This window comes from Ziziphus jujuba, chromosome 4 (assembly GCF_031755915.1).
Source record: "Ziziphus jujuba cultivar Dongzao chromosome 4, ASM3175591v1".
Lineage (NCBI taxonomy): Eukaryota > Viridiplantae > Streptophyta > Magnoliopsida > Rosales > Rhamnaceae > Ziziphus > Ziziphus jujuba.
The window spans coordinates 10825644-10948827 of record NC_083382.1 but is presented as its reverse complement, the minus strand read 5'-3'; the positions used below and the strand labels follow the sequence as shown (position 1 = coordinate 10948827).

The window sequence follows — 123184 nt, the reverse complement described above, 5'->3', positions numbered from 1 at the left end:
CAACTACATTGAAAGGGAAATACAAAGGGTACATGTATATTGCATCGGGCATGGATGGCAATAAGCAAATATATCCTTTGGCTTTCGGCATTGGAGATGGAGAGAACGAGCAAGCATATACATGGTTTTTCCAAAACCTGAAGGATGCCATCGGAGATTTTCCAGATTTGGTGTTTGTGAGTGATAGACACCCCGCTATTGAAAGGGCATTACGCAAAGTTTTTCCCAATGCATACCATGCGTTGTGCACGTACCATATAAGCAGAAATATTAAAGCAAATGGACATGCGAAAGATGAATCAATAATACAATGTTTCATGCTCGCAGCTAGTGCATATTTGGTTGAAGATTTTGAGTTTTATATGGGGCAAATTGAGGCAAAAAACAGTAGGGCTGCCCAGTACATTCGATCATGTGACCCTACAAGGTGGGCACGTTCTCTTTGTCCATGTAGAAGGTACACTATCATGACCACCAATATTGCAGAAAGCTTGAATGGCATTCTGCTAGATGCTAGAGAGATGCCAATAGTAGCATTAATAGAGCACATACGGGATTTACTGCAAAGGTGGTTTTATGAGCGACGTACTGCAGGTGCAAAATTGACAAAGCCTGTGACTGACCATATGGAAGAGCAACTCACACTACGAAATTTGGAGTCCATCGGACTACGTGTGAAAGCCATTAATATGCATGAATTTCTTGTGGAAGGTGGGAGTTTGAGGGGTACAGTTAATCTCCAATCAAAAACATGCTCATGCAAAGTCTTCGATCTTGATCAATATCCTTGTGATCATTGTATTGCCGCTTGCAGAGACCGAAAAATTGCTCCTTATGGCATGTGTTCTCATTACTACACCGCGGATGCATATCGTGCAGCTTATGCTGAGTCCATTTATCCTTTGTTAGATGAAAAACAGTGGCATGTCCCGGATGACGTGGCAAGTCGCATTGTTCTTCCACCAAGATGGACACGTAGGCGAGCCGGTAGACCGAGGATGCAACGCATACCATCCGAAGGTGAAGATGTTATTGGACGTAGATGTAGCCGATGCGGTGGTGTTGGACATTATAGGCAGAGATGTACGAATCCATTGTCTTATGCTTCGAATTAGAAAGTTTTAATTTAGTGTTATGGTTTAATATGTTTTGATAATTATTTCATATCTTTTTTTTTTTTTTGAATTTAATCCTAAATGAAAAGATGCTTTCTGGAATTGATTTTCAATCTTTAGTTTACATGTCATTTTATGAAATGTCCAAATGATTTTGAAAATAAAAACAAACATATATCAATTTTATTTTTATTTAAAATGGTTATTGATTTTAAATGTCACTACATTTTTTGTTAATTCCATCTTCATCTTATATAATATTTGTCTCCACTCCCAATTTTTTTTACCCTACTATTAACTTATATAATCTATTAGAAATTAATTTTCCAAGTGAAGGAAATTAGTTTCTAATAGGAGTAAAAATTATTCAACGATTTCCGCTTGGAGGAAATGTTTTCCAACAGGAGGAAAACTATTTCCGCTTGGAGGAAAATTTTTCCACCTGGCGGAAATTTATCAAGAGGCTTCAATTTTTCTTCATATGGGATTTCCGACTGGAGGAATGTTTTTCCTCCATTTTTCCTCCAGTAGGAAAATTTTTCGGCCTATAGGAAATATTTCCGACAAGCGGAAAATTTTTTAAAATTTGAAATTGAGCTCTTAAGGCGTTTGTGCATAACGGAATTCTAATAAATAAACATGGCACATTTCCTATAAGGTCAATTACTTATCATTACATCAATACCACATTGTTATCTTTGTTAAATGAACATTATAAGCCACCATTATATTTACAATTAAAAGTCAAATATAATAAATAATATGCATCTATAAACATGAAAAAAGGAAAGAAAAAAGCATCACCACGCAGCTCATATGCTAAGTTCTTTGTTGTAAACCTCATATGCATACTTCTTCTTAAAGAACTCCATGTTATCTTGTGTGAATGTCAATGGTAATCTAGCATGTAAGAATTCGATGGTCTTGAGTGTAAATATGCCACAGTCACCACTACAAAAACAAACAATTATTATAACATATATTAGTATTATTAGAACCATATTCAATAGTTAATATTTATTCAACAAACATGTAAGTATTAAGAGGTTTTACCCGTTACTTTGCTGAGGGGTATTTTGTGCCAATTCACATGTAAACTCGTCAACGGAGTCTACAAGATCCGGCCACTGCTCATAAAAGGATGCAGACCGCAGTAAATATGGTAACATTATGCATAATTTCTGGAAATAAATTTGTCCCTTGTATCGGTTACCAGCCTTATCTGAATCATATACAGTCATGCGACGCTCTTTTAAGTCCACGTGCCCTACCACCCAATGTATGTTGCGCTTGTTTAGTGGAATCAACAACTGTCAATACATTACAGAATTTCAGTTAGCACAATAAATAAAGGAAGGCACATGAATAAATGAATAGTTAACATTACACAATTTGGACATGTATATATTACATGATTTACGTATTTCCATGGCTTGGACTCCTTCATTCGAATCCCCAGCACATATTCTTGCATTGCGTATGAGAATTGGAACTTAGATGGATTGTCGATGAACTTTCCATGACATTGCTCAATGTATACCTACAACAAAATAATTTATTAGTTATCTAAAATCACAATAGCCACATATAGGACACCTGGCCGTTACTTACCCAAAATTCTCCATCTAGCACCTCAAAACTAGGATAAAAAATATCAGGAAATTGATTGGCACGTACACGAAATAGGTAAGGCAGGACTTCCATATGCTGCATTGAAATACGAGTTAATTTTAAATTACATCCATGCAGTTGAACAACTATCTATGGAATTTATCAAATTATAAAATAAAAATCTTGATACTTACATCGTGATTCAGCCACTTCTCACTGTTTATAAGCAACTGGAAAAAGTCTTTACCCGCAGTCAAAATGTCCATATCAACCTTTGATGCCCAACCAGACTTCATAAATTTGTCAAAATTTTTTACAAGTCGCGTAGGTACTGGTTTGTATGGGTCGAACTTCAAAGTAGAAGATGCACCAGGTAAAGTGCGCTATAGTTTTTTCCGCAAGCCTCCGACACTATAAGGAGTTGTAATAGCTGCTGCCGCCTTCCTATCCCTCCTCCCAATATCTATGTTTTGCTTAGCAGCTGCTACCTTTCTTGCACGTCTCCCGGCAGGAAACTTTGATGGAGACACTTTCTCAATAATCGTAACATTTGGTCCTGCAAGGTCGTCAACATATGGCTGTGACTGTCTATCAATGGGGGTCGCATCGGGACCATACTCTCCTTTATTTTCATCCCCTTGACCGTCCATCCCATCTCCCAACCCGTCAGCACTAACTCCCACTCCTTGGTGCTTCATTAACGTATCAAGCTTGGTGTCCAAACTTGCAAACTCTCTAAGCATGGCAATTCGTAAATCCTTAACGTCTTGCCGTACACTAGCCACTTCGCCTTCAAGGATTGTTAATCTCTCTCTCAAAGGTACCTAAAAGAAATAATAATTATTAATACTTGCAATAATGAAAAAAAGATAAACATTCATACAATTTATTCAAACCTCATCATGGGATGGAGTCGTTGAAGGTTGGGATGGAGTCGTTGGAGGTTGGGATGGAGTCATTGGTTCAACATGAACATGAGCAGCAACTCCTGCAGTCGATGAAGAAGGCTGGTCTGTCGGCTTATGTCCCATTCGCCGCCTCCCTCCTTTTCCCATAATTTCCACAGACGCCTCTTTCCGTTTCTTACTTATTCCACTTCTTGTAAGTGGAATACCTTCATCTTTTTCATCATGACTTGCCTGTGGTGGCTTGTCTCGAACAGCAGGTGCAACATTGTATGGAGTACTGTCATGATGTACATCCAATGCCAAGTTGCCGATATATGCATGCTCAACTTCAGTCACATTCATTAAGCCATGAACGGGATACTGCAAAAGACAAAAGGGATTATAATCAAGTGATTAGCAAGTAATACTAATATTCATACAAATACTGCAAAAGTGTATAAATAATATTATTATGTTGGAATGTATATTTATATATATATATATATATATTTGTACATATAAGTGGAAGAACTCATAGACTTACATCACGATGATCGAAGAGTTCAGTGGCCTTCTCAAATCTTGGCACTTGTGAAAAATGCCAATTAAGAATTCGAGGGAATGCCATGTCCGGCAACTTCTTTCCGAATGCTTGACCCAACGAAGGAATTGTCTCAAAACCCCAAATCTGTCAAACAATTAATTAGTAATCAATAAGTAACGAAATATACACCATACATACAAGTGTAACAAACTTTAAATAATAGTGTAACAAACTTACCATGAAAGCCAAAGGAAACCCACAAAGACTATAACTCTTTGACTTGTTTAAAGCGATGGACTCTCTATGCTCAAAAGCACTCTTCAACGATCTAATGGTGGTAGTATACGATAAAGTACCCCATGGATAGTTATTGAAGTACTCTAAATCATCCACCATCTCCAAGTGATTATGAGGTGCGGTGGCCATGCTTTCTTTGCCTAGAAGAACCGTCTCTAGGAAATATAATAAAGCCAACTTCAATCTATCATCGTCGGCTTCATCATTGTCTTGACACTGTGCAGTCAGGAAAGCTTCGGTTATCTCCGAATTAGTGACCTTTCGCTTTCCGCCAAAATACGTGTCACTAATACGAGTAGAGATGTTAACCTGCCTATTGGGTTCGTAACCAAACCGTAGACCTGTAATTATGGTGAAGTCCCTCTGTGTAAATCTAGCACCACGCCCTCCAAAATTGAATACCATAGAGTCCTTGTCGTCGCAAACACATTGCCTATACAGCATGCTGTTGACGATGTGGCCACTAAATTGTATCTCGTTGGCCTTCAAAAAGTGGCCAAAACAGCTATCCTCAAACTTCTTTATTTGGGCTGGAGTCAGTTTGAACTTAATATCCGACACGGCTTTCCAGAAGTTCGATCTACAATTAACCTTTGCCCTCGATATCTCCGAGTCCCAAAACCTTCGTTGGTAATCTGAATCCATTTATCTGCAAATCAAATACAACAAAACATAACAGATGGAGGAAACGTTTTTTCCGACACGAGAAAAGCCTGAAGGACAATTTTTCCGCCTGGAGGAAATTTTTTCCTCTAGAAGTAAAAAAATTCCCACCAGGAGGAAAAAAAGAGAAAATATTTTCCTCGGGGTGGAAAATTTTCCAGAACCAAAATAACATACACCTAACGGGATTTTCAAACCAGCGCATAATACATTATACATTAGTAGTGTACATTATACATTGCTTCGTAAAGATAACCTATAGATATATTATGGTTTCACATTCAAACCTCCCATTATATTCAAACAAAAACACAACTTCACAATATTAGTAACCATGCAGCAATCAAATTTAGCATATTATATGTGTAAGATGTGCATATGAACAAGAGCATATGAGAAATTTGGAAATTTTCCACCAACAGAAAAAAACCACAAGAAGCATAAACCCTTTTAAACAAATATAATCCATACAATTAGTTATGTCTAACCAGTCATAAGCCAGATCTCAACATGAACACCAAGAAAAACAACTAACACTCCAGTTAAAATCTCTGTTCTGGTTGCCTAAATATGACCTATCAGTATCACAATAATGCAGCCTAGATACAAGTGAATCAATAGCCTTGCAAGAAAGAAAAATAAGAATAACAAACAATTGACAGAAATCTACTAGTAAATAAAAAAATAATAACAATAAATAAAATTAAAAATAACAAAACTAAGGAATCAGCAACGAGAAATTATTTGCCTTTTCATGTTTCTGAACATACAAAATGAACAAGGAATATACACATGCAAAAGGAATCAGTTCAATAGGCATCCTTACAGCAGGACGAAGAGAACAATACAAAGATTAAATGTCCACAATGGTGAATATTAGGAAGAATAATGCTAATTCACAAAGAACAAATTTCAAACAATGGAAAACTGTAACTTTTGCCCCAATAACTGAAGATAATTGTTACTGCAAGCCTACAACTATTTTGGTTGTACTCATGCTATAGGTGATGCATAAAAAATAAAAATTTCTATCCAATTAGTGATTAGACCAAGGACAGAGTATTATGTTGAAATGCAAGACAATAGAACTTGAGGTATAAAGAGAAGCGCACATCATAACTATTCCCTAGTCATGTTGCAACAAATGCTTTAAGCATGCAATTGAGGTTACCGGTGGGTCATTTTGAGCACAAGGAAAAACTTAAATCCAACCATCCATATAGAGTATCTACAGAGATCACATACGGGTGCAAAAAGTAATTAAAAAATAACACAATTTACATCATCATAGCTGTAATTGAATTTGCCTTGTACTCACCTGTATTTCACCATCAACATTTGGAGAATTACTGGCAATATGAGCATCTCCTTGAGACGTGGACTTAGTTTTGGATCTCTCTGTAGCTTTGGCCTTCTCCAATTGTAAAATTTACATCGTAAATGTACATACTGATCTAATCCAAATAGAGAATATATATATATATATATCAGAATTTTACCTGGCAAAAAGCTGTAATTAATTCTGGTCTCAAGATACAAAATCGAGACCCAGGTCCAGTGTAGTTTGCATCACGAGGAGTGACTCTCATCAAGTCAAGGAGATAATGCCTGAATCATAAGATATCAAAGAGAAAGAGAAAGATAGAGTTAGATGTTTAAGTTGTTAACACTTTAATACTACACCTAAGATTTTCCCCTGCAGAGACTTCAATATTAGTTAAAACATTTAATTGCAGAAAAAAACAGCAACAAAGAACGCTGAGAAACTGAGTCTAGAAATTTTTCACCATGATGCAAACTTCAAGCATCACATGAAAGGATATATGCAAGCACTAAACTGGGGTGAAAAGCCAAATACACAGAAAGAATAAGGTTTAAGGTGATCCGAAGTATGCAAGGATTGGGATAGAGGAAGACCCAACTTCAAGAGTAAGAAGTTTTTATGATAGAAAGACAATAGATTCACCTGTCATCACTGCCAACAATACCCTTGCATTCCACTGGTGCAGCTAACTTGAAAACATTTCCAGATCCATCATGGACTGTGTGCTCCTTCAGATGAAGGCATTTTGATGTGCGAATAGGGAAAGGGAAAGGGAAAGCAGAAAAAGTGTTTTGGTCGACGAAAAGAGATAAAAAATAAAATAAAAATAAAAAGAAAAATTAGTAATAGAGGGTATTTTAGTTCGGATATTTTAAAAGTGGGTTACTTTTTAAAAAAAAAAAAAATTGCTATTCTTCAAGAAATGATTTATAAGGTGGTTATTTTTGAAAAAAACCCTAAATGCCAAGTGGTAAAGATTGAAAGCCCATAAAGAATGGGCTGGTGCTTAAGAAGACAGAGAAAGCGGCATGAAAAAGTGTTTGTGTTGAGTTCAGGTGCATAAGATGGATGAGTAGGCAAAAAAGCTTAGGGCATCGGCTTGGACAAGCACAAAGATAACATCATTCATTCTCCAATTCTTCTGATTACTTACTCAACCACAACATATTCACCAATTGGGCTTCCCTATTCAATGAGCAGTTTTTCTTTTTTCTTTTTTAGTTATCTTTAGCGTTTTGGTCAGTCGAAGAAATCAACGTCCATGGAATCTTGTTCCAAGAAAATATAAATGTAAATTAGTCACTGACATACAAGGAAGCCCATCATGCAATTTTGGGTTGGGAAGGTTCAAGGAAGTAAAGACAAAGCTTCGTTTTCTCTTGCTTTCCAAAACAGAGAAACAGGGCATGTTGGGAAAGTAGTAATTTAAAATAATAAAATAGATAGGTTGTTGGTTTTTTGTGTTCTGGGCAGGCGATCATTCTGTCGGAGAAAGAAACCAACAATAGGTGAGGCTGAAACGGCAACGGCTTCCGACGGAGAGCCCTAGCTGCAACAACGACGTAGTAGTTATACTTGTTGGAGGACCAAGTTTTGGGGAACAGAGGCATGTTGCTTTTCCTCCTTTTGCGTTTGCATTTTTCTTTTTCATTGAGTTCGTATATATATTTTTTTATATATATTTCATAGATTCATTGAGTTCATATATTTTTATATATTTCAAAGAGTTTACATCTGAAAATCAGATCTTATCTATAATGCATTATACGACCCATCAATAAACAAATTTAAGTGTGTTTGCGATGGTTTTATTTTTCTGAGCTGATCAACAACTAGAAATTAACACAACGGTGGGTTTGGGGATCTCAAATCTGAGGCTCTGTGCAGTGAGCATAATTATATTAGATCCAGAAAGAGAATGATTAAAGCTTCTTCCAACTTCATTTTATTATGATTAAAGCTTCTTCCAACTTCATTTTATTTTGCTCCCTCCAACCAAACAGAGAAACAGAGCATTTTGGTTCTTCACCAATTAGTAATTAAGGTAAATTATGGGAGTTTTGATTTGCTCTAACATTGTTGTTTTACCTTGCAGATTATAGAAATATATGGCTTCTTCTTCTTCTCAAGAAGAGTACGAGTACGAGGTGTTTCTCAGTTTCAGAGGTGAGGACACTCGCCGTAGTTTTACTGGACATCTTTACGATGCTTTGCATAAAAAGAATATCCGAACCTTCATGGATGATAAAAAAGCTGAAACTGGATATAAAATTTCACCACAACTTAGGAAAGCAATTATGGGATCCAAGATTTGGATAATAGTTTTCTCCAAAGATTTTGCTGCTTCCACATGGTGTTTGGATGAAGTGCTTCAAATACTTGAATGCAACAGGAATAGAAATGGAGAAATTAAAGGGAATGTGATACCCATTTTTTATGGCATAAAACCAACCATTGTACGGAAACAGGAGGAGAGCTATGCAGTTGCATTTGCTAACCACGCAGAACGTTTTAAGGATAGAATTGAGATGGTGCAGCAATGGAGGAATGCTCTAAATGAAGTGTCCGGTGTGACCGGTCATGATTCAGAAAATTTTAGGTACCTTTCATACCGACTATTATTTTGTGTAGAATAATTAATCATATTTCCTTATATCGATTAACAATGTTCCATCAATAATTTTGCAAACAATCATTTTCCGATGCTTTGAATTTAGTCTTGCTTTGTATATTCAGTAAGAGTTAGGTTCAATGCATTTTACTATCCTTTTAGTTTTGGACAAAGTTCTTTTTAAGGTCTAATTTTATTTATTTATTTATTTATTTATTTATTTATTATTATTATTATTATTATTATTATTATTATTATTATTATTATTGCGAAGTGAAGTTGTGAAAGAATAAATAACAAATGTAGTAATCTAAGTCTTGCTATTCTCATTGATAGAGAAAGTATTTATACATGTTACAAGAGATTGAGATAAGACATATGATATCAACTGTAAGGTATAGAGATAGAGAGAGACAGAGATATGCATAAATATAGAGGTAGAGATATAGTATAGAAAGATAAGAGTATATCCAAAGATATAATGCTAGGATTAATCACAACAGATTAAGTAAGCTGTAGCAGCATGTAAGCATCAGGAAATATCTAAACTGATATTCTAATAGATTGGCTTAATTGATAAACCACTGGGAGAATTTTTATAATTTGTATGTGTGCAAAATTAGTAAAATTATTATTATTATTATTTGAATTTAATACCTTTGAGTTTCAAAAGGTTACATTTTGTTTCTTCATAAATTATTAAGTTTATCCATTTTTTTGTTTACCCTAAATCCTTTGTTTCTTTTTTTATTTATTTATTTTTTAATAATTAATGCATCCCAAGTAATCCAAAAACTCACTATTTACTGGACAAATAAATATTAAAAAAATATTGTTCAGGGTAAAATATGTACAAACTGTTAGGGTTTTCTTACATTTTTGTCATTAATGTAACTTTTTGGAATTTAAAGGTATTGAATGTAGACAATCTTTTGAAAAACCTTGAAATGAACTTTGCCCATGATAGATGATATTAAAATGCATTTAACCCTACAAGTTAGGTCTAGCCCTTCCCAACACAATAAATTAAAATTTAAAATAAACTTTTAATTAGCTCATATCATAGATCTACGTGATACACAGTTACAAAAGTATCCATGTATATACGAACACATAGTTACAAAATTTTCTATGCATATATTTTTTGATCAAATCTTAATTTGCTTTGTCCTTGGGGGGACAATCCAGTGGCTATTACCACTGCTTTCTTAGATAATAATCCAAGTTTGAATTCTCCTCCCCAACATGAAAGGGAGAAAAACGAATCTTAATTTGGTCTCTTTTTTACTCTTACTAAGCGCTTAAGGAAGACAAAGTAATTAACATTTTGGCTTATTAATTTCATGGTCTAGAATCTAATTAGAAATCAACAAATCTATTGTGACAAATATTTTGCACAACTGTGTTCTTTGATGAGTTCTTTCAATGACAGGGATAATTTGGCAAAAACAATTCTCCACAATATGGCTCTCTTAAATGTATACACATACATGCATATATATATATATATATATAGCAGTCATCTACTCAACATTTACATTAGGTGTTTAGCATTTATATCCAGATAAATCATGTGACGTCCTGTATAAATTTAACTCATGTTTTAAATATAATATTAGTTTTGAAAAAACTAAAAAGTAAACTTAGCTACTCATAAAACCTGATATCCTCTGATACTTTTTTTTTTTTTGGGGTTGGGTTGGTGGGGTCATTGTCTATGTTTGTCTTTTTACACTAAAATATATACATATCTTAATAATTGTCATTTTACATTATTTGTTAATATCATAGTTTGATATTAACAATTCACAATTGGATTGAAAATCAAACATATATAAACAAAGATCTAAAAAGCAAATAAAATCCTAATTATTTTTGTTATCCCTAAATAGTACAAATTATTTCCAACCAATAAAAGGTCCGGATAATGTTTAGCATCTAATATTTAGAACTTTTATATAGTGTACTTATTAAAAAAATGCATAATATTTTTGCATGTTAAATTTCATTATTTACAAACAAAATAATAAAAATTTTGACCAGCTAGGGCATTCTAGTAAATGAAACTTATACAATGAACACAACGCATTTTATTTTTTTCGACCCAAACAATGTATTCGTTTAAAGAAATAAAAGACTTTATATAACAAATGTCAACAAGTGAAAATAAATAAATAACACTAAATCCTTATTAATCGGCAACAACAACTATTAAGATTGAATAAAAAATTCAGATAATCTAGTTATATAACTAATATATATATATCAGTTATCTCAAAAAAAAAAAAAAAAACATAATATATTGAAAATTGAAACCTTGTATTTTATTCTTTTAAATACCTAAATTTTATTTTAGAGCCTTTCTCACAGACAAATTGTATTTGATTTTTTTTTTTTTTTTAATTAGGTATGATCGCGAGTTAATTGACAAGGTCATTAATGATGTTTTATTGAAGTTGCCAGAAGACCAATTAGCAATTGATCAATTCAAAGAGAACTTGATTGGAATTGAAGAGTGTGTCAAGGATATTAAATCATTGTTATGCATTAACTCGAAGGATGATGTTCGCATAATAGGCATATGGGGCATGGGAGGTATTGGTAAGACCACCCTTGCTGGTACCGTGTTTGACATATATAAATCTTCTTTCGATGCTAATTGCTTCCTTAAGAATGTTAGGGAGGAATCCAAAAGACAAGGAAAAGAGCATTTGAGAAAGAAACTTCTTTTAGACTTATTAAATGATAAATCTATTCAAATGAAGGACACCCCATCCATAATGTCAACTTTTATTCAAAAGCGGTTGGTAAAAACAAAAGTGATTGTTGTTTTAGATGATATAGATGAAATATTATCATTAAAATATTTTCTTGAAGGGCATGAACAGTTTGCCACTGGGAGTAGAATCATTGTCACAACTAGAGATGTGCAGTTGCTTAAGTCAGTCACTGATAAAATTTAGGAGGTTAAGGGGTTACATTGCTCTGAAGCTCATCAACTCTTTCATAAGCATGCTTTTGGAAGTCAAATTTCTGTTGATGCAGACTATGAAAAACTATCAAAAAGAGTGATAGCTAGGGCAAAAGGCAATCCGTTAGCTCTAAAGGTATTGGGCTCTTTCCTTTGCTCCAAGAGTAAACGAGAATGGGAAAGTGCATTGGATAAGCAGGCAATAGATCCACACAAGGAGATTCTTCAAGTATTGAAAATTAGTTATGATGGATTAAGCAAAGGCACCCAGAATATGTTTCTTGATATTGCATGCTTCATTACGGGTGAAGTTTACAGAGAAGAAGTAGAAAACATGTTCAGTTGCAGTGACCAGTATGATGTGACAATAGAAATAACTACTCTTATTGATAAATCCTTATTAACAGAAAGCCTATATGGATGCTTGTCCATGCATGATTTACTGAGAGAAATGGGTCAGGCAATTGTTTGTGATGAAAGCAAAATACCTGGAAATCGTAGTAGGTTGTGGACTGCTAAAGATGTCCGCCATGTATTGGAAAAAAACAAAGTAAGTGCTAAAGTATATTAATTTGTCTATATAAATATGCTACATATTTAAGAGATTTTCTTATATTGTATCTGTATGTATAACAATGGTTTGTTGTTCAGGGGACTAACGCAATCCAAGGCATATCATTGAATCTGTCTGATTGTGGTATTAAAAAAAAAGTGCAAGTGAGCCCTACAACATTCTCAAATATGTGCCATCTAAGATATCTTAAAATATATGGAGGAGGGAAACAATATGATGGGGAATTTGGGCCTAGATACCTACAAGTTCCTGAAAATCCGTTTGATATTTCTGATGAGCTAATATATTTTCATTGGGATTCATATCCTTTGAAATATATGCCAAATTTTAGTCCTGAAAATCTTGTTGGACTTATTATGCGTTGGAGCAAACTTGACAAACTTTGGAATGAAGTCGAGGTATATATGATCGCTTAATACAATAATGGTCATAAATATATATATAGGTTTTATACACATCATTTCATGTAGTTATTTTTAATTAAAGTAGATGCATGCAGTTGATCCTTTTCTTTTTATGTTTTTATTTTTCGGATTTGTGGCTGACATGACAGCTCCTTGACCTCGAGAAGTTAAAGAAGATTGATCTTAGTAATTCTGAGCATCTTACTGGAATACCAAGTCTGTCCGGGGCTATCAATCTTGAAATTATAGATCTTCAAGGTTGTAAAAATTTGGTTCAAATTCACTTAAATCTTCGGAATCTCTGCAAGCTTCAGATTCTAAATTTAAGGCATTGCTACAATCTCGAAAAATGGGAAGCATCTGAAAGTCAAGAAGTGCCCTCATCAGTTCCCATTGGATTAGATTTCTCATATTGCACAGGAGATAGAAATAGAAGGATACTTAGGAATGAAGTTCAGGTACGATTGCTTAATTTAGTTATATATATATATATAATATTTGTTGTTATATATGATATGTTATGTTTAATCAAAGTAGATGCAATGCAATTGATATTTTATCTATTTATTTACTTGGTTTGTGACTTACATGACAACTCCTTCACCTCGTGAAGTTGAAGATTGATGCTAGTTATTGTGAGCACCTAACTGAAATACCAAATTTGTCTGAGGCTATCAATCTTGAAACTATAACACTCCAAGGTTGTAAAAGTTTGGTTCAAGTTGCTTTAAATTTTCAGAATCACCCCATGCTTCGACTTCTAGATTTGAGAGAATGCGCCAATCTCGAAGAATGCAGAGATTCTGAAAATATTACAACTAATAATACAACATTTATAGAAGAAGAGACCTCATCATCAGTTCCCGTTGAATTAAATTTCTCAAATTGCAAAAGACTGAGAAGTATACCAGAAAGCATTGGGAAATTGAAATATCCGAATCTGCATCTTAGTGAATGCCCAAACCTAGAAAAGTTTCCGGAAATCTCTTCGGGTGGTATGGAATGCTTGCATGAGCTTTCGTTAAACGGAACAGGGATTAAAGAGCTACCTGAATCAATCGAAAATATAAAAAAGCTCAAACAGTTAAGTTTGAATGATTGCAAAAGACTTAAAAGTCTACCCCAGAGCATTTGGAAGTTGAAATATCTGGAAAGGCTGATTGTTTTTGATTGCCCAAACCTACAAGGAAAGTTTCCAGAAATCTGGGATGTTATGGAATGCTTGGATGAAATTGATTTAGAGGGAACAGGGATTGAAGAGTTACCCGAATCAATTGAAAATATAAAAAAGCTCAAGTACTTAAATTTGAAGGATTGCAAAAGACTTAAAAGTCTGCCCCAGAGCATTTGGAAGTTAAAATATCTTGAAAAGCTGATTGTTTGTGCTTGCCCAAACCTGCAGGGAAAGTTTCCAGAAATCTGGGATGTTATGGAATGCTTATATGAAATTGATTTAGAGGGAACAGGGATTGAAGAGTTACCGGAATCAATTGAAAATCTAACTGGGCTCACAAATTTAAACCTTTGCAGTTGCCCACAGATTAAGTTTCTCCCAAAAAGCCTCTGTAAATTATCAAGGCTTGCTACGTTGAACCTCAAGGAATGTTCATCACTTGAAGAATTGCCTCGCCTTCCACTTAATTTGACAAGTTTGTTTATAAATTACTGTGAGAGCTTGAAATCAATACAACAGCTTCCATCTTCATTACTTATGTTTGACGCAGCCGATTGTACATCAATGAAAACAATATCAAGTTGTGAAGCGGCTCACATTCACAACGGACAATATTTCGGGGGTCTTCTCCCTATGGTTTGGAGGTTTGAAAATTGTCTGGATTTGGATTACAACACACGAAACCACATAATTGCTGATACTCTAGACGGTAGAATTTACGTATGTATTATTTTTCTCTCCCTGTTTGTGTATGTATATATGCAATAGTCTTGCATGCTCTTAATTACTTTTTATGATCATTAATTTCTCGTCCATGGTACAGGACGGCTGCGCATGTCCATTTGTTGATATTGTGTACCCAGGAAATGAAATCCCAAAGTGGTTCAACAATGTAAGTACTGATGATGGGAATTTGATCAATTTCCGACTTCCTCTAAATTGGTTTAAATTTACTGACAGCCGGGTCCCTTTTGTTGTCTGCATTGTTGGTGTGTTGAATAATTTTGACGATGATGATCATGACAAGCGGATGAGGGCTGTTTTGTTGAAATACAATATCAATTTCAAAACCAATACTTGTGATGGCCATCGTCACAAATATATTGGTGGTTTAGCAAAAACTTGTTTACAAGCAAATAACCGTAATGCTGATCACGTGTTCATTATGCACAACCGAGATATGAGTTTGGATAAGCAAGTGTTGAGACAACTGATTCGACCTCGTGGGTGCCTCAATCTTAGGAATGTGGACGCCTTGCAGGCTTCTTTCAGTATATGTTTGATGGAAGGTGCAAGTGTCAATTTGAACATAAAAAATTGTGGGATACGCTTCATCTATGACTATGATAGAACCAAAGTTAGACAATACTAGTGGTGAATGTTCTAATCAAGCAAGTGGATATCAAAATAATATGATCCGTCAGTCACATCCGCAGATTAGTTCCAAGAGAATCAAGCTGATGGGACAAGATACCTTTCTTCTAAATGAATCGGTACGTACACAAATCATTAAATTTACACATTATTTGATGGTTCATATTAAAATATAAAAAAAAAAAAAAAATCCGTATTGTTTATCTTAACGAGAATTAATTAATTCCACAAATCTAAATTCTGAAATAAAAACTACTTTTGAATCTATGAAAAAAAAGGATAATTCAAAAAAAAAATTCAGGTTTTCATAAAAATTTCTAATTTTTAAAATGTTTATATGCTAGCTAGCACCACTTTTGTGCTATTTATGTTTACTTCTCTTATAATCTTTCTTAATCAAACAATGACAACTTAAATATATTGATATCTGACAACGGCCTTTGTATTTAGTTTTTAATCTACAAGCTGTTCAGGAACCGTAACAGTCTTCTACTTCCAGGATTTCTAGCATGATCTTGCATGTGGGCATATCGGGTACGGATTCCATATTATGAATATTAATGGTTCCTTTTTTTTTCTTGGTACAAAAAGCCATATTGTTATTGTTGATTCACTGCTGAAAAAGCAGAGAACAAAAACTAGTATGTCTGATTTTTGTTTATGGTGTATTACATATGGATGAAATATATGTAACATGTAGATTAACATCTATTGATCATTCTTTGGTTATCTTGCTCAGTAAAGTCTCTAAAACATATACTTTTTTATTTTATTTTATTTTAAATGGCTTTATATGATTCCCAGGAGCATATGGTTTAGTGTTTATTATCTTCCACGTGTTTGATAAAATACGTTTGAGGTGGCAAATTCTTGTGTTTTGATCAATTGTTTTGGAAGAACACTTGTAATTACAGCTACTTGAATAGTGAAGTCACCTGCAATGCAAGGATCTGTTTTGAATTAATTAAGGGAGACAATGCCAGTTTGTTTTGTTTGTACTTAAATGAATTTCTCGCATAACAAGTGCTTTTCAATCAGCCTTGAAAACATAGATACGAAGCAGTGGCAATGTTGAATCACTCTCAATTTGCATTGATCAAAAGAAAAGCATGCTTTCTTCTACGGCTTTATTGTAATGTCCAAAAAGAAAGAAGACGATGACAATGTATGAAATATGCTAAAACAGGGATTATTTTTATATCTACTATTTTCAGATGAAGAAGAATGATTAGCTTGAATAATGTCCAGCGAATAATAAGCTTGAATTTCATAAGAGCAGGTTGGTAAGTGCACTTGTCAAGCTAGTCTCTCTCTCTCTCTCTCTCTCTCTCTCTCTCTCTCGTTCTGGTGGCAAGCAATATCACCGCATTGTTATGATTTTTTTTTTTTTTTTTTTTTTGTTTTTTGGGTGTAAAGGTTGTGATCAAACAGACTGCGAAGGGCCCCAAAGAAAAACTTAACTGTACACATTGATGGCTTCTCTTTCACTGAAGGATTCTCAAAGATTCGGAAATGTAAAATTTCAGTAATATGAAATTGTATACTTGCATTGTTCTCATTTTTGTTTCGCTAGTTTAATGCTCTATTATTGCTCCTTAACGCTTTCTTATATATTATCAAAGCAAAAATGTCAAATGGAGAGATGAAGAAAACTTCAACAAGATAAATGATATATATATATATATATATATATTTTTTAAAGATACATCATGAAAATGGGTTGTCATATATATATATATATAATTTTAAGGATACATCATGAAAATGGGTTTAAACTTTACAAGCTTCTCTTTGCTGCTTCAACTAGATTCTGTTTACCTCATTTAATGGTAAAGGGAAACGAAGTTACAGTGGAAGTAGCAAAAAGAAGCTAGGTTCAGAAAGGTTACTATATAAAACAACAAATAAAATAATAATTTAGCTAAGATCCAAATGTCTATAAATGTCATATAAAAAAATAAATGATCACTACGTTTAAAATCATAACATTTTTTTTTTTTTTTTTTTTTAAGTTTAGCGATAAGCTTTTTACATTTTGCTAAAACTCTATTGGAATCTAGCCAGAGTCCACTTCAAAAATCATTGCTCTTTCGCTTTCTCTCTCCCTTTATTTATATTTGGATTTCATTTATCATCGTTTCCTCTTTTTGTGTGACTGTATTTCACTTATTATTGTAAAGGTTTAAAATATTGATAATTTTTGCAATATTTTTTTGAAAATTTCATTTAAATCAATAGGATATTTAGATTCTAAAAACATAGGATACAATTTCCATAGTTTTTTGTTGAAATTTTCAATATTTCTATAAAAATTTATATTCATATATTTCTATATCAATCTCGGTCAAAATTTTCCATAATATATGTTAGATATTTTTAAAACTTTCATTATAATTTTTATAAAATTTAAAAAGAAAATCTATTTAATTTTAATTTTTATTAAATTTTATAAATATTGTTGAACACTTACAAAGATTTAAATTGGATTCAAAGAAGATAAATCTACATGTAGATAAAAATATTGATATAATAAGAATATTTGGCAATTTCAATAATAATTTCTTATCTACATCATTATTTGATAAACTCTTCAGCATAAGCTATCTTAACAGTAATCCGTACAAATAAATTCTTATCTACATCAGTATTTGATAAACACTTCAGCATAAGTTGTCTTAACAATAATCCATACAAAGAATATCAATAATAACAAAGGGTGTTTGCTTTGAAAACTTTTGTCACTTAAAACACAAATATATCAAATAATCACTAAGAATGTGAGGTCATTCAGTTTAAGGTGGAGGGGAGATTAACCAATGAAATTTTCTCGAAGTATAATAAAATTACCTCAGCCAAGATCACTTCGGCTGAGATCACCTCTGCATTTGAAAAGAAGTCTGAGATCCCTACGGAACCCCTTGTAATAAATTCAACTTAATTGGCTTTATTGGTTTTTTATTAAAATTTAAAAATATTATTATACAGCCCAAGTTGAGCTCAAAAGAGGGGCGTGAAATAGTAATATAAAAACGAAAAAAATAATTCAACCATATTTAATAGTATATTAATATTGTTAACATTATTAACCATTACATATATTATTATAAATAAAGTATATTTTTTAATAATTATTTTTTACAGTACACAACTTATACATGAGAACATAAAAATAAAACAATAATTTTCAACTATGAAATTAACAAAGTATTATATGTTGTATTGAGATTATATTTATAAATTATAATATAATTGTAATTGTATTATTTATTTTAATTGATAAATAATTAAATTAAATATCTATTTTTTTTTCTTATTTGTAAATAATAATTGTATACCTAATAATATTATCTAATAGTTTTCTGCCACATTACCAAAGTGAAATTAAATATTCAGTTAATATATTTTTAAATTTTTATAATTAAATTGATAAAATATTAATTAAATAAGAATAGTATAGAGTTTTAATAACAAATATTTTTTATGAATTTATGTTATTTTTAGAAAAATTTTATATATACTTAATAATTTTCAATATTTTTTTATGTTTATATGTTTAGAACTTTTGATGGAAAATGATATATAAATTTGCTTTTGTATAAGGGAAAATGAAGAAGAGAAAGAGGATGCGCCTTTGGCGCCTTGTGTCGCAGGTGTGCTCATTTGTCACATAAATTTAGTTTTTTTTGCTAAAAAAATTCCAAATAAATTATAAATAATCAAGTTGATTCATTTATTTATTTTGTAATGACTGAGAAATAAAAGAGAATGTTTGGTAATTTTTATTGAAATATTGTTTTGAAAAGAATAAAAATAAAATATTATATATAGCTAAAAATATAAAATGTCACATATAAAAATAATTTATCTACGTATAAATAAATTTTACTATTTTATTTTTTTTTAACATTTTTTTGTCATAATATTCACATTTTTTATATATTACTATATAAAACAACAAAAGGATAAATCATTCTAATTTTCAATTATATTATATATATTCCATCCGTCTGTTTTTTTTTTTTTTCCCCCTTAAGTTACCATTTTAAAATATTATTATGAAGGAGAAAGGAAGAGGAACATCAACAAAAATTATAATTTTTTTACACAGTTCTAAAGATATTTATATTTATGTGAGAATTGCAAAATAAATTTTATTTTTCTCATTTTAGATTAATGTGATTGGCTATTAATATTGCATACAATTGAGAAGATGGAGCCCAGCTCGTCCAGGTCTTCCAAATCGCAGTTTCCATTTCAATTTCGTTGGTCTTTTGACTATCACATGACCATTTTTCCTATATTTATAACTTTATTTTTCCTAGATGTTTTTCGTCCTTATTTTCAAAGTTTTCCAATATTGATAACTTTATTTTTTCATCAATATTAAAACCATGATGCAAATAGTGGATCTTATATTTGATTATTTATTAAAAAAGAAAAAAAAAAAAAAGAAGAAGAAGAAGTTCACATTTGATGAGTTTTACATATTGTATACTAATGATAAGGATTGTTAATTTGAGATTAACTTATTTTATTATTTAATTCTAAACATTATTAAAATATAAATTATCATAGAAATATGTTACATATTATCTAGAATATATTTGGGATTATTTTTCTTTAAAAATAATCAATTAGCAATTCAACTTTGAATAGTCAAATTTTATTCATTATTTATATTTATAAATCATGTAAGAAAATTAGCAACGATAACAACTAATGAGATTGGTTCAAAGTTAACCATAATGACATGGAATAACTGTAGCCATTTAAAAGGTTGAGGTGGCACATTTCAGGCGAAATGGAGAGAATATATATATATATATATTCAGTACTAGTTACATCATGTCTGGCTTAAAACATAAAAAATACTTACATAAATGATCAAGTAGTAGGTAAATCCTCACCTACTTGACCTATTAGTGTATAATTCAGTTCATTTTGCATTATATTATATCCACTCGTTGCTTTAGGTATGTCCCCTTTTCTGATAACAAAGTTCATCAATTCCAGCAATCTTTCTTCCAATAAAGCATTTTCAAAACTTAGCAAAAAGAAAAAAAAAATGCAATTAAACTGTATTGGTAATAAATTTTGTACCAATCACTATTTTTATTTTTTATAAATCAATCACCAATTACCATTCTCTTTACCTTTATGCCCCAAAAAACAAAAAAAAAAGGCCTGCCAATTTCTAAACATTTCTGTTTTCATCCTCTGCTGGGTTCAACCATGAATCTTGCAAGTGGTGGAATAATAGATTTCTAATTCAATTACTTTTTATCCTTTTTTTCATTTTTTTTTTCCGGTCTTGATAGATTTCTATCTTGATTAATTGCATACTATTGTCTTAACCATTTTTCTCTTGGGAAAGGCCAAAGGAATGAATTAATATTCTTCCCTTACAGAGAGCAATGACCACCAGAAAACACTACTTTCATTTTGGGTTGCTCTTTTAAGTTTTAAATACCTTTTAGATGGTGAAAGTTTCAATTTCATAAGCAGACCTTGTTATATTGCATCATGTCACTTGTGTAATGCATACCCAGTAGCACCGTATCACATGTATAACCGATACCATGTTACCCATGTTTTTTAACCATGCCACCTATGTAATACTCTGTTGCACCCTGTTATCCGTGTGTAAGAGAGTGACAAAAGCACCGTGTAACAGATAAATATATATATATATATATATATAATGGTTCATATATAGATCATCCAAATTTGATATTTTTTTAATGAAAATGTTAGTTTTACTGTATACTGTACATTTGATATTTTCATCCAAAAAATATTAATTTTAAATGCGATCCCATACAGGCTGTCAACTTAAACATAACTTCCCCCATCCGGCATCTTGAACCCATGTGTAACGGACATGTTTTGATTTGTTTTTGTCACCTGTGTGTGAAGTTTACATTTTTGTTTTCTCTTTTGTTACTTCTTTTTTTCTTTTCTATATGAAGATTACATATAAATTTTTCTCTATTAGTAGATTACTCGAATAAAGAATGATCCTCCAAAGGCCAGATAAATTTTGCTTTTCAAACCATTGCCTCTGCGTTTTCCTTTTGAAATAATTGAACAAATCCTAAGACTACACGTGATATCTATCCCCCCCACTTTATAAAAGGTCTAAAAACCAAAAAGCATAACTCTTTCTGAATAGCTGATGCCTAGGGAAACTTAATAAATAAATAAACAAAAAGCAACTTTGTTTTAGACCCTGCTTTCCATAAACTAAAACCATATCCGTCTTTAGATTTAGCTGTCCATCCAATAATTAAACGAGCATAATTAAAAAAAATTAAAAATTATACTAATTTTGGCAGCAGAATTGTTGGTTTTCAGCTTTCACAGTAAAGGGACTATCTTTCAACTTAAACATGCTTCAACAAACTCAAAATTCAACAAAAACTCAAAGCTGGAAGTTGATGCTTAAAAACATCAGAGGATTCAGAAACCTCAAAATATATACAATCAGTAAAATTTTCGGTCTCCTCTCCAGAAGCCATGGACATAACAGGCTTTAAAACTCAAGAAACATGAAAGAGGTACATATAACAACTATGGCCAGCCGATGCATTTGTTCTAAACACCTATACAACTACGCTGTACATGGAAGTTTTTTTCTTGCTTGACACGCTTCTAGAAAGCAGCTTACCAATTGCAGGACAGCTCTTCTTCAGGCATTAATGGAGTCCTGCAAAGAGGGCAAGTGACATTCCAATAGTCCAACCACTTCTCTAAGCATACTTTGTGAAAAACGTGGCCACAACTCAAGTGGTTTATCTCTGATTCGGGTTCAAACCGATTCAGGCAAACCGAACATTCATTCTCAGGCTCCTCACAGCCACATAAAGCATCAAACCGAATGGTAGGTACTCGGTTTCTAAACTCCTCGACGTAATTCTCACAAGGGGTACCACAATAGAATTCGTATGATTCGGAAGGGTGGTTCACGTAATCGTCTTCTGATGAGGGATGTGATGAAGATGATGATGATGACGAAGACGATGATGAAAGGCCGATTCCGACTATGTGAAGTATAGACCGGACTATGCCTTTCACTATGGAGATGGACAGTGCCGTGTTAACTAAAAGTATACATAGAACTCCTTCAGATGGAGCTGGGAGACTTGAAAGACCCATGTTTGTGAAAATTATGAACAGAATGTTTTAGAGGTAATAAAATCAGGAAGGATTCAGCAGAAACAGAGAGATAGGATTTGAAATTGTTTTTGCCAATTTCTGATCAGTCACACTTCAGCCAGGTAATGATGACATGTCATCAATATCTTCACACTATCTGACCTGAAACACATTAAATGCAGTAGAATTAGATTTACAACATAAACAAGAATAGAGAATGAAAAGTTAATTAGAACAAGCAGATTATAACTTAAAGGAAGAAAGAAAACTTTCACAACAAAAACAAAGTAAAAAGTTGATAGCAATTGGACATATTTTTTATATTGTAAAACGAATTACAGAACTGACAGCAATAAGAAAATCACACCAAACGAATATCTAAAAGGCACCTAAAAATTTTGTAAAAGAAAATAAAGATTCCACACTTATACTTTTCCATACACCAACCAAAGTTAATGGGATTGATTAAACTTGGCTCATGACAACTGGCCTGGTGGTCCAGCCCTGTTAAGCTAAGCTATATCCTATGAAGGTATTAGGTAACAGCCTAGCCTATATAGGCTACACTTCAAGGAGCTAGACCAAAATCTCCTTCAAACCATCTCACTTGTACCAACGTTAAACCAGTGAAGAAAGCTTGGAAATTTAAAACCCAAAAAACGAATAAAATTTCAATAAGACTTTATCAATCATTACATTGCAAAATCACAAAAGCCAATGAAGCAAAATGATAAAAATATAGCATATAGATAGAGATGAAGGGTACTGAGATAGCTTCTCTATCATCAAGATCTAGCACAACCGAGACAACCAAAACAAGTCAAAATAGAAGATCAAAACCATATCAAAGATGATACAAATAGAGCAACAGATAAAAAATAAATGTTCCCAATAACATGATTTTGAACACGCAACCCACTTCTAGGAAATGCATCAGAACTTGCCACAAGATCTAGCATTCCTTCTTATCATTTTCCAGAAAAAAGGAAAAAAAAAAAAAAAACCCATAAAAGATTCACCTTTATAGAACAAAAAGAACCCACAAAACGAAAACCATAGAAAATATCTCCCAAAAACAGATTTGCTTAAACCAGGTGAGAAACACTCACAAAGAAAAGGGAAGAAAACAACCAAAAAATATATATAAAAAAAAAAAAAAAAAAAAAAGGGAGAAACTTACACAAAGTGAGCTTTGGAATTTTTTAAGATTGTGGGTCAGAAAAAAGAGAAGCTCAAGAATAGATTCATAGGATTTGGTCAGTCGTCTTTGAATAAATGTTGGTGTACAGGTATTTATACATATATGGTTGTGATAATGGCTGCTATGGGCAATCTCTCTCAACGTCTCTACTTGCATTATATATAGCCCAACCCAACGACCTTGTTCCAGTCTCTCGGGTTGTTCCCGATTATCGACAATTAACCCAAACCAAGTGTTTACTAAACCATGGTTAGCCATCCGTGTTTTGCGGATTCTTGTCACCTTCTTAACCATGGTTACTTTATATCATCGCCTCCTTTTTCTGTTTACTCTTCCTTTTATTATCACCTTTTTTTTTTCTTTTTTTTTTTTTCAAGTCCTCCTAAACTCCATAATTTCTTTTTTTTTTTTAATGAATTTTTTTTTCATAATTTTATAATTTCGCCACGTATCATAATACTTGTGGAAATTAGAGCAAAAGTGACGTTTAAAGGGACATACACATGGAAATATTGCTTGTTCATTGTCCTTTCTCCTCCATATTTTCTTTTGTGCACGTAGATATTTTTATTTTTGCATGAAAAAGGTTTTTTTTTTTTTATTTTGATAAACTTTTTTTATTGAAATATTTATGGATAAAAAAGAATACAAATATTATTTATTAAACTATATGACCCAATTAAATTGTTTTCGTCTTTAGTCGTGTACATAGATATCTTTGGTATGACTCAAATTATTGAACTAATGGTCCATCAATGTCCATAGAAAATTGGTGAGCTTTCGTTGTCTAATTTAATGTTTTGATGTGGGAAGTGTAGCCAACAATACATACCAACAATATATATATATAATTTATTTTCAATATGCCCTTCTTTTTCTTTTTTTTTTATGCTTGAGCCCTTTAACATAGAGGAAAGATATTGAGCCTTAAGCTATATTTGTTGACAGTAAAAATTGATAAATCAATCTTAATAAGAATATCTAAAACATGAAAATTTCCTTATAGCAAAGGCAACAGATAAACTCTTACACTCTTTCAAATGAATCTATTTCATTTCGCCTTGGATCAGTTAAATCAAGGAAATTCCTTCATGGCCTACTTTAAATTAATGTTGAGATTTCGCATTTTGTTTGAATGATGATATATATATACTAAATACAGACTTGAAATGGTAAGAAAATGAAAGAGTCTAATTGCCTAACCCTGTTGAATCGATTTTGCTTTCAATGATTTCCGTCCTTAAGCAAATAACAATTCAATTTAACCCAATCAATAATTCAATACAAATACAAATTCAAATGAGAATATCAATAGTTGAATACTAGACATTTTGGTTATTTTTTTTTTATACCATATTAAATTATTACTTATTTAAAAATTAATTATTACAATAAAAAAAATAGATTCAACGGTATATATTAAATTTATTTTTAATATATAAATATTATTTGTTGTTCTTAAACTTGAGTTTACGTTACAATACAGATCTACTGTAACTGTACCCCTCGACGAGAAAATTCTGATTTCCTAATATATTATAAAATAATAAATACATAATTTACAAAAATTTCACCTGAAAAAAAGAGCTCTCCTCCTTTGGTAATTTTACTGAATGTATTAAATTAACTTGATTAGTATTCCGCGTAAAACACTTTTTTTTCCCCCTATTGGGTAGTGTTTCTTGTGGTGTGTATATATATATATATATATTATATCTAACTTAGTCTTATAGTCAATTTTAAATTAATGTAAAGTTTAGGTATCCATCAATATCTTGGAGGCTCTCTGCCTTTGGGGGGGTGGGTGTTGGGGTGGTCTTGGTCTAATCTATTTATTATTCTTTTTTTCTTTTTTTTTTTTGGTTTAAAATTCATGTAATAGTCAATTACAAGAATATGGAAACAGAATTTTAACATCTTTCTCAGTTTAAACAAAGAAATAAATAATCTCTTAGCTGCCAACAAGAGCAAATTAAATGACATTGATATATACGACCCTGTTTGCCCAAGGTATTATATCCCCCATGACATATCTTTCTTGGACAAACAAATATACACGTGTCATTTATTCTAGGTTTATTGTCGCATCATTTATATATATCTCATAATTTTATTTATTATTTAAAAAATTATTTTACAAATCTTGTGAACATGTAAGATATATGTGTATATGAATATGTCCACGTATACCAAAAACATGTCCCAACAAAGCCAATATTGCTATGGACCTAAGAACCATAAATGCTCCAATGTAATCATAATCCGGGAATTATCTACGTGTCATGATCTGAAGGGGGAGTTGGCAAAATGATATGGTTGTACAGTCTGAAGTGGACCTGCAGACCACCTTCAATGATCAAAACTCTAGTCCAAGTGGCAAAAAAAAGGCTAAGCAAAGTGTTTTTTATTTTTATTTTTTTCAAAAATGTGATAATGTTGTGACTTAATGTAACAAATAATACACATACAAGTCTTGTCTCCATCACTTTGGATGAAAACTTCTCCTTCCTTGGACTTCCACATCTTTTAGATTCTTTGTTTTTTTCTTGCTTTTAATCCAATAAATGTCCTTTTGAAATAGTTGAACATTTGTTAATAATTTTTAGATTTTAAATTCAAAATTTGATGGTGAAATTCTTTTATTCAATTTATGAAAAAGATAATCTATCAATATATATTATATATTTTTTATTTCATGTAAATTAACTGCTAATGTTGAAGAACATAATAATGTAACAAATATTAAAATTTATTAGTTGTCCAACTATCATAGCAGCATGTTTGGTATGTTTTCCACAATAAAATATGAGATAGTTTTGAAGGTTTTTATTATTATTATTATTTTTTTTTTAAAAAAAAAAAGAAGAATAAGAAAATTAGTAGTTGTATATATAGAGAGAAAAGATGGAGATAAATATTTCTTAATGTAGTTAGAGAAATAGATTTTCATACATTTTTGAATTGGTATGCAGCTATATTAGAGCTCATTTTCTGCAGGACCCAAAAATTATCAATTGGAAAGGTTTTGAAGTGGGGTTAGTGTGTACACCATTCTAGAAGGACCAAAGAGGAAAAGACCATAATATACATTAATAGATATTGTACGCATTGGCCACTTACTAAAGTCTTTTATCCTCCTCATGAAAGCTTTTTGTCTTCATGCTATATATGAACCTCAAACACTTTTCATATAGATAGTATTCACAATATAACGTTCACAACAGAAAAAAGAATTCATTATTTGGCATATTACTAAGTTTAATATATACTTGAATAATGCTATAGATATTAAATTTATTTTACTAGATTTTGGATACTAATTTCGATGTCGTTATTATATTTGTATTTGTTTCGTCTCATTAGCCATTTTTTATTTTGTTTAATTTTTATAAATAAAATTAGATCATATCATTTGACATTTAAAATTTAATACATTAAAATTTTAATAATTTTATTATTATCGTTGTTATTTATAGTAATCTAATGGATCTTGTAAACTACATTTAGCTTATATGAAAGAAACATTTATTTTCTTGGTGAATATATGAAAGAAACACTTGCCTGTTTGAATAGATTTACCAAATATAGCACATCACCAACACATATATCTAATTATAATTAGGGATTTGGGCACTCGATTGAGGACTAATTTTGTCTTTTGTTGCCTAACAAGGCCTAAAAATGAAGACTTCCAAATTACAATTTAAATTTTATATTTCAATTTTATAAGTTATCTTTCATTTGTTCACTTTTCACTTGTCTTTGATGCTGATAGAAAAAACTTGATGAGAGCAAATATCATGAGGAATGATATATGTCCTAAGGAGCTTTTTCTATCTTTCTCATCTGATTTTTCTTCACCTAGAATACCTGAATTCAATTATTATATTGGGTGAAGTTGCAGTTTCTTTTAGTCATTTGCAATAATATATTCTTTACATTTATAATATTTCTCTCCTTCCCGTCGTGACTAATTGAGTTCAACTCCCTAAACAGGTGAAGTTGAACTTGATGTTCTTTTTTTCACAAGGACTCAGAGGGAACTATACAACATTTCAAGTGGATATTCCCAAGATTGACTCTTAAATTTGCGTAGCAAACTTAGCCCCTGTTTTTATTTTTATTTTTTAATTATATTAAAATAGAAACTTTTCGTTTGCATGCATAATTAAATTTTCCTAATAATTAAATAACATGATCCTTTAATTCAGACTGAAAAAATGACTGAATCAATCCAAGCTTCTATATAAGCCAATTCGTGTAACTGTAGTAAAATTTACATTATTTTTATGTGCATATTTATATCTTATAATTCTTTAATAAATACCCAATTACATTTTCTTACAAAACAGTCTTCTTTCACAGGTTGATTTTTAAGGGAAAAAAATAATCAATATTATTCAAAATGATCCCGTGTAGATTCCACTCTTAAAAAGTTTGTGAATCAATCACCTCAATAGCTTTGAAATCCAAGGCCAATGACACGCGAGGTTTTTGCAATTCAAGGCCAATGACACATAAGGTGGTGTAGGGAGTGGAAGAATACCTGACTATTAGTCACCTTGTGGGTCCGAAATTGCTAGTTCGATCATTGATAAGCTTTATTAGCCTGTAATCCCACAAAAGTTTACCAAAAAATGAATTAACAAAAGACGAACTAATGGTATGCTAACCCAAATATCTGTCACGAGACCATTTTTTTGTTCATAAAAAAAAATTCAAAGCAATGTTAAGGTTTGAAATAGAAACAGCATTGGAGAATTTAGGGGCAATAATGGCACTTTTGACATGCAAACTTGAACCAAAAAGTGCAAAAGATATCCAAGGAAATAGCTTAAAAAATATCCAAGAATTTAGGGCAGTAATTATTTTCTTTTTCCCACCTTGAAGGAGCTAGAGGCATGTACCCTATATGATAAAACCCTTCACTTAGAACTAGAAGGCCGTTTCTAGAAGAAATTTTTTATAATTAATTACACTTTGGTATCAATTTTATGATTCAAATCCATAATTTTTATATTTTTTTACATATTGGCTCAATTTTCAATTTTGCCCAGGAAATTGATAATGGTTTTTTTCAGAAACTCATTACAAAGCCTGTAAGGAAAAAAAAAAATTAGTATGTTGATGAATGAGAAAATAAAAATATAATTGCTACTAATTTGTTTGATTAAAATTGAAATTGATTTTATCTGTAATAAATTTAAAAAAATGAAGGCTCAAATCACTATTTTTGAAAATTAAAAATTCAAATTATAAAATCCTTTAAATTAAAGATATCAAAATATAATTAATTCAAAGATTTACATACAACACTTATACTATATCATTTAAACAATGGTCAATCACATTCAACATAAATTGCAATATCAAAATAAAATATTTGGACGTTATAATAAAAAATATATATTTATTAAATATTCAATTATAAATTATAAATTGTTTGTTACATACAACAATTGTATCTTGTGTTTTTTTTTTTTCTTTTTTTCTTTTTTTCTCTAATACACCCGTGTGCCTGGAAACAAAGCAGATTTTTTTTTTCTTTTTTTTGGCTAAGAAATATTAAAGTAGTATTAATTAAATGGTAAATGCATGCTTAAATATAGTTGGATTGGTATGACTTTTGGAATGATTGGGAATGTTATGCAAAATTGCTAAATAAGTTAGTGACAAAGACCCTCTTATTGTTTTTAGCAATAAAGACCTCTTATTAAATGAACTTATATCTAATTAATAAGCTGTCTCAATACCACTCCTAATATTATATTATTATTACTAAAAAAAAAACACACCACTCCTAACATTGATTTTTTTTTTTTTAATCCCCAAAAAACTCTGTGTTTGTCAAATCTTCTTTGAAAAAGCTACCAAAGCCATTATGATTGATCCCCAAAACATATGCCAGTTATATCTTTCTTCTAATTATTTCTTTTAGTATAAATAAAATGTTTGATGGGCTAAAACACACTGACTTATGAATTAAGTATTATTTATATTCCTAGACCTTACATTTCAGGATGCTTCTTTAGGAAATCTCTAGCAGGATAGCAACTTGTATGAGTACTAATTAATTAATTAGTTCCCAAAACCAAAGATAATATAATCAAAGTAATTGGAATTCGAAGTCTACCCACTAAAAAACTTTTTCACAATTCCCATGAGAAACATACCAAACTTAGACTTTGAATTTCTCTTTCCCCTTATTCCCTCCCATCTATTTAAATTAATCCACCTAGTCTTTCCATTTACTAGCTACTTGATTATTACAGTCCACAAAAATATTGATTCGTAAAACCTTTGCTAAAGCATCTTTATCACTTCTTGCACATGATCTTCCAAAAAGGTAAGTTTGAAAAATCTTATCTCCCTATTTTTTTTTCATTTTTAATTAATTTTGCATCCAAATAAATACAAGCATGATGTTCATTGTATGATACAGAAATGGACATCGACAAGCACACATGAAGTATAACATTTGAATTGTACCGGAAAATGATGGATACAAATATGACAAAACACAAACACTTGGATCCAACATGCATCCAAAACAAAAACTACACGTATTATTATTATTATTTTCTTTTTTATTTTTTTTTTGACACATTAATTTTGTTAGACATGTCGGTTATAATTCAATACAAAGGAACATGCCTTGGATCCGGCATGCCGGTGGCTATTTTTACAAGTTTTTTTTTTAAACAGAATTCAAGCAAAAAAATCAAATTTTGAAACGGTCTTATCTTTTTTTCTTTTTTTTTCTTTTTATATTTTCTAATTAATTTTGCATACCAACAATACAAATAAATCCACATGCACATGGAGTGTGTAACATGTGAATAGTAACGGAAAATGGATTCAAGCGTGACGAAAACACAAACAGTTCTTGGATCCAACATGTGTCAAAAACCAAGTATGGATTTTTTTATTGACATGTCGTTTATACTTATAATACAAAAGAACATGCCAAATATCCGCACTGACACCACCTATAAGGTAAAATTAAATTCTTTTTTTTTTTCATTTTTGAATTATTTTATATTATTAGGTTTAAAATTCATTTTCAAACAGAGCAACATGTTATATATGTACATGTATTTGGTACCCGAAAATGGATTTAAACCTGATTAAACGTAAACACTTGGATCCATCAACCCTACATGAAAAACAAATTAATTATTTATTTGAAGGTATTATTATTATTATTATTATTATTATTATTCAAAAATTAATTCATCGACATCTCGTTTGTAGTTTTTATGGGGAAAAAGAAGACGAGGGGATCCGCGGTGTCACTTTCAAGTCTCAACAGTTTTGGCAGACGAAGAGATAAATTTTGTTATATACATATATATATTTTTAAATAAGAAAACATTATATATATATATATATATATAATATGTCGGGTGGGCCAGAAATTAAGCAGGCGGCCCAGGTTCGTTGAATTGGAAAAAGCCCATCCATTATGGCATGTTGCTGAAAATCACGTGCTCTTCCATGTCTCCCCTGAAACGTGTCAATACCTCTTTTGGTCCATCAAAAATGATCAACCCGCTCTTCCCGTGTTGTCTTTTTCATGTGCGGCCCAACCTCTGCACATTTTACCGATTCTTCTATTATCCTTCTATTTTTATTTTTTCTTAAACAAATATATGTATATGTATATATATATATATAATAATTTATTAACTTTATTATTATTGTTGTTGGTGGTGGTGGCGGCTTAACATAGTAAGCAAAAAAAATATATATATATATTTATATATATTCATGGAGAATAATTAGTAACATCTATTGACTAGCAAGAAACTCTTTTTAATTATTAATTATATGAAGAATATCATGATAATACTTGGTAAACAAATGTTCCAACATAATTCAATACCCGACTTCCTAGTCTTCTACATTTCTTTGCTAAAAAACAAAAACAAAAAAAAAAAAAAAGAAAGAGGAAAAAGACAAAGAATTTCATTGTTTTCGACATTAACTATGCTGATTTTGGTCACACTTTTTACATGAATTTCATTGATGTTTCGTGAATGAAATAAATAATAATTTATTATTTTGGATGTCAAATTTGTGAAAATATATAAGATTGCGTCGAAGAATCAATTGCATGAGAATGGATAAGAGTTGTTAGTCGGTAATCCAAATTGTAATTATGTTACATTTTTTGTTTTTTTTTTCTTTTAAAGAACAAGCTTTATTTAATTTTGTAAGCCACGTGGTTTTCGATTCCAAATTAAGGCCCTACCATTCAACGTTCATAATAATGGTATTTTGCCGACATACATATGTTTTTGTAATCTAGTCTATTCATACTATGATATAAATCATAACTAAAATATATCAAGTCAAGCTTGCATTCGATTGATACCTTGTTTTACCATTACAATTTACTTTATTAACTCCTAAAATTATCTTAAAAATTAAAATTCAATATTGCATTAGTGATCTACACAGATAACTACTTAAAAGCAATTAGATTGATACAATGCAGATGACTAATTGAGCAATTAGATTGATGCAATGCAGATGATTTCTTAAGCAATTAGATTGATACAATGCAAATGACTACTTAAGCAATTAGATTGACACTATGCGAGCATTTTGAATATATATATATATATATATACACATCATTGGAATTGGAATTGTTTATTATTATTATTTTTATATTAAAAATGAAAGATTTAAATTTTATATGCATTATCACTAAATTGTCCCTTGATATAAGTGCATTTGTTTGAATTATTTTATTTTTTCAAATGAACAAACTTTTGTTAAAAAAATAATAAAATAGAAGAAAAACACACCTTTTAGCTTTGATTAAAGGTTGGTGCTACTCAACTCATTGCTTCATCCAGATTTCGGTATAATTTTTGGAAATAGCATATCAACCGAAACAATTGTTTGAATTGTTTATAAGAAATAAACTTTTATAACAATGTTTACAATATTGATGAATTTTGAGGTTTCTGTATTGATTTTTATTAATACTGAACTAAGAACATTCAATGACTATGTGGATTAATAAAATTTTATTGTCACATTAAAAATAATAAAAAAAACAACTCTTTACTATATGTTTACTAACTCAATTAAGCTGCTGTGGCACCAAAAAAAAAAGAGGCACAACCTATTATCAAAAGATATACTAAATAATGTCATTTAGCAAAATATTCAAAACAATCTTTATCCATAATTAAAACAATTCTTATCAATAATATAATAATTTTTAAGGAGAAAATAGATGTGAACATCAATAGACATCTATACCATATTGGAACCTCTTAACTTTTACGCCATACAAATCACAATTCAAAATCATTCCAAATGCTCTAAGTCTGTTAACCTTATTTATTCTAAAAATAATAATAATAATTAATAATTAATAAATAAATAAAAACACACAAAAACTACCAAAGTATTCTCATTAGTCTAAGCCCAAATTGATCCGTTGCAGGCCCAATAATTACATTCCTAACAAATACCGGCCTGTCATGAAAGCCCCAGGCCGAGCCTCTAAACTCACCATACTAGCTCCCTTAGGCCCATCTCATGACTCCAAATTTTTTTTAAAAAGCTCATCTATAGTTTTTATTTCAGAGAAAAAAAAAAAAGAAAAGGAATCTTAGCAAAAATAAAATTATATAGAGAGTTTTAAATATATATATATATATAAAAACAAAGTTGAAATAATCTCAGCTTAATATATATATATATATATATATAAGTATATTTTAACATAGTTTGAAATAATCTCATTTTATCCTACAAGTACTCTAACGAAACTTTTTTAATTTGTATTTTTAAAAAGTATTAATTTCTTATAGTTTTATAAAATATATCGATTAAGGAAAATTTCATTGTAACCTTTGTCTTTATACTTTTACATAATTACATTTATATTTTGAAAATCTCATTATAACCCTTTTACATTTCATTTTTATTTTTGTTTCCCTTTACCCTTCACATTTGATTCTTTTTTTTTTCACTTTAGACCTTTAGTAGTTATTCAACTATTAATAAGATTATTTTAAAAAAATATTAATAAGATTAACATGACTTAAATTGGTACTTTTATCATTTTCCATGATATATATATATATAAACGAAGCATTTATTGTTTTTTTATATTTATTTCCAAAGAATAATAATAATTTTTCTTATACTCCACTAATATATAAATTTTTATTACTATTAGTTGTTAATGTGTTTATTCATATATGCGAATAAGAAAAAAAAATAAAAATAAAAATGTCATTTTGAGTAAAATATATGAGTCGACTAAAAGTTTAACAAACATATGTGCTTTAAAGTGAAAGAAAAAAATATGAAAGGGCTATTTCCAATATACAAATATATTTTTGCAAAAAAAAAAAAAAAAAAAAAAAAAAAAAAAAAAAAAAACGAAAGGCCCAAAAAAAGCATGTAAAAGTTGCTGATATTGTAATGGATGGGCCCAAAAATCACAAATAGAAAGTTAATTAAAAAATTTTACCCAAAAATATAAAAATAAAAGAAGGAAAAAAGGGTTTTGGTAAACCCTATTTGCTGTATCATCCTCAGAAGAGTAAAAAGGGCAAGCGAAATCTCTTTCCCTACACTGTCATGAGCTTCGTCTCAACGTCGTAAATCCGAACCCTAAAATTGATGACCTGCTCGCTTCGCGTTCGCACTAAAAAAAAATAGTTTCTTTTGGCAGTTGAACGAAAATCCAATTTCTGAATAGCCGATTCCGAGCGGCAAAAAATTCGGAGTTTCATTGAAAAAGTCGGCGACTTTTGGGGTCAGACCGCCATGGCCGAAGAAACCCATTTGTCAGAACCAGAAAAAGGTCCAAACAAGAGGAGGATAGGGAATAAGAAAAGCTCTAAGGGTAAGAAAAAACCAAGGAAGACATTCAGGTTGCCTGAGGAAGCTGGAAACTTTAAGCCCAAGAAAATAGACAAGAAAATGAAGAAACTGTTTCGCAAGAGGGCTAGAGAGTACAATTCAGATGATGAAACTGGGGATGAAGATGAGCACGAACCCAAGAGCGACGATGAGGAAGCAAATGGTGGGCATTTTTCTTCTGAAGAAGAAGAAGCAGGGGAAGATGGCGATGATCAGGGAAGGCAGGATTTGAATGCGGATGATGGGGATTCGGAGAATGAGGAAGATGATACTGTCCAGCCTGGAATCATGAAATTCACTGAGGGTTGCAGAGCGTTTAGAATGGCCTTTAAGAGTATTATTAAGAAGAGTGTTCAAGATGATGCTTTGGTGAGCTCGCTGGGTTTAATGTTATGCGAATTTGTTCTTGGTTTGAATTTGCAACAATGGGGTTGTGTTAAAGTTTTGAGAGAAATTTGCAGGGACCGGTTTTATCAGCACATAAGAAGCTTGTTGCTGAAAAGCTTGCTGAAGAAGAGACTGAACGGAAGGTCAACCGCGAGGCTAAGAAGGAAAAACACTTGGTAAGTCAAATATTATAGTATATTATGTCTGGTTTCTTTTATTTTTTCAAATTTGAAATTTGTATATATTTTTGGTCGAAACTATCTGTAATCGTGTACTTCTATTGTTCCTTTTTGTTTATAAGAATGTATTATGCTTTTTAATGTGATAGGTGGCAGAAAAGGGGCATGTGAAACCCCTGAATTATTTGGACTCACATGAAAAGTTTCTTCTAGGAGTTGCTACAAAAGGAGGTAATGGATTCTGGTTTTCTTTGTTCATATATTTGTGATAAAAGAATATGTTTTTTCAGACTAAACACGTTGATGCTTTTACTAAGCTGGCTTGCTTTTTACCTGTGCATTGGTGGACTTTCAGTGGTCAAATTGTTCAATGCTGTAAGTTAGTTACTGAAGATTTAATCACATTTGATTCCTTTATTTATATTTAATTTTTTTCCGTTTGAGTACTTATATTTCCATCACATTTTAACACGCAAACTTCTGTTGTTTGCGTCTTATATGCAGGTCAACAAGGCACAAAATGCTCAGAAAGGATTGAACCCTTCGAGAACTAAAGATGCAAAAGGTATGCTAATAAATCACTGTAGTTACATATTGAAGGCCCCTTATTCTTCCATTACATACATAGTTGGGTGTCAGATATCAAGTTGGGCATATGTATGTTGGTTTAATAGTTTGTGGAGAAAGAAACATTTGTCTGTTGTCCTAACATGACTAGTTGAATGCCTCTAGTGATAGCAACTCTGAACCATAAAATGATTTTAGTAGTTTCTCAACCATTACTGCATTTCATCTAGCCTTTTAGTCAGACTCATTATCTCGATACTACATGTAAAACAAGTTGCCTTGGGTGGTGTTGTATTTCTGTACTTGTAATTTAAGCAAAAATATATCTTCCCTATAACCCCTTCTCAATGGCCTTGGGTGGTGTTGTATTTCTGTACTTGTAATTTAAGCAAAAATATATCTTCCCTATAACCCCTTCTCAATGGAGCATTCTAAATTTTTTCTCTTTTCTGTTCCTTTTTTGAAATTGAGCTGATGATTTTATTTCTTTCTGAAATTAAGTTCAAAGCAAGCTAGTCATGATTTTTATATATTAATTTTTATTTTTATTTGTAATTTTTTATTATTATTATTTTTTTAATAATTATGTTGTTGAAACTAATATGTAAACTAGTCATGATATTCTTTTACATAATAATGTTTTTCTTATTGCCATTGATTTTGATGCTGGTCGTAGTGCGAACTTGACAAGTCCAATTTAAGCAAAAATATATCTTCCCTATAACCCCTTCTCAATGGCCTTGGGTGGTGTTGTATTTCTGTACTTGTAATTTAAGCAAAAATATATCTTCCCTATAACCCCTTCTCAATGGAGCATTCTAAATTTTTTCTCTTTTCTGTTTCTTTTTTGAAATTGAGCTGATGATTTTATGTCTTTCTGAAATTAAGTTCAAAGCAAGCTAGTCATGATTTTTATATATTAATTTTTATTTTTATTTGTAAATTTTTATTTTTATTATTATTTTTTTAATAATTATGTTGTTGAAACTAATATGTAAACTAGTCATGATATTCTTTTACATGAGCATGTTTTTCTTATTGCCATTGATTTTGATGCTGGTCGTAGTGCGAACTTGACAAGTCCAATTTTCTTTTGGCAGCGCATTTGAAAGCTCGGTCCTGTTCTCCTATGTTTAATTATGTCTTTTCTTTATTTATATATCTTGGCCTTTATGTTTAACCTAGTCATTGTTGTCTAAATGTTAACCAGTGATAAAGAAGCGGAGGAAAGAAGCCTTCTTTTCAGAATTAGGCAAGACACCAGCATTAGCAGATGTTACTGCTGCAAAGGTTGGCTGCATTTCATTTTGTATTTAACTTCTAACATTCTGCCATATATCATAGTTTTTGTTCTTTAGGGTGTGGTCAGGGAGGGGGGAAGATCTAGCAGTTATTATATTTTAAGATGCAAACACTATATAGGTCGTTGCAGAATCATCTGGAAGAAAATATATGTCATTCTAATCATATTTTACCTCATGGTTGTTTATAAAATTATGCTGATAGTGCATTATAAGGAGACAATCCACAACTTTAATCTCTTTTTTGGTTGGTATTATACGGTTTTCACATTTGAGCATGACTTGATTGTTCCGTTACATTCAGGGTCAGACATCTTCAGGTCATGTGGAGGGTGAAGGGCCTGCTTGGGGTCCATTATGCGATAATTACATGCTAACAAGTTCTAAGTTGAAGGACTGGGACAAGAAGCCAGTAAGTGAACTTTTTTTTTGAAAAAAAAAAATTTATTTCTTTTTTTTGGTGTTGGTGTTGTCTATTCTGGTGATACATGACACATGTTGGTAAGTACTATGTTTTTCGAGTAATATTTTGTTTGTAAAATTTCTACAGGATACAATTGTAGCTGATGAACTGGGAAAAGTGTCAGAAGATAGTAGTTCTGATGATGATTAATGTATGGATTCTGACGTGGACCACCTATATTATTGAAGTTTTTAGGTGGGCTTTTATGTTGCTTTGTCGCTAATGCATAGAAAATTTCCCTTTTTTTTTTTTTTTTTTTCCCCTTTCTTTTTAAGGCTTTATAATGTTTAATTTCTATTATAATTATTGTCAAAATTAAATTCTTTAAGCTATAAATGGTTAAAGCTCTATATGATCTATTTTAATTTGCCATCAATTTCTTTTCATTTTCTTCATTTGTGCAAAATCCGTTAAGCTGCGACATATTTCTCAGTCTAGAACAGTAATAATCAGCTATAAGCTGTTAAAATGGGATAAGATACCTGGTTATGATAAAAATATCAACCCACAAAATCTCAGCGATTGTTGGGGAAGTGTCCTGATTCAAAGTTTCATTATTTCTAGTTATTCTTGAAAAGAATAATCATTTGACATTGATTTCTTAAAAAATGCTTTTCATCCGGGATGTGAAAATTCACATATTGATGCTTCTTCCAAAATATCATTAAATTGGTGATTTCTCTACTTAAAAAAGTGTTTTCAAGTTTTTATGTCAGACACTAGATAAATCACTTCTAACTAGTGCGTAGCTATTTTAAAATGGCTATTTGGTTAAGATAGTGGATGTTAAATTCCTATGTCCTCTTTTTTTTTTTTTGATGATTTAGTTTTCACCCCATATAATGGATGTCATGTCATATTAACTTGGAAGCTTTTCTTCTAAAAGTGGTTAAACCAGAAAGTCCAAGGCAATCTTTATTTTTTTGGGGACAAAGAAGACATAAGAGATGCCCATGAGTTTTCCAAGGACAAATTGCAGTTCAAATTGCAGTTGAACTTTGCATCTTGGCTTAAGATTCCGCCGCCCCGGTTAGGACAACTGCTCTTAATGAAAAAGACTTCGAGAATACTTCAATACATTCTCTTCTCGTCTAAGTACAGAAAAAAGACTTTGCGCTGGATTTTTTCTTCCAAAGGGAAACAAAAGTTTTCTAAACATTCACCATCATGGTATACAAGTTGCTCATCCATCAATCACATAATCAAATATTCATATAGTTAATATGAAGAAATCTACTTTAAATTATGAAAACCGCTCAACTCCCACCATTCAGTCAAAATATCTATTACAGTTTATGTACTTCATTTCCATGGAAACAAAATCCAGTGCCCAAATGAAAAAAAAAAAACAAGTGTTGCTATGAAGAATTAGTACAAACCATCCTCTTCAGAATGCATATGTTATCATCCTTTGCTATACATGTCCATAAGAAAGAAAGATATTTACAACTGCAAGTTTATTGTCTGACCCTGAAGCTGTTCTTGGCCAGACACTGTACCCGCTCAACTGCATACATATATATCCTGTACTATACACGTCAAGACTTTTCAGTGAAACCAAAAAGGATAATATTACACCTGTTTTAGCAGACCAGGCAAACTAGTCATCCAAGGTGCCGTGACAGCTGGTAATATACATGAGATCGGGAGAATGAATAACAGGAAGATTTATAGTTGAGCTAACAAAAACTGTGCTTAATTATGGTCAGAGGAGAACCAATAGGAATTCTTCTTTTCTCAAGAGTACAATTGAGATGATGAAGATGAACTTTGCCCAGAGAAATGGGAAGGAAACAAAATGTCATTAGCTTTATAGGCATGGGCCAATCCTTGCAGTCTGGTCGACTAATGTCATGATCCGTCGATCCTTTATGGAAATGTAGAATCGGAGTTCTGCTCCTGAACTTTATTGGTGAAGCATCAGAAGCCGCTTTCTACATCCACCTTTTTTCCATACTTTTTCCATATGGAAAATCAAGACCCCTGTGATACAATCACACAGCTTGTCATTGCACAAGGAAAAAATGTATCAATCCAATCATTGATTAGGTAATAATAACCGAATCTTTTTGATCAGACATTAAAGTGTTTCTTTCCTTTTATAAAGCATGGTTAAAAATTGTACTCAGCAGCTTCTGGTTTGGTTCAACGGATCATAATCATAAGCATCACCAGCTTTTACAAAGCGGCCCTTCACTCGCTTTCTGACATCTGCCCTTGCTTTACGAGAAGCATATCTCACCCTTTTCTCAAACCTATTAAGAAAACAAATTGCTTGATATGTGGAACTTTAAAATGTTTCCAAAATTGAACTAGACTTCGATGCAAATGAAACCACATCAACAAACATAAAAAGATTTCATATGTACAAATGTATTCATCATAATCTAAATTTGGCAACCATACATAAGTGTCATTAGAATGAATGGCATAAGCAGTAAATCTTCCTAAAGCATATATCATATTCAGATAACAAGAACGAAATTTTATTTCCTTATATTACTTCCAAGGTGGAAGGGGAACACATAAAGAAATGGAGAATTGGACTGAAAATGAAGGCATCTATAAAAACCAACACATGTCAAAGCACACATTCAATCAAATAATAATAATAATAATAATAATAATAATAATAACAATAATTATAAAGAAGAATAATCTGTATGCATGAATAAGTGGACAGATACTTGCAAAACAGGAAAATTCTGGTGACAGAAGATATAACATGGAGAGGTCAAGAAATTAAAAGCAGAAGCTGTCAACTTATAATTATGAGTCAGAGTATCACTATACGTACTTGCGTGTCTTCTTCTTTTCCTTGTAGCGCATAACTGCATCACTACGACTAGCTGATTGTAAGTTCTCTTGGCATGGAGGAGGGCACCATGGAGGCTCTCCCATGAGAAGCATTGATGAAGCTCCACAATCCTGATAATCACCCGCACTACTCTCCCCAGTGAGGCCAGAAAATGAAAGGTTTGAATGCGCTTGCTTTGTGTTGAAACAAAGAATTGGTTCTGTTTTAGTACTCATCACAGAATCAGCAGATGCTGCATTGCTGCATGCTGGCTGCATTGCATTCACTAGTCCAACTGAAGAACCCTAGAGATATTACAAGTACCCAATAAGTAAATTTGGCAAGCTTGAGTTCAAAAATATTGACTAGCCACAGGGAAAAGAATGTTTTACAGCATGGGTATCACCATATTTGCACATTTAATAAGTAAGGATTTTGGAATACAATTAAACCACTTATGTAATTAGGCATTTCTTTCTGCCAGAAAATTCAAAGAAACCAAACTCGACAATATAATAGAATTTAGACCTTATGGGGCCCTTTTGAATGCAAGCAGTTTAGGAGTGAAGGGGGTCGTGCAAGATTGTCATCATAGTCCAAACCATCATTTGACTACATTCCAAGAGGTTTAGACATATTCTAAAGAAAGAAAATAAAAAATAGACACAATATCATATTTGAAGAGGACATGAACATCAAGGATTCAAATCATTTCGTCATTTAGAACAACAAATTATCTAAAACTGAATTAGTCTCAAAGTTTCTCGGATAAAAGTATAGCCCCATAACCCCACCCCACACAGACACGTCAAAAGATAACTTATCGACTACGTTGTTCTCTCCATCATAGTATTTCATGCAAATGCCTCCTATAACTTATAAATAAGAATTGAATGGGGACACTGCCTGTAAACGTTTATCCGAAAATGGACTTCTTAAAGAAATGAAAAGGCTGGTGTACACAGGAGGTCAAAATGAATTATTCAATTCTAGATTTCGGATCCACCAATTTTTTTTTTTTTTAGGTTTAATATTATTAATTACATAACTGCTCAAGGCTCTTAACACCTCTTGATTCTGATAAACATATAATGTGATTCACAAACAGACAGCTTTCAAATGCATAGACTAGTGCATTCTAAATTAAATAATGGTACAGCAAGCTATATTGCAAGTACTCAGCTTTGCAATTTACTATGTCATACATCTTCCACATATGCAGTTCATTTATTTTAGATTAGACAATAATATAAACTTACTCCTTCCATCACCGTTATATAATTTCTAATTTTTTGGGCCCCATGCAGTAAGAGGACAAACAATTACATATTCATAAGCATATGTAGTGCAAGATCAGTATGGGATGCTGTTGACAATAAGTTAAACCAATATATATTAAAGAACTTGAAGTATGCATGAACAATGACATTACCTTATAAGTTTGTCACATTAATACAGAGTTATTAAATGCAATATATATTGGTTTCCTTCCAACTTCATGAGAAAAAAATGCCACAAAAATTAGCTAGTGATGAAATGCAATACTAAGCAGTAACATAGAAATAAACCAAGATGCTATCGCTGACATGGAAAATAAGGGTAAGCATAAAAACAAGATATGATGAGGTGAAATACCTCAGCAGCAACTGCACCCTGACAATTGGAATCGGCTCCAGACATATCCTTTGTCCCAAACAAGCTATCAATCCCCCCATTCTCAAGAAGCTCTTCTGAATTATTTAGAGCCATACCAAATAGCTCTTCATAGTTTTCAAGATTCAGGTCCATTTCATCCATATTGAAATCCTCATACAGATCATCATCTTCACAAAGTCCAGGACCTTTGGTTCCAGGACAGCATAACTGCATGTCAAAAGTATGAAATTTGTAGAGTTCACTGATGAAGTAAAAATGAGATATCATTTCATAAATTTAACAAATGGAGCTTCGCAGTAAAAGAATTTTTCGCCAAACCCAATAAGTTGGGAGGACTGATGTGCTAAGCTAAGCCCTGGGCACTACAGTAAACAATACAATTCTCGGGAAAAACTGACATGCATGCAAGGCTTAATCTTGAACCACAAAAAAAGAATAAAAATTTTTGCACCCATGCACTACATTGTTTCATGTAGTCAAGATGTAAAGCTCAAGCATTAAATCAAGAGGCCAATCACAAATACAGAAACAAGGAAGGCTCAAAGATTGGGTCTTAGTCAAGAAAACAAATGGGCGAACTAATACCCCAAACACAAATAAGACAGCTGCAGCAACAAATTGATTATAAGATAGAGTAATACTCTGCAACTCAAGGAGGAAGACTTTACTGGGAAACTACCTCTTACCTCAATAGAAAATGGGATTACTTCTCCATGTTCCAGACTTGTGGTGCTTCTGGGGACAGGAGATGGGTACACTGGTTTATAATCCTTTGAGGATCATTGTCAACCTAGACTCTTCATCCAACAGATAGTTGGATAGTTCTAATAAGATGGCTCATAAATTGTGACTGAAGTAACCATAAAGCATAACGAAATACTTCATTATTGCAGTCTATTGTAGGAAGAGTCAACTTGTCACATTTACTTTGCAGGAGTTAAAGCTAACAGAAAACTGCTAGATCCCCGATTCCCTTTACACAGATTGAATGAAGCAAGGGAATAACCATGGATAGGGAACAAACACAAGCCATGAACGATGGATAAAGGGAAAAAGAGATGCATCTGATACAAATCTAGTTCCCTGATGAGTAGGACAGAAGAATAGTCAGTAAAGGCTAGCACTTAGCAAAAACGAACGAATTTTTACTTACCATATAGAGGACTAAGAATAAATTCCGTAACCAATGAGATTAGTGAAAGACAGGAGACAGATTGCAAGTGAAACACATGATAGGAAAATGGTTTCCTCCATACAACATCCATGAAAATTATACCAACACAAATTTTTTTACTAGCAGAAAATGAGGCTTGAATCTATAAACTAGATTTTAAACAGTCAAAAACACAGGTAAGAAATATGAAACAGTCAAATAGCATATCAGAAATGATTCATAAAAAAGAAATATATACAACACATATATCTATATATATATATATATATGTTTCTCTATTTACATAATTTTCAATATTCATCAAGGCACTTTGAAGCATTGAACAATCTAAAAACAAAAACCCACTTCCCAGAAAGCTTATTTGTTCGTAGCATGTGCAGAAACTAACGTGCTAGGCACCTTAAGATTATAAGAATTTGATTATAGGCATATATACCTTTGGCAAAGTTACACTCGCAGATCCAACAGGTTGATCTAAAACTTGAGCTGCAGAATTATGCTCAGGTACTGAAGATGAGCAGGCCCAAAGACTAGGCTTGTTATCCATGCTAGGCACATCATTCACTCTAGCTGAACCGGATGCATTTTCTGACGAGTCCCAAGCATTTTCTGTGCTATTTTCAGTGATGCTCATCATACCCATCTCCTGCTCACAGGCAGATTCTCCTACAGAAGGGAAATCTAAAACAAAAGACCAGATAGAAGAAAGCTCTGCAGCTGATGGGCAGCCTGAGTAACAATTGATTGTTTGCCTCTTATGTGATGAAGCTGAAGTAGAGTTTCCATGGCCCATCCAATCGCAATTCTGACAAAGTGAAACTCTCTCTTCTGAACATCTTACTAATGCTGGTTGGGAATTACATCTTTCACATAAAAGTGTTCTAGAGTGACGCCTAGACAAGGCATTAGCAGAGTGGACATTACGGTCACATGATAAGCATAAGCATGCAGCATCAGAACGGCAATATACCATCGACCTTTGATCCCCACAGAAATCACATATATAACCCATTTTTCAAACTGATAACTCTCCCTGAACCAACTAAAAAGTTGTCCAATTTCCAAACCTCTAGCCAAAACTATGTATCAACCTAACCAAAAGTAGCTTCTTAGATAGATCAGAATTCTGCTGAGATACCTTCCAACCTTCAAAACAATGTCGTGAAAGAAACAAATTAGCTATGCTGATGGAAAACTAACAAGATAGATTACTTAGCGTCTAACAAAATATAAGGCATGTGAACTAACAACAAGATTGGAATGTCATCTACACGAAAAAAAAATTGTAAAAAAAAAAAAAAAAAAAAAAAGGGTAAGTTTAATGGTCATGTAATTTTCTTTATGAAATGAAAGAAACCACCTTAATCCCAACTAAATTTTGGTCTTTGTTTAGGAATTTACAAAATGGGTATTGCATCATAATTTTAAAGAATGACAAAAATGAAAAATATAAATAAAAAATAAAAAAAGTTGACCAACTTGATTTTGTTGTGTTACAACAAACCCAATAAAAAAACACAACTTTAAAATATTTTGAGTTGGAGAATCCAAATGATATTACCAAACTTCTACTCGGCACCAAAAGGGGATTAGAGGAATCCTTTTCATCAATAATTTGCAATATTGAAAAAAAAGTTCAGATTTTTCATCGAAATACAGAATAAATCAAACCAGATGATTAAAAAAAAGAAAAAAAAAGAAATCATATAAAATAAGCTATTCATCAGTTGTAACCAGTTTTGAAGATCAAACAAAGAAAAAAGTTCAAAAATTTAAGAAATTAAAGAAAGAAAATATTACATATAATAGCCTCATAATTCTTAGAGGAATGAAACAGAAATGAATAAGGATGATCCATAGACAACTTTATCCTTAAATCTGAACCATACATACCAACAGCATCACCCAAAAGCTTTATATTTACAAAGAAAGTATACAAAGGAAGAAAAAAAAAGCTGCAGACAAAAGAAAAAAGAATAATATAAAAGAATTACCGTGAAGAAAAAGAGAAAAACAAGATCGGTTAACAAGCTCTGAATTTTGATACTAATTAATTAAAAATTGAGAGAAGAAATAAAGAGACAGAGAAAAGAGAACTAAAGATAAAAGGAAAATAGAAAAAACAAAGAAACCCTAGAAGTGAGCTTTCCAGAATCTCTGTGTGTGTGTGTGTGTTCAGATGGAAAAGATAGAGAGATAGATAGCATATGGGGGTGGGGGGGTGTGAGAGGTGGGTGTGAGCATAAGCATAATGTTTGTGCAGAAAAGAAAATAAAAATAATAAAAAAATGTGACATAAGCAAAGTTGATAAAAAGTGCATTACATTTGTGGGACCCAACTGGTCCCTTTCCTAGTGAGGAGAAAAAGTTAGTTCCCTTGGTCCCTCCTCTTATTAAATATCTATTAATTTTGTAAGCTACTTTTCTCTTCCCCTTTCTTTTCATTTTTATTTTATTTTATTTTATTTTTAGTTCTTTTTACTAGAATATTCAACTATTAAATACCAAAAAAGTACTTAGCAATCCACATTATCTAAAATACCAACTAATTTACTTTGCCATTATTCTAATCCATAGTCTATTCATTTTCTCTACTTTTTCTTTTTGTTATTATTAATATTATTTTTATTATGCTTAAGCCAGTCATCCATTCAAATGCGTACACTTTTTCTTCTTCTTCTTTTCTTTATGTGTTTTTTTGGCTTTTCTTTTGTACTACCAATCTTAACATTGCAACATCCCAAAATCCAAACCTTAAAGCTCTAGAAACCATCTTTTGAGTGTTGATTAGGCAACTTGGAACCCAATAAGAACCCCAAAAGTGACTATTAATTAAATTCTTTTAGGGGGGGGGGGGGGGGGGGTCCTGTCATGTCATTTACAATTGTGGGTGTGAAGTACTAAATGGTTTTTTTTTTTTTTTTTAAAAAAACACAGAATTTAGAATATTTTTATGCTCTATACTATTTGTTGGTGGGCATGCAATTTTGAAATCCAACCTTCATCTACCACTCTTTGAATTTACTACTTTTTTTTTTTTTTTTTTGGGGTGGGGGGAAGAAAATAAGAAAGTCGAATTAGATAATTATTATCATCAAATTAATTTGTTGAAAATTAAAAATGATAAAGGAGCATTTTCACTGACCTTTCTCCTTCACATTCTTAAGAATGCTGGCATTAATATATACAACAAAAGGCCAATGATAATTAACAAACACCAATGAAATATCTTGAATAAATGAACGGAGAAATTTTCCATTCCTCATGCTTATAGAAAGGAACCTAGTTTGATAGGTACAATTAACTAAACTACAGATTAATACTAACAAGTCATTTATCTGTAATTGACTGTAATCAAAATATAACAATTTCTATATTTTGAATGACAGTGACTATTACTCGAAAGTTCATAATCATAGTTAATGCTTTAAATACTTGTCATCATGAATATTATACAATACATATTGCCTTATTGATTAGCATAGGAATTTTTCCATATCATATAATTTTATATACAAGACTCGCAACTTGATGGTTTGAAAGAACCTCCATCCAATTTAGAAATGGCAATGATTTCGATTGATTAAGATAAATGGAAAAGGGTAATTATTTATTTATTTTTGGTTGGGTTTAAATATTATAAAAGGGAAGAGACAGCCAAAAAGCCCCAAGTCGACCAAACAAAAGCGGATCCAAAAATATCAAAAAAGCAAAGCAAAAGAGGGTTCTTTTTGTTATTATGGCTGAGGTTGGTAAAAAAGTTTGGAAGAATGAAGTGGCAGTAAAAGGAAGCGAGTGTTGGAATATTAAAGTAGTCGCAGAAGTAGAGGAGCAAACTCCAAAATACTCTTTGAACAGATAAATATCTAAAAATGTGCACGTAATAAAAAATAAATAAATAAATAATAAAATAAAAAAATTGACAACTTGACCAACAACGAAAGGGCATGTGAAAGTCCCAACCCCACCTGTCACTAAAAGTGCTGCCCTTTTTCCTCCATTTACTTTTCCCATTTCTCCATATTTACCAAAATAGCCCCCCTGTCTCTCTCTCTCTTTCCACGTATATACTCCCTCTCTCTCTCTCTCTGAGCATTGACAAACACCTTTTTGGGTGGTCTTGAGGCACGTGACAGCGTGTACCTTTTCTGCTCCACTTGGTCTTCATTTCAATCATCACCAATATAAACACTGCCACTGCACTTGTTGACCTCCCCATTTGCTCAATTTATATCTCTGCCTGCTTAACTACTACCACTCTCTCTCTCTCTCTCTCTCTCTCTCTCTCTCTCTCTCACACAAACACTTTTTTTCCAATTATTATTTTTATCACAAATAAATAAATTGAGAATCAAAATTAGACACTTTTTCTTTACTAAAAAGGCTAAAAAAGGAAGAAAAAATAATGAAGCTTTGTTTGATTTGGTGTACTATTTGATCACGGAAGCGCTTTGATCTCTTTGGTCAGATTTTTGGAATTTGGCGTAGCTTGAGTGATTTTTTACATAAAGAAATTATCACGTTTTTCTTCCTGGTCCTAAATTAACAATAAATAAATAAATAAATAAAACCCAAAAACATACCACATGTGAAATCGAAAACTATAATGAAAACAAACATCAAGCACCATATAAATTGGTTGTCACAAATAAGCAAATAAAATCAGAAAACATACTCCTCTGTGGGAGAAAAGGATCTTATTTATTTATTTATCCAAAGCCAAACCTTTTCTTGAAAATTGAAACCTCAAAACAGATCCGGTAACCAAAAGAGTAGAGATCATCAGCACGTGGCACATCCGCATAATCATTGGATAAATTAAAAAGTTAGATTACACACACACACAGTTGCATCACATCAAAGTTGATTTATTGCAATTAAACAAATAAATACCAAATTAGATAAATTAAAAAAAAATAATTGATATCCCTCCTGTCCGAAACAATGGAAAATTCAATTTAGAAAATCCAGTCAAAATATAAACTTTTTTATCTATATGGTAAACATGTAACAAACACATCAAAGAATTACTTACCACTTCGTACCACCAACACAAATTATAGGATGTGGAAAGGTAGACAAGTCATTTCAAGTGATTTTTATTTTTCTAGGCTGGGCTGGACCCAGAAAAAGCTTTCTTTTTTTTAGACGATCCACCAAAATCACATCGCCTGAGAGAACAAAGAGCTCCCTTGTAGGGTACTTCAAGATTTGTCCAAACCCTATCAACTATCACTGATGCAAAACTTTCAGAGTAAAACCAGGTAAAAAAGTATACTACTACACTGTCTCATAAAGCAATTATAACCTATACTTAGTATTTCATTCAAATCTTCAAAGACGTATGAGGGTCAAGGTCTTTTTTTCTACGATTTTAGAACATAACCTTGTTTTGTTACTCGAAACTAGTTTTGCTTCCACAATAAACTTTCTGGAAGCCCAAATTTGTACAATCTAAACAACAAACGACAAACAAGATGGGGAAAAAAAAAAAAAAAAAGAAAAGAAAAAGAGAATAAAAAAGCCTAGTTAACAGCGTGAATAACCTTTCCCCTGGAAAACTCTACGTGCTTTTAGGTTGCATGACCTGGGAAATACATCTACCGAGCCTCAATATCCTCAAAAGCCCAGCTTCAAGATTATCAGCAGCAGAATTTATTTCAACCAAGAGTGACTCAGAATTTCGTGCCCTACCAGTGGGATCCTGCACTTGATATGGAAGGATCTCAGAAGGATAAATCCCTCTGTTCAAAAACCATATAAACAGACAAGTCAGTTTGACCTTTTAAGAGCTAGGATACTGTAATCATACATGACTATGGCAGAAGCAATGATAAAGACTATATACATGTCTTGAGCTGTAGCTAAAGAAATGAGAGACGAAAACTACACCCAACAGCAATATCGATCACTTCGAGTTCAAAATTTTCAATTATGTTAAAAGAGAACCAAACAGTCCATCATATGGGGCATATGTTAAGTGAGAGAGTATAGGCCCTGTTTTTGAATCCATAAAAGACAGCTAGTGGCCTCAGGCTTGTCATTAGCATGTTTATGCATGCACCAAAATACATGGTGATCCTGCAAAGCCGTTTAATTTAAACCCAACAAGACAATACACCCAAAAAAAAAAAAAAGAAAAAAAAAAACATCAACTATAACCAATTGCATGTAGCAACAATTATTACCAAAAACAGCATGTAGCAACAATATATTTACAGTGAACCCGCAGATTTATTCATTAACCATATAAGAAAATTCAAAGAACATCTAATAGAAATTGCGGCCAGAAACCTCCATAAGAGAGAGAGAGAGAGAGAGAGAGAGAGAGAGACCCCACTTTGATCAACATTGGCAGTTACATGATGCAACACTATCTGTTACGGGGATCTAAAAATATGGTATGTCAAGTGAACCAGTACGACACTTTTCAGAAAAAAAATTAAATTAATAACACAAATAAATGTAATTAGCAGGACCATACCTATTCAAACATGTTACATCAAGAGTCAGAGTGACCTTTCTACCACTATTATAATTGACGAAACAAAGCTGCAAATCAAGCTGCTCAACTGCAACGACGAAATTAGAAAATGAATTTTAAATTTAAAACTATGTTTATCAGCAAGAATTGAAACCAACATAAATTCAGCGGTAGCAATGTAAGTTTGGGGCAACAAAATTGAACATCAATTTTATTTTATTTTTTTAAAGCCTAGAAAAACTGATATTTATTTAGAACCTAAGAAAAGAAGATCTTCAATATTTTTAACTAGTTAATGAATTATGAACCGCAATTTCAAAAGAATATTATGCCGAACTCTCAAATCAAAAAGCAACGAAGATATTTAATACCAGATGGACAATGAAATGTTGTCTCTATTAAATTCCCGACCTCTATCTGAGCCATCTGTAACTCCTCAACCACGTTAAATAGATTACATAGGAGAGAACGGATTACCTGCATAATCAGACCGTACTAAGGTAAAAAGGAGCAGTCATATCCTTCCCGTTCTGTAACTTCAAAATACTTAGCAACCCATAGGATTCTAAAACATAATAACCCATACCTTACCTGCCAATTTCTACAATCTGGTGTAATAAAAATTTTATTAATGGAAATCTATATGAATATAGAGGATGTAATCCTACTGTGTACTGTAATTATAATTATGGACAAAAAAGCCCAAAAGACAACTGACAAAGACTAAAAGATGCAATGAAGAAATTAAATAACTTACCTGTGTTTCTTGCACCAAACATTTTGAACTAACACCTCTTTTAGCAGCGCCAGGATTTAACACAAAAGCAAATGCAACCGGAGCATCCATGTTTGGAAAGTTCTAGCAAACAAAAGATTGAATAAAAAACTCATAGAAAACAAATTGTTCGAACAAACAACTTCTTGACCTGATTACCTTCACAATGTTTATAACATTCAATTCATTTGAGACAACAATGTTTGATGCAGGACCAAACTTTAATGTAAACCTGCATATCATCAAGCGGAAACATAAAGGTAAAATCTAAATGTTCTAATATGATAAAACACATAACTTTTTTGGCCTCAACCATTGAATAAGATTAAATGACAAGACATTCAGCAGGAGGAAAAAAATTAAAAAAATAAAAAATAAACAAAATAGAGAACCTTTGGCTGAGGTAGCCCTGATAGTTGAGAAGAATTGTGTAATGACCATTCCTACTCTTAAAATCATCAACTTTCCATAACTGATAAATATCAGAGAATGTGTCAGTTAGATAAGATATCATATATTTATGTGTCACAAAAAATCACAGCAGAACCAGAAATACCTGTAAATCCTGACGTAAAATCCGGCCACATGTTCTTGTCTTGACATGATCTTGGGCTAATGTAACAGTATTGGTACTGCTTGGTTCTCCTTTCAACTTACAATAGCTGTGAAAGAAATTGCTCAAGCTCTTTATTTTTGCATCTAAAACTTTAATCTCCTTCTTCATTGTGCTAATATTATTGCACACCACCTGGAACATTGAAATTGTCAATCGTTTTTCTTTTTTTTTTTTTTTTTTGGTAGCTTAAAAACAACTTTATTATTTCCAAATTATGGAATAGCATTAACAAGCTTAAAAGGCACGGACTGACAAGAACAAAGCAAGCTTATATAATGTAAAAACAGTATCAACGTGGTACAACTCTAACAAAACTATTGACTGACCACTATGTTACTTGATATCCATAGCTGGGTTCAATTCCTATCTGCTTAAAGTTTTGGTGATCAGTGATGGAAACTTAGCATTATATCATAGTCTAATTGTTGAACTAAACTATGTTTAAATCCCGCTAACCACATTTGGTAACTTTATTGTGCTGTACTGGCAGGTGTAAGGTCATACTTCTATCATGTTATTGAACAAATCTACATCTGAGGAGTGTCAACCATCTATTGTGTTAGCTTGACATGCATAGTTGCCACTTTTTCTATCAACTAAGCTGTTAAGAATGATGGTAACTTCATAAAATATAAATTGACTTGAATTGCTGAATATTAAATGTTTCCCTCAATATTAATATATCCAATTTCCACCAACCAACAAGAAGTATGGTACAGAATATATCAGAATTGGGATCTAGGCAATGCATTCTAACACATCCCTCCTCCAGGACCACCACAGTTTCACATGCAGGCACAGATGCTCACACTGCCACAGTGACTAACTGCATTCAAAATCTGGAAACTGATGATATACCTGATTTTCACCCTCAAAATTAACTGAATGAGACTGAAGAGGAGTGCCTTTTCTACCACTTTCAGACTTTTGTTGAATATAATTCAACTGCAACCTTTGACACTCCTGAATTCCAGAGCTTAAAAGCTGTGTCCTTTTCTGCTTGCAATTTTAGTGTAGGTGAGATACCATAGCACATTTCTAATAATAATAATAATAATAATAATAATAATGAACTTGCAACACCCCCAATCCTGAAAAACACTAAAGAAAGAAGAATACCAGCAATTTCTCACGTTTTGCACACATTAACTGCAGTTTAGCCGTTTCATACGCTATTTTGGACAACAAAAATTTTGCTTCAACTATCCTGCAACGTCATCTACTTATCAATATCAATATGTAAAACTAGCTTCCTAGACACATGTAAGAAATAAATTCACACCCATGACACATTATTATATTGAGATAACCACCTTTTCTGCCTAATGTTGAAGCAGCCAGTAACTTTCTGTAAAAATGAAAAAACATTGACAGAGAAACAGCAAGTAAAGATTAGCTGTCAGAATTTAGATAAGCAATAGGATCCAGAGAAGTGTAACATATAGGTACATTTTAAAGCACAACAGAAAAGAAATTTAGTCATTCAGCATACCTGAGACTGGATTTCAGAACTAATAATCTCATATTTTCTAGCCTTCAGCAAGTGAACCAAAGTATCCTCCAATACACTAATCTATATAACAATGGTAAAACAGTATTCTTTTTATCAGTAAAATAAAAGAAGGTAAATTAGGACCATATTAGCTACATTCCAAATCTACATATTTTTTTATGGAAAAGCAATAGAAAGAATAGGAGATTTTACTGTTCTTAAGTTTAGCTTGTCTATTGATGGAGAAAGTAACTGCCTTGTGTCCCTGGAGAATTTAACCAAAAACTGCAAGATAACACTTAAATCAAATGCAAATGTAACATGAGGAACCTAAATAAATATTTCAGCACTACTCTCAGCAAAGCAGTTTATTACTGCATTATGACAAATGTGAAAATAGTCTACGTACATCCGACCAGTTTGTCAGTGTTCTATCATCTTCAATCTTCTCCCTTTCACTATCAATTCTATCAGAGTGATGTAACAAATGCGCAGAATCATAATTTCCATTTCTGTGAACATCTGGACTTCTCTGGATGCTGGGAATATTGTCTGCATGGTTTCCATCATCAAAACCAACTCCAATGCTTCTCTTCTGTGAGGAGATCTCTAAATCTCGTGTAACAAAAGGACTATGAGATATATGAAGCTCCTGATCACAACCATCATTACCAAAAACATTTGAATTGGAGTGGGGAGATACTATATCTTTCCCAACAAAGGATTGCACAATGTCACTCTGTGCTGGACTGGATGTTTCCAGTCTGGAAAGGCCCTTCATTAATTCTTTCCTGGGGCACTTTTGAGCTGGCTCTTTTATGGAGGGAAATTGAGGCAGCTCATTCATGAGAGAACTCCAAGTTAGCTCTCTCTTGCAAGGACTTTGAGATTGCTCTTTCCTAGGGGCACTCCAACTTGCCTCTTTCTTGGAGGATCTCTGAGTTGGTTCTTTCGTCGAGGGACTCTGAGTTGGTCCCTTCATGGGGGAACTTGGAGTTGGCTCCTGCCTCATAGCCTTCTGGTCAGAACTATTCCTTGAGGACCTTCGAGTTGGCACTTTCCTGGGAGAACTCCAAGTTGACCCTTTATTGGATGGGCTCTAAATTATCCATTTGACCAAAAAAGTATATAAGAATCAAAAGAACAACCAATGATTTTTGTTAAGTGTGTTGTGACTTTTTAACATACATAGTTAGGCTCACTTCCTAATAATTTAAAACTATGGACTTAATGTTAGCAATCATTTTTAAAAATACTTTACTTTTCTTTCTTTCTTTCTTTCTTTCCTTATATATATATATATATATATAAGTTATGCTGCACCAAAGAAGCATGTGAACCTATGAGGAAAGCTATTGCAAATTTGAGTAAAGCTATCCAGTTGCAGCCAAAACACAAGTTTAAGCAAAGCTGGCTAGTATGAGAAACATGTGTATGCGTAAAATTGTCAAAAATACTAACAGATAGATTAAGACCTTCAGAGGGGATGGTTCAGATGTACTTCCGGAGATAGAGGACACGGATAGCAGTGGGCTAGCTCCAGTTTTATGGTGCTCTTCTGAGCTTTCAAACTGAAAATTCAAGATTGTTGTATCCCTAGAAGGGGTCTGTGCAATTCGAAAGGTTTCAGATTCAATTTGGTGACGCTGAAGCTTAGTTTCTCCATCATTTAACAATAAGGAACGAGTTCCAGACATCACCAATGTCCTTTTTGGGGATATCTCTGAGATTAAGATATCCTGCTTCACTTCAGTTCCTGACAGTGCCATGTTAGAGGGTGAACCTATTCCTGCCACTAGTTTAGTAGCTTTATCTTTGGAATGTATATCCATCAACATATAATTTGCAGGCTCTCCATCATTTTCAAGACCTGTTATTGCTTCATCCGGGGCCAGTTTGCCAGTGTTTTTTGGGGTCTCAATTCCATTGTTATCGATGTTAACCAACATTTTATATTCCCCATTCTTCAAATCAGCCCTATGCAATTTTTCCTCTGAACTAGCAACCAAAGCACTAACATATTTGGACTTAAGATCTGTGCTATTGTCAGTTCGATCAGGGGTGAAGGGAGAAGCCATAGATGAGTAATTAGACAATCTGCGTTTCAATTTATCGATTCCTTCTTTGAGACTGGAATTGGGAGGTGAAGAGTTTGGAATTCTGAACCTAGAAATGCTTTTCTGAATAGATGAAATACTCTCAGCAGCTTTTGTGACTTCATTACTTGAAACAATACCTGTATGTATTGAGGAAGAAATTATGCCCAAATATCTGGCTGAGTTAGGAGTCATGATTGATTGCCGTCCTCTAGTAGATAATGAGAGACTGGAACCTTCTAATGGAGATGCATATCGTTGAGCGAAATTCTGATCAATATCGGATAGATGTTTTCCTTCAATGGGAGAGTTCCCTCTTATTGAGCCTTCACTCAAATGTTGGCATGCAGGTTCATGCTGCGCACATACATCAGATTGAAGATCTTTAATATCCATATTTTGTATGGTACCACTGTTAACATTAGCGAACTCCAATTTTGATATGCCCTGTTCAGACCAGTCTTTAGGCAATTCCTTGTTCTTCTGCAAACAAAAATGAGCATGTAAACTAGTACTGTGCTCTCCGCAAGAGACCCACAAGTATCTGTAAGCACATTGGGGTTTACTAGACACTGATGTTATAAGCAGGTAAGATACTAGCAGTACGGAAATGCTCCCTTCAATTAGATTTTGAAGAAATATCACGAGAATGCATTTAACAAGAAAGCAAGTTGATAACGAATATAAAATAATAGCATAAGAAATAAAAGACAATCATCTTACTCTAGTTAATCGACTGGGGCTCTGTATTTGGCAATCAATAGAAGCAGCAGCAGCTAGATCACAATTGTTGTCAGATAAGCAATCATCAACATTCCGAACGAGACAATCACCATTTGCTCGATTCAATTCGACACCATCTACAGAAGCAGCCTCAGCAGACTTCTCGTGACTAGCAGAATTACCCAATTCTGAATCTCTACCATTTGTTTGACCCACGTGGCCAGTCTCATTTTGGTAGGAAGAAGAAGAAGCCAAAAGTGCTTCTGTTGTGGGGGATAGCCTCCCGTAGTCAAACCTATTCGGGTTTTCCTCCACAATACTCATGTCATTGGAATCTTCAACATCTCTAGCCTTTCCAACAGGCACCAAAAAGGGAGAAATTAACTTCTTGGGTTCTGTTATTTCCATAAAGCTTCCTCCTGAATCAATTGGATTAGTAACCTTGGGTGGTGTTTTTGGTGTCTTCTCTCCAAAGGCAAAGGAAACTGCTGTTGGAGTTTTGGGTTCTTCTCCGGACTCCGACCTCACAAGACTGCGGTAATGCATTGAAAATGCTGTGGTATCCATTGTATCTTCATAATTTTCACATGAGGCAGCTGAATCAAATAGCTGTTCAGGTCTAATGAAACTTGCTGACACAGGACCAAAAAAGTTGTCTTCTGCAAAAAAACGAACAGGGAGCGCAATAATGTTATCCTAAGATAGTTGGAAGGTGCGCAAGTGTATGTCCTAAAATGGTCTAGCCAAAAAGAGAAAAAAAAAAAAAAAGTCACATAACAACTAGAAAATTAGGGTAAAAACACAAAAATCTATATTCAATTTGGGTCCAACAATCATTTAAAAAAAAAAAAAAATCTCAACGAAGAAATAAGATGAACTTGCCGTCGTTGGAGGTGACAGAGCCGACGGTACTGCTTCCAGGAGAGGGGGAGCCCAATGGTCTGAGGAAGGACTTCCTGGCGTCGACAATTCGTTCATCATCATCGTCGCCGGAGTCTTCGCTATCACCGCCAGTCAAGTCCTTGAAAAACCCAACGACAGGAGCGTCGGTCTCCAAATCGGCAGCATTGTGAATCCGGGAGGAGGTTCGTTTGGAGTTGGGAGGAGTGTCGTAGGAGTCGTCGTCGTCGTCGGGGTTGAAAATGTGAACGGAGGTGATCTCGGTGTCGGCAAAGCTCACTCGACGAGAGCGCTTCTTGTTGTTCATACGTCCGGCCAGGGTTTCTCCACTCTCGGTGTTGTTCGGCCGCTCTTCGGGGATGTTCGACGCCATTTTCGGAAAATTTTGAACTAACAGCCCTTCTTCTTTCACACAAACAGACTCACCTTCTGTAAATTGGCCGAAATTAGGGTTTTGCAGAAGACCATCTTTCAGGAAAAAATCTAAAAAAAAAAAAAGAAAAAAGAAAAAAAAGAAGAGAGAGAGAGAGGAAGCGTTAAGAGGGAGTGGCTGATTATCTCTCTCTAGACTCTGGAGCGAAGAGCTCTGTTTCTCTCTCTCTCTCTCTCTCTGTGTCCTTGTGGAGGGAAATGATTTATTTTACAATTCAAAACCATTTCACCATGTCTCCTACTTTTTCAAATGCTTCGGCCCAATAACACCCAAATGGGCTCCAGCTTCAGACTGGTTTCCGGCATTTAGGATCCTTTGGCATGGCTAAGGTGAACGAAGAGATTTTGGCTGTCGAATTTTTTTTTTTTTTTTTTTTTTTTGGTTAGTAGTTTATGTAAGAAAATTTTTATTAAAAAATTAATGAGTATATATGATTCTCAGTTTAAAAAAGTATTTATGACAATTTATTTAATATTTCTTTAAACTTTTTGTATAAATTTAAAGTTTAATTTTTTTTAAAAAGCCTAAAATTTTGGCTTAAATAAGCATTATTTGACTTGGAACCTAAAAATTAAATTATACCAACTAAAGGCTTAGCATATAGGTCCCTCAATCATTAAGCTTTACATTTTGCTCTTTAAATCCTACTTTTTTTGGAACTTTAATCCTTAAACTTCAATTTGTTTTTTTAATGCATTTTGGCCTTTAAACTATTTTTTATGTCCATTTTTTTTTCTTTTTTTTAAAAAACAATTTTAAAGCATGCAGCACGCTATGTTTTATTATTTTATTGTTTCAAATAAGTGCACTGCACATGCTCCAAATTTATTAAAAAGTAACAAAAAAAATAGTTTCAAAGACTAACAATGTATCGAAATTTAAATAATAATAAAGATCAAAATGCTAAATCCTAATAGTAGCATGAAAGTAACCAAATTCATATCAAATGGCATGCAAAAAAGAGTAGATAGTAGTATCAAACCCATCAACCATATATAGCTTTTGTGATTATTCCACAAGTTTTTTTGGGGGGTCTATTTTGGATTTTTAATTGTAGTTTTACTCTAGTGAAAGATACTCCCAAATATAAAGTTGGGACGACCGAATTCTTCTTTTATGTCCCACCAACGTTGGTGGGATGAGTTTAAGCACAAAATTATTGCTTTCGATGTTCCATTTTTTTTTTTCTTTTTTTGGCAGAAAGTTTGAGACTGTTTCTATCGCTTGTTAATCCATTGTAAACTCAACTGCAACAAAGAAATTAGAAATGCCAAAAATACATACTTCGGAATATAACATTTTTCATGTGTCTATTATAATGCCAGTTGAATCATAAAAACTTCAAGTACTCCATGACATTAAAGAATGCGCTGTAGTACAAAAATTTATCAGGAACATCAAGACTTCAAATTTTCTCAACCTCTAAACCCTCAAACACCCCAGATTCAACCATATAATGCACGCCATGGCTCTTCACTATGCTTTTTTGTAGCTTTTGGTTTCCATGTGATTCTGTCTCTTGAAAATGACAGGTTAAGAGTGCTTGCTAAAACTTCTCCTATCTCATGAAGTATCTGGAATGAAAAAAAAAAAAAAAAATCAGAAGGTAACATGCATTAAGAAAAATAATAAAGCACACGAAACTTAAGAACAAATTTAAAAAGCCATTTTATTTGCAAGTGGAAAATGCTTCATCTTAATCCGTTTCACAAGCCGTTCATAGAGAAAGAATGGTTGTACCCTAATGGGTTATATATATTATCTTTGGTTGCATGTTCTGTATTTCCAAGAGAACAGACAAAGCAGGTTGATGGTTGGCCAAAGATTATACGGAGAAATAGCAAAAGCCAGAGTAATCAAGAGCAATTACCTCCAACTCTTCCATAAATTTATCAGAAAGATGTCTGCCTTTTTGTCCAATAAGAAAGAAAGTTGGCAAATTCAAGACACGGACCAACTGAAGCAAGCAAGCTAAAGATTCTTGATGAATTTGAAATGTCGATGATGGCTTCTGGGTCCTGGTAAACATGAGTTTGGTTATGTCTGTTTCTGGACCAATTTGTACACCATAAAGTGAAACTTTGTCGTCATTGTACATCAGAGTTTTACCATCCCCCTTAAGCTTTAATGATGCCACAGCAAACGGGACGATGATTGTGGGCAATGAGGATGATTTTTCTCCACCTATTTGTGCTAGAACCTCATTAATAGCACAAGCTAGTATTGGAGGTTCATAGTTTTGCATAAGCAACACTGACACCTGAAAATAAAGAAGATGCTTATTTGAAAAAGAAAAAAAAAAATGACATTTCATCTTTAAGATTAAACTGCACGTTAAAGCAAACAGTAAACTACCTGCCTGATAGAAACTGATAATGACAGAGATCAAAGAAGAAGAAACAGTGATAAAGAAATTGGGCTTGAAAGTAGAAGAAATATGAAAAAAAGAATTGCTTCCATCAACAATCTTTGAATGAAAGGAAACAATACAGGTTTCCGACTTTTATACAGAACACACAAGCTGAAATAATTAAAAGAAAACAGATAAAAAAATAAGAAAAATAGCCAATCACAAGAGAGCAAACACTATAATGAGAAGCTGAGGTCACAAGCAAGCTGGGATTGACAACGAAACAACCTTCAGACCAACTAACCACCAACTTGTACTTAATTTTCCTCTCTCTGCCAATCTAAGCTGTTATATTGGTCGAAAAAATGGATAATGAAGAGGACGAAATATTCTTAACTTTTTTGTTTTTCTTAAATGTCCCATATAAATCACATTTCTATTTTATAAAAAAACCAAGTGCTTTCTATTTTTCCCCAGAAACTCCTATGGGAAAAACAAGAAAGACATCCTCCAGATAATTGTGCATTTGATCAGGTTTCTACTTGATTGGTAGTTCCAAAATGTAACACGTTCCTATCAACTCTAGTAGCAGAAGGTTTCATCAAATAAACCCTAGTAGCACTAAGGAGTTGGAGCTACATTAACCTTCTATGGTTTACTTCTACAACTGAAGCACCAAAAAGGGGGTAAATACACAACTTGAGCTGAAATTATTTTTCCACCCAATATTCAGAGAAAAACCCCACCAAACAATATCATCTACAAATTTTGTTCTATTTACACAAATAAGACGCAAAAAAGTCACGAGGTGTTTGTTTGTTTTTTTTTGGGTCAACAGAAATTTATTACTCCATGGCAGGAGATTTACAAGTGACCTGAAAATCCAAAATAAAAATGAATCTGGTAGCTTTTACTGAATTAGCAGCCTCATTTTCATTTGCTTACTTATAACTAATCTAAAATCCGCAATTACATATAACATTTCGTATCCATCAAGAAAAGAGGGAATTGCTTCAATTTCCCTGTATCAAATATTATGCTTTTTTACATTTGAAAAAAAAAAAAAAATCCTGATGCGGTATGAGAATTAGATAAATAGAAATAAAAAATAGGGAAAAATAGAACCTGATAGAGACCCTGATGGTCTACGAAGTGAATAAAGCTCCCAGACGCTTTAAGATCCTTGATTCCATAACTCTCCAAAGATAAATCAAAGGGTTCTTCTCTGAAACCAAAATCAAACCCAAATCAGTATCAAAGTTTGAATTTTTGATTTGAAATATAACAAAAGCAAAGCAAAGAACTTTCACTAAACGAAGAGAGGAGGGATTGTTTGGGTGTGGTTGGAAAGCTTCGAAGATTGCTGGGCCGAAGCCGTCTGAGTCCCTGAAAAGGAACACTATTTTAGAGCCTACTTTCATTTCTCTTCCACTTTCACCTCTCTCTGTCTCTCTCTCTCTCTCTCTGTTGCGCTAAGAACCAGCGGCTTGATTTTTATTCGTATATTATTGTTAATTATGTAATTTTAAATTATATTATTTTTTACTTTCAAATATATTATATAATATAATTTTTCAATTGCTTTTTTTTTTTTTTTATAGAAAATTTCAATTGCTTATATACCTAGAACAATTATAAGGTTAATTAGTATATAACTTTTGTTTTATTTTTAGTATTTATTTGTTTATGAAACTTGTGATTGCAACAACTAACTGATTTTGTCTGGTTTTCTTTATGTAAACTGTCTTTTTTATTTGTTAATTGTTTTCTAGTTTATTTTTGGGATAGTATGCCAAATTGAATTTGTTTTTGTTTGTTTTTATTTTTTTATGATAATAAACTCTTTCAATTTAGTTATTTTGATATTTACATAGAGGGGCTAGCTAGGTAAAATTGACAGGTGAAAAAATTTAGCTGTTTGAATCATAATGTTTCATTAAAAATTAAATTTAACTTGGCATACATTACCAACAACATAAAAAGGTTTCGTATAGCATACACATTTTATTTTTCTTTAAATAATTTTTCTTTTTTTTATAATTGGGTTTTATCGTTTCTTTTTTATAATAATAACAAAAATAATTTTTCTTTTTTTATAATTGGGTTTTATCGTTTCTTTTTTATAATAATAACAAAAATAAACCCAATGTAAATGACCCTGGTGATGTTAACTCTCAAATTTTCGGTTTGATTAGATATGATGCTAAACTCTTCCTTCTAATTTATCAAAAAAATTAAACTCAATGCATATTAAATAAACAAATAAATAAATAAAATTACATATATAGTATGTCAAAATAATCTCTGAAGGAAAAATTTAAATTAATATGGATGGATTTTCGGCACTAAAATGCAAAAGCGGATTTGAGAACTGTTGCGAGATTTGTGATTCAATAAATGCATAAAGTAATTCCTTGTGGCTCAAATCTCTAAGATGGGCGGAAGCATGTTGTTTTTGAAAGTGATTGGAAAGAGCTTGTAAAAGCAATTAATTTTTCTTTTTTATAACAATATTCTCTGGATTTTGAGAGTTTCTGCATCGACTTGATTTTTGGGAGATTATCCATGTTCCTAGAGTTTTTAATAAAGCTACAAATTGGCTAGCTAAAGCAGCTAGAAACAAGAACTTATTACTAGATTGTCCACAGACTCTATGGCAATTGAAATCAACAATTTGATTTGATTTCAACAATATTTCTATTGACCCAAAAAAAAATAAAAAAATCCCGGGCACAACATTGGGGCAATGACCACCTTTTCGGTAATGAGAGAATATGGATTCAATGCAGTCTAATGTCTACAATAAAATATATAATATTACAGACATTAATATATCCTTATAACACAACAATGGTTTGAGTGGCAAAGTTAAAAACATATCACGGTGTAAAATGATCTTGACCCTTTTATTTATTTGTTTCAACAAAAAATCCTCTAAATCCATAACCTCTCCGTTCATGGAACAGTCTATTGTTTCAGAACCCTGTCCTGTAAAGCATTATTTTTTTTTCCCATTAATTTTGAGATTGAGTAATTCAAACACTTACACTAGAAAGTCTAGAATGACTATACAAAATCTAACAATTAGATACAACATAGAAATGCAATTAATTGAAACACATTAATTTTTCATAACAATACATAAAAAGTAAACCATGACTATACTAGTTTGAAATATGGATCATAAACGTGATGAATACTTAATACAACAAATTTACTTACAATTAATCTTTACAATTTTCATAGGCCTTACATGCATTGAATTGCATTCATTCATTCGTACAAAAAAGCCTTCAATATATATATATATATATATATTTCTCTTTTTCACTCAAGCTTCCAACAATGAAGAAAAAGACAGAAATCCTGAGAAGTACCATTAGAGTTGCTTCTGGTTGAATAATAAGCACTTCCTGTATCACTATCCATACCGCCATTTCCACTTCCTTCCTTATCGCTCTCCCCCTCCGGCGACCCCGGTTTGAATATAAAGAAACCGTGTCCAGTCCCCGGAGTACTAAAAAGCCAATCATGAACATCCCAGAAAACTTGAACGGGTTGCTTATTCACCATCACAGTTTGATTCCCTCTGAACTTCCATTGAAGATTCTTGATATGAATTAGAACAAGACCATCTACGCTGATCCACATTTCGGGATCTTTAGGCCCCGAAGTTGAGCTTTCAACAACAATGTCATGCTCTTTTCTCCTTTCTAAATCGAATCTAGCTCTGGTTGAAAAACATTTCTTGGCGAACACGTTTTCTTTTTTGTAGAACAGAATAGGGTCCACAAGAGCCGGTCTTGATTTTGTTCTTTTGTAAGCTTTTTTCTTGTAATCTCCCAACAAAAGAACAACCTCTTCATCACAAACAAGAGCTACGTAGAAATCGGAACATGGTTCGGGACAATTCGAAAATTTAGCAGAACGAACATCCCAGAAAACTTCTACATGGTTTCCGTCAACTTCAATGGATTTATACCCTTTTTTGCTCCAGAAATGCCATGGTTTAAGATCAATCTTGCATGAGTTATGGAACTCACCTTCTAAGCTATGGAAGGAGATACTTAGAGAATGATTCATGAGGTTCTTACACCATAAGACCGTCACCTTTCGAAAGAATCCGGCGATACTAACGGTGTAAACGCATGTTACGGTGCTCTGAGCTGTTTTCGATGTGATTGGATCCCCTGAAATTTTCTCTGCTACAGGTGATGGCTGGTTTAGAGAATGAGATCTCATAGCACGAGTAAAAGCCATTGTTTTTTGTTGTAACAAATATATTTTTTTCTTTTCCTGGAAACCTCTTTCTTGGTAACCAAAAGGAAGGGAAAGAGAGAGAGGGGACAAGTATTTTTTTTTTTTTTTTTATGCAATAAAACAATATTGCAAATTCTGAGTTTTTTTACACTATCTCCATTTGCTATATAACTAGTTTGAACAAACAAAATTCTTTGATCAAAAAAAGAAAAATCGCAAAAAAGGCTTCATATTACCTGAAAAAGACCCCTTGAAAATTTTCAATAAGACTAAAAATTTTTGGTACTTTTTTTTTTTTTTTTTCTGTGAAGAAAATATGGAGAGAACAATTATTGAGAATGAAAAACTCCGGCCCGAAATTCGTCAGCCACCATGAAAATTTGATGTTTGTGTTGCAAAGTAACAATTAGCAGGGAAGAAAATTGTGGCATTTGGTATATTTTCAAAAGAAAGGTTTGTTTTTGATGTGAAAGATTAAAAAACATGCATATGAGAAGGTTAAGAGAGATTAGTAGAGTTTGTTAATGAAAGAGGAAAAATCTCTATTCAGAGGCTATAAATTTAGTGCTTCCGAAACAGAAGGTAACCAAAGAAAAATCTACTTTGATAATGTTTAAATATATACAGCTTAATTTAACTGATTTAATTTGGTTAATCTTAATTGATCAAACGGCCTTCAAGAAGCTTTCCACGTTTCCATTTGTCATCTATCCATTTAAACAGATTACCAGCTCCAGGTGCTATATTATATATAAAGTTTAAAAATAAAATGAAACTTGCCTAAATATACATAATTTGAAACAAACTCTATTATTTGTATTGCAAATTATATAATATGCTTTCCTTCAAGTAATTTTATATTATAATGTATACACATATCAATTTTAAATTATATCAAAAATAAAAAAGAAAATAGAATAAAACTGCCCCAGAAAAGAAAAAAAAAAAAAGATTATCAGATTTGACAAGTACGACTGAAAGATAACAAAAACAGCTTTTTTCAGCATATGAAGGTTTTTTGTTACTTTATAAAAAATAAAATAAAAAAAGTTAAATCAGAAGCAGAGATGAATGGCCAAAAATATCTTATGGCTTGTGAGCTTAAGGCTAATCACTAGACCTTGCCATAACCAATAAATAAACCAGAAAGTAATATCAACCCTGATATTATATTGATCTGTTTTCATAAAACCAGATTGTACAAACATGGCTAAACTATGTATACCAAGTTGGTCCAGATTCAATCACAATAAATGTTTTTCATTGGCAAATAACTCAGATTACACATTAAAATCTTATAACGATGTTTTGAAGGGTCTTTTCTAAACCCCAATTTGCAATTGTTTTATACAACGTGACATATACAACATCACCACAATTCTATGCCATATTACAATGAAACTGTATTTTTACAGAAAACTTGTCATACTACATTTTCCTGTACTCTGCGTTGTTTCATAATTTCGTCTCTAATTTCTCTATCATCATTTTGAACGGAATTCCTGCCACCATTTTTCGATGCTAAAAAGATTTCGCTTACAAGATTGTCTGAAGCTTTGCCAGAACTGCTTCTAGATTGAGTAGCTTCACTAAATTCTTTAAGTGAGGTCTAAAGGTTGGTATGCGAGATAGGGAAGCCACAAGCCGCTGCAGTGTGACAGAAAACTGAATGATTTAGTATGCCTAGAGGATCAAGAAGGCAGATAATAGTTTGTATAGACAATAACAGCCAATGACACAAGTTAGAAACTTCATATTTAAACAAACATAAATAAACATGCCATCTAATTATAGCTTGCAACTGTTCCCTTCTGACTTTATCACTGGATGAAAATTCAGACATAAATTTCCACATAAGAATAATCAATGATTGGAAAATAGACACAAATTTCCATGCAAAGTTAAGAACATTAAGTTCTAGTAAGATACACACAGATCACCAATACAGATGAGTTGGACTTTTGCAGATGCAAGCAGGCATTAATTGTAATATCGACCTACCAGGATAAACAAAAATTTAATCCTGTGACTAAGAATTTTGCTTATGCTGGTGCCTTAAGTTCTTATCAATGGATAGGCATTAAGAAGGGTCTTTTTTTTTGCTAAGGGCTTTGTCTTGGAGGATTGGCAATGGTAGACAAGCTTTTTTTTTTTTTGGGGGGGAAGATAATTGGCTTCAAGGGGATTCTATTCAAGAATCATGGTCTCGTTTCGCAGAGGATACCAGGTCGAAGTCTGCAGGAAAGAGAAAGGTTTTGTGGTATCATACTACGCTGCTACAGTGGTCTGTCCTCTCGAAAACAACACCTACGTTGTGCGGTACAAAGATCACTTGGTGAACGATGAATCTGGGCCGTTGATTGAGAAGGTGCTCAAGGACGAGGTCAGGCCGGTCCCACCAGAGATCATCATGATCACTGATCTCGCATACCTTGACGAGGTTGATGCCTTTGACAACGACAGTTGGTGGGTGGGAAAGATTACCGGCAAGCACGGCTCAAACTACTATGTCTACTTTGAAACCACCGGGGATGAGATTGCTTACCCTCTTTCTTGACTCAGATTACAAGTTGATTGGCTAAATGGAACGTGGGTTTCTTCCAAAAAACTAATGGAAAGTGGTTTTCTTCCAAAAAAACTATCTCCGATCCGATTGCCTTGATTCTTGATCTTTTCGTGGATGATTTTCTTTTGTGCACATAAACCAAGAGAATTTCATTTCTGTTTATGTATAAGATTTGCTTCACTTTATCTTCAAAATACTTGTACTTTTATGAAGGTTAATGCAATGATCTGTTATCCAAGCCCCAAATGATTTCGTTTCTTTATTTTATTTTTTTATTTATTTGTTTATTTTTTATACTTTGTTTACTTAATCTTTATTTGTTTTAATGTGGTTCTATTCCTGCGTTTCAAAAACAGCAAGTATTTTTAATTTTTTTGGACCTCTAAATTCTCAAGCAATTTCATAAGCGACTTTGTAGAAACCACAGCAACTCCAAGTTCAGAATTTTTCTTCAATTTTAAGAAAAATGGCAAATTTAATTTAGAAACCCATTCAATACACAACTCAAAAATCAAATCAAGAGTTGGTCATTAATAGAAGCCTCTTCTGCCTGGCTCTGTTAGGATTCTTGGTCTCGATTTTGTACCTAGTTCCTTGAATTACTAACCGTCGCTCAAGTGTCTTAGTTATATTTGAATAAATTATCGGACTACTCACTCAACCGAAAGAAACCAAAACAAGTTTTTTTCATTAATTAAGCAACCGGCACCTCTTGCCTCATTAAAGCATCATGAAGAAGAGCCTGCTCAAGAAAAAAAAACACAACAAAAATGAACATACGCATAGCTCAGAAAAACAAAAAAGGCCCTTTTTTAAAAAAATTGTTGTTTTGCAGATAGAGCTCAAAATACCTCGATAATGTAGACTCAAAGAAGTTGTGTGACCGCCAAATGTAGACTCACTTATTGGCTGACAATATCGTTTACTTTATTGCTTTTAGCATACAGACTTTCTAATTAGACAGAGAAAACATATAACCTAACAAAGTACGTAACAGTAGCATAATGAACAAATAAACTAGTTTGATATTACTTAAATAGTCAAAAACACATATAAACAGGAGAAAGGGATTAGCTCTGCTAATCCATGAAAAAGAGTGAAAAAAAGAACAAATTGATACATTTCTTGTAGCACTTAGGTCTGCTTTTAAGGCATCCAGTCAGCAAACTGTAGCATTCAGCAGTGCCTCTTTCGTATAAGGCCACTGGCATGGATTTTCTGAGAGAGAAACGATCTTGTCCTCAAGCTTCACAAGCCTTTTCACAACCAAGTAGAAAGGACATCTGCCTCTGCAAATGATAGTTGTGTTGAAAGCCGGACGCCACTCTTCCTTGTGTGTTCCATTGAAGTTCATTTTTATGATCACGATTAGACAAAGAGGGACGCCACTCTTCCTTGTGCGTTCTATTAAAGTTTTTCTCAGATATATATATATATATATATATATATATTTATCACGATTAGGCACAGTGTCAGGAAAGTTTCTAGATGCACTGCATGCCACTGAACCAAAAAAAAAAAAATTTCATGAAGAAGGCTACAAGGCACAACCAAAATCAGAGCACAAATTCAAACCACACAACAAAAATGCCCCAGTAATGATACAAAGAAAATAAGTAGAGCTCAGAACATGTTACAAGAAACAAAAGCAACTTATTCCCCAACTTCTTGGTGAAAAAGCTCCAAATCATGATAATTCCATATTTTAACTGTTTAATAAGCTTTTTGTGACTTAATTGTAACATCTAATTGTAGTTTCATGATATGAGAGGGAAAAAAAAAAATGTATATATCAAAATAAGGGCAATTTTCTTTTCCTTCAAACATCACAGACCAGGTTACCAAATAAATGGCATTAGCATAATGTAAACATATAAGAGCTACCATTTACCCAAAGTACATATACCAACTTCTGTATTACAAATATAAGAAATACAAAAGATTGAAAATTTTTCAAAGTCTTCTACACAACCCACAAATATGACATTTGACCTTCAATTGATTTTTTTTTTTTTTCCATTGACTTCTTATTTACCGAAATGAGACCAAAATAAGATTTATTTATTTATTTATTTTTACTTTTTTTTATTTTTAATTTTTTTAATTTTTTTTTAAAGTCATCTTCTGGATGAATTCGAATCCGTAGATGCAAAGAACATATTCGATTAAATTAAAAATTGAAAAAAACAAAAATCAAAATCACAAACGAAAAAGCATTTACAGGTCAACGAGAGTTGATCTCTGCGTGCGACAACCCTAACTCATCAAGCAAAGAGACCGCGTACGAACTCAAATTCGGTGGCCCTAACCCTACAATTCACCATCTCTAATCGTTCCTCTAATTGGCTCTTTAACTCGATCATCTCCTCGATGCTCTTACAATCATCAATGTTGTCCACATTCATCAAGCTGCTATGATCCGCATCGTCATTGTTGTTGTCCGACCCAGAGGAGGATTGTTCAGAATCGGAATTGGTGGATATCAGGGAGTCGCGAACGACGTCGTCAAAGGAAGGAGATCCGTGGGTGTATGGCACACCGGCCTCAGAAATCACCAAAACGGCGATCCGGCAACCAGTAAGGGAGGAGAGCTTTTGAGCTTTTTTGAAGAGTCCGTTTCTCCTCTTCGAGAATCTCACCAACCGATACTGTTCGTTCTCGATTTTCTCCATCGAAATAATCTTCCGCTTTCCCAATCCCATCTTGATCTCTCTGCGGCCAAATATCAGGTCAGTTCACGGGCGGCTATATCTAGGAAGAAGAAGAAGAGCTTCAATTTGTAATATTTAAACAGATATTTTTAATAAACGACAAAAAGAAAAAAAAAAAAAAAAAAACTCTGTAAAGAGAGTAAAGGAGTCGAAAAGGCTTTGTCAAGACTGTTTGGACTTCAAGAAAGTGAAGGAAAAAGCAATAAAAGAGGAAAGAAAATTCAAACGAAAGTGAGAGAAAAATATTTTGGATGCATTTCTCAGCGTGAACTTCAGCTATATATATATATATATATTTATATATAGATGGAAGTGGAACTAACAAACCGACGAAGTTAACAAACAAAACTGTGCCAACAAATAAAACTACACCAGTCAAAACTGACGTAATTAAAATGAGCTGATGTGGCAAATCACTAATGGCACAAATAAGCTGATATCTAACCAGATCAAAGTGACCGTTGGACCCGGATTTTCCTAATTTACCCTCTTTCCTGCGTCTAAACTTCTCTTTTGTCTTTTTCCTTATTATATTTTTCAAACAAAATTATTTTTCAAAATAAACATTTAATTTCTAAAAATACCAAAAAAAAACAAAAAAAACAAGAATTAATGTATTGATTAGGTAGATCTAATATAAAAATTCAACTAATAATTACTATTATTTATTTATTACTTCAATTGGTAGGGTAGCTGATACAACAATATAATTAACATAATAGGTACCAATATAATTTAACAGAATAGCTTTTTTTTTTTTTTTCTTAATATGGATTATTAGTTTTTTTTTAAAAAAAATTTAATTGAAATAAAAGCGATTAATAATCTAAATTTTATCATTGATCCACTGAAAATCATTACCTATGACAAAATGGCAACAACGCTGATATTTTATTTTTTTTGGCACATAATAGTTATACATTTATTTTTTTATATGGAATTTCATTTTATAGAAGATTAAATTTAAATAAAGTCAATTAATAATATAATGAAAAAATGTCATTATTGGTCCACCGAAAATCAATTAATTAATACCATTACTATAGAAACTAAAGCATATTCCTTCTCCTCTGTTCATACCATGTTCATGTATTTCTTGCCCTCTTCCTTGTATGCTTGCATCACAAAGCTACCAGCCATGTTTTAAGCACACTGTATAGTCGGTTTTCACCCATCATGTTATATAGTCCATGCACTATATATATATATATCCATCAAATACTCAATTTTACTACATATTTGATTATTATATAAATAAATATATGAATTATATAAATAAAAAAAGAAGTGAAAGAAAAGAAGGAAGGAAAAAAAAAAGAAATAAGGATTAACTATTGAATAAGTGAAAAAGAAGGAAAAAAAAGAAGTTATTTACATATTAAATGATGGTCCATTACAAAAGTTCCCCTTTAGGTTTGTTCCAAATTTTTGTGTCAAAAAAAAAAAAAAAAAAAAAAGGTGCCCCCCAATTTTAAATTTCCTTTGTAAAGTTTTTTTTTTTTTTAAATGAATTACTTTCTTCATTTATGAAAGTAAAATGAAGAAAAAAAAAATAAAATTACAAAGTATAACTGTCTATTTTCATTTGTTGTAAATGAACCTACTTTCAATCATGTCCTTAAAAATTCTCTTGCATCCACTCAGCCTGTAGAAACCTTCCACGTTCTCAACATTCCCACTTTCCTCATCTTTATCATATGTGTGCTGGTCTTCGCATTGTGCTCATCATCTCGCCAGCTTGCTCAGCTTATCAACGTGCTCAGCTAGCCAATGTGCTCAACATGCCAGTGTGCTCTGCTTATCAATGTGCTCAACTAGCCAATGTGCTCAACTAGCCAATGTGCTCAGCTTACCAATGTGCTCAACTAGCCAATGTGCTCAGCTTACCAATGTGCTCAACTCTTCTCCAAATTATTCCCAAAACGTTATGTATATTTCAATTTCCCTCTACATTTTCTAGAAGAAATGTCTCTCCTAAATTTTAGCATAATGTTAAATTACTTTGTTCATAAAATTACTTAATATACAAAACTATATATATATATATATATATATATATAAATCATAATTGTTTCTTGAGCAAAATGATAAAAGAAAAAAGAGAAATAATATTTTGTGTGCTATCTTTGAGCTGGTAATCTTGACAAATAATAATAATAATAATAATAATAATACTAAATAAAAGTAAATTGTAATTTATACATACTGTTTCTATAAGTTACTAATTTAAATATTAGTTAGTTGTCAAGTTTTAACAAAAACAAATTAAAGAGGGTCAATTTGATATGTATACAATAACTAAAATTTTTTTAAAAAAAAAAAATATAAAGGGATAATTTTGTAATTTTATGCAAAAAGTTAAATAAAACCCCAAAAAAAAAAAGGAAGATAAACTTTACCAGAAGTGGGAATGAGCTGTGCTGTGATTCTACATTACGATTTCACCCCTGAAAAAAAAAAACAAAAAATCTATGATTTCCAATTTCAATTCCAATTTGGAAAAGGAAAGGATCTTCCATTCAAGTCAAACTCTCAACGGCTATAAATATGTGAACCCCAGCCAGCTTTTTCCCATTCTTTTCCAAAGCCTAAACCAAATCCAACTTTTATCAAAATAATTTCTTAGTCTCCAAGTTTTGATAATTTTTTTTTTGTTTTGAGGGTTTTTCCATCTCTGAAATCTCTCAAACTCTCAAAGGCCATCTCTCTCTTCTGTTCCACTCACTCTGTTTCTTTTGCATTCGCAAGAAAACTCATCGTCAATGGCGTTTACCAGAGGAGAAGAGGTCGAAGTCTGCAGCAAAGAGGATGGGTTTCTTGGTTCATACTACGCAGCTACCATCGTCTCCCGTCTCGATAACGGCATGTACATCGTGAAGTACAAAGATCTGTTGGAGAACGATGAATCTAGACCGTTGGTCGAGACGGTGTTCAAGCACGAGGTCAGGCCGGTGCCGCCGGAGATCGTGTCCGCCGCCGCTTTCGCATACCTTGACAAGGTGGATGCTTTCGCCAACGACGGTTGGTGGGTCGGAAAGATTACTGCCAAACAAGGGTCCGACTACTATGTCTACTTCGAAACCACAGGGGATGAGATTGCTTACCCTGTTTCTCATTTGAGGTTTCATCTTGATTGGCGCTTTGGCAAGTGGATTTCTTCCAAGAAATCTCTACTTCTCCGATCATCTGCTTCGCCTTCTTCTTGAATTCTGGATCTTTTTACTTGTTTATTTCTACAATCAAACCAAGAAAGTTTGGTTTTTAACTTTTTTTTTTTTTTTTTTTTTGGGTTATGTTTAAGTTGCCGTACTTTAATACGTTGAAAATACCTTTTTTGTACTTTTAATCATAGTAATATTAAATGTAGTTATATGTAGTTATATTATTATCCATGACCAAATTGAATTCATCTTGATTTACTGATGGTTTTATTTTTTATTTGTTTATTATTATTATTATTATTATTATTATTATTTGTTTTGATGAGATTCATCCACTGGAAATTTTCTCTGCTACAGGTGATGGCTGGTTTAGAGAATGAGATCTCTTAGAAAGAGTAAAAGCCATTGTTTTTTGTTGTAATATATATATATATATATATATATTTTTTTTTTTTCCCCCCTTGTCCTGCAAACCTTGTTCTTGGTAACCAAAAGGTGGAGAAGAGAAAAAGGGACAAATACAATTTTTTATATGCAATAAAACAACATTGCATATTTTGAGTTTCAATGAATTTGTTTTATATTGTCTCCAGAGACATTTGCTATGTAACTTGTTTGAACAAACAAAAAATCTTTGGTCACAAAAATAATTGCAAAAAAGCTTCGTATTACCTGAAAAAACCACCTTGAAATTTCTCAATGAGACATAAATTTGGGATGTTTGATGTTTGTGTAGCAAAGTAAAGAGCAGGGGAAAAAAAAATTATGGCAATTGCATTTTTTTTTTTTGGTTTGGGGGGTAAACAAAGGTTGTGTTTGATGAGACAGATAAAAACATGCATATACGTCGGATTACCAAGTTGGCCCAGATTCAATCACAGCAAATGTTTTTCATTGGTAAATAAGTCGGATTACACATCAAAATCTTCAAACTATGTTTGAAGGTTCTTTTCTAAACCCCAACTTGCAATCTTTTTATACAATGTAAACATATACAAACATCCCCACTATTCCATATCGTAATTACCATGAAAGTGTAACTTTTACAAAAAGCTTGTCATACTCCATTTTCCATGTCAATTGTACTGTATTCCGCTTTGTTCACAGTCTCCTCTCTAACTCCTCTATCATCATTTTGAACGGAATTCCTGCCACCATTTTTCGCTGCAAAGATTTCACCTACATGATTGTCTGAAGCTTTTGCCTCAACTGCTTCTACATATAATAACTTCAATAAATTCTTAAACCGACGTCTGAAGGTTGGTATACGAGATAGGGAAGCCACAAGACCCTGCAATCTGACAGGAAACTGAATGATTTAGTATGCCTAGAGGATCAAGGAGGCAGATAATGGTGTCTAGTCAAGAATAAACAACACAAGTTAAAAATTTCATACATAGATAAATATACCTTCTAATTATAGCCTGCAACTGAGCCCTTCTTACGTTATCACTAGACGAAAATTCAGTGCTATCCCACTCCTCAGGATTATCATTTTTACATTTCATAAACAGTTCTATGAGACAGATCTCTTCCTTCTCGTCCAATTGAAATGCCTTTAATTGCTCTTTCATGATCAATAAGGGCCCAATGAACCACTCAAAAACTTTATCCCTTGGCGCATTTGTCCTTGTCAGTTCCACATCATCAGCTTTTGGATTCAAATACGAACAGTCATGATTGGTAAACAGAGAAATTCATACGAAGTTAACAACATATGTTCGAGTAAGATACAGACATATCACCAATCCAGATGAGTTGGACTTTGCTGATGCAAGCAGACATTGTAATATCGACCAAGCAGGCAGTTTAATGCCCAACTTCTTACAATCACCCTTCAGAATGCATTCTTCAATGTCTTTGAGATCTATCATCCCATTATGGATGAGTATCCTGCCATTTACCTTGCAGGATTTAAATAGCCAGTCCCATACCTGAAATTAAATCCAATATAATTGTATACATGCGCACATACATTGAATGTTGAAGCATGGTATATTGCTTGATCCTTACCTGCATTGGTTTATACTGCTGGACTGCCCATTTCAAGGTTCCTGACTGTTGTGAGACAAGTTTTGAAATGTGTGAAGCTTGTCTCTTATTCTTCAAATCGTTGTTGTCTAGCATTTTAGTGATAAGGCTGGAGATCATTTTTCTACGGTAAATGGGCCTGGCTGTCGCAAGGATATATCATATCAAAACCAATGGAGACACACATAAACATTTACTTTGTCATGAATAAAAATATGGGATATATTTTCAAAATCCTCTATTTCTTTCTGTCAATAAAACATTCAATTTTCACCCATTAAACTGTTATGATATAAGGAAAAATATGATAAAAGAGTCCCATGACGTACCTTGGCAGGCAGGATCCCTCTCTCAAGTAGAGTAAATCGTTTACATATTCATCAAACATCGAAATCACCGCAATAATGTAGGAAAGTCCCATAAGCAGTGAGTCTTCCTGAAAATTTTAATGCGTCTCTAAATAAAACTTCAAGCCAACACCAAAAAGGAACTATCTACATTTCAAATACCTTTCAAACTTAAAACCCAAACTCAATAAATGATGAGAAAGGCAACTTCTGGCAGACCTGGTGAACAACAATGCCACTGTATAGTCCCAAGAAGAAGCTGGAGATAACAGCACCTATAACAGCTCCAATGACAGCTAAAGGCCATAACATGATGGCAAGACCAGCAAATGGAACGCATACAGTCTCCAAGAATGGACCTTCCCTGCCAATTAAGTCTTCTAAAAGCCTCTTCCAACCTTTGAACAGCATGTATGGGCTTTTCCACAAGGAAACTGCTGTAATGAAAAGGACATCCACTGGAACACCAACCAGGCACGCCAACAAACAGCTCGGCAATCTTGCTAACCTAGTAAGGACAAGAAGGACAATTCCAAATTAGACGCTCATAAGAAACAAAATATCAAAACAAAGGTTTCATACTTTATGTCCATGGGCTTTGCATCTGCAGGTATCTTCTCAATTAGATCATCCATGTAGGAAAAGTACGAGTGAAAGCAAAAATCTGTAAAATCTTGCACCACCGTGAGGCTTCCTTTGATAGTGGACCAACAACCATCCTGATAATTCAGAAATTAAGAAAACCAAATTATTTGGGGTGACTTAATTACTGTCTACCACATCACCACTTATAAAGGCATAGATAACAGAAGAAATTAACTTATCAAGAGTGCTGAAAATGATATTGACGATCATAACAAGTATGTTCATATCATAAACATTTAATTACTCTTTTACGAGAAAGCTAGTGAAGAAAATTCAAGTTCTCAAAGATATGAAGTTTACTAATCAGATTGGAGACTCATGCTCCACGTAAAATTCCAAATTGAACCTTGTTTTAAAGGATAATCTCCACATATATATATATATACATCTAAAGAAATTGTCAGAATATCCATTACAACCATAGATGATGTCAGTAGCACTGTATCAAGTATAAATACATCAAGAAATTTTCTAAGTTCCTTATTACTTTTCTTGCACAAATGCAGGTCTCTACGTATATCTCTTTATATATTATCTCTGTTTTGCTTTAACTACGTTAACTAGTTAATGATGGAAAGAACATGAAAACAGCACAAGGATAGTCTGATAAGACTGTTCTTCTAGAAATGCTTTATGGCATACGTAATGTTTCTGCAGCTGTTCTTATGAGAATTATGCAAAAAGAGGTTCTTCCAACGCAAGTATTAGAAAAAAAAAACATGGTCTAATTGAGTTGAATAAGCTCAGAGAAAATAGAACAAAGAGTGAAACCTAACTTAAGTTTGGAAAGTTGGAAGAAAGAAACATGTCCAAGATTGACCACAACTAGGAATAACCAATGTCACATTTCTTTCTATAAAATACAACTTTACAAAACAGAGGAGTTTAATGCTACAACTAAATGCAGGAAAAGATAAATTTATACAGAAAAACACTAACTTGCAAACAAAGTAAAGGACAGAAAGAAGCATACTGCAAAACAGTGGTAGAATTTGTCACTGAAATTTTCTCCAGAAGACTCAAATGTTGCAATAAGAGGAGTAAAAATGCCATATCCCACTCCACCCAAAAGGCTACCAACAATTCCAAGAAGCGGCCAAAGGACGAGAGGCAGTGGCAGTGATAACAGTACCAGAATCTTCAGAACCAGTCCAAGCTTCTTGCTTCTGAGATTACAGGGTGGACATCAGAGCTGGACAAAGATGATAATATAAACAAAATCCTAGACTAAATGAACACCAGAAAAATTGAAATGCCATACCTTGCCATACAGTAATAAGTCCAAATACAATGTGCAGGCCAAAGCCCAATTATGACAGCTGAATTCCCAACCAAAGTGATTCCTACTGCAACTGGTCCGATTAGGGCAGCTGTTTACAACAGTCACATATATATAATCACTATATATTCAGAAATATGAAAAGCCCATCAATTCCCTTTTGACTCCATATGTATGAAATACATACCATCTATATATATACATCCTAAAACCATAACCATTAACATTATTTGTATAATAAGAGACTAGTTTCCATTAATTCAATCTAACAAAAACCAAAAAACCCAAATGGGTTTCATCGCCAACTTAGTAATACTAAATTGGGTTTTTGTTTGAAATCATAATATATGCTTTGCAAAATGAGAAATATTGAAGAGCAGAGGAGCTTTAGAAAAACCATGCAAAGAAAAGAAGCACATGTGGGTACGGTACCTTTGAGTAGGCCAAGGGTAAGGAGCAGTGAAAAGAAGGGCAAGAAGGCGATGAAGCTCCATAGCTTGGCCGCAAATCCCATGGGAACCTCCATGACTGACGACACTCAGTCAGATAGGTAATTTTGGGAACAAGTCCAGGTTAAAAATGGAATTAAACTTGCTGGGTTTTAGGCAGTACATGGGAGAGAAAGCGAGAAATAGAGACCTGTTTTGGCCTCTTTCCCTGAATCATTTTGTTTTTGGCTTTACAAAATGCGGGACAGTGTCACTGCGAGTGAGACCTTTGAGAAGTGGGGTTTACGTGGCTACAGATCACGGATCGCGTGGACACGTGGCGATTGGAAAGTCATGAAGCGTGATACTCCAGCGAAAGCAAATCTCGACAGGAACAGCACCGTTCTCTCTTTTTGCGTCATCACGTTTTCTTCTTCTTTTCTTTTCTTTTCTTTTTTTTTTTTTTTTTTTTGGCGGGAACTGCCTTCATGGTGATAAATCCACTTTTTAAATTTTTTTTTATTGTTTTTGGGATTTTTTTGTGAATGTATTTGGAAACTTGTTTATTAATTATTATTATTATTATATAATATTTATACCTTTGTATCATGCCAAATCAAAAGCAAATAAATAAATAAATGAGTATTGTTATGTGTTATGGGCGATTATTACCATAGTAGTGGTTCAATATTTATATGTTTTTTATATATATATGAGATTTATTTTTATATAGATTATTTTTATATAAAATATATATATATGGTAATAGTCATTAATAGCAAATATCATTTTTCTAAATAAATACATACATATTATAAATAAAATGATAGATTATTACACCATGTCATTCATCTATCAATTGCTTATGGATGTTGCATGTGGAGTAACATTGTGCAACAAATCTAAAAGAATAGATAACAAAATGAACTTCTATATCAAGTTTTAAACCATGGAATGCCAAAATAAATAATAATAATAATAATAATAATAATAAATAAATAGTCAGCAATACTTTATTTGATTCCTAGTAAATATGAACAAGGTAAACATGCCAATATTCTTATTCTTTAACTCCTCCAAAGCAGCCCAAAAGTGAAGATTTCTACCCGATAGGCCCCTTTTTTTTTTTGGTAAAGGCCCCCCTTTTTCTTTATGTAGAACCACAATTAAATGATCAGAATCTAATTCAAGCGTTGCTTTCTAGATAATCTCTATTTCAGGTAATTTGTACCCATTTTCTTTTTACTAGATTGAAACTATTCCTCGATGTAATTAAGGTTCTAGTTGTTGCAAATAATTACATACTGCTTGGCATTCTGTGTCAGAAAAAAAAAAAATTTAGTCAATTCACAAAATTCCCTTTCACTTTCATGAGTATATATGAATTCATAAACAAACAAATATATGCATATCATACAAAAGTGTGAATATATATATATACATATATATAAATATAGTATTTAACAAAATGGATAACAGCATGGAAGAGAAATGGATAAAACACTACAGCAGCAGGCAGAAGATACTTTTGGTTGGAGAAGGGGATTTCTCATTTTCTGCATGTTTAGCTACTGCTTTTGGCTCTGCAACCAACATGGTTGCTACTTCTCTCGATAGTAAAGGTGCATTATTAAAAATTACATGTAATCTAACACTTGCCCCATCGTATGATTTTTGTATAGATTGATTTCGACCATATATATTAATATATCATTATTTTATATTTTATTTTGACGTTTTAGATGCTTTGTTTAAGAAATACCGGTCGAAGAGAAGCTACCAAAAACACTTGAAAGAATTAGAGAATAGGGGGTGTTTAGTATTGCATGAAGTGGACGCAAAAAACATGAACCAACATCCAATCCTCAAATCCATGAAATTTGATATTATCATTTACAACTTTCCACATGCAGGACATTTTAGAGTGAGTGAGGGCAACAAATTTGTCATTTTGTAAGTCTCTCTCTCAAAATATATATATATATAAATATATACATATATATATATATATATATATTTTTTTTTTTTTCATTTTTTATAAATCAAATTTATATATAAAAGTTAATTTGGAATATAATTAAATATGATTTTTTAGTTAATTATTTATTTATTGTTTTTTTTTTTTTTGGGGGGGGGGGGGGGGGGGGGGGGGGGGGTGTTAGGTTGCACAAGAAATTGCTGAAAGCATTCTTTGAAAATGCAAGGGAGATGCTGAATGAAGGTGGTGAAGTGCATGTTGCACACAGGGATGATCACCCCTACAAAAAATGGAAGTTGGAAGAGGTTGGTTCAGAAGCAGGTTTATGTTTGAAAGAGAAAGTGGTATTTTCCAAGTCTGACTATCCAGGCTACAACAATGTCAGAGGCGGTCTCATCAGAAGCAGCCAAACCTTTCCCCTCAAAGAATGCTTCACTTTCAAATTTTGTCTCGGACACAAAATTCAAATTTCCATTTCCTAATATCTGGTTTTACATTTTGGAAATTACGCGCTTCATTAACCATCTCATATATATCAAAAATTAATTATATGTACATCCCTATTTCAATTTAGCTGAAATGAACGAATTATGAAGATATATATATAAACATGTACTTGCTGATCTCGGTTGCAAAGAATGTTGTATAAATTTGATATATCTTTCTAATAAACAATAAATAAAAACAGAGGACTCAAATGCATGGAAGTTCTTGATAATATATAATCCAAAGCCAGAACTACAGTCTACACCTGCCGGCTAAGGAAACTGGTTAGGCTAAAACTTATGCAATTCCTTCTGTCGTGATTAGTGAAGCTTTTAAGTGTGATTATTTTTTATGTCATTCAGAGCCGCAAATGAGATAATCAAAAGCCTTTCTGATTGCAAAAACTCTGTTTTAAATGTATATTGCTTAAAACAGAATCCGAAGTGTTCAGCAATAGCTAGTCTTATTGCTGTTTTAAATGCATATGCTTAAAAATTGCTGTTCAATTTCGCTTGTTTTAATTACCCAGTGCAATGTATATATCCTGGAATTCCTATAATTTATAATAAATAATAGTATTTTTTTTGGAAATTTGAAACATCAAACTAGATGCATGCCTTTTTAGTTTTTCTAAGATCACTGGCCTCCTCGATATATGATACGTTATGGAAATTTAATAAATGATCAACCATTAATATACAATATTAATTAAATCCTGTTCTTTTCAGTATTTAAAAGTGAACAAATTCTGCAGACAAAACAAGATACTAATTATATTTTATATTTAAGAATGGCTACGAAAAAAGAGAGATGGATAAAACACTACAGAAGCTCTCAGAAAATACTATTGGTTGGTGAGGGTAATTTCTCATTTTCTTCATGTTTAGCTAGAGCTTTTGGCTCTGCAACTAACATGGTTGCAACTTCTTTTGATGATAAAGGTACATATCATTAATTATGTTAATTTCAATTTAATTTGTAAGCAAGTACTGAACAATTTGAGATTTAATTGTTTTTATAAGCTCTGATAATTTTATGTTAATCAATCTCAAGAGACTTTGTTGAGGAGGTATTGGATAAACTGCGCATCGTATTTGGAGGACTTGAAAGAAAGAGGGTGTTTGGTGTTACATGAAGTAAACGTACATGACATGAACCAACATCCAACATTAAAATCCATCAAATTTGATGTTATCATCTTCAACTTCCCTCATGCAGGCCATGTAAGCTGGTTAAAAGAAAGCGACAAATTACTTATCGAGTAAGTTACTTATTTTCACTCAATTATTTTTTAGATTTCTTAATGATTCTTTGAATTTAGTTTTGTTTTAATTTGTGATGTACATTTTAAAAAAATTTGAGTAGGAGGCATAGGCATTTGGTGAGGGCGTTTTTTGAAAGTGCGAGTGAGTTGTTGAAAGAAGATGGTGAAGTTCATATAACACATAGGGATGACGATCCATATAGACAATGGAAACTGGAGGAGCTTTGTGAAACTGCTGGTTTTTGTTTGAAAGAGAAAGTAGAATTCAATAAGAAGGACTACCCTGGCTATATCAATAAGAGGGGCGGCAATATCAACGGCAATGTTACGTTTCCTCTCAATGACTGCAGCTTCACATTTAAATTTTGTCTGCAAAAATCTGGTTCCTCATTGACTTCTAATGATGATGATGGATATCATATGATTAGTGAAGCTATTGTTAATGAAGTGAATGGTATTTTAGCTGAATTGGGGGTTGAAAGTTTGGACTAAATTAGGTGGCCCATATGTATGAGATATGGGTTTGGTTTTATATATATATATATATATATATCTACCTGATAAATGATATATCCAAACCTCGGAGGAGTAGAAGGTTAGAGTTCTCCTGTACTTTGATTTAAGGTTGATTCAGAATATATTGTGAGAGTTGAATTTGAAGAAACCCAATTTTATTTTGTTATGTGTTGGTTTAGACATATGAACAATAAATAAATAAATAAAATAAAATAAAAGAGGGAAAACTGAACCTGGATTAGATATCAAGCAGTACGAAATGACAGTGTGTTTTAAGTAAAATAAGAGTTTAAGTGCGCTGCTTTTCTTTTTGCTTCAGTATTTTTTTTGCATATTTTTACATGAATAATTAAATATTATGATAACCTAATAATTAAATATGCTTTTGATTTTGAGTTCGAAGGTATTTTGATTACCCCAAACAAAAGAAAAAAAAAAAGAAAAAGAAAAAAGACCTATGGGATTGAATTTAAATGATTATCCAATTCCTAATATGGATACTTGTTTGAAATTACATATTAATCCTTTAGTTTTTAATAATATATAGCAAATGTACTTAGAGAAAATTTTAGAGGAGATATGCAAAAATTATGTCCACTTGTTTATATAAATTTGAATTAAGATTATTAATTGAGTTATGCTATAGCAGTAACTTTATTTACTAAATAATCTGACATATTAATGGTCGAAAAAATGATAAGAGTCATCTGAATATGGGTAAGTGCCTTCACAGAAAAAAAAAAAAAAAATGGTAAGTGCAATTTTTAAAGGGGCATATAAACTAGAAAAATAGTATCACAACAGTTGATATTCAAACAATCTACAATAAGTGTATTTGTAAGTTTGGTTTAGCAGTAAAACCTGCGTAACCATCAGATTTAAAATTCAAAGTTTGATGCAGGTAAAAATCGCTATTAGGAAAAGAAAAATCCAATCATTACCAAGCATAATTAATTTGAAGCTTTATAAATCTATAGATTTTGCTTAGACAGAATCATAGGTGAATGTTTTTGGGACTTGTTTATTAACTATTATTATTATATAATATCTATATCTTTGTACAGCGTCAAACCGAAAAAAAATAAAATAAAATAAAATGCATGCCTATTATGAATGATGTGATAGATTATTACACCAAGTCATTCATATCTAACGGTTGCTTATGGATGTTGCTTATGGAATAATATTGTGCAACAAATCTAAAAGAATAGATAACAAAATGAACTTCTGTATCAAGTTTTAAACTATGGAATGCCAAAAAAAAAATAATAATAATAAGTAAATAATGAGAGCGATGTTTTATTTGATTCCTAGGGAATAGGAACAAAGTAAACATGCCAATATTCTGATTCTTTAACTCCTCCAAAGCAGCCCAAAAGTGAAGATTTCTACCCCATAGCCCCCTTTTTCTTTATCTAGAACCACAATTAAATGATCAGAATCTAATTCAAGCCTTGCTTTCTAGGTAATCTATATTCCAAGTAATTTGTATCCCATTTTCTTTTTACTAGATTGAAACTATTCCTCCATGTAATTAAGGTTCTAGTTGTTGGAAATAATTACATATTGCTTAGCATTCTGAGTCAGAAAAAAAAAAATTCAATCAATTCACAAAATTCTCTTTCACTTTCATGAGTATATATGAATTCATAAACAAATTACAAAATATATGTATATATCATATAAAAAGTGTGAATATATATCCATATATATAAATATAGTATTTAAAAAAATGGATAACAATATGGAAGAGAAATGGATAAAACACTATAGCAGCTGGCAGAAGATGCTTTTGGTTGGGGAAGGGAATTTCTCATTTTCTTCATGTTTAGCTAGAGCTTTTGGCTCTGCAACTAACATGGTTGCGACTTCTTTTGATGATAAAGGTACTTATCATTAATTATGTTAATTTCAATTCAATTTGTAAGCAAGTACTGAACAATTTGTGATTAAATTATTTTTATAAGCTCTGATAATTTTATGTTAATCAATTTCAGTGACTTTGTTGAGGAGGTATGGGATAAACTGCGCATCGTATTTGGAGGACTTGGAAGAGAGAGGGTGTTTGGTGTTACATGAAGTGGATGTACATGACATGAACCAACATCCAACATTAAAATCCATGAAATTTGATGTTATCATCTTCAACTTCCCTCATGCAGGCCATGTAAGCTGGTTAAAAGAAAGAGACGAATTACTTATCGTGTAAGTTACTTATTTTCACTCAATTATTTTTTAGATTTCTTAATGATCCTTTGAATTTAGTTTTGTTTTAACTTGTGATGTACATTTGAAAAAATTTTGAGTAGGAGGCATAGGCATTTGGTGAGGGCTTTTTTTGAAAGTGCGAGTGAGTTGTTGAAAGAAGATGGTGAAGTTCATATAACACATAGGGATGACGATCCATATAGACAATGGAAACTGGAGGAGCTTTGTGAAACTGCTGGTTTTTGTTTGAAAGAGAAAGTAGAATTCAATAAGAAGGACTACCCTGGCTATATCAATAAGAGGGGCGGCAATATCAACGGCAATGTTACGTTTCCTCTCAAGGACTGCAGCTTCACATTTAAATTTTATCTGCAAGAATCTGGTTCCTCATTGACTTCTAATGATGATGATGGATATCATAAGGCTAGTGAAGCTATTGCTAATGAACTGAGTGGCATTTTAGCTGAATTGGGTTCAAAGTTTGGACTCAATTAGGTGGCCCATTATGTATGAGAAATGGGTTTGGTTTCTAAATGATATATCCAAACCTCGGAGGAGTAGAAGGTTAGAGTTCTCCTGTACTTTGATTTAAGGTTGATTCAGAATATACTGTGAGAGTTGAATTTGAAGAAACCCAATTTTATTTTGTTATATGTTGGATTACATATCAAATAGTACGAAATGATTGTGTGTTTTAAATGCTTTTCTTCCGTATAATATTTGTTGCAAAATAAGAGTTTAAGTGCCCTTTTCTTTTTGCTCCCAGTATTTTTGCATCTTTTTTATATGAATAATTAAGTATTATGATTACCCAATAACTAAATATGCTTTCGATTTTGAGTTCGAAGGTATTTTGATTACCCCAAGCAAAAGAGAGAGAGAGAGAGAGAGAGAGAGAGAGAGAGAGAGAGAGAGAGAGAGAAAAAGACGTATGGGATTGAATTTAAATGATTATCCAATACCTAATATAGATACTTGTTTGAAATTACATATTAATCCTTTAGTTTTTAATAATATAGCAATTGTACTTAGAGAAAATTTTAGAGGAGATATGCCAAAATTATGTCCACTCGTTTATATATATTTGAATTAAGATTATTAATTGAGTTATGCTTATGCTATAGCAGTAACTTTATTTACTAAATAATCTGACATATTAATGGTCGAAAAAAAACGATAAGAGTCATCTGAATATGGGTAAGTGCCTTCACAGAAAAAAAAAAAAAAAAAAAGAAGGTAAGTGCAATTTTAAACGGGCATATAAACTAGAAAAATAATATCAAATAAGTTGATATTCAAAGAATCTATAAGTAAGTGAATTTGTTAGTTTGGTTTAGCAATAAAGTCTGGGAGTAACCATCAGATTTAGAATTCAGAGTTTGATGTGGATGAAAATCGCTATTGGGAAAAGAAAAATCCAACCACTACTAAGCATAATTAATTTAAAGCTTTATAAATTTATAGGTTTTGCTTAGACAAAATCATAGGAATTAGTACCAGCACCGGCCAACCAGTAAAATGAAGTTATTTTATACAATTATCGTGATTGTGCATTAGATCTCACATTGCATTATTAATTGTATGAGCTTCTAGCTAGATAATTTATTCATTAATGAAATGAGAGGACAAATTTCATCTCTCATTTCATTAAAATATATATATATATATATATATGCTAATTAATTATAAGTAAATAAAATAATTGTTTATCTAATTTAATGTGATTGTTGTAAGAAAAATTTTCTTTATTTTTTAGCCAAACTTCAAACAAATGCTTTGTACTTTTAAGTCTAAAAGTACCATATTAATTAGCGTTCATAAAATTCAAAAGTATGTATTTAGCAGTAGTTAGTACTTCAAAAATATTATAAAATTCTTCCAAGACCCCACCATTTGTTAAATCTTAATTGTAAAATGAGACGCAACTATGCCATATTAACAACAAATTTATTTAATTTTTCAGAAAAAAACAAATTTATTTATTTATTTTTGGAGCCAACATGTTGGTAGTTTGTTAAATTGGCCATAAGAGTATAAAATTCAGAAAAGTTTCTCAAAGTTCAAAGAAAACAATAATTAAAAAGACTCAACTTAGACAACATTTTTTATTATATAATAAATTCTTGTTTGTTTTGGGTCATCAAATTCTTTGATTTTGATTTACGCAAATACCCTTCTTTTGTACGAACTTACAAATTGGAGGGAGGAGGCCAAAGAAGGCTTAGGCATTGGGAGTGGAGCACATCGTTCTGCCAACGTTTCCATAAATTTCATGTCGCTTTTCTTTTGCTTCTGACCTTTTTCAATCTCAATGCCTGCAAAACCTGTAATTACCAAAAACGAATTGCATGTAAGACCTTTTGATTTTGTATTAAAGTATTGAAAATAAGAACACATACATGCATATGATATTAAAATGAAAACTTGTTATCAACATACATGCATCATAATTTAATTGTAGGTTTTTAATTTTAAAATGTTAAAAAAAATAAAATCAATTAATTAATTTTTTATGTTTAATTTTGAATCTCAATTATTAATCGTTAAGATCAAATTATTTTATCATCAAAAATTTTGAAAGGTAAAGAAATTCAATTTAAATGTATATTCAAATATATCTAAAGTGTTAAAAAAAATGTTTTTTTTATAAAAAAAAGCAAAGAATTTAGATTTTGTGGATTCCACAATGATGATCATCAAAAGAGAGTATGGCTTCGGTTGTAAGATGTCCTCATACGTATGAACGAATAAAAAAATTTATTTCTTGGACAAATTATGAGGGAATAATGTATAAACAAAAAAGTTTATTATAATATTGTTTTCTATTTCCAATCTCAATACTAATTTGTTAATTTGTATTAATAAAAAATTGATTTTTTATTTATTTTATTTTATCAAAAAACACATTTCATAAATTAAGCAACAGGATTACAAATATCATTTGGATAGCCTGAGAAAGCCAACAAAATTGAAAAACAATTGATTAACTAAAATAAAATTATAATTATCAATATTGCACTTAATTTTTGTTTCTTCCTTACGTTTCCATCACGCAATAATACTTTCTCTAGCTTACACTTTCCAACGATTTGGAAATTTGATTTCCTACCTTTCAATTCCATCTTTTCCAAAAAATTTTCTACTTTTTTTGATCATCCAATTCCATATTTTCGTTGATACAATTTCCAATGCGTGGAAGAAACATAACAAAGACTTTATTAAGATTTCCATTCACATCATTTCAAAGATAAATTTCAGCTAAACTATTTCAAATTTCTATCTTATTGTAATTATTTAGATTTCATACGTGGAGAATCACCATTAATCTTTATTTTATTTTTTATATTTATCAAAATAAATTTATTTGTCAATTTTCATCAATTAGTATTAAAAATTTAAAGGAGATTTAAAATCAATACTTTATAATTTAATGATTAAGTGAAAATACAATTTTAATTTTCAACTGTTAAAATTAATAAATAAATATTGACGAAACGATGAGAAAGTAATAATTTTTCAAAAATACCCTTGGGTGTGTAGATATTTTATTATAAATAAATCATATTATATATATATATATATATATATATATTCGTTCTAATTAATTAAGTTTGAAATAGATGTTTCATCTACTGGGTTGTCTGATTTGTAATTGCCAATTTTATTATTTCTTTCAAATGAAAAATTTTTAATCAGTTGATTTTTTTTCTTTGACACGTGGCATTCACATGATAATCATATTATAAAAAAAGAAAAAAGAAGGGAAAAAAAAACAAAAAATGCAATCAATTAAAAACAGAATTTTTTTGTCCACAAACCGAAGATTTGGTCAATTTTCCAAGGGTCATCGAAACAATGGCAACGTGGTGCTTCTTGCAAAAATGAAGACATAGAGACTCAGACACGTTGTCAAGGCAGAGAAAACTGCGTCTGTTTTTCTGAGTCTATGCCTTTTGTTACAGAATTAGAGAGAAAAAATAGAGATTAAAAAAAAAAAGAAAAAAGAGAGAGATGGTACAGATTGATGGAAGAGCTTCAAGTATGATTGTGTTTGCAATATTTTCTTTATCTGCAATTTCAGTTTTCTTTGTGACAAGAAGTTCCGAAGGATCAATTTCATGGTTTGGTTTCTATACATCTCCATTAACGGCAAGGACTTCTATTAACTATTCAAACATGGTATTTCACATTTTCTGTGCCAACTCTGCTTTATTTATGCCTCAGAGCTTTCTTTTTTCAATTTTTCTTTAATGAATGAAATTAAAATCAATTATACCCTTCTTCTATTATCTTATGCCATTTGTGTTTCATGTGGAAAATTTTTGTTTTTTGATCCTGTTTTGTGCAGGACAAAAGAAAGCAGAATAATACTTTTCTTGAGAAAAGTGTTAACCACAAAGCTAATATTCATGGAGATGAAAATCTGGAGAAAATTGAAGCTCGTCTTGCTGGAGCTAGAGCATTGATAAAGGAAGCAATGAAAATACAGAACCATACTAAAACTCTTCAAGATGAAGATTATGTTCCACATGGAGAACTTTACAGAAACCCTAATGCCTTCCATAGGTACTCAAACTTTTGTATCCCAACAATTATATCATCATACTTTTATTTTTATTTTTGTTTTTCTACTTTTTCTTTGATTTATTTTAGTTACCCATGTATGCTGAAACATCAAAATTTTTGCTAATTACGTATACATTACTCATCAAATTATCAAATTCAGTTTAACTACTAATTGACTAAAACCTATCTAATAATGCATACTGGGGAAAGAATCCTCAACAATTTGCAATATGTTATTCTAGCAATGTTTATATGCATGTTGAAGAAATTTCAGCAAAATCAATGATGGTTTTCAATAAGAAAACTTGAAAAAATATAATGATTTTTATAGGAAACAACATAATGAACCTGGGAGCTCCATGTGAGCAAACTGAACGCAGGTATACTATATTTTATAATAATATGAGTGACAAAAATTAAAAGTAAAAAAAGTTTTTGGGTCAATGATTGGGCAATCAACAAACTTTTTAGTAAAATCTATAATACTAGTACCAAGTTTCTTCACTCTGTAACTTCAATTTATTTCAATCATAAGCAGGAGTTACCTTCTAATGGAGCGTCTCTTTAAGATATTTGTATATGAAGAAGGAGAGCCACCAATTTTCCATAATGGTCCTTGCAAGAATATATATTCCATGGAGGGTATGTTCCTCAGCTTCATGGAAACTGATACAAAATTCAGGACTTATAATCCTGATGAAGCTTATGTCTATTTCCTTCCTTTTAGTGTTGTGATGATAATTGAGTACCTATTCCATCCCATCATTCGCGACAAAGCAGTTCTTGAGCGAACCGTCGTTGATTATGTTCGAATTGTTTCCGAAAGATATCCATACTGGAACAGAAGCCTTGGAGCTGATCATTTCATGCTATCCTGCCATGACTGGGTAAAATTAACACTTTTATTTTTTATTTTTTCCATATGTATACTATATTTTTTTCTCCAATAGTATTAAAAATACCATATAATTTGCCAAAATATCTAATAAATATACACATATCATTATTTGATCGAGTATAATTAGTTTCATTAGATTCATTTATTCATATATCTAAGTGATATTAATATGTTAACCAATCAATTAATGATCATTTTGATATAAACCCAAAGGATTGTTATCTCTTAATAGGGTCCTCGGGCAACTTGGTATGTACCTCTGCTTTATTTCAGAGCCATCCGAGTTCTATGCAATGCCAATACTTCAGAGCACTTCAACCCCAAGAAAGATGCCTCATTTCCCGAAATCAATCTCCAAACAGGGGAGATAACAAGTCTCACTGGCGGTTTGCCATTGTCTAACCGTTCAATACTGGCGTTCTTCGCTGGAGCAATGCACGGTCGAATAAGGCCTGCACTATTCCAGCATTGGAAGGAAAATGACGTGGATATACAAGTTTATGAAAAACTCCCTGAAGGGATTTCATACCATGACATGATGAGGAAGAGCAAGTTCTGTATTTGTCCTAGTGGTCATGAAGTTGCTAGCCCCAGAATCGTCGAAGCAATCTATGCAGAATGCGTGCCGGTTTTGGTGTCACAGCATTACATATTCCCTTTCAGTGATGTTCTCAACTGGGATTCTTTTGCTATCAAAGTTTCAGTCAGTGAAATCCCAAAACTTAAGGAAATTTTAATGGGGATATCAGAGGATGAGTATGTAAGAATGCAGCAGAGAGTGAAGCAAGTTCAAAGACATTTTAGGCTTAATAATCCTCCAAAAAGATATGATGTTTTCCATATGATAATCCATTCAATTTGGCTTAGAAGATTGAATGTACACGTTACAAGTTGATTCTTAGCACATAAGTATAAAATTAATCAAATTTTAGTAATGACATATGTTTTATTTTTTTAGTACAAGTTTTTTCATTGACATAAACAAAATAAGACAATTTAGGTCTAGATTGGGGGAAAAAATGTTTTTTATGAAGCCAGAATTTGTTAGTATGCTTTGATTGTAGTTTTTCAAAAGAAAGGGCAGTTGGGCACTTTTCAATTCATGCATATGTGAGAATAGAAAACAGAGGAGGGACAGAGCATCCTACCCTGTATCAAGTCATTAAAAATAATAATAATAATAATAATAATAATAAACGTCATTGTTTCCTCAGGAAAAAGGAACAAAATTGAATAACTTTAAGAATTCAAATTCACATGCTTACCTTTCAATATAAAAAGAAAAAAAAAAGTGACTAACATTTTTTTTAATTATTAATAATATACTTTAACATTGGTCAATAATTGAATATTCAAGAAGGTCGTTGTTTAATAAATAAACAAAGTATGAAACTGTTAAAGGATACATAGGATATCCAAATCATTAAAAATAATAATAATAATAATAATAATAATAATAAACGTCATTGTTTCCTCAGGAAAAAAGCACAAAATTGAATAACTTTAAGAATTCAAATTCACATGCTTACCTTTCAATATAAAAAGGAAAAAAAAAAGTGACTTTAACATTTTTTTTTAAATTATTAATAATAGACTTTAACATTGGTCAATAATTGGATATTTAAGAAGGTCGTTGTTTAATAAATAAACAAAGTATGAAACTGTTAAAGGATACATAGGATATCATTATTTTCTGTCCATATACACCCTATTTAAAAAATTGAAATTTTACCTAGCTACTAAATAAAAATTGAAACTGTTATACCTAAAAGATCACGTTGTGTTTTTTACCTAAATTTATAGTCTAAAAGCATAAGAGACAAGTTTTTCCAAATTTTTACTCAATTTTTTATTTTTAAAAAAAAACTTTAAGCCAAATCTTTATGGACAACCAAAAAAATAAAATAAAATAAATCATTTCACACTACGTAGCTTCTGCTTTAAATGCGTGGGGTTTCACAGTGCCCATTGCCTTGCTGGTTTAAAAAAAAAAAAAAAAATGCCTTTTGTTATTATGGTAACCATGATCTGCCATGAAATTCAAATGTCCAAGTAGAGAAAAAAAAAAAAAAAAAAGTAGCAAGTTGATTGACTATCCTTAGAAGGGTACTTTTTAATACTAGATTTACAGTAAATAAATAAATGCCTCAAACTGAAAATTACCATGTTAGCATAGAATTTCGTGAATAGTGATAAGTTGCAAAATTCATATATATATAATGATAAAATACCACTTTTGGTTCAAATTTTCAACTGTGGTTGGAAATTTTATGGCTGAAGTACAGAACTTATCTACTTCATCATAAACAATATCCAAATTTAACGATTATTCCTTTCTCGACCCCAAAAAAAAAAAAAAAAAAAAAAAAAAAAAAACTATAATGTTGTCTGCTTTGTTCTACTCTGATTCATCATGTCAATAAGTTTCTCTTTTTTTTTCTTTTTTATTTTATTTTATTTTTTTGTTTGGGGAAACCCAGGCAGCATTATAGTTTGTTTTCTACTTTTGAGAATTATTTGTTTTTATTTTTTATTTTTTATTTTTGTTAGGAGTATAATTATTTACCAGTAGAATTATTCACTTTTTTTTTTTTTTGAAAAAAGAATAAGAGCAAAACATTGGAATCTGTCTCACCAATGAATTAGTCCCATGTCATTTAAATAATTTTTCTTCTCTTTTCCTTTTGTCAAAAAAAACAAAAAATCTGCATTTCCATCTCCTTCTCTTTTTTTTTATTATTTTTTTAAAAAAAATCCCTGTGGGAAGAACAAATTATAGCCAAGCTTTTTCCAAAAATGCAAACTGCTTTTCTTTTTTTAAAAAAGAAAAAAAAAATTATTCTTATTATGAAAGAGCCTCCGGTCTGTCTTTTTAGATTTTGTTGCTTTCTCTGCCAACATGAATCAAACAAATTTGGCAAACGTGAAGCACAAACATGGTACGTTACTATTTCTTGGTCCTTTTTTATAGTAAACCAAGAAGCATATGGTAAGCCATACAAATCATACACAAAGATTTTTAAATAGGTGGCACTTATGAAATTTATTTATCAAATAACATGGAAAATCATTGTAAAAAATTAATATATACTAAAATATATATAAATATGATATTAAATGAATGATTTAAACCAAATACAAACCAATATACCACTTGATAATTATTTTGATACCTCCCATTCGAGAAAAGAAGAAGAAGAAAAAAAAAAACTAATAATAATTATAGCAACACTACTTTGTATCAAAGAAAATATTTAGCATCACACCGTTCTAGAGCTTTTATTTATTTATTTTTCCCAAATTCCACTGCTTGTATTTAATTGTTCAATTAATTTCATATATATGCTTACTATTCAAGAGGCTAACGTTTGGAAAAGAAGACTGGAAGTTTCAAATGTGTCCAAGTTTAATAAGTAGACTAAAAGACCAATGTCCCCATAGTCCGTGGACTTGTTGACTTTATCAAGCCCTACACTGGAAATTCAATGAGATATAGATAGATTGACAAGTTTTTAATTGATTTAAAAGGGCTTAATAATAATAATAATAATAAAAAGACATATTTTGATAGACATCTTTTGACATAGACATTGACGATAATAATAATCGTTAAAATTATTTTAAATATTTAGATTCCATGAAAAAAACATTTCACCTCAACAAATGTCAAAATCTAAAAAAAAGAAAAAGTAAAAGAGAGATAAATATTGAAAATTAATTTGGTGTTATAATAATAATAATAATAATGGAAAATGAAAAATGAAAGATTTTGGGAAAAAGTCCAGGCCAAGTGGTAACCGTGTGGGACACCTCACTGTTATAAGAAATATCATATAACAATGGTTTCAAATGCTTCCCAAAAAGCAGAGACCACTTCTTCCTTTGACTATTCTCTTAACCATTTCGAAGCTTTGAAAAGTCAAATCCTTAATTCCCTAAATATAATCTAATAAGTCTGTATAACAATAAATAAAAAATTTCATATCCCTCACTAAATGCTAGATTAGTAGTCTCTTAATTAGTAAGCTTCTTCATAATTTTTCCCCTTAATTCCTTAAAATATAAATATATAATTGATAGTGGTAAGAAAATAAATTAAGCAAACAATTACTAATCAAGTTGAATCTTTTTCAGAGAAAGTGGAGGATAATGATGAATCGTAACCATGGATCATAAATGTGATTAATTATATGAACAATAATATACAACATGGATATTAAAATATGTAGAGAAGAGTTAATATATATTGACTTGGTACAAGTGTACTATATATGTGGTTAAGAAATTTAACTTTTGTAGAGCAAACCTAGCAAGTTAATTTAATCAAATATTTTTGCATCATGGTTATTTATTTATTTATTTCCATAAATGTCTTGGAAATAAATAATAATTATTATTATTTTCTTTTGGCTGAGAGAAACAATTAATTATGTTGTGAGATGAATTCAAATGTTTTGAATTATGCAATGTAACTAAAATGAGCGTACATTTTGTTTGTTAACAGTTCATTCTACCACAAGTACGCGGTATAGAATACTTGACATGTAGATTTGACAATGAGTGGTCGTTTTCAACTATCACTACAAGCAAAATGTTAATATAGTTTAATTTTTATAAATAAAATATTGGAGAGAATTATTAAGATTTTTCTTTATTGCTTATAAAGGTTTTGTCAATATGTGGGATGCAATGGATTAATATATGGATTATGAACGAAATTTGACAGATAAAGCTTTAATATGAGTAGCAGCATTTATTTATAAAGTTTTGATATTTATCATCAATTTATATGAAAAAATTTAATTAAAACTTTTTGATTTTATTATTTTTATATTAAAATTTTAAAAAATAAATTTTTCATTGAAATTATTTAAATTGTTTTTTAATATGTAAATTTTATTAGTGATGGATCATTAAATATTTTTCTTATTTATATTTATCCAGTAAGTAGGTTTTGATTAAATATATATACATACATATATAGATATAACAGTAAAAACAAGGATGATAAAAAAAAATTTAATTCTGGTATTTTTACTTTTATTTTAATTTGGTATTTTTATTATTACTGTATCTCAAATAACATGAGATATTTTTTTGAAAATCAATATAAATTTGTGTGAACTATAATTAATTGATATAAATTTTAAATTTATCAAGTGAAATTTCAAATTTTTAACACAAATTTAAAATGCTCATACTTGATTTCAATATCCGTTTATTTTAATCGGGTATTAGAACAAACTAATTTTCTTGTCTCAAAGTATAACAAATAGTTTATTTCTTAAAAAATATACAAAAAAATATATCTCTAAAGAAATATAATAATTGAAGTAAAACCGAAAACATTATAAGTCAATATTAGAAGAAAATAAAATTAGTCATATAGAAAAAGAAAAAAAATATTATTAAAAATTAAAATCAAATTTTGTTGCAAAATTCTAGATATCAATAGCAAAGGCTAATTCTTTGCAAAGTAACAAAAATAAAAATAAAAATAAAAAAAATAAAAAATAAAAATTTGACTGGCTTGGAACCTGCTAAGCAAAGTGTAGCGAGAGAGAGAGAGAGAGAGAGTGTGCTCTTTCCTCTCAAGCTCCTCTTCTCCTCCAAGTGGAACTATATAAATATTAGCCATAGCTTCTCTCAAAAGCCCAACCAACCCATTTCACAATAGCTCCATTGTACTCTCTCTCTGTCTCTCTTACTAGCTCTTCAGAAAGGTTTTTGCCTTTTTGGGTCACCCTTTTTTTTTCTTTTTTTCCCCATCTTGAGCAAACCAGCAACAAAAACATGAAGGTATGCTCTGTTTATTCCATTACCAAACCATTTTCCTTGTGTTGGAATATCATAAACTTTTTGTGTAAAACTCAAAGTCTGTCGTCTAATTTGTTGTTTTTCGTTCATTTTTTGCAGCAAAAGGTGGTAATCAAGGTGTTTCTGAACGACCAGAAATCCAGAACCAAAGCAATCAAAACTGCAGTTGGTGTTGATGGTAAGCAGCAAAGAAAAAAATATTTGGATTCTCTGAAAAACATCATTTTTTTTTTTCTTTTTTTTCCACTCAACCCATTTGATTGTTTTTCTTTTACTTAGAAAATTTGGGTTTTCACATATATGCACAGGGGTAATACAAGCAGCTCTTCAGCAGGAGGAGAATCAAATAGAGGTAACAGGGGATGATTTGGATGTGGTATTGCTCACCACTTTGCTGAGGAAAAGCCTGAAGTATGCAGAGGTTGTGAGTGTAAGCCCTGTGGAGGATAAGAAGGAAGAGAACAAAGACGATCCACCACAGCTAGTTTGGACACCATATGCTGGTGGTGTGCCTGTTAATGTTATATATGATCCATACCAATACCAGTACCAATACCAATACCAACAAGATCCATCTTGCTCCATCATGTAATATCTAATATCGAAAAATATAGAAGATAGAGGAAAAATTTGAATCGGTGTACGGAGAAATCATTTCATACCATTTGGCTTCTGCTTCAAGTGTGTGTGGTTTTCACAGTTTGCATCATTGGGTTCAAAAAGAGTGATGATAAATTTTGAGAGGAAAAAAAAAAAAAAAATCTATTTTGTTATATATAAAGATAAATTATCACTTTTAGTTCGACTTTTCAACTGCAGCTGGAAATTTTATGGCTAAATTACAGAACTTGTGTACTTCATCATGAACGGAATCCAAACTCAAGGATTTTACTCAAAAAAAAAAAAAAAGAAAATGAAAAATTATGAGAAACTTAATGACATAATAAAGCAGAGCAGAAAAGAGCAGGCAAGATGGTCAGCAAATGTAAATCTTACAGATAAGCAAGCTCACACGAAATTGGGATAGGAATAAAACTTCTTTCATTCAAACCTTCAATATACAATTGAGAGACATATATTCATTCTACCATAACTGCACGGAATAAATATCCATCACCATATAATGCCAATCATAGACACTAAGTGATCTATAATAATATTAATAACTAATAATTAAATAAAAAGATATTTTCCTACACGTAAATAATAATAATTTTATAGGTTCATATCAACTTACGAAGCCTTCATCTTCGACTGTGTTTGGGATCTGTCATGGAGTCGGAAAAAAAAAAAATGTATATTTCATTTTTGAAATGTAAACTTCTTTCAAAATATATATATATATTTGAATTGTAAACTCTCCATTTGAAATGTAAAATTTTTTATTTCAAAAAAAAAGAAAGACATGTATAACTTTTAATTATTTCATATTTTTTTATCAGAAAAATAGAATTGTATGAATTTTATTTTATTATCTTTGTCAATAATTATGCAAACTTATTTTTTTGGGAAAAAAATACAATTACGTATGAATATTAATTTTCTTTTGTTAAAATCCCGAAACGAGTTTTAAATCTTCTTGTCTGTATTTTTTTTTTTTTTATAAATTTCATAATGCATTTCATCTTTTTTTTTTTTTTCAGTTTGTTCTCTACTTTTGAATCATTTTTTTTTTCTTTCATTTGATTCTTTGGTTAGAAGTAGATTTATTTACCTTTAAAATTATTTATGTAGGGTGAATAAAAAGGTTTTTTTTTTTTTGAAAAAAGAATAATAGCAAAACATTAAATCTGTCTCACGAATGAATTAGTGCCATCTCATTTAAATAATTTTACCATCTTTTCCTTTTATTAAAAAAAATCTCCATCTCCATCTCCTTCCCTTTTTTTTTTTTTTTTTAAACTTATTATTTTGTTTAAAAAAAACCAGTGAGATAAAACAAAACATAGTCAAGCTTTTTCCAAAAATTCAATTTTTTTCTTTGTTAAAAAAAAAAAAACAAAAAAAACTTTCTTTTTCTTATTAAAGATTCTTCGGTCTGTACTTTTAGGTTGTTTTGCTGCCTCTTCCAACATGAATCAAATTGTAATGTCTCATTTTAAGAAAATTTTTGGAATTTGAAATTTTGGATGGTTTGATCAAAATAGATCAAGTTTGATTAAATTGATTTTTTTTTTTTAAATAGAATCAAGTTTGACTTTTTTTTAGATAAATTTTGGCTATGAGTTATACACCATTGTGTAGAGTTCCGATACAAATTCATTTACTAGAAATACTTCAAATTTTGAGTTACGATTAAAAGTTATAATTCTATAACAAATTTAAATTGATATTTGTATCAAGGGGGTGCATTTAATTATGATTTTAATTGAATTTTGTAGATTTGTTTTAGTAATTGACTTCTACAAAATTTATAAATTTCTATTAACTTTTATGGAGTTTACAAAACTTTAATTGATTTTTATGGACATTCATTTTAAAAGACTTTGATGGAGATTAATAGACTTCTATAAACATTGATCAACTTTCGTAAATATTGATAAACTTTTATTGACTATTAAATATAAATATAAACTTTATAGTAACAAAATTATATTCACATATAAATAAAAAAAATTTCATAAGAATCACTTTAAAAAGAAAAATTGGTTAGAAAAAAATAGAAATGAAATTTTATAACCTTCATAAAATTAATTAGAAAAAGTTTATAGTTTATAGTTTCTTTTTTTCTTTTTTCTTTTCATTTTTTATAAAAGTCTACCTCATAGGGTGGATCCTTGTGGGATTATCATCCTTACAGGAATATTAGAGTTTTTTCTTTTAATTAGAAATTGGTTGCAAAATTAATTTGTGAGATAATTCAATTTTATTTATTTTTAAAGTCTTCAAAAAATTTGGGATAAGTGAGAGGAGAATTTTTTTTAATAAATATTTCTAATTTTGATTTAAAAGTCAATAAAAATTATAAATTTAAAAAATCAACAAAACTTGTTGACATTTTAAATACTATATGATTTTTATAGATTTGTAAAAAAAATTAACTGAATATTTGTTAATTTTTATAAAATTTTAAAGAGTCATACAAAATTAATATTAAATATCCCCAAATTTTTATAAAGTCTTTAAAAGTTTAAATTAAACAACATGGCTTTTCAATTCCATAAAAATTTACAAAAATTAATTAAAATTCCAAGGTTTTATTTATATATCTAAATTATATTAAATTATATTAACATGTTAACTTGGTACGTACCTCTGCTTTATTTAAGAGCCATCCGAGTACTATGCAATGCCAATACTTCAGAGCACTTCAATCCCAAGAAAGATACATCATTTCCCAAAATCAATCTCCAAACATGGGAGATAACATGTATCACCGGTGACTTACCATTGTCTAACCGTTCACTATTGGCATTCTTCGCGGAGCAATGCACGGTGTAATAAGGCCTGCACTGTTTCAGCATTGGAAGGAAGACGACGTTGATATACAAGTTTATGAGAAACACCCTGAATGGATTTCATACCATGACATGATGAGGAAGAGCAAGTTCTGTATTTGTCCTAGTGGTCATAAAGTTGCTAGCCCCAGAATCGTCAAAGCAATCTACGCAGAATGTGTGCCAGTTTTGGTGTCATAGCATTACATATTCCCTTTCAGTGATGTTCTCAACTGGGATTCTTTTGCTATCAAAGTTTCAGTCAGTGAAATACCAAAACTTAAGGAAATTTTAATGGTGACATCAGAGGATGAGTATGTAAGAATACAGCAGCGAGTGAAGCAAGTTCAAAGTCATTTTAGGATGAATAATCCTCCAAAAAGATATGATGTTTTCCATATGATAATCCATTCAATTTGGCTTAGAAGATAGAATTTACATGTTACAAGTTGATTCATAGCTCACGAGTGTAATAATTAATCAAATTTAGTAATTATATATATGTTTTATCTTTTCAGTACATGTTTTTCATTAACATAAACAAAATAAGACAATTTAGGTCTAGATTGGGGAAAAAAATGTTTTTTAAGTTCCAATAGCAATTTTGCAGGGTAAATGTTGTTTTGTGATTTTTATGCAGCCAGGTTTGGTTAGTATGCTTTGATTGTTGTTTTTCAAAAGAAAGGGTAGTTTGGCACTTTTCAATTCAATGCATATGTGACAATAGAAAACAGAGTAGGGACAAAGCTAAAAGTAAAATAGAGATGAACAGTGTGGAGAAAATGCAGTAATCGTGGAAAGCTTACTTTACATTCATGAGAAGGAGTCTTTAAGTACACAGTACAGTACAAGAGTGTTTGTTAAAGATAAACAACTAGTAACTATATCTATATACACGTGCAATATCTAAAATACAAACAAACAAATAGATAGAGTTATGAAATAGAGGTTGATTTATCTCTATTATGCCCCCTCAAGCTGGTGGTATTGGAAAGAAATACGAAGCTTGGGTCTAAGAAATAGCAGCCGTTGCGTGGACAGTGGCTTGGTGAGGGCATCTGCTAGCTGTTCTTTGCTGGACACATGGCATACGCACAATTCACCATTCGTAACTTTTTCACGAACAAAGTGAAAATCTACCTTGACATGCTTCATCTTGGAATGAAGAACATGATTGACACAAATATAAGTAACACCAACATTATCACAATAGATAACATGAATACTTGGAAGAGAAACTTGAAGTTCATGTAGTATGGAACGAAGCCAACATAACTCAGACGTTGTTGTTGCCACAAAACGATACTCCGCTTCTGTTGAAAATCTAGACATGGTTCTTTGTTTCTTGGACATCCAAGAAATAGGATAGGATCCAAGAAATAAAACAAAAGCAGATGTGGAGGTACTGTCATCCTTGTTCCCCACCCAATCGACATGACTATATGCATGAAGAGAAAGAGATGAACCACGCCGAAAAAAAAGACCATAACTGCTCATACCGTTAAGGTAGCAAAGAACCCGTTTAACTGCTGCCCAATGAGTCTCAATTGGCTTGTGCATAAATTGAGACAGCTTGTTAACCGAATAAAAAATATCAGGTCTAGTAAAAGAGAGATACTGCAAATGGCCGACCACTTGACGATGCAGGGTAGCATTGGTCAAGTTTATGCCATCTTGTAGCATAAGAGTAGTTGAGGAGGCCATAGGAGTGGTGACAATCTTGGCTTCAGTCATGCCCATATACTCAAGTATATCGTCAATGTATTTTGTTTAAGTGAGAAGAAGACTAGAAGGAGTTGAATGGAGTTTAACACCCAAAAAGTAATTCAACGGGCCAAGGTCCTTAAGAGAAAATTTATTTGATAAAGCTTGAACAAAATCCGAGAGAGCAGAATCATTATTATCAGTTAAAACAAGATCATCAACATATATCAATAAATAAACGGTCGTACCTGAGCTATTAAAGATGAACAAGGATGCATCCGAATGAGAGTTTACAAACCCATAGGAGAGAAGAAACAATTTCAACTCCATATTCCATGCCCGTGGTGCCTTTTTAATCCATAAATTGCTTTCTTCAACTTGCAAACATGAGAGGGCTTATTTTGATCAATAAAGCCATGCGGTTGAAACATATAAACCTCCTCATTCAATTGACCATGAAGAAAAGCATTGTTAATGTCCAATTGTCAAAGAGACCAATTTTTAGACAAAGCAATGGACAAAATAAGATGGATTGTTGCTGGCTTAATGATCAGGCTAAATGTTTCAGAGTAATCAATACCCGGTCTCTGATTATACCCATTTGCTACCAACCAGATTATATCTCAAATGAGGGGGTACTAACTCCCCCGTACCATTCTAAATTAAAGCATCAAATTCAGAGGACATTGCCTTTGTCCATTCGGCACTCTACGTGATCCCAAAAGCTTAAGCTGATGGGAGATAGACTTTCATTTCATTTATATTTTTTTTCTAACACTCCCCCTCACATGTAGGCCTACTTTTTTTTGGGCTTCTTTGGGTCCTTACATATGTTTTTAATTCTTGGGCGGAGTTGTTGAGTTTTGAACTCAGGACCTCTTGAATCTCTGGCTCTAATACCATGTTGAAATACCACTGATCCCAAAAGCTCAAGCTGATAGGAGGTGGGCTTTCATTTTATTTATATTTTTCTCTACAGGAATATAAGTGGAGCCAACATGAGTTCTGTTTAAACCATTACCATTACCATTATCAACCATGATCTCATCAGTACCATCATAATCGGAGTGAGAAGACAGGTTATTTAGATCATGATGTGAAGCTCCAGAATCAAGCAACCAAGATGACTGAGAAGAAATTGGAGAGGGAAAGGTAGAAGCTGATGGTGCCAAATAAAAAGCATGAGGCCTCGGACCAACTTTTGGAGTGGGAAGCAAAACTTGTTGATGCATGGGAGGCCATTGTTGCTTCAGTTGAGGGCATAACTTTGCAGAATGACTGAGGTGATCACATAACTGACATTTTCCACGGTAATTTCTAGAAGGAACCGAAGATTGGTTACTGCAAGAATAATTGGAAGATGATTAAAAGGACTTGATACCTGGTTTCTTGGAAAAATGATGACCAAAACCAGAAGAGCTGATGTTTCAGTTTGCAACATAAGCAACAGCAAGGGAATCATCATGGATCTGTCTTGTGTAGGTACGCCTCATATTCCAACAGCCTCTCATGTAGATCTTCAAAGGAAATTTCAGTATCCCTTGAACGAATAGCTGCAGAAATTTCTTTGAGATCAGAATTTAGACCATTGATAACATAAATGGTTATTTCCTCATCTTTGAGTGGTGCATTAAGTAAAGCAAGCTCATCTGCTACCCCAGTTTGTGATATTTCGAGACCCTTGAGGTTTAACAAGCCTCTCCCAGAGCCGAATAATACGTGCCCTTGATGGCTTAGCATAGGTGACAAAGAGTTTGTTCCAAAGTTCACTGGAAGTCTTGGCCGAAGCAACCATGGGAGCAAGCTCACAAGACAAAGAAGCTAACAAGGAGCCAAACAGAAGTTGATCTTGACGGGTCCAATACATATATGCCAGATTAGAGGAGAAGGGTGGACACACTAAAGAACCATCAACATAACCAGTGAGTGTATATCCATAGAAAAGGGCATCCCACTGAGCTTTCCATGTGAAAAAATTATCATAGGTAAGGCGAATAGGTGCTTGAGTAGCAACATTGAGAAAAACTAAATTGGCAAAATCAAAATTCTAGGTATCAATTATAGAGGTAGAGGATGAATCAACCATGATAGCAAAGGAAAGGGCAAAAAAAAAAAAAAAAAAAAAGAAAGCGTACAAGACAAAAATAGTGGAAAAAAAAAAAAAAAACCTCTTTAGAGCAAGCGGTCTGATACCATGAAAGTTAAATAGAGATGAACAATGCGGAGAAAGTGCAGTAATCGTGGAAAGCTTACTTTACATTCATGAGAAGGAGCCTTTAAGTACACGGTACAGTACAAGAGAGTTTGTTAAAAATAAACAACTAGTAACTGTATCTATATACACGTGTAATATCTAAAATACAAACAAACAGAGTTATGGAACAGAGATTAGTTTATCTCTATTAAGAGCATCCTACCCTGTATCAAGTCATTAAATAATAATAATAATAATAAATGTCATTGTTTCCTCAGGAAAAAAGAAGAACAAAATTGAATAACTTTAAGAGTTCAAATTCACATGCTCACCTTTCAATTTTTTTATAAAAAGAAAAAAAGTGACTTTAACATTTTTTAATTATTAATAATAGACTTTAATATTGGTCAATAATAGGATGTTCAAGAAGTCGTTGTTTAATAAATAAACATAGTTAAAGTATGAAACTGTTAAGGATACATAGCATATCATTATTTTCTGTCCATACACACCCTATTTAGAAAATTGAAATTTCACCTAGCTACTAATTAAAAATTGAAACTGTTATACCTAAAAAGATCATGTTGTTTTTTCCTAAATTTATAGTCTAAAAGCATAAGAGACAAGTTTTTTCAAATTTTTACCCAATTATTTATTTTAAAAAAAAAAAAGTTTAACCCAAATCTTTATGGACAACCAATATATATATATATATATATATATATTAAAATATTAAAAAAATTATTTCACACTACGCAGCGTCTGCTTTAAATGGGTGGGGTTTCACAGTGCTCAAAAAAAGCGTTGATAAATTTTGAGAGGAAAAAAGAAAAGAAAAAAAAAAGAGCTTTTTTGTTATTATGTTTATTGTAACCATGATCTTCCATGGAATTCATATGTCCGCGTAGCAAGTTGATTGACTATCCTTAGAATGTTACATTTTAATATTAGATTTACAGTAAATAAATAAATGACTCAAACTGATAGTTAGCATGTTAGTATAGAATTTCGTTAATAGTTGCAAAATTCATATATACATACATATATATATATATATAACGATAAAATACCACTTTTAGTTCAAAATTTCAATTGCGGTAAAAAAATTTTGGAAATTTTACGGAAAGTACAGAACTTATGCACTTCATCATGAATGGTATCCAAATTTAAAGATTTTTCCTTCCTCGACCAAAAAACAAAACAAAACAAAAAAAAAAAAAAAGAAAAAAAAATTATGAGAAACTTATTTACATGATGAATCAGAGTAGAACAGAGCAGGCAACATTATAGTATGTTCTCTACTTTTTGAATTATTTGTTTTTATTTTTATTTTTATTTTTTATTTTATTTTTTTGGTGAGGAGTAGATTTATTTACCTTAAAAAAAAAAAAAAAGAATAAGAGCAAAACATTGAATCTGTCTCACCAATGAATTAGTGCCATGTTTTTTAAATAATTTTTCCTCTTTTTTCCTTTTATCAAAAAAAAAAAAAATTTCTCCATTTCCTTTCCTTTTTTTTATTATTTTTTTAAAAAAATCCCAGTGAGACAAACAAAATGTAGTCAAGCTAGGTTTTCCAAAAATTCAAACTTTTCTTCTTTGTTCAAAAAAAAAAAAAAAAAAAACTTCTTCTTATGAAAGAGCCTCCGGTCTATATTTTTAGATTGTGTTGCTTTCTCTGCCAACATGAATCAAACCGTTTTTAGATTGTGTTGCTTTCTCTGCCAACATGAATCAAACCCATGGCAATTTGGCAAACATGAAGCACAAACATGGCACGTTACTATTTTTTGGTCCTTTTTAAAAGTAAACCAAGAAGCATATGGTAAGGGATACAAATCATGTACAAGAGTTTTTAAATAGGTGGTATTTATTCATTGGTGAAATATAGAGATGTGAACACCAAAATTCAAATAAAAAGATTTGGATAAATAAAATTTTATTTATCAAATGATATAAAAAATTATTGAGGAAAATTAATATATATTAAAATATGTATAAATGAAATCTTAAATGAATGAATTAAACCAAATAAAACCAACATGTCACTTAGTAATTAATTTGATACATTTAATATTCTATAATGTTTATATTTCTCATTCGAGAAAAGAAGAAGAAAAAAAAAACAACTAATAATAATTATGACAACAACTTTGTATCCAAGAAACTATTTAGCATCACACGGTTTCTAGAGCTTTTATTTATTTATTTTTCCCCAAATTTCTCAGCTTTTATTTTATTGTTCAATGAATTTCATATATATGCTTACTATTCAAAAGAGTCTAATGTTCGGGGTAAAAAAAACAAAAAAAATGGAAGTTTGAAATGGTGTCCAAATTTAAAAAGTAGACTAAAAGAGTAACGTCCTCATAGTCCGTGGAAATTCAATAAGATATCAGATTGTTTGACAATTTTCAATTGATTTTATTAATGGTTTTTATTTATCAAAATCTAAAATTATATGAATTTTTCCAACAATTGTTATATAATATAATATATATTATTCCATTTAGCCCAGGTTGGTATACCAACCTGGGCCCCAAATAATATTCTCATGAGACACGCCACTGGAAGTTTGAAGTTTGCCATCTACATATATTCTCAAGAGAGTAAACAGTCAGCTCAGAAAACACATATAAAACTTTTCATCAGTTCATTTTATTTTATTATTGGCTACATGAGATCGGAGCCAACTTATCGTTAAATATCCACATGGAATTATTAATGGATTTGGATCTTTTATTTGTTTTTTTTTTTTTAATATTTATCTATATTTGTTTTTTAAATATTTTAAACATATTTAAATATATATTTAAATTGAATTTATTTATTTTTTTTATTGATAAATGCTTTCATCTTATAAATTAAATTCCCAATCAATAATTGAGATAACTTTTTTTCTTTTGTTTCTTTTTTTTTTTTTTTTTAATTGCTGGTGAGATGCAAACCCAGCTCATAAATATAAATAGATACTGAAACAAATAAACAAAAAAATTCTAAATCCTTACGTAATTGAAAGCTACTAGACTAATTAGAATAGATGGTTGTCATCATCTTCTTCCCACAATCCCCAATCATAAATAAACAAGTGAAACTTTATACTTAAAAAGTAGATTTCTTTTTTTCCCCTCTCTAAAATCTAGACTCAAACATGTACCACGTGATAAAAATTTTGCAACTTTTCTACCTTTCAAAAGTGTTTCTAAAAACCAACAAGAAAATTTATCATAAAAAAAAAAAAAAGAAACTCAACAACAAAAAATTCATCAAAGTAACAATTTTTTAAAGATTTTTTAATAAATTCTTTAATATTAAAAACCCAAAAGAGCTTAATAATAAAATGCTAAATTGAAATTAAAAAAAAAAAATAGACATCCATTGGCATGGACATTGACGATAATAATAATCATTAAAATTACTCTAAATATTTAGGTTAAAAAATTATCTCATCCCCACTGTCAAAATCTGAAAAAAAGAAAAAGTAAAGAGAGATAAATATTAAAAATTAAGTTGGTGTTATAATAATAATAATAATAATAATGGAAAATGAAAAATAAAAGATTTTGGGAAAAAGTTCAGGCCAAGTGGTTACCGTGTGGGACACCTCACTGTTATAAGAAATATGATATAACAACGGTTTCAACCATCCTAAAATGCTTCCTAAAAGCCAGAGACCACTTCTTCCTTTGACTATTCTCTTAACCATTTCGAAGCTTTGAAAAGTCAAATTCTTAATTCCCTACCGTTTGAAAAGGTCAAATCCTTAATTCCCTAATGTTGAAAGAAAATTAATTTACAGGATTTAGATTTTTAAAAATTAATTTTTTTTATTATGTTTGATAAAAAAAATTAAAATTTATAAGTAATTAAATTTAATATTATATAATAAAATTAAAATAAATATATTTTTTAAAAAAAATTTTAAATTTTTTTTTTTGAGTTTTGTAAAATATATGCACAATTTTTTCATATATTTTCATATATAAGTAGAAATTTATTTCCCTAAGTTCCTATTTTTTCATTTGATAAGCTTATATTTTTCCATATGATAATAAATATCTAAAAAAAAAAAATCATCAATTTTTTAAAGAAATTAAATTTTCACTGACATTATTCAGTAAGCCTTTATAACAATGGGACCACCCCTATAATATATAGACCATGAAATGTATAACAATGAGCATCACATTGTTTTTCGGGTCAATAAAAATTAATTCGTAGAGTCAATGGAAAACTCTAGAGGGTCAATGTATGGATTGATATAACACAGCTAGGAGTCAACGTTCCAAACCATAATTTATCTTTTATTTATTCATTTATTTTGTGGAAATTTGTCTTTTTATTAAGAGAGAAGGAAAAGTAATGGATTTCCATCTTAATATGCATTTAAAAATTATAAAAAAAAGAAAAAAAAGACATACAATCTGAAGACCATTGCAGAGATTGATGAAATGAAATGTGGTGAGATGAAATGAAATGTTTTTGAATTAAGCAATGTGACTTTAAAATGACCGTACAGTTTGTTTGTTAACGGTTCACTGTACCGCCCCAGTCAGATGTAGATTTGACAATTAGCTGTCGTTTTCAACTATCACTGCAAGCAAAATGTTAATATAGTTTAATTAATTTTCATAAATAAAATATGGGAGAGAATTGTTAAGATTTTTCTGTATTGTTTATAACAGTTTCTCAGTTTGTGGGGTAAAATGGAATAATATAAGGATTATGAACAAAATTCGATAGATAAAGGTTTTATATTACTAGCGGCATTTATTTATAAAGTTTTTGATATTTATTATCTAGATCATCAATTTATATATATATATATATATATATTTATATATATTATAATAATAATAATAATAATAACGACATAAAAAAATTTAGTTCTCATATTTTTACTTTTATTTTGTTTTGGTATTTTTAGTATTACTATATCTTAGATAATATGAGATATTTTTTTAAAATCAATGTAAATTTGTGTAAACTATAATTAATTGGTATAACATTTGAATTTATGAAGTGAAATTTCAATTTTTTAAGAAAAATTTAAAATGCTCATACTTGATTTCAATATCCATTTGGGTATTAGAACAAACTAATTTTCTTGTCCATGTCAAAATATAACAAATATTTATTTCTTAAAAGATATACAAATAATATATCTCAAAAGAAATGCAATAATTGATTTATTTCTTAAAAGATATACAAATAATATATCTCTAAAGAAACGTAATAATTGAAGTGAAAACAAAAACATTATAAGTAATACTAGAAGAAATTAAAATCAGTTATATAGAAGAAGAAAAAACAATTTAAAACAAGATTTAAAAAATAAATAAATAAATGAAATTGTGTTGCAAAATTACAAATATTACAATTACATTCTAGTAAATCAATAGCAAAAACTAATTCTTTGCATGGTAACAAAAAATAATAAAAATAGTAAAATAAAATAAATTTGACTGGCTTGCCTAAGGTACGCTCTTGGAATCTGCTAAAAGAGAGCTCTTTCATCGCAAGCTCCTCTTCTCCTCTAAGAGAAACTATATAAATATTAGCCTAGCTTCTCTCAAAAAGGCCAACCAACCCATTTCACAATTTCCCCACTGAACTCTCGTCTCTCTCTCTCTTTCTCACTACCTCTTCGAAAAGGGTCTTTGCCTTTTTGGGTCACCATTTTTTCCCCATCTTTAGCCAACCAGCAACAAAAACATGAAGGTATGCTCTGTATATTCCGTTTCCAAACCATTTTTCTTGTGTCAGAAAATCATAAACTTTTGTGAAAAACTCAAAAGTCTGTCTCTTTATCTCCGTCTAATTTGTTGTTTTTCATTCATTTTTTTTACAGCAAAAGGTGGTCATCAAGGTGTCTCTAAACGACCAGAAATCCAGAACCAAAGCAATCAAAACTGCAGTTGGTGTTGATGGTAGGCAGCAGAAAAAAAAAATATTGGGATTCTCTCAAAAAAATACCAATTTCTTTTTGTGTTTTTTTCTTAACCCATTTCATTGTTTTTCTTTGACTTAGAAAATTTGGTTTTCATATATATGCACAGGGGTAATACAAGCAGCTCTTCAGCAGGAGAAGAATCAAATAGAGGTAACAGGGAATGATTTAGATGTGGTATTGCTCACCACTTTGCTGAGGAAAAGCCTGAATTATGCAGAGGTTTTGAGTGTTAGCGTTGTGGACGATAAAAAGGAAGAGGAGAAGGAAGAGCAGAATGACGATCCATCAAAGCTAGTTTGGACACCATATGCTGGTGGTGTGCCTTTTAATGTTATATGTGATCCATACCACTACCCATACGAGTACAAATACCACCAAGACCCGTCTTGCTCCATCATGTAAATTCTCTTATAGAAAAATATGGAAGACGGAGTTAAAATTCGAATCGCTGTACGGAGAAATCATTTCATACCACGTAGCTTCTTTAAATGTGTGTGGTTTTCACAGTTTGCATTATTGGGTTCAAAAAGAGTGATAATAAATTTTGAGTGGAAAACAAAATTCTATTTTGTTATATATAAAGATAAATTACCACTTTTAGTTCAACCTTTCAACTGCGGTTTGAAATTTTATGGCTAAATTACTGAAGTTATGTACTTCATCATAAATGGTATCCAAATTTAAGGATTTTTCCTTTCTCGACCCAAAATAAAAAAAAATAAAAAAATAATTTATGAGAAACTTATTGACATGATAAAGCAGAGTAGAACAGAGCAGGCAACATGGTCAGCAAATGTAAATCTTACAGATGAGCAAGCTCAAATCATTAACAAACAGAACCAAGCAGAAGTCATGGACTAGGAAAGAATCCAACGGCACTCAACGTGGCCGCATTATGCAACTGATTTTCGCTCAATTATAGGCATGAATAATTTATTAACCCCTATACTATCATATCGTTGTTTACCAAATTTATAATATAGCATTTTTTATATTGTTTACCAAATTCGACAATATAGCATTACTCAAAAGTAAATTGAATAGCTATACCAATGGAAAAACCATATTAAAGTCTATATATATATATATATATATTCCTTTCTGGAAAATAAACGCCCTAAAAACAAATTGAAAGAGAGAGAGAATCAACCATACAATGAAAACAACTCGAAACCCAGAGCATAAAGGCGGTGTTTACCTTCTACACTGTTTTAGGTAATCACGAAAGCCTCAGAATCCATTGGGGGGTAGGAATTCTAGAATTTACGAAGCCTTCGTCTTTGAGTGTCAATGTGTTTGGGATAGGTCATGGAGTCCAAAAATCCCATTTCTCGCACTCTATCACTTTAAAAATATATATATATATATATATATATGTATATAAATATTTTATGATGCCAACATCTTATGTTTTTATTATTTGGATATCTGCAAAAAAATTATCGTATTTGTGTTTGTGTGATAATATTAATGATAATTTTTAAAAAAATCGTCATCTTTATAGATGTCCACACAATAAAAACGTCAATAAAAACATTTGGACGTCCACATTATAGACAAATTATATATATATATATATATATAGATAAGGAATTTGTCGATGATGTGGATATTTATATTTTTTTAAGTTTATAGACCTTAGTATTAACCACCGTCTTTGAAGAAACTGTCATTAATAATATCACATGGAGACGAATATGAACAATAATTTCTTCAAAAACTATCGTCTTTAAGACGGTCCGCATCATAAAATTTCACTATATATAAATATATATATTTCATCTTTGAAATGTAAAAATTTTTAGTTCAAAAAAAGAAAAAAATATAAAGTTTTTAATCATTTCATATTTGTTATTAACAAATAGTATTAATTTCATTTTCTTATTTATGTCAATAATTCTGTAAACTTATTTGTTGGAAGGTAAAAATACAATTATGTGTGAATATTAATTTTCTTTTGTAAAAATCCCTAAACAAGTTTTCAATCTTCTTGTTTGTATTTATTTTTTTTTAATTTCATAATGAATTTCAACTTTTTTTTTAGTTTGTTTTCTACGTTTGAATCATTTTTTTTTCATTTCCTTTGATTTTATTGGTTAGGAGTATATATATTTACCTTTAAAATTGTTCATGTACGATGAATAAAGAGGTTTTTTTTTTTTTTCTCTAAAAAAAAATAAGAGTAAAACATTAAATCTATCCCACCAATGAATTGGTGCCATCCCATTTAAATAATTTTACCTCTCTTTTCCCTTTATTAAAAAAAAATTTCTATCTCAGTTTCCTTCACTTTTTTTTCTATTATTTATTATTTTGTTAAAAAAATTCCTAGTGAGAAAAAACAAAATATAGTCAAGCTTTCTCCAAAAATTCAATTTTCTTCTTTGTGGGGGGGAAAAAAAAAATTCTTTTTCCTATGAAAGAGCTCCAGGATTGTACTTTTAGGTTGTGTTGCTTTCTCTACCAACATGAATCAAATTTTAACGATCCACTCTGAGAAAACTTTTGGAATTAAAAACTTTTAATTGTTTGATCAAGGTTGATCAAATTAGATTTTTTTTTTTTAAGTGAAATCAAGCTTTCTTTTTTGTTTTTTTGGGAGATGGATTTTGGTTATGACATGTAGACCATTAGAGCTCGGTTGATATGAGTTTGTAGACTAGTGATACTCTAAATTTTAAGTTACAGTTAAAAAGCTATAGTTCTATAAAAATTTTAGATATTTGTAATTTATTTATGTCTAAACCAGTCTAGATTTTATTTTTTTAGTAGATCCAATATCCATATATACCTTGAAAACAATAACTTCATTAAACAATTTGAAAAATACTACAAAAAGCCCTCCTAAGACCCGGCCCATGGACCCATTTTTTGCTTCAAACCAAGTCACCACTATTCGACTTGTTTTTAGCTGTCCATTAAGGACATGCACGGGCCACCAACGGAGTCCACCTGCAGCAGATCTTTGCTGCCAAGTTTTATGGCTGACCGGTTGGCGAGGCTTCCAGAATTGGCTCTCCAATCTGGCGCTGGTGCCACATCTTTCTTTGGCATTTCAACTGTTTTCTAGCCAAGCTAGGCCGAGCCACCCCTCCTTCCCCACTGTGGACCATCCCCTGCTTGGTCCCATGATTTTTGAGGTTGGATGAGAAGTTCCGATCTGCGATGCCTTTGGGACGTCGAGTGTCGCATTGGTAGTTTTTCCCTCTCCCCATAGTCGAGGCATATTATAACGCTAGTTGTGGGTGTGCAAGATATTGATGTATGCATTAGGTATATATTTTTATATATTTATGATTGTCGATATTTATGAAATATAATTCATAAAAGTATTATTTTATTTATGAAAGGATAGTTATGATGTTATTTTAATTTTTTTATCCTATAATTTATAGAGTTGTTATGTTTTGGAAATGAGTATGAATTTTGTAAAATCTATTTATCAAATCAAGAGAACTTTCAATAAGTTAAAGTGAGGTCTTGAAATAATGGATTTTTAAGAATAATAATTATTTTTTATAATATTTATAGATTTACTCGTTGAGCTCATCTCATAATTTTATATTTTTTTTAAACTATTCTTTTAGGTCTCAACCGACAAGTTACAGAACATATTTATTGTTTGTAATTTATTCCATTGCAAATGCAATGTTATTTTCCTTTTACTTTAATGATAGAAATACTTTTCTTTTATTAATTCTGATGTATACATTATATTAAGCATTTTCAATATACAATATTTGTTCACATGTACTTTTTAATATATTTTGGTAGGTTGACCTACTATGTATGCTTATTTATATTTTTCTTTTTCTCCAATTGGAACCTTTAATGGGCACAATATGAATTCAGAATTTTTATTAAAGGCATTTGTTTTTCTCTATTATACTAGTAGATTATATTCAATTTACCTTAAGTTCCCATGAACTTTTAGTAACGGTTCAGTGGGGTATTCTTAGGTGAGATCATCTTAGATGCTAGAAATGACTCCTAGATTGGTTATGTCACAAACCAGGATTCAAAATTTCAGTGTTAATGGAAATATGAACAAATCAAAATATAAATTTTTTTATGAAAATATCGAAAAATATTAAATATTAATAAAAACTTATTAAAATAATAAAAATTCATTTAAAAAATATTATTGAAAATTTAGAATTAGCTTATTTAATCAACCAATTATCAAACTGAATATAAAAATTTCTAAAATACTAAATAGATATTATAGTTTTCTTAATCAATTAATTTCTAGATAATAGTAAGAATCATAAATAAATTGTCATCAATTGATTTAGTGTATATTAATTTTTGACAACTGATTCATAGACAGCACTTATTCATTAGTCAAATATAAAGATGAGATCATCAAAATTCGGATAGAAAGATTTCGATGCATTAAATTTATTTAATAAATAATATAGAAGTCTTAAACAAATGATTAAATTAAATACAAATTAATGTATCATTTGGTAATTAAATTGGTGCCTCTAATATTATGTAATGCTTATACCTCACATTTGAAAATAATAATAATAATAATTATTATTATAGCAACAATACTTTGTATCCAAGAAAACATTTAGCATCACACTGTTGTAGAGTTTTTATTTATTTATTTTTGCCCCAAATTCTACAGCTTGTATTTAATTGTTCAGTTAATTTCATATATATGCTTACTATTCAAAAGAGACTAATGTTTGAAAAAAAAAAGAAAAAAAAAAAGAAAATGGAAGTTTCAAAAGGCTCAGAAAACACATATAAAACTTTTTCTCAGTTTATTTTATTTTGGCTAAATGAGATGGAAGCCAACTCATCATTAAATATTCACATGAGAATTACTAACTGTAAAACCCAAAGATATATTATTAGTGAAGGCTTAAAGAATTAGTATCATTGATGTGAAATATACATACAAATTATAAAGCAAACGGTCAGGATAAGGACATGATAACAACAGGATACACATTTATTCTGATATACATCACAGGAACAGAGGATAAGACTTTATCTCTATCTACAACACTTAGCCTAACAATACTTAGCCTGATCACATGGACCAGCACGTGTATGTTTGAGAGTTACCATATCTGTTATGTTAAAACTAACGGATCTGGATTCTTTTTCTTTTTAACTTATCTATATATATATATATATATATTTTATTTTTTTTGGGTTAATACTTCAGACATATTTAAACACATGTTTAAATTGAATTTATTTATCATTTTAATTTTTTAATAAAATAGTTTGATTTTATAAATTGAATTGACAATTAATAGTTAAAGATTCAAAATTAAACGTAAACAAAGAAATAAACAATCCTAATTCGTTACATAATTGGAAGCTATAGGACCAATGAGGTTTAATGGGTGTCATCATCTTCTTTCCATGGTCCCCAATTATAAACGAACAATTGAATATGTATTTGAACTTGCTTAACTCTCTGCTGCATTCTTACATACTCATCCTCTGATATCCCCATTAAAATTTCCTCAAGTTTTGGTATTTCACTGACTCAAACTTTGATAGCAAAAGAATCCCAGTTGAGAACATCACTGAAAGGGAATATGTAATGCTGTGACACCAAAACCGGTACTCATTCTGCGTAGATTGCATCGACGATTCTGGGGCTAGCAACTTCATGACCACTCTGACAAGTATAGAACTTGCTCTTCCTCATCATGTCAAGGTCATGAATCAGAATGCGTGCCGGTTTTGGTGGCACATATGATAATCCATTCAATTTGGCTTAGAAGATTGAATTTACACGTTACAAGTTGACACGTAGCACACAAGTTTAAAATTAATCAAATTTTAGTAATTATATATGTTTTTATTTTTTAGTACAAGTTTTTCATTGACATAAACAAAATAAGACAATTTAGTTCTAGATTGGGGAAAAAAAAATGTTTTTTAAGTTCCAACACCAATTTTGCAGGGTAAATGTTGTTTTGTGCTTTTTTAGAAGCCAGATTTGGTTGGTATGCTTTGATTGTTGTTTTTCAAAAAGAAATGGTACTTGGCCACTTATCAATGCAATGCATATGTGAGAATAGAAAACAGAGTAGGGACAGAGCATCCTACCCGTATCAAGTCATTAAAAATAATAATAACAATAATAATATAATAATTAATATTTTCTGTTCATACACACCCTATTAGAAAAATTGAAATTTCATCTGGCGACTAATTAAAAATTGAAACTGTTATACCTAAAAGATCATGTTGTTTATTTAAATAGGGTGTGTATGAACAGATTGAATTTGTCTCACCGATGAATTAGTGCCATGTCATTTAAATAATTTTACCTCTTTTTTCCTTTTATCAAAAAAAAAATCCCCATCTACATCTCCATCTTCTTTCTTTTTTTAAAAAAAATCCCAGTGAGAAAAACAAAATGTAGTCAAGCTTTTCCAATAATTCAAAGTTTTTTTTTTTGTTCAAAAAAAAAATTATTCTTCTTATGAAAGAGCCTCCGGTCTGTATTTTTAGATTGTGTTGCTTTCTCTGCCAACATGAATCAAACCCATGGCAATTTGGCACTTACTATTTTTTGGTCCTTTTTAATAGTAAACCAAGAAGCATATGGTCAGGGGCCAAAATCATGTACAAGAGTTTTTAAACAGGTGGCACTTATTCATTGGTGAAATATAGAAACGGGAAATCTTAAATGAATGAGTTAAACCAAATCTTGATAAATTAAATTTATTTATCAAATAATATGAAAAATTAATATACACTAAAATAGGTGAACATGAAATCTTAAATAAATGAGTTAAACCAAATACAAACCAATATATAACTTAGTAATTAATTAATTTGATACCTCTAATATTATATAATGCTTATACCTATCATCCGAGAAAAGAAGGAAAAAAAAAAAAAAAAAAAACTAATGACAATCATAGCAACATTACTCTGTATCCGAGAGAATATTTAGCATCATCCAGTTCTAGAGCTTTTATTTGTTTATTTTTCCCCAAATTCCACAGTTTGTATTTAATTGTTCAACTAATTTCATATATATGCTAACTATTCAAAAGACACAAATATTTGAAAAAAATGGAAGTTTCCAATGGTGTCCAAATTTAAGAAGTAGACTAAAAGACTAATGTCCCCATAGTCCGTGGACTTGTTCATGTTATCAAGCCCTAAAGTGGAAATTCAATAAGATATCAGATTGGTGGACAATTTTAATCGATTTATTTATTATTGGTTTTATTCATCAAAATATAAAATTATATGAATTTTTCCAATTATTGTTATATAATATAATATATATAATTCTTTTTAACAAACCTCCAAAGTTCCAAACCACCATAGCTTACCAACCCCTGGGCCCAAATAGTAGAAGACTTTGAAATCTCCGTCAACGTGATGATTTTGACACACCATTGGAAGTTTGGAGTTTGCCATCTACGTATATTCTCAGAAAGAGTAAACAGTCAGCTCAGAAAACCATATAAACCATACAAAGGACTAATGAGAATTGATGGGTGCCATCATCTTCTTTCCATAGTCCCCAGTTATAAATAAACTAGGGCTGGGCAAAATCCGACCCAAACCGACCAACCCGTCCGAACCGAACTATTTGGGTCGGTTTGGGTTGGTTTTTAACTGTTAAACGGGTCGGTTCGGTTACATATGTATTGAACCCGTGGTTTTCGGTTCGGGTTACGGGTGGGTAGAAAATTTACCCAACCCAAACCGAACCGACCCATAATAATCCAAAGGTGAAGGTTTAGTCATGAAATATGCATGAGGTCCAAACTGGCCCAAACCAAAAATACAAAAAATTGGGCTGAAAGTGAAGCTCATCATAAGGCCCAAACCGGCCTAAATCAAAAATAAAAAAATTTGGGCCGAAGCCCATCAGAAAGCCCAACCCAGCCCAACCCGTGAACCCAACCCAAACCGAAAAATATTCATTCGGTTCGGTTCGGTTTGGGTTGAATGTAACGGTCGGTTCGGTTCGGTTTTGTACCCAACCCAAACCGAACAGGTCGGTTCGGTTTAAAAAAGATCACAAAACCGAACCGAACCGAACCGAGCCCACCCCTAAAATAAACAATTGAAACTTTATACTTAAAAGTTTAATTGTCTTTTTCCACCTCTCTAAAATCTAGACTCAAAAAGTAACACGTCATAAAATTTTCCCAATTTTTCAAGATTTTTTTTAATAAATTCTTTAATCATAGATTTTAAATTTTAAAGTGAAAACCCAAAAGAGCGTAATAATAAAATTCTAAAGTGAAAAAAAAAATTAATAAAAAAAAAACATTTTTTGGTATAGAAAGTAACAATTTAAACGATAATAAGCATTAAAATTACTCTAAATATTTAGGTTCCATAAACTTGAAAAAAATATCTCATCCCCACATATGTCAAAATCTAGAAAAGGAAAAAGTAAAGAGAGATAAATATTGAAAATTAAGTTGGTATTATAAAAAAAATAATAATAATGGAAAATGAAAAATGCAAGATTTTGGGCAAAATTCCACCCCAAGTGGCAACCGTGTGGGACACCTTGCTGTTATTTAAAAAAATATGGTACAACAACGGTTTCACACTATCCTAAGATGCTTCCGAAACCAGAGACCTCTTCTTCCTTTGACTATTCTCTTAACAGTTTCAAAGCTATGAAAAGTCAAATCCTTAATTCCCTGAAAATAGTCTGATAACTCTGTATAACAATGAGTCGGATTTGTTTGTATCTCCTCTTTTTGGTTTCTAATGAATCCCAGTTTCACCCAAAAAAAAAAAAAAAAAAAAAAAAAAAGGAGAAATAAAGGTAGTAAGTTGATTGACTATCCCTAGAATGTTAATTTTTAATATTAGATTTACAATAAATAAATAAATGCATCAAACTGATCATTACCATGTTAGTACAGAATTTCGTTAATAGTGATAAGTTGCAAAATTCAATATATAATGATAAGATACCACTTTTAGATCAAATTTTCAACTGCGGTTGGAAATTTTATGGTTGAAGTACACAACTTATGTACTTCATCATAAATAGTATCCAAATTTAACGATTTTTCCTTTCTCAACCCCCCAAAAAAAAAAAATGAGAAACTTATTGACATAATGATTCAGAGTAGAACAGAGCTGGCAACATTATAGTTTGTTCTTTACTTTTGAATTATTTGTTTTCATTTTCTCTGTGTGTGTGTGTGTGTGTGTGTTTGTGTGTTGTGGGAGTAGATTCATTTGCCTTTAGAACTATTCACATAGGATGAGTAAAGATTTTTTTTTTTTTGGGAAAAAAAAAAAAGAGCATATCATTGAATCTGTTTCACCAATGAATTAGCGCCATGTCATTTAAATAATTTTACCTCTCTTTTCCTTTTATAAAAAAAAAAAAAATTCTCCATCTCCATCACGTTTCCTTTTATTATTATTATTTAAAAAAAATCCCAGCTAGAAAAACAAAATATAGTCTAGCTTTTATCAAAAATTCAAACTATTTTTCTTTGTTTAAAAAAAATAATAAAAATTCTTCTTCTTATGAAAGAGCCTTCGGTCTGTATTTTTAGATTGTGGCACGTTACTATTTTTTGGTCCTTTTTAATAGTAAACCAAGAAGCATATGGTAAGGGATACAAATCATGTACAAGAGTTTTTAAATAGGTGGTATTTATTCATTGGTGAAATATAGAGATGTGAACACCAAAATTCAAATAAAAATTTGGATAAATAAAATTTTATTTATCAAATGATATAAAAAATTATTGAGGAAAATTAATATATATTAAAATATATATAAATGAAATCTTAAATGAATGAATTAAACCAAATAAAACCAACATGTCACTTAGTAATTAATTTGATACCTTTAATATTCTATAATGTTTATATTTCTCATTTGAGAAAAGACGAAGAAAAAAAAAACTAATAATAATTATGACAACAACTTTGTATCCAAGAAACTATTTAGCATCACACGGTTTCTAGAGCTTTTATTTATTTATTTTTCCCCAAATTCCTCAGCTTTTATTTTATTGTTCAATGAATTTCATATATATGCTTATTATTCAAAAGAGTCTAATGTTCGGGGTAAAAAAAACAAAAAAAATGGAAGTTTGAGATGGTGTCCAAATTTAAAAAGTAGACTAAAAGAGTAACGTCCTCATAGTCCGTGGAAATTCAATAAGATATCAGATTGTTTGCCAATTTTCAATTGATTTTATTAATGGTTTTTATTTATCAAAATCTAAAATTATATGAATTTTTCCAACAATTGTTATATAATATAATATATATTATTCCATTTACCAAACCTCTAAAGTTCCAAACCAAAATAGGTAGGTATACCAACGTGGGCCCCAAATAATAGAAGACTTTGAAATCGCCGTCAACGTGATGAATTAGACACACCACTGGAAGTTTGAAGTTTGCCATCTACATATATTCTCAAGAGAGTAAACAGTCAGCTCAGAAAACACACATAAAACTTTTCATCAGTTCATTTTATTTTGTTATTGGCTACATGAGATCGGAGCCAACTTATTATTAAATATCCACATGGAATTATTAATGGATTTGGATTTTTTATTTTTTATTTTTTTAATATTTATCTATATTTGTTTTTTAAATATTTTAAACATATTTAAATATATATTTAAATTAAATTTATTTATTTATTTATTGATAAATGCTTTCATCTTATAAATTAAATTCCCAATCAATAATTGAGATAACTTTTTTTTTATTATTATTAATTTTTTTTTGTTACTGTAAGATGCGAATAGGTTGAGCTATTGGTGCTTCTTACCATAGGATTACCATACGGCTACAATAATTGAGATAATTTTAAACATGAATTGACACTAAAACAAATAAACAAAAAATCCTAAATCATTACGTAATTGAAAGCTACTGGACTAATTAGAATAGATGGGTGTCATCATCTGCTTCCCACAATCCCCAATCATAAATAAATAAGTGAAACTTTATACTTAAAAAATAGATTTCTTTTTTTCCCCTCTTTAAAATCTAGACTCAAAAATGTAACACGTGATAAAAATTTTGCAACTTTTCTACTTTTCAAAAGTGTTTCTAAAACCCAACAAGAAAATTTATCATAAAAAAAAAAAAGAAACTCAACAACAAAAAATTCATCAAAGTAACAAATTTTTAAAGATTTTTTTAATAAATTCTTTAATATTAAAAACCCAAAAGAGCTTAATAATAAAATGCTAAATTGAAATTAAAAAAAAAAAATTGACATCCATTGGCATAGACATTGACGATAATAATCATCATTAAAATTACTCTAAATATTTAAAAAATTATCTCATCACCACTGTCAAAATCTAAGAAAAAGAAAAAGTAAAGAGAGATAAATATTAAAAATTAAGTTTGTGTTATAATAATAATAATAATAATGGAAAATTAAAAATGAAAGATTTTGGGAAAAAGTCCAGGCTAAGTGGTAACCGTGTGACACAAAAAAAAATAATAATAAATAAATAAATAAAAATAAAAAAAATTGGTAACCGTGTGGGACACCTCACTGCCATAAGAAACATGATATGACAACGGTTTCAACCATCCCAAAATGCTTCCCAAAAACCAGAGGCCACTTCTTCCTTTGACTATTCTCTTAACCATTTCGAAGCTTTGAAAAGTCAAATTCTTAGGTTTGAAAAGTCAAATCCTTAATTCCCTAATGTGGGCTTGAAAATGTGAAATTTAAACGGAAAGTTGATTAAGGGGATTTAGATTTTTAGAAATTAATTTTTTTTCTTATTATGTTTGATGAAAAATTAAAAAAATTGAAATTTGTAATTAATTAAATTTAATATTATATAATTTATTAAAAATAAATATATATTTTTAAAAAAATTTCAAAACTATTTTTTTAGATTTTTAAAATATAAAAATAATTTTTTCATATATTTTCCAATAGAAGTAGAAATTTAACTCCCTAAGTCCATATTTTTTTCATTCCATAAGCCTATATTTTTCTATCTGTAATAAATATTTAAAAATAAAAATTATCATTTTTTTAAAAAAATTAAATTTTTATTAACTTTATCGTTATCTAAACAGTATGTTTTTATAACAATGGGACCACCCCTATAATATATAGACCATAAAATGTATAACCTATGTATCACATTGTTTTTGGGGTCAATGAAAATCAATTCGTAAAGTCAATGGAAAACTCTAGGGGGTCAATGTATGGATTGATATAACATAGTTAGGAGTCCACATTCCAAACCACAATTTGTCTTTTATTTATTCATTTATTTTGTGGAAATTTGTCTTTTTATTAAGAGAGAAGGAAAAGTAATGGATTTCTATCTTAATAAGCATTTAAATATAAAAAAAAAGACAAAGAAACAATATATTGATCAAGTTTCAGTAGGTTTGCTTTCATTTTCAGACATGGTGGAAAAGTATCCCTCTTTTTGTGGTTGTCCGGTTCATATCTATACATGTATAATTTAAAAAATAAATAAATAAATTCATATCACTCACTAAGTACTAAAATAGTAAGCTTCTTTATAATTTTTTTCCCCTTAATTCCTTTATATGCAAATAATCACTTTCAAGTTGAATCTTTTCAGAAAGAGTGGAGGATAATGATAATCGTGGTTGTGGGTCATGAATGTGTTAATTATATGAACAATAATATACAACATGGATATCAAAATAGGTAGAGAGGAGTTAATATATATTGACTTGTACAAGTTTATTATAGCTAGTTAGTTTCATCATATATTTTTTGTATCATTGGTTATTTATTTAATTATTTCCTTATTATTTTTTTTTCCCATACCATAAGTGTGCCGCCATCCACTTGCCTTGGCCATATCGATCTAATAAAAAATTTTAAAACGAAATTCTTTCAAACCATCAATGTCATGGAAATAAATAATTATTTATAAATTTTTTTATTTTTATTTTTTTCGGTGAGAGAAATAATTATTTATGTTGTGAGATGAAATGAAATGTTTTTGAATTAAGCAATTTGTTAACGGTTCACTGTACCCCCCCCAGTCGGATGTAGATTTGACAACTAGCTGTCGTTTTCAACTATCACTGCAAGCAAAATGTTAATATAGTTTAATTAATTTTCATAAATAAAATATGGGAGAGAATTGTTAAGATTTTTCTGTATTGTTTATAACAGTTTCTCAGTTTGTGGGGTAAAATGGAATAATATAAGGATTATGAACAAAATTCGATAGATAAAGGTTTTATATTACTGGCGGCATTTATTTATAATATATATATATATTATAATAATAATAATAAAAACAACGACATAAAAAAATTTAATTCTCATATTTTTACTTTTATTTTGTTTTGGTTTTTTTTTTGTATTACTATATCTTAGATAATATGAGATATTTCTTTCAAAATCAATATAAATTTGTGTAAACTATAATTAATAGGTATAACTTTTGAATTTATGAAGTGAAATTTCAATTTTTTAAGAAAAAATTAAAATCCTCATACTTGATTTCAGTATCCATTTATTTTAATCGGGTATTAGAACAAACTAATTTTCTTGTCCATGTCAAAATATAACAAATATTTGTTTTTTAAAAAATATACAAAGAATATATCTCTACGGAAACGTAATAATTGAAATGAAAACAAAAACATTATAAGTCAGTACTAGAAGAAATTAAAAGCAGTCATATAGAAAATGAAAAACAATTTAAAACAAGATTATAAAAAAATAAAATTAAATTGTGCTGCAAAATTACAAAAATTACAATTACATTCTAGTATATCAATAGCAAATACTAATTCTTTGCATAGCAACAAAAAATAATAAAAATAGTAAAATAAAATAAATTTGACTGGCTTGCCTAAGGTACGCTCTTGGAACCTGCTAAAAGAGAGCTCTTTCCGAGCAAGCCCCTCTTCTCCTCTAAGAGAAACTGTATAAATACAAGCCAAGCTTCTCTCAAAAAAGCCAACCAACCCATTTCACAATCTCCTCATTGAACTCTCTCTCTCTCTCTCTCTCTCTCTCTCTCTACCCCTATCTCTTTCTCACTACCTCTTCGAAAAGGGTCTTTGCCTTTTCGGGTCACCATTTTTTCCCCACCTCTAGCAAACCAGCAACAAAAACATGAAGGTATGCTCTGTATATTCCATTTCCAAACCATTTTTCTTGTGTCAGAAAATCATAAACGTTTGTGAAAAACTCAAAAATCAGTCTCTTTATCTCCGTCTAATTTGTTGTTTTTCATTCATTTTTTTGCAGCAAAAGGTGGTCATCAAGGTGTCTCTAAACGACCAGAAATCCAGAACCAAAGCAATCAAAACTGCAGTTGGTGTTGATGGTATGCAGCAGAAAAAATATTTGGATTCTCTCAAAAAATACCAATTTCTTTTTGTGTTTTTTTCTCAACCCATTTCATTGTTTTTCTTTTACTTAGAAAATTTGGTTTTCATATATATGCACAGGGGTAATACAAGCAGCTCTTCAGACGGAGAAGAATCAAATAGAGGTAACAGGGAATGATTTAGATGTGGTATTGCTCACCACTTTGCTGAGGAAAAGCCTGAAATATGCAGGGGTTGTGAGTGTTAGCGTTGTGGAAGATAAAAAGGAAGAGAAGAAGGACGAGAAGAAAGACGATCCACCAAAGCTAGTTTGGACACCATATGCTGGTGGTGTGCCTCTTAATGTTATATATGATCCACACCACAACCCATACCAGTACCAATACCAACAAGACCCGTCTTGCTCCATCATGTAAATTCTATTATAGAAAAATATAGAAGATAGAGGAAAAATTCAAATCGATGTACGGAGCAATCATTTCATACCACGTAGCTTCTTCTTTAAATGTGTGTGGTTTTCACAGTTTGCATTATTGGGTTCAAAAAGAGTGATGATAATTTTTGATAGGGAAAAAAAAAAAAAAAATCTATTTTGTTATATATAAAGATAAATTACCACTTTTAGTTCAACCTTTCAACTGCAGTTGGAAATTTTATGGCTAAATTACAGAACTTATGTACTTCATCATAAATGGCATCCAAATTTAAGGATTTTTCCTTTCTCGACCCAAAATTCCAAAAAAAAAAAAAAAAAAAAAAAAAGGTATGAGAAACTTATTGACATGATAAAGCAGAGCAGAACAGAGCAGGCAACAGTCAGCAAACATAAATCTTACAGATAAGCAAGCTCAAATCATTAACAAACAGAACCAAGCAGAAGTCATGGACTAGGAAAGAATCCAACGGCAGTTAACGTGGCCGCATTATGCAATTGATTTTCGGTCAATTATAGGCATGAATAATTTATTAACTCCGAGCCAGGCGCCTCTTCTTCCAGCCATCAGCGTTGCCGCTTGTGAGTTTGATTCTTCTTCAGAAGAAGAAGACCGCCCTTCCACCTCGACCTCGAACCCAACTCTTGGGACTCACACTTTACCAGATCTGAATCTTTCTCCTATGGAAGAAGAGGAAAATTACGACCTCTATAACGAAAATAACTTGCATCGCATAGAACACAACATTGAAAAACAAAAGCAAGGGCGGTATGCGATTGAAGTTTCGA

The 123184-nt window shown here is 31.2% G+C and overlaps 20 protein-coding genes, 1 long non-coding RNA gene and 1 pseudogene across 32 annotated transcripts in view; 13 read left to right on the top strand and 9 right to left on the bottom strand.

Annotated features, from left to right (window-relative positions):
* Nucleotides 1-1740: 1740 nt before the first annotated feature.
* Nucleotides 1741-3513, bottom strand: LOC132803393 (uncharacterized). Its single transcript, XM_060816245.1, has 4 exons — nucleotides 2921-3513; nucleotides 2527-2822; nucleotides 2169-2425; nucleotides 1741-2066 (listed from the first exon to the last, which is right to left on the bottom strand). The coding sequence occupies exons 2-4, from the start codon at nucleotides 2587-2589 to the stop codon at nucleotides 1928-1930; spliced, it is 459 nt and encodes a 152-aa protein (XP_060672228.1). The 5' UTR covers nucleotides 2590-2822; nucleotides 2921-3513; the 3' UTR covers nucleotides 1741-1927.
* Nucleotides 3514-8534: 5021 nt separating this feature from the next.
* On the top strand, nucleotides 8535-17216 carry LOC107416793 (disease resistance protein RPV1). 4 transcript variants are annotated; one of them, XM_048472890.2, is made up of 10 exons: nucleotides 8535-8607; nucleotides 8834-9040; nucleotides 11460-12573; nucleotides 12675-12995; nucleotides 13151-13459; nucleotides 13615-14895; nucleotides 14999-15668; nucleotides 16000-16083; nucleotides 16764-16832; nucleotides 16966-17216. In XM_048472890.2, the coding sequence occupies exons 3-7, from the start codon at nucleotides 12298-12300 to the stop codon at nucleotides 15545-15547; spliced, it is 2736 nt and encodes a 911-aa protein (XP_048328847.2). In that variant the 5' UTR covers nucleotides 8535-8607; nucleotides 8834-9040; nucleotides 11460-12297; the 3' UTR covers nucleotides 15548-15668; nucleotides 16000-16083; nucleotides 16764-16832; nucleotides 16966-17216. The 4 variants fall into 4 exon arrangements, with proteins under 4 accessions (XP_048328847.2, XP_060672073.1, XP_060672074.1 ...); XM_060816090.1 differs by having other exon boundaries at nucleotides 8539-9040; nucleotides 14999-15067; nucleotides 15203-15668; XM_060816091.1 differs by having other exon boundaries at nucleotides 8539-9040; nucleotides 14404-14895.
* Nucleotides 8550-12015, top strand: LOC132803529 (TMV resistance protein N-like). Its single transcript, XM_060816735.1, has 2 exons — nucleotides 8550-9040; nucleotides 11460-12015. Exons 1-2 carry the CDS (start codon nucleotides 8550-8552, stop codon nucleotides 12013-12015), a joined length of 1047 nt encoding a protein of 348 aa, XP_060672718.1.
* A 4742-nt stretch (nucleotides 17217-21958) lies between the features above and the next one.
* Nucleotides 21959-24053, bottom strand: LOC107416845 (probable E3 ubiquitin-protein ligase XERICO). 3 transcript variants are annotated; one of them, XM_016025397.4, is made up of 2 exons: nucleotides 23885-24053; nucleotides 21959-22866 (listed from the first exon to the last, which is right to left on the bottom strand). In XM_016025397.4, the coding sequence occupies exon 2, from the start codon at nucleotides 22702-22704 to the stop codon at nucleotides 22213-22215; it is 492 nt and encodes a 163-aa protein (XP_015880883.2). In that variant the 5' UTR covers nucleotides 22705-22866; nucleotides 23885-24053; the 3' UTR covers nucleotides 21959-22212. The 3 variants fall into 3 exon arrangements, with proteins under 3 accessions (XP_015880883.2, XP_015880884.2, XP_048328321.1); XM_016025398.4 differs by lacking the exon at nucleotides 23885-24053 and adding an exon at nucleotides 23724-23845; XM_048472364.2 differs by lacking the exon at nucleotides 23885-24053 and adding an exon at nucleotides 23471-23677.
* A 10397-nt stretch (nucleotides 24054-34450) lies between these two features.
* LOC107416840 (uncharacterized) lies at nucleotides 34451-38060 on the top strand. Its single transcript, XM_016025387.4, has 8 exons — nucleotides 34451-35173; nucleotides 35266-35367; nucleotides 35520-35601; nucleotides 35726-35745; nucleotides 35875-35935; nucleotides 37148-37227; nucleotides 37543-37650; nucleotides 37789-38060. Exons 1-8 carry the CDS (start codon nucleotides 34709-34711, stop codon nucleotides 37849-37851), a joined length of 981 nt encoding a protein of 326 aa, XP_015880873.2. The 5' UTR covers nucleotides 34451-34708; the 3' UTR covers nucleotides 37852-38060.
* Nucleotides 38061-39069: 1009 nt separating this feature from the next.
* LOC107416839 (zinc finger protein CONSTANS-LIKE 9) lies at nucleotides 39070-45581 on the bottom strand. Of its 2 annotated transcripts, XM_016025385.4 has the most exons (6): nucleotides 45323-45581; nucleotides 43765-44474; nucleotides 42134-42361; nucleotides 40499-40803; nucleotides 39827-39956; nucleotides 39070-39684 (listed from the first exon to the last, which is right to left on the bottom strand). In XM_016025385.4, the coding sequence occupies exons 2-5, from the start codon at nucleotides 44338-44340 to the stop codon at nucleotides 39827-39829; spliced, it is 1239 nt and encodes a 412-aa protein (XP_015880871.1). In that variant the 5' UTR covers nucleotides 44341-44474; nucleotides 45323-45581; the 3' UTR covers nucleotides 39070-39684. The 2 variants fall into 2 exon arrangements, with proteins under 2 accessions (XP_015880871.1, XP_024928499.1); XM_025072731.3 differs by having other exon boundaries at nucleotides 39070-39956.
* A 3040-nt stretch (nucleotides 45582-48621) lies between these two features.
* On the bottom strand, nucleotides 48622-57209 carry LOC107416792 (uncharacterized). 3 transcript variants are annotated; one of them, XM_060816571.1, is made up of 16 exons: nucleotides 56397-57207; nucleotides 55515-56173; nucleotides 54171-55274; nucleotides 53105-53794; nucleotides 52909-52980; nucleotides 52696-52776; nucleotides 52517-52551; nucleotides 52323-52410; nucleotides 52062-52199; nucleotides 51144-51335; nucleotides 50980-51059; nucleotides 50747-50819; nucleotides 50570-50671; nucleotides 50184-50289; nucleotides 49813-49900; nucleotides 48622-49072 (listed from the first exon to the last, which is right to left on the bottom strand). In XM_060816571.1, exons 1-16 carry the CDS (start codon nucleotides 56785-56787, stop codon nucleotides 48892-48894), a joined length of 4080 nt encoding a protein of 1359 aa, XP_060672554.1. In that variant the 5' UTR covers nucleotides 56788-57207; the 3' UTR covers nucleotides 48622-48891. The 3 variants fall into 3 exon arrangements, with proteins under 3 accessions (XP_060672554.1, XP_048327979.2, XP_048327980.2); XM_048472022.2 differs by lacking the exon at nucleotides 50184-50289 and having other exon boundaries at nucleotides 48935-49072; nucleotides 56397-57209; XM_048472023.2 differs by lacking the exons at nucleotides 48622-49072; nucleotides 49813-49900; nucleotides 50184-50289 and adding an exon at nucleotides 50385-50420 and having other exon boundaries at nucleotides 56397-57209.
* A 926-nt stretch (nucleotides 57210-58135) lies between these two features.
* Nucleotides 58136-60679, bottom strand: LOC125422213 (uncharacterized). The gene is made up of 4 exons (XM_048472849.2): nucleotides 60506-60679; nucleotides 60323-60422; nucleotides 58718-59107; nucleotides 58136-58421 (listed from the first exon to the last, which is right to left on the bottom strand). The coding sequence occupies exons 1-4, from the start codon at nucleotides 60616-60618 to the stop codon at nucleotides 58293-58295; spliced, it is 732 nt and encodes a 243-aa protein (XP_048328806.2). The 5' UTR covers nucleotides 60619-60679; the 3' UTR covers nucleotides 58136-58292.
* Nucleotides 60680-62405: 1726 nt separating this feature from the next.
* LOC125422165 (uncharacterized) lies at nucleotides 62406-63955 on the bottom strand. The gene has a single exon (XM_048472634.2). It carries the CDS (start codon nucleotides 63455-63457, stop codon nucleotides 62525-62527), a length of 933 nt encoding a protein of 310 aa, XP_048328591.1. The 5' UTR covers nucleotides 63458-63955; the 3' UTR covers nucleotides 62406-62524.
* Nucleotides 63956-65657: 1702 nt separating this feature from the next.
* On the top strand, nucleotides 65658-66014 carry LOC107407821 (protein AGENET DOMAIN (AGD)-CONTAINING P1). Its single transcript, XM_016015133.3, has one exon. The coding sequence runs from the start codon at nucleotides 65658-65660 to the stop codon at nucleotides 66012-66014; it is 357 nt and encodes a 118-aa protein (XP_015870619.3).
* Nucleotides 66015-67028: 1014 nt separating this feature from the next.
* On the bottom strand, nucleotides 67029-69007 carry LOC107407822 (pheromone receptor transcription factor). The gene is made up of 2 exons (XM_016015134.4): nucleotides 68245-69007; nucleotides 67029-67526 (listed from the first exon to the last, which is right to left on the bottom strand). The coding sequence occupies exon 1, from the start codon at nucleotides 68723-68725 to the stop codon at nucleotides 68288-68290; it is 438 nt and encodes a 145-aa protein (XP_015870620.2). The 5' UTR covers nucleotides 68726-69007; the 3' UTR covers nucleotides 67029-67526; nucleotides 68245-68287.
* Nucleotides 69008-71310: 2303 nt separating this feature from the next.
* LOC107416817 (protein AGENET DOMAIN (AGD)-CONTAINING P1) lies at nucleotides 71311-72165 on the top strand. Its single transcript, XM_016025354.4, has one exon. It carries the CDS (start codon nucleotides 71497-71499, stop codon nucleotides 71938-71940), a length of 444 nt encoding a protein of 147 aa, XP_015880840.2. The 5' UTR covers nucleotides 71311-71496; the 3' UTR covers nucleotides 71941-72165.
* Nucleotides 72166-72755: 590 nt separating this feature from the next.
* Nucleotides 72756-76890, bottom strand: LOC107416807 (uncharacterized membrane protein At3g27390). 2 transcript variants are annotated; one of them, XM_016025342.4, is made up of 10 exons: nucleotides 76630-76888; nucleotides 76180-76288; nucleotides 75892-76084; nucleotides 74856-74992; nucleotides 74493-74781; nucleotides 74256-74362; nucleotides 73909-74065; nucleotides 73634-73829; nucleotides 73306-73546; nucleotides 72756-73193 (listed from the first exon to the last, which is right to left on the bottom strand). In XM_016025342.4, the coding sequence occupies exons 1-10, from the start codon at nucleotides 76721-76723 to the stop codon at nucleotides 72953-72955; spliced, it is 1764 nt and encodes a 587-aa protein (XP_015880828.3). In that variant the 5' UTR covers nucleotides 76724-76888; the 3' UTR covers nucleotides 72756-72952. The 2 variants fall into 2 exon arrangements, with proteins under 2 accessions (XP_015880828.3, XP_048328643.2); XM_048472686.2 differs by having other exon boundaries at nucleotides 72991-73186; nucleotides 76630-76890.
* An 853-nt stretch (nucleotides 76891-77743) lies between these two features.
* LOC107416824 (uncharacterized protein At4g26485) lies at nucleotides 77744-79272 on the top strand. Of its 2 annotated transcripts, XM_016025361.4 has the most exons (4): nucleotides 77744-77845; nucleotides 78105-78247; nucleotides 78368-78578; nucleotides 78788-79271. In XM_016025361.4, exons 2-4 carry the CDS (start codon nucleotides 78106-78108, stop codon nucleotides 79083-79085), a joined length of 651 nt encoding a protein of 216 aa, XP_015880847.3. In that variant the 5' UTR covers nucleotides 77744-77845; nucleotide 78105; the 3' UTR covers nucleotides 79086-79271. The 2 variants fall into 2 exon arrangements, with proteins under 2 accessions (XP_015880847.3, XP_048327226.2); XM_048471269.2 differs by lacking the exon at nucleotides 77744-77845 and having other exon boundaries at nucleotides 77963-78247; nucleotides 78788-79272.
* Nucleotides 79273-79879: 607 nt separating this feature from the next.
* On the top strand, nucleotides 79880-80845 carry LOC132799067 (uncharacterized protein At4g26485-like). The gene is made up of 3 exons (XM_060816734.1): nucleotides 79880-80030; nucleotides 80143-80350; nucleotides 80455-80845. The coding sequence occupies exons 1-3, from the start codon at nucleotides 79880-79882 to the stop codon at nucleotides 80843-80845; spliced, it is 750 nt and encodes a 249-aa protein (XP_060672717.1).
* A 1630-nt stretch (nucleotides 80846-82475) lies between these two features.
* Nucleotides 82476-83728, top strand: LOC125422056 (uncharacterized protein At4g26485). Of its 2 annotated transcripts, none has more exons than XM_060816633.1 (3): nucleotides 82476-82755; nucleotides 82867-83074; nucleotides 83179-83728. In XM_060816633.1, the coding sequence occupies exons 1-3, from the start codon at nucleotides 82539-82541 to the stop codon at nucleotides 83570-83572; spliced, it is 819 nt and encodes a 272-aa protein (XP_060672616.1). In that variant the 5' UTR covers nucleotides 82476-82538; the 3' UTR covers nucleotides 83573-83728. The 2 variants fall into 2 exon arrangements, with proteins under 2 accessions (XP_060672616.1, XP_060672617.1); XM_060816634.1 differs by having other exon boundaries at nucleotides 82483-82755; nucleotides 82883-83074.
* A 3131-nt stretch (nucleotides 83729-86859) lies between these two features.
* LOC107416806 (probable glycosyltransferase At3g07620) lies at nucleotides 86860-89476 on the top strand. The gene is made up of 4 exons (XM_016025341.4): nucleotides 86860-87256; nucleotides 87426-87643; nucleotides 88182-88530; nucleotides 88774-89476. Exons 1-4 carry the CDS (start codon nucleotides 87089-87091, stop codon nucleotides 89434-89436), a joined length of 1398 nt encoding a protein of 465 aa, XP_015880827.1. The 5' UTR covers nucleotides 86860-87088; the 3' UTR covers nucleotides 89437-89476.
* A 4636-nt stretch (nucleotides 89477-94112) lies between these two features.
* On the top strand, nucleotides 94113-95161 carry LOC125418245 (uncharacterized). Its single transcript, XM_048472667.2, has 3 exons — nucleotides 94113-94340; nucleotides 94458-94536; nucleotides 94667-95161. The coding sequence occupies exons 1-3, from the start codon at nucleotides 94335-94337 to the stop codon at nucleotides 94948-94950; spliced, it is 369 nt and encodes a 122-aa protein (XP_048328624.2). The 5' UTR covers nucleotides 94113-94334; the 3' UTR covers nucleotides 94951-95161.
* Nucleotides 95162-97592: 2431 nt separating this feature from the next.
* Nucleotides 97593-98248, top strand: LOC125422057 (probable glycosyltransferase At3g07620; annotated as a pseudogene).
* Nucleotides 98249-107252: 9004 nt separating this feature from the next.
* On the top strand, nucleotides 107253-108340 carry LOC107416805 (heavy metal-associated isoprenylated plant protein 16). Its single transcript, XM_016025338.4, has 3 exons — nucleotides 107253-107414; nucleotides 107545-107623; nucleotides 107753-108340. The coding sequence occupies exons 1-3, from the start codon at nucleotides 107409-107411 to the stop codon at nucleotides 108046-108048; spliced, it is 381 nt and encodes a 126-aa protein (XP_015880824.2). The 5' UTR covers nucleotides 107253-107408; the 3' UTR covers nucleotides 108049-108340.
* A 13240-nt stretch (nucleotides 108341-121580) lies between these two features.
* LOC107416799 (uncharacterized) lies at nucleotides 121581-122592 on the top strand. The gene is made up of 3 exons (XM_016025331.4): nucleotides 121581-121750; nucleotides 121880-121958; nucleotides 122083-122592. Exons 1-3 carry the CDS (start codon nucleotides 121745-121747, stop codon nucleotides 122376-122378), a joined length of 381 nt encoding a protein of 126 aa, XP_015880817.2. The 5' UTR covers nucleotides 121581-121744; the 3' UTR covers nucleotides 122379-122592.
* LOC125422211 (uncharacterized) overlaps nucleotides 122517-123184 on the bottom strand; it is a 1766-nt gene continuing 1098 nt past the window's right edge. Inside the window, exon 3 of the long non-coding RNA XR_007240563.2 lies at nucleotides 122517-123076. This is a non-coding gene — a long non-coding RNA (uncharacterized LOC125422211). The remainder of the gene's footprint in view (nucleotides 123077-123184) is intronic.

What these genes read in the sequence shown, in the direction of transcription:
- LOC132803393 (XM_060816245.1), bottom strand. Translation starts at nt 2,589, where the DNA reads ATGCAAGAATATGTGCTGGGGATTCGAATGAAGGAGTCCAAGCCATGG. An exon ending in CATGGAAATACGTAAATCAT is followed by an intron (nt 2,426 to 2,526) that starts GTAATATATACA and finishes ATGTATTGACAG; the next exon opens with TTGTTGATTCCACTAAACAA. An exon ending in ACCCCTCAGCAAAGTAACGG is followed by an intron (nt 2,067 to 2,168) that starts GTAAAACCTCTT and finishes TTGTTTTTGTAG; the next exon opens with TGGTGACTGTGGCATATTTA.
- LOC132803529 (XM_060816735.1), top strand. Translation starts at nt 8,550, where the DNA reads ATGGCTTCTTCTTCTTCTCAAGAAGAGTACGAGTACGAGGTGTTTCTC. An exon ending in CATGATTCAGAAAATTTTAG is followed by an intron (nt 9,041 to 11,459) that starts GTACCTTTCATA and finishes TTTTTTAATTAG; the next exon opens with GTATGATCGCGAGTTAATTG.
- LOC107416793 (XM_048472890.2), top strand. Translation starts at nt 12,298, where the DNA reads ATGTTTCTTGATATTGCATGCTTCATTACGGGTGAAGTTTACAGAGAA. An exon ending in ATGTATTGGAAAAAAACAAA is followed by an intron (nt 12,574 to 12,674) that starts GTAAGTGCTAAA and finishes TTTGTTGTTCAG; the next exon opens with GGGACTAACGCAATCCAAGG. An exon ending in AACTTTGGAATGAAGTCGAG is followed by an intron (nt 12,996 to 13,150) that starts GTATATATGATC and finishes CTGACATGACAG; the next exon opens with CTCCTTGACCTCGAGAAGTT.
- LOC107416845 (XM_016025397.4), bottom strand. Translation starts at nt 22,704, where the DNA reads ATGGGTCTTTCAAGTCTCCCAGCTCCATCTGAAGGAGTTCTATGTATA.
- LOC107416840 (XM_016025387.4), top strand. Translation starts at nt 34,709, where the DNA reads ATGGCCGAAGAAACCCATTTGTCAGAACCAGAAAAAGGTCCAAACAAG. An exon ending in CTAAGAAGGAAAAACACTTG is followed by an intron (nt 35,368 to 35,519) that starts GTAAGTCAAATA and finishes TTAATGTGATAG; the next exon opens with GTGGCAGAAAAGGGGCATGT. An exon ending in CAGATGTTACTGCTGCAAAG is followed by an intron (nt 37,228 to 37,542) that starts GTTGGCTGCATT and finishes CGTTACATTCAG; the next exon opens with GGTCAGACATCTTCAGGTCA.
- LOC107416839 (XM_025072731.3), bottom strand. Translation starts at nt 44,340, where the DNA reads ATGGGTTATATATGTGATTTCTGTGGGGATCAAAGGTCGATGGTATAT. An exon ending in CGAGTGTAACTTTGCCAAAG is followed by an intron (nt 42,362 to 43,764) that starts GTATATATGCCT and finishes TTTGACATGCAG; the next exon opens with TTATGCTGTCCTGGAACCAA. An exon ending in GAAAAGAAGAAGACACGCAA is followed by an intron (nt 39,957 to 40,498) that starts GTACGTATAGTG and finishes TTTTCTTAATAG; the next exon opens with GTTTGAGAAAAGGGTGAGAT.
- LOC107416792 (XM_060816571.1), bottom strand. Translation starts at nt 56,787, where the DNA reads ATGGCGTCGAACATCCCCGAAGAGCGGCCGAACAACACCGAGAGTGGA. An exon ending in CAGGGCTACCTCAGCCAAAG is followed by an intron (nt 50,820 to 50,979) that starts GTTCTCTATTTT and finishes GATGATATGCAG; the next exon opens with GTTTACATTAAAGTTTGGTC. An exon ending in ATGTTATAAACATTGTGAAG is followed by an intron (nt 50,672 to 50,746) that starts GTAATCAGGTCA and finishes TTTGTTTGCTAG; the next exon opens with AACTTTCCAAACATGGATGC.
- LOC125422213 (XM_048472849.2), bottom strand. Translation starts at nt 60,618, where the DNA reads ATGAAAGTAGGCTCTAAAATAGTGTTCCTTTTCAGGGACTCAGACGGC. An exon ending in ACCATCAGGGTCTCTATCAG is followed by an intron (nt 59,108 to 60,322) that starts GTTCTATTTTTC and finishes CTTTATTTTCAG; the next exon opens with GTGTCAGTGTTGCTTATGCA. An exon ending in AATTTATGGAAGAGTTGGAG is followed by an intron (nt 58,422 to 58,717) that starts GTAATTGCTCTT and finishes TTTTCATTCCAG; the next exon opens with ATACTTCATGAGATAGGAGA.
- LOC125422165 (XM_048472634.2), bottom strand. Translation starts at nt 63,457, where the DNA reads ATGGCTTTTACTCGTGCTATGAGATCTCATTCTCTAAACCAGCCATCA.
- LOC107407821 (XM_016015133.3), top strand. Translation starts at nt 65,658, where the DNA reads ATGGTCTCGTTTCGCAGAGGATACCAGGTCGAAGTCTGCAGGAAAGAG.
- LOC107407822 (XM_016015134.4), bottom strand. Translation starts at nt 68,725, where the DNA reads ATGGGATTGGGAAAGCGGAAGATTATTTCGATGGAGAAAATCGAGAAC.
- LOC107416817 (XM_016025354.4), top strand. Translation starts at nt 71,497, where the DNA reads ATGGCGTTTACCAGAGGAGAAGAGGTCGAAGTCTGCAGCAAAGAGGAT.
- LOC107416807 (XM_016025342.4), bottom strand. Translation starts at nt 76,723, where the DNA reads ATGGAGGTTCCCATGGGATTTGCGGCCAAGCTATGGAGCTTCATCGCC. An exon ending in CTCATCTGGATTGGTGATAT is followed by an intron (nt 73,547 to 73,633) that starts GTCTGTATCTTA and finishes TGAATCCAAAAG; the next exon opens with CTGATGATGTGGAACTGACA. An exon ending in TTGCAGGCTATAATTAGAAG is followed by an intron (nt 73,194 to 73,305) that starts GTATATTTATCT and finishes GTTTCCTGTCAG; the next exon opens with ATTGCAGGGTCTTGTGGCTT.
- LOC107416824 (XM_048471269.2), top strand. Translation starts at nt 78,094, where the DNA reads ATGGATAACAGCATGGAAGAGAAATGGATAAAACACTACAGCAGCAGG. An exon ending in TACTTCTCTCGATAGTAAAG is followed by an intron (nt 78,248 to 78,367) that starts GTGCATTATTAA and finishes TTGACGTTTTAG; the next exon opens with ATGCTTTGTTTAAGAAATAC. An exon ending in GGCAACAAATTTGTCATTTT is followed by an intron (nt 78,579 to 78,787) that starts GTAAGTCTCTCT and finishes GGGGGGTGTTAG; the next exon opens with GTTGCACAAGAAATTGCTGA.
- LOC132799067 (XM_060816734.1), top strand. Translation starts at nt 79,880, where the DNA reads ATGGCTACGAAAAAAGAGAGATGGATAAAACACTACAGAAGCTCTCAG. An exon ending in AACTTCTTTTGATGATAAAG is followed by an intron (nt 80,031 to 80,142) that starts GTACATATCATT and finishes ATCAATCTCAAG; the next exon opens with AGACTTTGTTGAGGAGGTAT. An exon ending in AGCGACAAATTACTTATCGA is followed by an intron (nt 80,351 to 80,454) that starts GTAAGTTACTTA and finishes AAATTTGAGTAG; the next exon opens with GAGGCATAGGCATTTGGTGA.
- LOC125422056 (XM_060816633.1), top strand. Translation starts at nt 82,539, where the DNA reads ATGTATATATCATATAAAAAGTGTGAATATATATCCATATATATAAAT. An exon ending in GACTTCTTTTGATGATAAAG is followed by an intron (nt 82,756 to 82,866) that starts GTACTTATCATT and finishes AATCAATTTCAG; the next exon opens with TGACTTTGTTGAGGAGGTAT. An exon ending in AGAGACGAATTACTTATCGT is followed by an intron (nt 83,075 to 83,178) that starts GTAAGTTACTTA and finishes AATTTTGAGTAG; the next exon opens with GAGGCATAGGCATTTGGTGA.
- LOC107416806 (XM_016025341.4), top strand. Translation starts at nt 87,089, where the DNA reads ATGGTACAGATTGATGGAAGAGCTTCAAGTATGATTGTGTTTGCAATA. An exon ending in CTATTAACTATTCAAACATG is followed by an intron (nt 87,257 to 87,425) that starts GTATTTCACATT and finishes TGTTTTGTGCAG; the next exon opens with GACAAAAGAAAGCAGAATAA. An exon ending in AACCCTAATGCCTTCCATAG is followed by an intron (nt 87,644 to 88,181) that starts GTACTCAAACTT and finishes AATCATAAGCAG; the next exon opens with GAGTTACCTTCTAATGGAGC.
- LOC125418245 (XM_048472667.2), top strand. An exon ending in AACTGCAGTTGGTGTTGATG is followed by an intron (nt 94,537 to 94,666) that starts GTAAGCAGCAAA and finishes ATATATGCACAG; the next exon opens with GGGTAATACAAGCAGCTCTT.
- LOC107416805 (XM_016025338.4), top strand. An exon ending in AACTGCAGTTGGTGTTGATG is followed by an intron (nt 107,624 to 107,752) that starts GTAGGCAGCAGA and finishes ATATATGCACAG; the next exon opens with GGGTAATACAAGCAGCTCTT.
- LOC107416799 (XM_016025331.4), top strand. An exon ending in AACTGCAGTTGGTGTTGATG is followed by an intron (nt 121,959 to 122,082) that starts GTATGCAGCAGA and finishes ATATATGCACAG; the next exon opens with GGGTAATACAAGCAGCTCTT.